The 144,179-nt window shown below is 43.2% G+C and overlaps 1 protein-coding gene across 2 annotated transcripts; it reads right to left on the reverse strand.

The window, feature by feature from the left end:
- Positions 1-35,317: 35,317 nt before the first annotated feature.
- On the reverse strand, positions 35,318-66,612 carry SFXN1 (sideroflexin 1). 2 transcript variants are annotated; one of them, XM_069972146.1, is made up of 11 exons: positions 66,562-66,612; positions 52,133-52,305; positions 45,306-45,476; positions 43,916-44,014; positions 41,771-41,846; positions 40,231-40,316; positions 38,621-38,748; positions 38,249-38,298; positions 38,111-38,160; positions 37,883-37,930; positions 35,318-36,932 (listed from the first exon to the last, which is right to left on the reverse strand). In XM_069972146.1, exons 2-11 carry the CDS (start codon positions 52,294-52,296, stop codon positions 36,836-36,838), a joined length of 969 nt encoding a protein of 322 aa, XP_069828247.1. In that variant the 5' UTR covers positions 52,297-52,305; positions 66,562-66,612; the 3' UTR covers positions 35,318-36,835. The 2 variants fall into 2 exon arrangements, with proteins under 2 accessions (XP_069828247.1, XP_069828239.1); XM_069972138.1 differs by lacking the exon at positions 66,562-66,612 and adding an exon at positions 59,833-59,965.
- Positions 66,613-144,179: the final 77,567 nt, after the last annotated feature.

Raw genomic sequence — 144,179 nt, forward strand, 5'->3', positions numbered from 1 at the left:
AAATCTGTAGTAAATGTGCCATGTGTGAACATACCCTAAAGGAAGCTTCACATGTACCGTATCGCAGCGGATTGCACGCTGGGAATTTCGCAGCAAAATAAGCTGCAATACTCTGTAGTATCATTCCTTATGGCTCTACATTCTCACAGAGGGTTTTCACTCTGCTGCGAGAATGTAGCCCCTGCTCCCTTTACCCACCAGCTGCTGGGCTAATACATCACCTGCCCACGCTTCCGCCTGCCTCTCTGGGTCCCTGACAGCGCACTGATTGGCTGAGCAGGACACCAGAGATTCGGCAGCCGGAGAAAGGTAATGTACTAGCCGGGCAGTGGTGGATAAAGTGAGCAGGATTTTGCTGTGGAACTCGCAGCATGAAATCCGCTACAATATGGTATGTGTAAAACTATCCTAATGGTGCGTTCACACCTACAGGATCTGCAGCTGATTTTCTGCAGCAGATTTCATTTAAATAACTGAACACAGCATCAAATCTGCTGCAGATCTGCTGCAGATCCTGTAGGTGTGAACGCACCCTAACAGAGTATGTGAAAGTGGGTTTATACATTGAGCATGAACTAAAATTCACATGCAAAGTAATCTTGCATTCAAGGAGGTATTGCAGCAAAACAGTACTGCTACGTTGACCCCTTACAATAAAGGGGGACACCTGCATTTCGTAACTCTCCATAGGCACTTTTGATGTAGTCCGCAAATGTCATCACGTAAAGAACGGTTGAAGAAATTAGGCTGAAAAAAAAATATCCACACTCATACAATCTTAGCAAGAAGGAAATTGCAGGTGACCTTGGCAATATCAAAAGGCCTGAAAGGGCATAAAAACAACTAAACAATCATTTCAGAATCCTTTTAATTCAAGAAGGCATGCATGTCACTGCCAAAGTCTGTAGAGATATGTATAGTGTAAGTAAATGCAGAAGGTTTATCTAAAGATCAGAAGAAAAATAGTGAGGGTATATACGTGTAACACACGAGGGTACCTGAGTATCATAAGGTGATAGTCCTCTTGTCGAGCGGGATACCCGTGTAGAAAGGAATCCAGACACTGGTGCTGCAATCAAATTTGCTTCTTTATTTTTTAGCAATATACTCGGTACACTTCGGCTCACTGGCTGATCCACACACCCAAGCGTCCACCTGGTGTCCTGCGGACGTTTCGGAGGGTAAGGCTCCTCCTTCCTCATGCGCATGAGGAAGGAGGAGCCTTATCCTCCGAAACGTCCGCAGGACACCAGGTGGACGCTTGGGTGTGTGGATCAGCCAGTGAGCCGAAGTGTACCGAGTATATTGCTAAAAAATAAAGTAGCAAATTTGATTGCAGCACCAGTGTCTGGATTCCTTTCTACACGGGTATCCCGCTCGACAAGAGGACTATCACCTTATGATACTCAGGTACCCTCGTGTGTTACACGTATATACCCTCACTATTTTTCTTCTGATATTGATATTGAAGGGTCAGTGGAGACCCAATAGTGAGTTATTTGGCCTGAAGGCTTTCAGTGCGATTGATTTTTTTTCATATTCAAGGTTTATCTAAAGATACACACCACTGGTGTTATTCAAGAACTGAAAGGCCAGATATAACATTGCTAGAAAAGCTCTAAAAGCCAGGTGAATTGTGTGAATAAAGCGGATGCTATGCGGAAACTAATAAACTAGTAACATATTGAGTGCAGTGGTATATTTATCTTCACCAAACACCTACATTTAAAACTAGGATGCCGACCATTTTGGATATTTCTATATCAATGTTTATTGATACGACTGCAGATATATCAGAATTTATTCTGTAATGTATAGTCTTATACTTCCTGTTCAGATTCTGTCAAATGCTACAAAAAATAATAGGATATTACTTTGTGTTTATAGATGTATAATAACGCAAAACATACCACAAAAGTGAGCGTCTTAAAGGGAAATTAACAGCTGGTTAGGAAACTAACCTGCTGTTATGATCCGATAGCGCTGGGGAAGCTGAGAATGGAGGTAATTTTCTTACCGTCATCCTCAGTGCCGTTTTTGTTAAATCTTCAGTTTAATTAACATGTAAATTAGGCAGTGAAGATTTAGCAGAAATGACAAAGAGCTGTTAGTTTCCCTTTAAGGCAAAGAAATGAATTTAAATACTCTACAATGTCCAAGACTTCATCTGACCTCAACTTGACTGAGCAACTTTCATTTATTAAAGACTACAGCAGAAAGACCCACAAACAAGCATAAACTGAACATGGCAGCAGGACAGACCTGGTAAAGGGCCTCATAGGAGGAAACTCTGCATTGGGTGATAGTCATAGGTCCCAGGCTTCAGGCAGACATTGACTGTATATTAAATATACCCCTTATATTAAGAATTATGTTTTGCAATTATTTTTTAACCTATGAAAATGGAGGAATTATTTAATAATGGCTAACAGGTTCATACTTATTGTTAAACCTCTTGAATTAAAGCTGAAAGTCTTCCCTTAATTCACTTATTGATGTATTTGTTTTTCTATTCATTTTGATAGCCTACTAAGGCTGAAATATAAAAATTGTGTTATGGTCCAAATAGATGTGAACCCAGCTGTATGTGATCTGTGGATAAGGCGTCATGGCTTTGCTGGCTTGTACATTATTAAATCACATCTGCTCTTTCCAACTTACTGTCAAATGGCCGAGGATTTCCAAAGCTTAGACTCCACTAGGGAAGTACTGAGAAGATGTGATAAGTTCCCAATGTGTCTAGGTTATTAAACTGCAATGAAATTCAGAAGCATAATTTGCATTTTACTGCCTAGGGATATAGGGCAAGAAGTGTACAGCTCCTGCTCTGCTATTGTTAGCAATTGATACAGTAAATTCATTGTTATCATTTCTTGCATTAGAAGGGACAGCAGTAAGAGAATGTGTGGTAGAAATGTCATCATATGTCACATATTCCATGAATATGTATGAATATGAAATAGACTAGATTTACCATATTTCTATGTCACCTTTAGGGACATGTATACATATACACGTATATAAAACAAAGCATAGCAAAGTAAGTAAGAGTAAGAAGTCAGCTGATCTGTGTGTAAGAATGAAGATGACTGGAGCAGGTGTTGAGGTAACACTAGGTAGATTTCACAATGAAGAATATGGAAGTCCAGCACCTTCAAACATCCCTGTCATTTGCAAAAAACCTTTGACATGTCATATAACCATTTCAAAAGTATTAATTGGTCCAGGTCTAAGTGTTCTAACCCATACCGATTGGGAGAATGATAGGGGAGAGGACCACACTGCAGAGCTGTCCATTCCCGCTCTGTGTTAGAAAAAAAGAGTCTGGCTCATAATGTAAGTCTATGGAGCCCGACTCTTTTTTTCTTACACAGAGCGGGCAGAGGACGTGCTGCAACATGGTCCTCTCCTTGCTTGTTCTCCCGATTGGTACAGGTCTGAACACTCAGACCTGGACCGATCAAAACTTTTGACATGTCTCTATGACCTGTCAAAAGTTTTTACAAATGACAGGTACACTTTAAGTATTCACAGATTTTTCCTATAATGCACATAAGATCCAAGACGCTCAGCATAGCTACAATGAGATGTTGTAAGCTGCTAACGCTGAACATTATGGCTAAGAACTGAACAAAGCAGCTTGAAATGTGTCATTGTAGTTAGGTTGAGTGTCGGATCTTATGTGGATTACAATAAAAGCCAGTAAATACCCTTAAACCCATATTCTTTATTGTGGATTGTACAGGGCAGGTAATTTTTCTAAAGCTTTTATGTATAGTTGGCAAAAAGTATAAGAGATCTTATTCCAATGTAGACATTAATCATATATTCATAGGACATGCCATTAATGTCTAATAGATGGAAAAATTCACTGTATATAGACACTTAATAGCCACTGCTCTTACAGTAAGTGTGATATACTATTCTAGACTTGCCCTGAGACAAGACAACCTACTTAACTGCAGTCCTGATGGAAAACCAACCAATAAGAAAGGAAAATGCCTGCTCGGTGCTTTGCCATATCGCTGACCTGAAAATTCTTATTAGCATTAATTACAATACTAGACAGATAAGCCCAAAGAACATGACTGGGAGCATCTACTGGAATGCAACACAGATCCCATTCCCCACAAATTAATTTTCAGCAATGCTATTACATAGGCTGCCTTGGGCAATGAATTTTAATGAAAAAAGCTTTATTTTAAAGAAATAATTTGGTTAAAGGAGAAGTCTGGACAAGTACTTTCCTTTTTAAAGGCAGGGGCGGGGGGACAACATAAAAACCTATCTCAACTCACCTCTCACCGTGCCGCTTCAGGGCTGTATCACAGCTCCGGGACCCCTGCCGGGCTGGGGGATCTCAACAGTTTGTGACTGGGGTGGGACGGCACTGCAGTCAATGATTGGCTCAGCGGCCAATCCATCAGCCAGGACAGGCATTTCCCCCCGAGTCATGACATCATCAAAACTCAAAGGAAAGTGCCTTCCAGCAGGTACATAGTCAAGTATAGGGATTACTAGTTGCAGGAAAAGAAGAAATATAGAAAGTGAATATATCCGGATTACCTAATTGCTGTGATAGGTTATGCATTTGAATAGTATTCCATTCAAATATTATCACAAAAGTAATCAGAAAACAAATTATAGAGTAATATACAAGATAGTAGTTATAATGTAGTTAGAAATCAGATTCTGGGGCAACACAGTACTGTAAGTGCTTTAATGCACATGTCCCTTTGTCCTGGGTAAACCCCCTTAAAAAATAATGTCCAGTGTCAGGGAAAAAAAATAAATTAGCTTAGGTGACTAAAAGAAAAAAGTCATGTAGCAAGGGCTGCATGGACATTGTTAGTGATGTTCGTGAAGCCCTTGCCCTAAGTGAAAAATAATAAACTTGATATATACCTGTCCACGCGTATAGTGTCCTCCTCGCTTCTGCCCACTCCCCATAGCCACCGCTACATTTTCTGAGCTGGTCTCTGAAGTGACAGGCCACTCAGTCAATCACTGGCTGAGATGGGACAATGCCACAGCCACAAATTGGCTGAGCGGCCTATTACTTCTGAGACCAGCTCAGAAGTTCCAGTGACAGCTGCGGAGAGCAGGCAGAGGGCAGAAGCAGGAGGAACACCGGGGAGCATGAATTCTGGTATGTATAAAGTTTTCTTTTTGTTTTTTTTCTTTACACATTCATCTGCCATCGGTCATCAGCCATCAATGATTTTGAAAGACAACGATCAGCCAATGATTGTCTCTTAGGCTGGTCATTGTCTTTATTACACAGAGCGATAATCTGCCGAATCAGTCTGGCTGAGCAGATAATTGCTCCGTGTAATAGGGCCTTAACGGCTGCTTTCTGCTTCCTGTAACTAAAACAGTTCCTGTGGGGTTGACACATAATAGAAACCAGGAATTCTGGGATGGAGTTAAGGTTGGTCAGAGTTACTATTAGGGTGGGTTCACACATAACGTATTTACAGTGGATTTAACGCTGCAGGTTTCAAGCTATTTTAACATTTTAAGCTACTGCATTAGTCTTGTACAGACAAAAAGGAGGTCACCCTGTTAACATTTGGTGAACATTTCCAAAAGTAGAGAAAAGACAATAAATCCCCTAGCTCTATGCCCCTCCTTGCAATCCACCAGTGTCCAAATTGTACAATCTGGCCTCCAATTGAATATAATCTTACCCCATCAGTCAACCTATATTCTCCTGCTTATCTCCTGGGGTATGGTGACAGATCAGAAGCTAAAATTATTGAGCTCCAGTTGCTATAATACAGTACCATAAAATCCAGGCCTACTACTTATGCCTCTGTCTTCCCTATCCGTGTTGTAATGTCTACTGCTGTACTGCTATTTTTTACTATTACAAATCATTCCAGATGTCATATTGATCTGCTCTGAACAATATTGTTTTTTTATTTTCTTAGGTTAGATTGCTTATAGGGCATCTCCTTATAACATGTAGACTGCCAGAAGGTCCATTCCTGAAATGGGTCTACAGGAAAGAATGGATTGCTGTGTTGATAACTGGTAAAGTCTATGGAACTTTGCCCCTGGATATCTGGATATTCCAGCGATTAATTACAACACAAGGTTATATTGGCTTTCATGAAAAATTATTATTTATGTGTATTATTGCTTTTATTCATAATTGCCCCAGGGGTATGATTTGAAAAGCTGCTGTGTGTTTGCCAGGAACACAACTCTCTCATTACAGCCCGAGGCTGTATTACGTGTCCCGACCTGCAGTGTAAGTGAGTGCCAATCTGCTAGATCGGTGCTTACTTACAGAGCCTATTACAAGGCTCAGTAATCATGTGGCCAACACTGCATGAACATGGCAAGTGATGTTAGTGTAGACTGTTCCTTTAAAGGAGAAGTCTGGGCTCTGACTTTTTTTTTTTTCAAAAGAACTGAGGAGGAGGTGGCTAAACATAACAACGAGGCTGGACCTCGCTATGCCCACCAACTGGCTGAGCGGGCCTGACACATCACAATCCAGGTCCCAGTCAGACCAGGAAGCAGCCAGGGGACTGGGATCAGGAGTGGAGGACCCCAGCGCTGGTAAGTGCATGTTGTTATATTCATCCACCTCCTCCCTGGCTCTTTTGGGAAAAAAAAAAAAAATCAGAGTCTGGATTTCCCTTTAATTAGCCATCCTCCACACATCTCATATTATATGGTGTGTGGCTGGCAGCAGATTATTTATTGACATATTTAAAGTGAACGATCAGCTGATGAGCGAGTGCCTGTTTGTTGGCTGATCACTGGCTTTATTGCACAGGGAGATATTTGTCTGATTTGACATATAATCTATCTGTGTAATAGGCCTTTTACTTCTAAGGCTCCAGATAAATCCTCAGCCTACATGTGAGAGTCTACGTTCACCAGGAATCTTAATGATTCACTGTCAGCACTAAATAAACAAGGAAGGGGAATGCCATGATAATGCAGTCCTCAAGATTTCCTGTAAGACACTGTCATCTGTATATAGACACCGCTACCCCTGCTCATGAAACTCTCTAGAGATATCAGCTTCAATTACCATAGCAACAATTAGACATCTTCCTGGAGCCGAGTGCTTGTATTCAGCTTCCACGATAAGCCGAGCCTCGAGGTTCAAAAAGATCATCTAACAGTGACCTTATTCCACTAACATGCTTTACTAAGCCAGCAGGTGGGAGAGAAGAAGGGAGAAAAAGAAGCAGAGGAAATAATTCATAAATACCATCAGAATGCATTTTTTTGATGTGCAGTAAAGAGAGTAGTGGTTCTTTTTATATAATACCATTTACTATGATGATTACTGCAGCCGACTTAAGGGTAATGGTTAACATTTTATATAAACCCTGGGTTGGTTCTGGATACACCTAGGGCCGAATTTACCACTAGACACCTCTCAGGGGAGCAGCACCAGGGAGCAAGGGGAAGGAAAATACTTTTTTTGTCTTTATTATTTTCAGACCAGTAAATCTGGTGTCTTTTCAGAAGGGGGTGGGGGGTTATGGTGGTATTGATCAGGTCTGGTATGGTGGTGTTATCCAGTCATCGTATTGGGGGGGTGGGGTTATGGTGGTATTGATCAGGTCTGGTATGGCGGTGTTATCCAGTCACAGTATGGTGGTAGTGGTTAGGTCTGGTGTGGCAGTGTTATCCAGTCACAGGATGGCGGTATTGGTCAGTTCTGGTATGGCAGTGTTACCCAGTCACAGTATGGTGGTAGTGGTCAGGTCTGGTATGGCGGTGTTATCCAGTCACAGTATTGGCAGTATTGGTCAGGTCTGGTATGGCAGTGTTAAATGTGACACCTGGAGCTATTACCTACCAATCTACCAAGCCTGTGGTGAGAGTTATTTCAGACAATATGCAGACTGCTCTAATCCTCGATTCAATTAGGAAATTTGTTTATGTTTTAAGCAGTAAAAAACATGAAAAACGTGATTCAGACAATGTAGAGAAATGCATGTGGCCAAAACCACGCTCCCATTTATTCCTTTGTAGTCATGTGCTGTTACCAGGATTATTGGCCATACAGCTATTGGTTACCGCATGAGTTTCTGGTTTCGGCTGCGTATGGTATTGTACAGTAAATGTGGGAACGCAGCCTAAGATTGATCACATATCAATATGATGTTCAGAAACTAGAAAATCACAATGCTAATTGGTGAGTGAAGATGGGGTGTCTTCAGGTTTAGTGCCTAGGGCAGCTGTTAATTTACACCATCTAGCCAAGGGCAGAGTGCAAAATACCTAGGTCTGATCCAACATCACTGAGGTCACTATACTGAGGTCACTATATGTCATTTAATTTTTACGTGGCTACTGGAACTTTGCATCATCTTTAGACAAGCTCATGATGACCCATGCTGTTATAGGACTAAGGACACTGCTTTTTTAATTAAAGGGGTATTTCCCATATGGACATTTATGGCATATTGACAGAATATGCTATAAATGTGTGATAGAGGTATGTCCTGTAGATCTCAAGATTGAGGTCTCCTGGCCCTGTCGGATCTGCCTCCGACTTAAGTCAATGGGTGGGGGAGCATTGTTTTCAACCTCTAGTGGCTGTAAACACACTGGACGGAATCATTCCGCCTTCAATCTTGAAATAGGTTGCAGAGGTAGGATTTGTATCAGACATTTATAGTGTATCCACCAGATATACCATTAATATCCAGAACTGAATACCCCTTTAATTTCAAGCATTAGATTTAGATATGGGGTTTCATAAAAATATATAATAGTAACCTCTTCCTTTACCAAATTTTTACCACCTCAGACCTTGCCTGCAAATATTTCCATGCTCATCCTTCAATAGCCCATTAAAAGCTGTATGTGGTATGAGAAATAGTCATATTGCCCATACACAGAGAATAGGTTAGTGCAAACACTGGTAGTTATATTCAATTAGTCAAAGAAATTCCTACAGAAATACATACATATAGTAGTCTAGTATAGTTGTATAGTATAGTAGTCTATAGTAGTCATTTGGAAGCATTTAAGATCCATCCCTAGACATAAGTCCTTTTAGTATTATACTATATATTATAAATGGGGGTACTTGGAGGGTATGTGTATCCCTCTAATATTCACAATTTTTTAATTATTATTTTGCATTCTACAGTTCGGTATTAGAAGTGGAGTAGCCTTCCTCTTGCCGGGGGCAACGTATACCACAGGCTGCGAAACAGCAGTATTTCTCATGTAATGGTTTATTAGCTCCGACCAGACAATCAGAAAAGCTTAGGGTACCTGCAGGGTGCCTGGGCTTATCTGTAAGAAGTGATATATGGAATAGATGAAAGGCATATCCGCTTTAATGCTTGCCAGGAGAAGTGGGGGAATTAATTTTACATATTATAACTATTTAGACAGCTAAGTTTTGTCTGTAAAGTGGGACCTTGGTGAGAGATCAATGCACCATGAAGGTCATAAGAATTCAGCTAGGGAAATTCATAGGAAGCATGAAGACTATTTTAGGCTTGTACTCAGAAGCAAATACAATTTTATAAAAGTGAAAATATAATAAGACATTCATTTTGATGGCTAACAAAGTGTATGCAACAATGTCTGTCTGATGTGTGATGTCTGTGTGATTGTGCATTGTGCCTTTGCATAACAGATCAAGATGGCAGGTTATGCAGTTATTGTCCTAAAAAACAACTTTTAAACTTGCAGCCCTGTGTCAAATTGGTGTGGCCTAGGGTATCTGAGGATTAGACTTACACCGCCCCTCCATCCCTCCTCCCCGCCCCCTTTTCACCATTAGAGATGCCCCAGGCAGGATTTTTCCTATTCATCACCTGTCTGAACACTGCACAGGTACTTGATTGTGAACAACAAGATTTTAAAGATTTTTGTATTCTCTTTTACTACTTCTCCCCCCCCCCCTCGCCACCTGCTTTCGCTTTCCCCCATTCCTGAGAATTTTTGAGAATGGAATTTTATATCTGAATAGTCAGGGGGATGTGAAATTTATTTCCGAAAAAGGGGTGTAAATGCTAGGCTCATGGGGTGTGCATATGAAACCAAGGGGGGGGGGGGGGGGGGGGGTTGGCTCAGTTAGCTTGACATCTGTAATGGTAAAAATGATAAAAAAGAAGATAATGGATCCCCTAAAATAAACAATTTGATGGATCCAAACCAGAACGGCTTTACAGAGGGCAGATCATGTCCGACTAATCTTATTGATTTCTTTGATTATGTCACAAAAGTGTTGAATGAAGGTGGTGCCGTGGATATTGCCTATCTGGACTTCAGCAAAGCCTTTGAGACAGGTCCCCATAAACTTGATCCCTGGATAGTTCAATGGAGTTGTAGTTGTCTGACAGATAGATATCAGAGGGTTGTTGTTAATGGTGTATATTCTGAGCAGAGACTGGTTTCAAGTGGTGTACCACATTGGTCTGTTCTAGGTTCTACACTTTTTAATTAAAGGGGTTATCCAGCACTACAAAAACATGGCCACTTTTCCCCCTCTCTTGTCTCCAGTTCAGGTGTGGTTGCAATTAAGCTCCATTTACTTCAATGGAACTGAGATTGAAACCCCACCTAATGTAGTGTGGTGTACCACATTGGTCTGTTCTAGGTTCTATGCTTTTTAATTAAAGGGGTTATCCAGCACTACAAAAACATGGCCACTTTTCCCCCTCTCTTGTCTCCAGTTCAGGTGTGGTTGCAATTAAGCTCCATTTACAAGAGAGGGGGAAAAGTGGCCATGTTTTTGTAGCGCTGGATAACCCCTTTAATATGTTTGTAAGTGACAAAGAAGGTTTAGTAGGTAAGGTTAAGCTATGTTCACACTACGTATATTTTCGTAAAACTACGGCCGTTGTTGCTGATTGCAACAATGGCTGTGATTAATATGAAAATATACGTGACGTTTCCGCTATGGGATCCTGGCCGGAATATATACACATAGTTTACACTCCAGCCGGGATCCCTAGCGGCGCAGTGAGAAACGGACATGTCAGTTTTCTGCAGCCGCTATTCATTGAATAGCAGCCACAGAAAACCCTGTCAGTACACACAGTGGAGCGAGCGGCTCTGGCCGCACGCTCCATAGTGTGCAGTGGGGAGTATCCGTGTGCGCCAGTATCAGAACTAAAGACCCTATTCCACGAAACGATTATCGTACGTATTCGGCCGATATCGGCCGCTACGAAGGATAATCGTCCCGTGGAATAGAGTGCAACGATCAGCCGTCATCGTTCATGTCGGCTGATCGTTGCAGTCGCTTGTTTTTCAACATGTTGAAAAACAAGCTACTGATATAGCAGCGATCTTCTGCCGTCGTTCCGTTGAATAGGAGCGTCGGCAGCAGACGCTGCTATATCCTATGGGCTGCCCGGACGATCAGCAATCACCCGGGCAGCCCCCCGGCACCTCCTCGCCGTCCCTCCCGCACTCACGGCAGCGGCAGCAGCAAGCAGGGAACGAGGAGCAAACGAGCGCTGAGAGCGCTCGTTTGCTCCTCTGACGACCCGTGGAATAGGGGCTTAAGCGGCGCTAAAGATCATTCGGCTGGTATTGCAGTACCGGAAGGGATGATCTTTTCTGAGACCGGCTGTTCTGTGACCCGGCTGGGTCACGGAACGGCCGGTCTCTTACAAGGTCTGAACATGGTCTTAGTTTGCTGATGACACAAAAGTGCGCAGTACGGTTGATATATTCTTGGAGGAGTAAGCTAACACAGTATACTGTTGCAAATTGGAGTCGTCTTGTCAGTAAAAGAAAACAAAAAACAAACAAACTGCACAGCCAGATTTGTTAATGCTGGGGTTCCAAACTAGTTTGGAAGACTAGAGGTCTGGGACTAAACAATCCCGAACTAATTAACTGAACAATCCCTAACCATCAAGCTGGCACTGCTTAAGGTGGGGAGTCACTGTATGGCTGACATTGTTATGAGGTGGGACCATATGGGGTCTATTTAAAGTAAGTTAATGGTACAACCTGAGCAAAACTCCTACAGTATTATATATAGTGCACAGAATATGACTACTATTCTCCTTGCAATGCTTTCTAAATCCCTCTGCCATACATATCTGCCTTTCTCAGGTCCTGCATCAGGCATAACACACCAATTTTACCCAGATTCCTCCTTTAAAGGGATGTTCCGATAACAGACTTATAATATTGATATGCAATAAGTTTCTCAGATGGGAATATTAGTTAAAATTTTACTGCAGTCCTTGGTAATGGTAAAATCTGGGCCTTTAGCAAGTCCTTATATATAACATCTAAAAGAGATACAAGAAGTTGTAAATTGTAGACAGGATCCCCTTCAAAGTACTGTTCAGTGTGGAATAAAATGTTGTTGCCCTCACCTGGTACCATAGGAGCACTTCATCCTGGCACAGACAGGGAGAAATTCAGTATATGTAGTACACATAGTGAGTACTATAATTCATGTTGCACTGTACTGAACTACTCCTTTTCTTGAAGAATTGGAAGTCCCAGACCTCTAGTCTTCCAAACTCACAGTGTCTCAAACAGGAACTAAAGCAGGAGTGGCCCAGGTTTTCTACTTTTTGAAGAGCATAAGTTAGTGATATACCATGCACAGGTACATGTGGCACCAAGGGGACACTGCTAGATGCTTGTAAAGTCTTACAACTACTTATATGACTACAAAGATTGAAGCTGGGAAAACAATCTGGTCGGCTAACATCAAGCTCTTCTGATGTCTGTTGTGAGGTCTACCAAGAGATCACATTCTACTATTTGGCTGCCTCCGGGCTACAGTCTACCTAGCCATCAGCATTGGTGAGTTATCTGTTGCTCTCTTGTAGGCTAAAGTCATTTGGGTATTTTTTAATATTATATAATGCATGAGGGCAATTGCTATCTGCCTCATGAGGGCTATTTGCCTCCCTTAGGGTCAACACAACTTATATTAATCTTGATGGCCTCATTGGTCTTATTTCAACCACATCAACTATGTAAGTATGTTACTTTGCTGCATCATCTAAAAAAAGATTCTTCATTCCTTGTAAATCTATCAATTTGAATAATAAATAAAATAACACTAGTATATAAGATGTCTAATATGCATTTAGAAAAAAAGATGCTGATTCTCCTTTAGTAAAATGGTATAACTGGGTCAGCATCTGAAAAGTGAAATATTAATGAACACTATTTACAATCAACTTTTCCATCCGCTCCATCGGTTTTCTTTTTATAAATGAAGGTACGGTTAGGCAGTCTCAATACTACTAAATATTTATCGGTAAACTATGCCAATTAGGTCTGCCAAGAAATGGAGCACATGCATGACAGGCCTGTCATAAGGCTTCCACGCCAGTACACATCGCTAGACATGTATGTAATGCCATATTATATTTCCAGATGTAAGCATTTTCACTGGTACTGAAATGGAAAAGACAATTTTACAAATGACACTTTTGATCTGTATTGAATGGAGACTACTGCACAATGTCCACTGCATGGATTATGATCGTCCTTACCCTGAGGCCCTGGCTCTTTATTCTATTTCAAAGGGGATTTTCCATTATAGAAAGAAATGGTGAATCGCTAGAATTCATTACTTTTCAGGTTTGCAAGTGCTGCGGAATCTGTTGGCGCTATACAAATAAATATTATTATTGTTGTTATTATTATTATCTGCCAAGAAATGACAGGGCTCATTCACAGATCTTCTCTGCTTACCCCCTGTGTAATGAACTACAACACAACCCCCAATTCATAGGAAGGGGCTAAGTTGCAGTTTAGAGATTACCAAAGGGTCCCTATCGATCAGAATGCTATGACACTTTATATCCAACTATCCATAATATTTGTAGATTACAAATCGTCCTTTAAAATCTAGTGTTGCTTTTAATACACAACCCAACGGCTATGTTTACAAACAAGCCAGCTCAGCCAATCACTAATTGTCTCTGTCCCATCTCAGTCAGTTATTGGCTGAGGCTAGAAGCAGCACAGAAGAGGACACCGGAGACACAGAAGACATGAAAGACACAGAAAAGGACACCAGGGGAGCGCAGACAGGTAAATATTGCACCAAAACTGTTTAGTTGTTTTAGTGCAAAACGTAAATTGACAGATTTTACGCCAAAAATTTGTTAACCTGGTAGACTGAATTTTTGAAAACTTTGCTCATCTCTACAGCTAGTCAGTCAGTAGTTTGAAACTTGAATAGCAGCTGGCAGATTCCCTTTAAGAGACATATGTCAGTCAGTTAGTAAATTCCTCTCATGGTGTTTTCTAGAGTTTAGAAATCACACATTCGTTCACACGTTCACAAATCATTCATTCTGCCTTTATCTGTTTTAGGGGCATGATAGGGGTAAGCAGGGCCGGCGTCAGCACCCGGCGTACTCGGGCAAGTGCCGGGGCCCACAGCTGCTCAAGGGGCCCCCCGGCACTTGCCCAAGCAATAGCCACAGGTCACCACCAGCAATGTCGCCCGCTGTATCCCCCGGACTCACTGTCAACACCGCTGACATCCGGGAGGCAGTGAGGGGGGCGGGACGCGAGTGCTGGGCGGATGCGACGGGATGGGATGTCACTCTCCGCCTCCATGACGTCCTGGCCTCGGCCTCTCTCTGCAGCGCTGGATTGATGGGATCTCCCCAGCAGGCGCATAGCGATTGCATCATCCCGCCTGCTAGAGGATCCGTCCCCGCGGCGCACAGAAGGGAGAAGCCAGGGAGAAGAGGACACATCCCCTGGATTAGGTGATTATGATTTTTTTGTTTTGCTTTGTGTTGGGGCTGAGCAGGGGGCATCTACTATGGGGCAGAGGAAGGGGCATGTACTATGGGGGCAGAGCAGGGGGCATGTACTATGGGGCAGCAGGGGCATCTACTATGGGGGCAGAGCAGGGGGCATCTACTATGGGGGCAGAGCAGGGGGCATCTACTATGGGGGCATTACTATGGGGACAGTAAGAGCAGAGGGCAGTACTATGGGACAGAGCAGGGGGCATCTACTATGGGGCATAGGAAGGGGCATCTGCTATGGGGGCAGAGCAGGGGGCATCTACTATGCGGGCAGAGCAGGGGGCATCTACAGTACTATGGGGCAGAGGAGGGGGCATCTACTTTGGGGGCATTACTGTGGGGAAGAGCAGGGGACATTACTATGGGGGCAGAGCAGGGGGCATTACTATAGGGGCAGGGGACATTACTATGGGGGCAGAGGGTATTACTATAGGGGCAGGGCAGGGGACATTAATATGGGCCATTACTATGGAGGTAGAGGGCATTTTTACTATATGGGGGGCACAGCATGAGGACATTATTACTATATGGGGGGCACAGCACGGGATCTTACATACGGGGCCCACATACCTCCTTACTTTACTGCACATGACACCAAGTAGCAAAATTATCACTGTATGGAAGCCTATGGGTGGGAAAAGGGAAGGAAATTGCTGGAAATGTGCCGAGCCTAAGATGTTTGTCTGACAGGTTCTGAAGAGAAGAGTTGTAGCTTGAAGGAATCATCATGGTGGTCCAGGCAAGATGAAGAGGAAACAAAGAGCGATCGCCTCAGATTAAAGAAGACGTCACCTGTGAGTTACCGAATTACGTTTTTTTTTTTCTCGTTATTTTGTCAAACTTTATTTGGTAGGTGTGCCCCAAGGTAAAAAAAAAGTGATCAGCAGTGTATTATATACTTATTATCCTCCCCTTGTATGAGTGTGTATATATGTATGTGCCCGAGAGATAGATATATACACACTCATACAGGAGGGGGGATAATACGTATATAACACAGCTGATCCCCTACACAGAATCAAGAGCTAGAGACCCTCTAACAATGATGCCATATAAATTGCTATTCAAAGGGGCCCACAAAGGCTCTCTCGACCAAGGGCCCACAAAAACCTGGAACCGGCCCTGGGGGTAAGAATGGTTGTTGGTAAGAACCTGGTAGAGGTGTCTATGACCTGGGTAGCTGAGTTAATATTAGTTTTGACTTTTTACCTATTGTAAGTTACTTTTGCCTGGTACTAAGATTTGATCAAGGAATCAAAGACTGTGATATACCCATAAACTCCTTACCACTTCTCTTTGGAACTCTATCAGGTCTGACCTATCACTCCCCAAGAACAAATATACCTGAAGAACAGCATATGCAATAAAGTTTATCAACAGTGATATACTGTAAGCTATGTGACTGAGAAATAAAGGGGGTGATGTCAGGAAGACTTAAACCTGACTGTGTAAAAATAATGGGGGTTCTAGTCATCTTTTCCAACACCTGTAGATTTTGGGTGTAGAACCTGTCTGCAAACTAACTCTATGGGTGCAGGTAGACCCTCATTTGTGAACAGTGGGGGAAACATGAATCAACTAGGATGTTTGCCCTTGAGATAAAAATAAAAATAGCAGAGGTATTTGACAGCTACTCACCTCTTCTCAATAACATCACATGTACTTTTTTCAGGGAACAATATGCTTGTAACTGGGGGAAGGGGTCACAGAATTGACAGCTATGCAATGCCTGTGGCAATGTCTGTGTCTAGTTCCAGATTCAATAACTTGTGCTTATTTCCAGAAAAGAGAAAAAATCTGGCCTTCAAAAAAGCATAGCTTATACATTATATTTCCCTCAAGGTGATTCCAGTTAAGGTCAATCACAATGCACAATGTGATTGGGTGACCATGTGACCTGGTACCAAACTGGATGTACTGGAAAGCCATGTGAGTCGGCAGGTATGTGGTAAGCATGGGAAATACTCTTACAACAGGATTACAATAAAAGCTGATGAACAAGTATTATATAGAGAAATGGAATTTAGAAATCTAGCTTTGTTTTGTATCGTAGCTGAAACTATAAATACAGAAAGAAATGTAAAAACTAAAACGAGCAGCATGACCAATGATAGTATGTTGTAAAGCACACCGAATGCAAGATGTATTTCTTCTCGAGTCAATAAGTAAGAACCTGGAAAGTGGTTTTAGCCCAATATATAGGACAGTATGCACTGCTGCAATGATATAGAGGCTTTGTGTGCTCTCCTCGACATTCACTGCTCAGAGCCGAGCCAATATCATCAGCAAAAATCAATAGGCTACAGTAAAAGACAAGCACGTGATACAAGAACCTACAACCACAAACCATACATTGAATATTTTTTTACCAGTGCAGTAAAATGCCATAAACATTAACGTAGATATGGAGATATAACGTACATTATTACTTGAATCCCACAATACAAGGATCACTCTGCCACATCCACATTATAATGGCATCTCATGCGTAAAAAAATCACGTGACATTTCAGTATATGTATGAACATGGCCCACTGTGTTCTTGTCTATTACGCTAAATGGCTGACATTTTAGCAAGACATGACATTAAACTGCCTGAATATCTCACATACCCTTTGATTCCTTCATTCCACAAGAAATACCAGTCATTCTTTTAAGACATACTTGTGACATTTGCCCAATTCTCTATAAGGTCCTAAATGCAGCAGAATTAGATTGAGTTTATGCTATTAGTAGGATGGCATATAGTATAATAGATGAAAATTGTTGCATATGATGGAATAATACAATCATATCAGGTCCCCGGGGATGCTGTGTCTTCCAGATGGAAATGAAGGTGAGGCCCAGCCCGATTACTACGATCGCTGCCATCGTTACCCTTCAGATGACTATACCAATGTTAATGTGGATAGTAAATAATACATGGCTGCAAGGTATTCCTGTATGCAAATGCTGTGATTGCAGCAAGCTGTCATTATAGCCCAGCATCCTCCATCAGTCATCCATATACACAGCCACTACGCCGATTGCCAATGATGACAATGACAACGCAGCCTAACACCCATAAGACATCATGTAGGGATGAGCTCTGTTGGGACTCACCATGTTGAGGTCTGGCAGAGAGGAAAGCTGAGCTGTCTCAGTCCTGAATCCATTTTGCTCCTGCAGCTGACTGTATAAGCCACACATCAGCAGCTGGGGCTGTGATGATGCTGAGGATGGCTGGACGGGTAGGCAGCCGCCCCTCCCTCCTTCTTCTAGGGAGGCAGACAGAGAATGAGCTCATGGAGCCTGGAACTGCAATCTCCCTCCCTCAGTTCCTATGGAAACAAGGCTGCTATCACAATGGAGGATTGCTGCTGTGTAGGTGCTCAGAGTCTCATTCACAGCACAAAATGCACGTTGAGATCCTGGCTCCGAGCTCTCCAATAACTGCACAGCCATGGGACTGCTGTATTATAATTGGTCACATTGTTTCAGTCCCAAATTGAGTGTCTGCAAAATAAAGTGACCTTCAGAACGGTGACCATTGTAAGTGCTTAGTGAATGGTAACATCTACAGTAAGACATAGTAAATGTAACAATTTCTAAGAAGGCTCACATAACAAAGGATACGATTGACACTTTCAGATAAACAGCCATGCCATCAAATGAAAGGGAAAAAGGGATTCATGTGGCAATAAACCAGTGACTCAGCTTTCCACAGACCCTGCAAGGCATCTACTGCATTGTTAAAGGAGAACTCCGGGCAAAATCTATTTTTTAATATGTTATTACATAAGAAAAGTTAGACAAATTCCTAATGTACACTTATGGGAATATAAGTATAGCGTATATAAGCATATATAGTGCTATTTCCCTCAATTTAGTAGATCAGGCTGGCTTAAATGTCTCTACAAAAACATGATGTCACAACACGGTTGATACCTGAAGGGTCCAGCAGGGGTATAGAAGTAGAAGTCTATGTAGAAAAGTATATGTAGTGGAATCATGCGCCCCCCCCCCCCCCCCCCCCCCCCCCCCCCGTCTCCACATAACATTTTTATCTGTCAGTTTTTTTGTCCCCTCTCAAAATAATGTCAGCCATTTCACATTTTTTGGCGCCCTTTTGGGTGCGGTTTGGTTCTTTTTTGAAGGTACATTGAATTTAGTAGCAAAGATGGTGAAAGCACAATGAAAAAATGTGTGTGAACAACTGCAAAACAAAGTCTGCAAATAATTGTCATGACCATTAATTTGATATCCGGGCAAACAATGTCTGTTGTTCAATACACTGTGTGCATTGGGCGGCCGTCATTCCATTGAATTTAATCATAATTTTGTAATAACTGATGTTATTTTGAAAGAAAAAAAAGGCAGACACCTTTTCTCGCTCTCTCTTTTTTTTTTTTTTTTAACACAGTGTGAACATAGCCACTGGCTGCTCTATCTGACTTTATAAGGCAGCCTTAAAATCCTGGAAAAACACTGATAATGTTTGCAAAAATGCCAGCAGACAGATGTTAGCTGGAGGTCAATGGAAGTTTATTATGTGCCCTACACATATGGCATTTTTTTGGTGTGGCGTTTTTCTCTCTTCTTTGGCATTTTTGAGGGTCTTTGGCAATTTTTCCAAAACACAGCGTGCTGAGGGTGTGGATTTTTTTGCAAACTGTGGCATTTCCTCTCCCATAATGGAATTGTTCTGGTTGTCAAAAAAATGCCATTGCTATGTCATTTTTTTTTCCTGGCGTTTTTGTAACCTTTTGTGGCCCACAAGCTAGGTCATGTTATGGCAGAGGAAATAAAGTTTAGCACACAAAAACATGCATGATGCAAATGCATGAAAAAAACACCATGTGCCACATTGGCGGTTTTTTAGGGGCCTTAAAAAATGCCAGACAAAAAGTGTGTGAGGGCACCTTAAGGCAGGACTTGCTTTACCTGTATTAGTTATATTATTTTTATATATAGTTTGGGATGATTTAAGAATCAATTACCAGTTTTCCATAGAGTTTTGGTCTCAGGATATAATATTTTCTACCAACAATTCTTGTCCTGGTACCAATTATGATAACATTGTTACTTGAAAGATTACTGCATTTTGCATAATTTAGAGGCTCTGGCCTGCGGGAGATACCTAAGAATTGCTAAATTGTGTTACATTCTAAGGCTATGTTCACACATAGAATTTCTGTCAGTCTTTTTTCAACCAAAACCAAGAGTGGAACTGACAGGGAAAAATTATAATGGAAAGATTTGCACGGCTTCTGTGTTTTCAACCCACTTTATTTTTCCACAGACAAAGCCATACAAAGGCTTCTTTTTTGGTGAGATCAATGGTACCATAAAATGTTAAATACTGCAAATACGGTACAACAGAAAAAAATACAGACTGAGGCCATGTTCACACGGCATATGACACAGGCCGTTCTGTGACCCGGCCACGTCACAGAACAGCTGGTGTCAGTGAAGATGATCTTCATTTGTGCTGCATTGGGATGCGGGCACATCTGTGTGTGCCAGAATCCCAATTAACCATTAAACGCAATGGATAGTACGTCCGAAGCCGCAGTCTCTAGTGTGTGACCTGTCAGGCTTGTGCAGGCGCTATTCAATGAATAGCGAGCGCACAAAACTGACATGTCAGTTTTTTTTACGGCCGCTAGCAATTCCGGCCGAAACGTGTATACTATGGGCGACATGTATCATCCGGCGTATGGATAAGTTTCTGCGGAAAGTGGATCTTTGAATTGGAAAGTGAATTTTTTTATATCCAAATGCCCGATTTGCGAATAAAATATTCGCATATCGGCACTTCACGCAAAGTACCCCGGGGGGGCGGGGAGGGGGTGTGGAGGGGGCGTTATGGGGGGGCGCAGACTCAGAGTCCGCGCGATTTATCATTTTTTCAGCGTAAAGATACAGTCCGCCTCTACATAAATCTCTGTAGCGCCAGAGATGCGGGGACATTTATAAGTCCGGCGTAAAAAACGCCGGACTTCATAAATGTCCCCCTATGTGTATACACTCCAGCCAGGATTCCCTCTAACTGCAGTATACATAAGTTGTGTATTAATCACAGCTGTTGTTTCATGTTCTGTGAACATGACCTGAAACTTTAAAAAAAAACAAAAAAAAACTAAAAGCAGTTCTGCAGTTTTTTATTTTTAAGTTATTAAGTTGCAGTAAAACTGATACGTTATTTTTTTTCAGATGCCCAATTTATAAAATTTTTGTTAGGTTTTACTACTTTACCAACAGATATGGTTCCTGCATACAGGCAGCGCCATTCTATTCCCGGGCTAAAGCACTGAAGGTGAACTGTCTCGCCACCCAGTGGGAGGAAACCCCCACCCCTCTATTACGCGGCCCTATTAGAATCGGCCCGCCTCCAGTGCTTCACCCCTGGTCGGTACCCGGGAATTGAACGGGGCTGTACACAGGAATCGGGGCGCGGGTCAAAAAGAGGACCACAGCACTGGCGCTGTTCTATTCATCTGAAAAAACTTAAAGTCAATGTACCTGATGGTGACCTCAATAAAATTAAAAGTCTACATAGCGGTATGATGACTAATTTTTTGTACCGTGACTGTAAATTATAGTTTTATTGCACCAGTTTGGTGTAGTAGGGACATTTTGTTAGCTCCTTATTCTTTTTTATCTTACATATGATATGACCAAAATCAGCAATTCTGGCATTTGGTTACTATTTTGTTTACAAAAGAGATGAGGGGGACTCGGGCATGCTGGAGTTCGATCATTCGCGTTGGGATACAACTTCTTCAGCCACCAGCATTCAAGCTTCGAATGATTGGACTCCAACATACACCAGTCTCACTCATCTACTCTTTACACTGTTCAGTTAGTGGGATTGATAATCTTTTATTTTAATAGCTCTGACAATTCTTTAATTTGGCAATAACATATATGTTTATGCATTTTAGCTTGAAAATGGGAAGGTCGTGGGGGTAATTTGAACTTGCTTTGAAGTCTTCTAGTAGTTGCAGGCAGGTGTCAGCTATAACATATTCTCTGCTTGAGAAAAATATTTCCTAGGGTCCTGTAAGTTCAAAGGTGTTCTACTGTCCTATCTATATCCTGGCCTGCACTGTTTCCTGATATTATCTGACTGACTGCCACATGTCCTGATTTCCTGACCATTGAGAGAACCTTACCTATTTGACGGATATCATAGAATTGTCCATTGTGTCTAATAGAGGATAAGGTAGCCACTTGAGGAATCTCTGTTAACCCATTCCAGTCCAGTCCCTGTGTAAAGGCTGTATTAGATGGCCAAAGCCCTGCTGTAAATGAGTGCCAATTCCCTAATAGCTCCATAACTGTGCGTCCAGGGCTCCTACATGGGTTATATTGGAAAATTCTAAAAAACCTAATCTAGGATAATACACACAAAAATATATAGAAAAATACCAAAATGCAAAAATATCGTCAGCTAGTTGACTGACAATGAAAAAACCAAATTGCCGGTTACAAAGGGTCACACACCAAATCGCTTATAAAGTCTACACTCGGGGGACCCTGATATATGTGTATCCCGGTTCGTGTGTGGCCAAAAGGAGGGAGTGGATGAACAGCAGGGTATTAGGTTGAGGTTAGTGGGACCTGTAACTGCCCTGCAAATCCGTGCCCTCACTCTCCCTGCCCTAGGCAGAGTGATCGCACTGATAAGTGCGGCCCCGCGCAGGATCCTATCCTTAGCTCCTATTCATACCCTGCGATAAAGAGGGGGAGCTGACTGTCTCACTCAATGATAGCCCTACCTGACTGTTTGTACTAGTGAGATATAGATCCTACACTAAGTGGATATACAGTTAGGAAGGTGGTATATACAAGCAGTCATATAGAGAGCCACACAATGGGAAACACAGACAGAGAAAAAAATCCAAATTGGAAGCACATATCCCCCAAAGATGTAAAGAATTGGCCCAGGGTTGTAGATATCAAACCCTGCGCCTATATGTCAGGTGGTGTATGTAGTGATGTATTGGACTGTGTGTCAATTGCCACAGTGACACAGGCTTATATACAATTATCCCTTACACTGGTTACTATAGCAGTAGTTATATATGGAACTGTTTTAAAGGATGAAAAAAAAAAAAAGAAAAAAAACAATGGCAAAATGCTGATAAATAGATAATACTTATAGTAGCTATGTGTAGTGTGGTGGGCAGGTATTAACAGGTGTCACCGATATCCAAACAACCACCACACCACCCAGAGCGTTACACCACACTTGTTTAAACCAAGCAATTCGGGGTTAATGCACTCAGTTCAACCTAGTATCAATGCGGCCCATAAGATGTCATTCTGGCCATTCACTACATGGGGGTACGTAATGCAACCATTCCTGCATACTCGGCACTCGTCCGATATGGACACTTTGATATGTGTCAATATGCAAGAGAAAACAAACACCCCAGCAATTTGGATTACAGAAAAAACAAATAATTTAAAAGAGGGGCAGATATATCAAAGATGTATACTCATCTGTCCCCCCACTTAACTGGTCTCAACGCGTTTCATTTCCCCAATTCGTCAGGAGACCTGATGTGGGAAAGATAACTGCCGTCTACAAATCTTCATAGACGCTGCTCCGCTCTGATAAATGCGGCTGGTATCGCCATGATGTCCATACCTACTGCGATGTCCGCGCTAGTTATTTAAACCGGACATTCAACCCTCAGGGGCTAGTCTCATTGGAAGAGAGTGGCCACGTGATAGTATCAGAGGGGCGGCTCCTGACTGTTCTGACATATTCGGTGATCACCTAAGTATCCCACCAGAAAAATGGCGTCCTGCTTCACAGCGACCAACTCAGCGGTCGCTTGTAAGTACGCAGAAACCTCCATCCACCAAAAACATGGCGTCGCCCAGGTGGACGACTCAGTCAGGACCCATCCGATGATAGAGTCTCAAGTATATTAAGGGAGCCAACTCACATTTGGACAGCGGGACGTACCGTATGCCGAATAGGGTAAATATAACGGCAATGTTAAAGTATTTGCTGCAATTATGACTGTTATGATAGACTGATATCCTCTAGGGGTAATCTCAACATAGTCATAGTCAGGGTGGATACCACTCTTGTATCCAGATAAGTACGTGCCCACTCTGGATATTGTGAAAGCAATGTAGGTATGCGTCTCTAATCGTGTGTACATCACAGATAATAATGAAGTGGGAGGGTTACGTAAAAAAAATCCCTCATATACATATGCACAGATAAAACACCGGGTATGCATGCAAAAAGCATGTATGATCCCTCGATGAATTTTGAGTTGCGCACATTCTCGTGCTGATAGCTCTTGCAGGATGGAGGGATAATAAATGACAGTCAACAATAATAAATAATAAATCCATGTAGCACTAAAGAAACCTCCTCAAATAAAACAGGTAAACGAGAGGGCTTCATTTAGGCCATCCGGTGCAGTAGATTTACATCTGAAGATCCACTGGGTCTCCTTTTGTAGTTACACCCGAATTATAGGCACTTATGATGATAGGTCTTCTGAGGTTTATGAAATTCTCAATGAATTTTGGCCCATTCTACGAGCAGACCCTAGCCTACGGAAGGTGGTCCCGGAACGACCCCTGGTCACATATCGAAAGGGACGCAGTGTGGGGGATAGATTGGTACATAGCCACTATACCCGCCCGACACCGGATGACGGCTGGCTAAGGAGACAGCCACCAGGGAATTTTAGGTGCGGGGGTTGTAAAGCCTGTGCCCATATGAGATGTAGCAAAATTAATACAGCCTCATCAACCGGACAAGTTTTCCAGATTAGGGACTTTGCTAATTGCAGATCTAAAGGAGTCATCTATTTAGCCCAGTGCCCTTGCCCCAAGGACTACATTGGCAAAACTTTCCGAGAATTAAGGAGACGTGTGTGTGAACACATAAATGACATTCAGCATTCCCGGAATACACCCATAGCAAGACATATGCATGAGTTCCACAATGGGAACCCAGCCCTCCTGACGTTCGCGGTTCTGGAATTGATTAGACCCTCGATCAGAAAAGGGGATTTCAATAAAAAGCTACTACAAAAGGAGACCCAGTGGATCTTCAGATGTAAATCTACTGCACCGGATGGCCTAAATGAAGCCCTCTCGTTTACCTGTTTTATTTGAGGAGGTTTCTTTAGTGCTACATGGATTTATTATTTATTATTGTTGACTGTCATTTATTATCCCTCCATCCTGCAAGAGCTATCAGCACGAGAATGTGCGCAACTCAAAATTCATCGAGGGATCATACATGCTTTTTGCATGCATACCCGGTGTTTTATCTGTGCATATGTATATGAGGGATTTTTTTTACGTAACCCTCCCACTTCATTATTATCTGTGATGTACACACGATTAGAGACGCATACCTACATTGCTTTCACAATATCCAGAGTGGGCACGTACTTATCTGGATACAAGAGTGGTATCCACCCTGACTATGACTATGTTGAGATTACCCCTAGAGGATATCAGTCTATCATAACAGTCATAATTGCAGCAAATACTTTAACATTGCCGTTATATTTACCCTATTCGGCATACGGTACGTCCCGCTGTCCAAATGTGAGTTGGCTCCCTTAATATACTTGAGACTCTATCATCGGATGGGTCCTGACTGAGTCGTCCACCTGGGCGACGCCATGTTTTTGGTGGATGGAGGTTTCTGCGTACTTACAAGCGACCGCTGAGTTGGTCGCTGTGAAGCAGGACGCCATTTTTCTGGTGGGATACTTAGGTGATCACCGAATATGTCAGAACAGTCAGGAGCCGCCCCTCTGATACTATCACGTGGCCACTCTCTTCCAATGAGACTAGCCCCTGAGGGTTGAATGTCCGGTTTAAATAACTAGCGCGGACATCGCAGTAGGTATGGACATCATGGCGATACCAGCCGCATTTATCAGAGCGGAGCAGCGTCTATGAAGATTTGTAGACGGCAGTTATCTTTCCCACATCAGGTCTCCTGACGAATTGGGGAAATGAAACGCGTTGAGACCAGTTAAGTGGGGGGACAGATGAGTATACATCTTTGATATATCTGCCCCTCTTTTAAATTATTTGTTTTTTCTGTAATCCAAATTGCTGGGGTGTTTGTTTTCTCTTGCATATTGACACATATCAAAGTGTCCATATCGGACGAGTGCCGAGTATGCAGGAATGGTTGCATTACGTACCCCCATGTAGTGAATGGCCAGAATGACATCTTATGGGCCGCATTGATACTAGGTTGAACTGAGTGCATTAACCCCGAATTGCTTGGTTTAAACAAGTGTGGTGTAACGCTCTGGGTGGTGTGGTGGTTGTTTGGATATCGGTGACACCTGTTAATACCTGCCCACCACACTACACATAGCTACTATAAGTATTATCTATTTATCAGCATTTTGCCATTGTTTTTTTTCTTTTTTTTTTTTTCATCCTTTAAAACAGTTCCATATATAACTACTGCTATAGTAACCAGTGTAAGGGATAATTGTATATAAGCCTGTGTCACTGTGGCAATTGACACACAGTCCAATACATCACTACATACACCACCTGACATATAGGCGCAGGGTTTGATATCTACAACCCTGGGCCAATTCTTTACATCTTTGGGGGATATGTGCTTCCAATTTGGATTTTTTTCTCTGTCTGTGTTTCCCATTGTGTGGCTCTCTATATGACTGCTTGTATATACCACCTTCCTAACTGTATATCCACTTAGTGTAGGATCTATATCTCACTAGTACAAACAGTCAGGTAGGGCTATCATTGAGTGAGACAGTCAGCTCCCCCTCTTTATCGCAGGGTATGAATAGGAGCTAAGGATAGGATCCTGCGCGGGGCCGCACTTATCAGTGCGATCACTCTGCCTAGGGCAGGGAGAGTGAGGGCACGGATTTGCAGGGCAGTTACAGGTCCCACTAACCTCAACCTAATACCCTGCTGTTCATCCACTCCCTCCTTTTGGCCACACACGAACCGGGATACACATATATCAGGGTCCCCCGAGTGTAGACTTTATAAGCGATTTGGTGTGTGACCCTTTGTAACCGGCAATTTGGTTTTTTCATTGTCAGTCAACTAGCTGACGATATTTTTGCATTTTGGTATTTTTCTATATATTTTTGTGTGTATTATCCTAGATTAGGTTTTTTAGAATTTTCCAATAAAAGTTAGATTTTAGTTTTATTCTGTGATTCCGTTTTGGTATGAACTAAACTAGTATCATATTCAGTGATTTCTCCTACATGGGTTAATCTGCAGCAGATGGCAGATTATTTTTTGAAATGTCAGAAGTAAGCAATGAGCTGATGAACGAGTTTGCTCTTTCCTTGGCTGATCGCTGACCCCCTTACACAGGGCGATATCTGGCTGACTGGGCAGATAATCGGCCCATGTAATAGGGCCTTAACTGTGAAAACATCAGGGATCAGTTAGGGTCAGTTTAAAGAGAGATTATTTGACAGATTATCTGACATTTTTTAAGCCAAAACCAGGAACAGATTTTAAACAGAGAACAGGTCATAAAGGAACGACTGAAATTTCTCCTCCTCTCAAATCCATTCCTGTCTTTGGCTTCAATAATCTGTCAAATAATCTCTCTGTGTCCTCAGTTTAGCCCTAAATCCAATCCATTGCAACCTAGGGGATTTGTTTCCGCTGGGATCATCTCAACACACTTCAATTACTTTAGACCCTTCTTCATAATATCTATGGACAATATACACTATGCATCACATGGTTGTGTTCTGCAGTAATGATTACCACACACGTCTGTTCCATTCATGCTCACCATGACAGCTATAGCTGTATTGGTTGTGACATGTTAGATCTCTGCATTGCTTGCAATGTATTCATGAAACTAGTGTAGTATGGATAGCTCTGCTGTCCTTACCAATCCATCAGTATGATGTTACAAGGATTATACAAGGATAAAAAAGCACTAGCAGCACCCACCCAAGCTAAAACAAACTCATTACATTTGTGGGTCATGAAGTGATAATTTACAAGATGCCCAAAAGAGCCAATTCAAGTTAGATTACTTTGGCTACCTAGTGAAGTGGTTGTGTTAAGCTAACTATTCTTAGCTATGAATTGGTTGAAATAGTCGACAAATTAACGTGCATGGTGGCCTACCAAATCTTTACCAAAAACGTTTAATCTTTTTGTTGCTTGGAAGGTAAGCCACCACCAAAGGAGCCTGGCAGCAACTTTCCCTCTGCTTATTCAGTATGCACAGAGGAGCCTTAATGTTGACATGTGAAACTATATTGGGAGCAGTGACTGCAGATAGATCCCATAGAGCTCCTCTTGCACAGTATTCATTCTGCCTCTTTGGTACTTACGATTCACTTCACGGCTGACGTGATTAAGAGGGTACTTTTTTAGGTATGGAATCTCTAAGTCATAGTTGATCTAAATCTTTTCCTGTAAGTAGACAGCATGGACATAGAGCTTCACAAGGAATCTCATACTCTTTTTGATAAATGGCGCACCCATAATTGCCCACCTGAACATTTCATTGATATTTTATTATTTATTTATTTTTATTATTTATTCATGTTTAAAATCGCATAGGATCGAGAAGAAAACTTTTAATTATTCCAAACAGAGGGATAGATCTAAGAATTACATTATACCAAATTTCAAGAGGGAGTATCCCTGAGAATGCTTCCAAGGTCATCTAATACTGCTTACATTGGACCCGCTAAAATTTAGCCCCTTGCGAAAGACACTGCTTCTACCTTGTCCATAAATATTTTCTAGTCCCTATACATCTAAAACCTACCACTACAAGCCGCATTCGGTCTCAACAATCTATGGCATTACCTACTAAACACTGCTCAAAAGAAATGACACAGATGAGTAATCTATTGCACTAGCTGGAGCAGTGCACCAACCGGCCCCCAACACCTTTCAATCCACATTCATCCAACAAAGTAAGCGGTCATGCCCACACTCTTATTTTTGTGGGTGCCCCTCACACGCATGCCACTTAGGGACCTTATCCGCTCCACCTGCTGGGTCTTCCAACTACCGAGCTTTCCAACTCCCATACCCACATGTGCCACAAGGGCTGAGAGTCAGATCTCCCGAGACTTACATACTTATGCTGCAACTACGGACCCCTGCCAAGAGTCCCCACCACCAACCAGATTATTTCACTCATTTTGTGGGGCGCCCACCCCTATTTTCATTTTGTTTCAATTGACCCGCTTAGCCACAATTGCTTAACCCACCCACTTTGAGGCCACTGACCACAATGCCCAACCAGCACCCTGCTATCCATTAGCTATTCCTATATCACTCTGAAAGCTATTGCTTGTTTCTATATCCCATTATTTTATTGTGCGCCGAACTGTTTAAGTTACTCCTCATGGACACAGAGGCACCACCCTCATACGTTCCCCCCCCCCCCCCCTCACCTGCATTCTTTACCCTTCTTTCTCCTTTCTCTGTGGCATTAATTGCACTTTGAAAAAAAATTGTGTGCGCTATGGAAATGAAAACAAAAAGCAATATTTTTTATTGGGGGGTGTGTGTGTTTATACGGTGTCTACCTTTGGTAGTACAATTGACGTTATCTATATTCCTCAAGTCGGTACGATTACAATGATAGTTGTTAATTACAATGTTAGTTGTTAATTTTTCTTTGTTTGCTTGTTGCCGTGTTTACACTACAAGATTAATTGCTTGAATTTGAATGATTTAACACATGTAAGAGGCCCCTTAATGTCAGCAGTTTGGAATCTGAATTATAGCTGTCAGATTCCCTTTCGGACACATACAGTTGTCTATCAGAGAGCACCAGTGGGTTGGTAAACAAGTGAGAATGCAGTTGCTTTCCATAGCTGACAGACTCGGTTAGAGGTAAGGCTTCCAGTTTGGTTTGAGGTAATGTTTTGACTCTTCCCTGCGATTAGCCATATCTGTGTTACAAGGATCAAAAGTACCAGTAGTATGTGCGTTTTTACGTTAGGAATACCTGTAAGACCTTTAATATCTCCATCTAGTGGTCAAGATTGATATTTCAATACATTTTTATTTTGACTGGTACCCATTTTATAAAACAAATAGGCAACAAGATTTATTCATTTAAAACCATTTAAAAATCTGTAGATTTTGGTGTAAATAGATCTTACAGTGAAATTCATCTTTATAAAGATCATTTTTTGTAAAAGGTATACATAGGCATTATGTCAAATTTCACACCTGACACTTTGGCCATTTTGGATGTTGTAGCTTTTTGTTTCAGACTGCATTCACATTTATGGATAGGCCCTCAATCTCCGATACCCAGCACCTCTGCCAACTGGCTTTTTCGCACAGCATGATGCCCACATACACAGTTAACTGAGCTGGAGCCAGACAGCTCCATGCATTGGCCCCCATCTCTTAGCGATAGAATTAGCTGTTGAGAAACCCTTTAAATAACAGACAAAACACACAGGTAGTTTTTCTCCAGTCTTTGTTTATTTTATTTCAACTAGTTAAACTAAGATTTAAGAACATTTATGAGATTGCTAAGAGTTTCTTACTACCAATACGCAACATAAAATGCAGTTGTTCACTGTCTTAACATTGTATAGATAACACTGCAGTGCAGACAAAGTCATTATATCCTAGTTCTGGATTTTATTGCACATTACTTGGAGTTTTCTCCCTCTAGAATATTTTACAATTACATGAGTTATGTTTCCAGTTTGTTCTTTTATTATAATACAAAAATGAATACAATTCATAAAAACATTAAACGACTGAAGCTTTGGGTATGATGGTTTCAAAGTTAATGTTCTTTGGTTCAAAGAAAAAACATGGTGTGCACTATAAAGATGTTGGCAAAGATTAATGGAGTCTCATGGTTTTACAGAAATTAAAAAAGAAATAACAAATGCACACACAGTTATTTAAAACATTACTTTTATTTGCAGTAACTTCTGACACATCCTCAGACATGTCAAAAGTTACTGATCACACCGGGTCTCCCTCCTGAGACCCACTGCCATCCTCCTGGACAGCCAGGAAACATGCGCAGCACTGTGCTCCCTTCCCTGGTTGGCAGGGACATCCCATTTGTTTGATTTGATTAATAGCAATGAAGAGAATCACACTGCTGCACAATGCTTTACCTTAAATTCATAGCAGGTCACAGGAGCGAGACCTATGTTATCAGTAGCTTTTGCCATGTGAAAAGTTACTGCAAATAGCACACCAAATTCCTAATATATCACAATGCAATACCCAAAATAGTCATGTATGGCATCACAGTAGTGAATGAGGGAGCTTTTCAATACAGAGATAATACATAAATTACTTATCAATATATCCCACAGCTAAGAACAAGCAATAACTATTTCCAAAAATCAGCTCTCGTGGACTAAAATCCTTAAAGGAGATGTATATTTATTTTCAAAAACACAATCATTGAATGAAATAGGACCAACCTGCATCACAAGCTACAGTCTATGGAGAAGAATGGTACTATACCTGGGGACAAAACCGTGTATTTTCTAATCAGAAACAAATCCTTTAGGGTATATTCACACGAACGGGCTCGCAGCGAGATTCTCGCTGCGAGCCCGGCAGGTCCTGGCAGTTCCCATACACTACATACTTGCTGCGGTCTAAACGACCGCAGCGAGTATGTAATTATACCGCCCTTAACCCCTTCTGCTCCCGCCAGGCTCCCCCGCTGTAAGCATACTTTACCTGTCCTTGCTGCACGGGTCCAGCATCCTGCTCTCCCGCCCGGCCAATCAGTGGCTGCGGCTGGGCAACACACTAATTGGCCGGACAGGAGAGCAGGACGCCGGACCCGTGCAGCAAGGACAGGTAAAGTATGCTTACAGCGGGGGAGCCGGGCGGGAGCAGAAGGGGTTAAGGGCGGTATAATTACATACTCGCTGCGGTCGTTTAGACCGCAGCAAGTATTTAGTGTATGGGAACTGCCAGGACCTGCCGGGCTCGCAGCGAGAATCTCGCTGCGAGCCCGTTCGTGTGAATATACCCTTAGGGTATAATTTATATAAATCCATTCAACATCTCCATCCAAAAACTATATACGGTATTTTGGAAAGCACTGGATTCTCTCTTTTTTCTAGTATGAGCAGGTCTTCAACCTTCAGTTTCATGTAGAGTTTGCCAAAAGCAACAATACCTGCACAGAATAATTGACTTAGGCTTTATGACCCCATACTATGTGTGCTGTTCTATGGAGTTGTAATATGCTCATATGCATGATCCTTGACTCTGCAGGTACATTAACACTACTTGGTCTGAACCACCATGCATAATGTAAAATATAGCCGTTAGTAAGGGGTCATTTACACGTCTGCAAAATACTGACCGGACTCCGGAGCTAACAGCATTATCATTCATAATGATGCTGGGAGCTCCGAAACTGTTTAAATATTTTCGCTACTGTACTAACAAAGCAAGAATGCGGATGCTCCAAGGTCTGGTCCACAGAATACTGTCCGCACACGGACAGTATTGTGCGGACCAGTGAGTGACCCCTACCAAGCAAGTATGTCAGGACTTCATGCTGACTGTGGTTTATTGACAGATTTCTTTTTAAGTGGCTGTCAGGCTTTAAAAAAAAAAAAAAAAAAAAAAACTCTTGTACTCAGTTTGGGTGTGGTTCTGCAGCTTAGTTCCATAAAGGTTAATGGAGCTGAACTGAACAAGGTTGGTGTTGGTTTGGCAAGAAAGTAGCTGTGCTTTATCTAATCCTGGATAACTCCTTTATGTACGTCAACCATTATGCTTTTCATTGACCATGTTTATTTGGAGCTAGCCTTTGAAGTAAAGACTTCTATAAACCACACTTATCATGTCTACTGAAAAAACAGGCAAACAGCAAGGATCTAGCATAGAGCGGGTGTTCCTAAATGATGCCCTGGTAACTGTTATATTTGGAAACATTGGTTAACACATGGGGGCAGTCCAAGCAGCAAATTTACTGGTGGTACTAATTCAACCTTGGATATATTGCATTGCATTAATGGCTTAAACCCTGAGTTATACGTTAAACAGCACAGGACACTGGGTTCCCAAGTGCAGTATAGTAGATGGTGTTGACTCCTTATATACAGTGGAAATGTTATGTATTGGCAGTCATCCATCAATAATTTTATGGTAAAGCCTTTCAACTGTAACACCTATCATACACTGGGTTACCAACCTTTTTGAGACTTAAAACAGAATAATTGGAAACAGAGAGAGGTTGGATTTTAGCACATTAGGACTATTCAGAGATGACAAAAGCTTCAGATCTGTAAATGTTTTCTTTAAACAAATGGCACCTGAAATGGTTATATGTTCTTCACACAACGCTTCAAGAAAAGACTCAAGATACATTCATTCAAGGTTTCTAGTTTTTCTTCATCCTCACCTATAAGTATTTATTTACTATGTTTATAGCACAACTCACAAGATGCAATATCACAAAACAAGGTTCTAGAATTTATAATGCAGCCTTCAGTTAATGAACGTAATAAGTAAAAATACAAGATCTATAACTAATCCCCCCATCTTTTCCCAGACGTCTTGTTTGTCCATACAAAGCACCAACACATTACTGGGTGGATACTGCCAGGGAGGTTAACAAATCCCAACCGCAATATCTTGGACATCATACTGTCACTTATTTACTAAGATGAACCATTTCAGCAAGGTCCAATTTTCAAAGAGGAAACAAATTCTGGGAGGGAATGTAAAGATAGTGCGGCTCTAAAGAATGATACTGGGAATATTGGCAGCTGAAGAAACGACAGCGTTCTTATTAGGGAGGCCTATGCACTTAAGGTAGAATATATATTTTACAAAAAAAAAAAATATGGCACTTCAATACATATTAAATATACCCTGTATCGTACTTGGAAGTCCTAAAAACGCATAGATTGTTAGATGTTGCTGAAATCTGTTGAGGCACATTTTATTTATCCTTAAGACACAGAGCATGTAATAATCCTTCTCTATACTTTGAAAAAATATCTACTGCATATCCCTGTAATGTTAAGAAGCACTCAATCTTTTTTAAGAGAATAATGCAGATGCTCATGTGTGTGCCTTCTATATAATTGTTTAAGTTTATGTGCTATTTAGGGGTTTTTGAGACCCTAATTCAGCCTTGATTTCCCATTATTTTTCTGGCTTTGCAGAGACCTGACCTGGTGGGGTGGGGGTGGCTGAGTCTCTTTACATTGCATTAGCTCTGCCCTGAGTCCTATCTAGGAGCAGCAAGTGATAGATCAGTAACATAGAACCTCTGTCCCCTAACTCACAATAGAGTCTCACTGCACTGAAGTAACAGCATTTGCAAGTGCAACTTGCCTACTGATATCATTAGCAAGCAGCAGGACCTGACATCATCCATAACACCCAGTAGTGGATTCCTGTGCGAAAGGAAAATCACTCGGGACCAGGCACCGCCAATTTTATAAAGTTTCTGGTTTGTAAAGGCAGGGCACCCTTAAAATATATCTAGCAAGAGAGTAGCAGCCAACAAATTATTAGGTATATTTGTATAAGCAAGGTGTGTTAAGCCACAAACCAGAAACTGTTTATTCCCCCTTTCTACTATTCATCTATCTTTACATGGAGTGGTGCAGATGAATGGTATGCTGAATAACAACCCAAACCATTTTCTATGGCAAAGAAAGAAATATTACAATATTTTTATTTCATTCTACAAAAGTCTCCACTTACCATATATCATCATAATGGGGAACATTTATCAGGATTGGTGTAAGAGTATGCCAGTCTTAAATAAAGCTCTGTCCCCAGTTTCCAAGACTGATCTACCGGCGCACCTCATCAGGTGAGTGGGGGACACGGCTGGCGAATGAGAGGAAAAAGGGGCAAATCTGCCCCTTTTCTGTGGCATATGCCAGGGGCCCATTTTGATAAATGTCCTCTAATGTGAATATTCATGTTTTGGGTTCATGCTGTCCACAACCTGTATCCACCAGGTATTACAAGCATTGTAACCGGTCATCCAGGTTTGGTTAGATTTCCAAACCTGCTGGCTGTGCAACCCTTGGCAAGAGAAGCACATTTGGATCCAACAGAACACAAAAGAACATTCTCTAGATATCTCTTTGTAACCTATATCAGACATATACAATTTGTACCGTAGTATCTTATGTAAGTAGCAGCTTTTCTTCTCTTGGTCCCAGCTACATTGTAAATAATATGTATGGAAAACTCTAAACATCAATGGTTACTTAACAAAAGGAGCACCTAGAACCTAGAAAACAGATAATGGCTGCTGGAAAAGGGGCACTTGCATCAGAAACAAAACTATTTATGTGCTATCCATTTAGATATTTTAGTAAAAGAAAAAAAAAACACAAAGCTTCCGCACACAAATGACAAACTTGGCAGTAAGATGGCCCTGGAGCACATATATGTAACAGTACACACAGGAGAAAAAAAAAAAGGCAGCACATTGGGTACTAGATCTTAGGCACTGAAGGTTCACACAATAATTATTCAGCAGTGATGCTCTGCTCCTTTTGCTCATGGGGTATTAAATAAATGTCACATTAAGTCAAGGATTATCCAAATCACATTTATTATGAGTAAGCACAATGGAATGGAATCTAATAAAGAGCTGTTGGGAATCACCCCAATGACTCTGAGAACTGCTGTTTGGGCAGCATGAAACTAGTGACAGGTTACCTTTAAGCAAGCAATGAATATTTAGTATCGATGTGAAGCCATAACTATTATAATATTTAACATTATAATATTGTCACTAGCTCACGACCAATGGTAATCGGCAAATATGGGCAAGAGAGACAATGGGGTTTGAGGAAGATAAACAAAAACTCCTCTTGGTCAATGTGTGCAGCCATCTTTCATATCAGAGAACGTTTCTTGCTCCACTTGTATTTGGCCACGATGCAAGACCATGCTTGTCATCACTATGATGTAAACTGAAGTACCTTATGTAAAAAATAAGCATTTGTAGCCTTCAAGAACACTTTTTCTAAATTCTGTCAATTTCGTATTTTAGCTGCACAGAATTATCACCTAAATTGCTTCAATGAGAAAATTCACAAGCTCCAAGTGCCATAGCACATTACCATGAGTAATTTGTGCAGAAAGTGAAAACTTATTGTGTCTTCTTGCCAAAAAGCTTAATGATCTATGCACTTAGCAGTCTAGGCTCATGTATGGGTCACAGGTAAGGGACCTTTGGCAGTCAGAATAAAGATTCACAGTTGGCAATTATGTAACAGAGGTACATAGACTCATATTAGAAGGCAAATCTACTAATGTTCCTTTACACTGTTGGCAGGTCAGTCAGTGGCTTACAAGAAGTAAAATCTATACCGATGTAAACAACAATGGATATGTGCAATAATGAGTAGGTAAATGCTGAATCTGTCCTTTTATATGTTAACTGAACTCCCCCTACCCATCCCTACATTTTTCAAAATTCTGTGAAGAGATGCATTTCAGGCCAAGCCAGCCGGCATGACTTCTGGTAAGTTACATCCCTAAGGCCATGTCTAATAAATAGGACTTGTGCAGTTAGGTCTCTGGTTGATGTCGCCCAGCATGCATTGTGCCTCTCCACATTCTATCTGAAGAATGGGTGCGAGTATAAATACTAAAGGGTTAGTCAAGCACCATGAGGGGATATCTGGTATTGTGGCCCATTTCCCAATTAAGTAAAACAGGACTGAGTTGCAATATCAGATATAGCTCACTGACATATATGATGCTGTTTTTGCCAAAGAAAAAAAAAATCTTTAAAACTTTGTGATTTATGATAAAAAAAAAATATTTTAAAGTAACTGCTTTGCTTAAATTCCTAGGTTCTTCTGATAATATGTATTCATCTTCATACATGTTTAATATATGTAAGATGTACACCCCTTTTAAAATGTAAAAATAATGTACTGTATGGTCAAATAATTCTTATTTAAAATAAAAAGTAAAAACCTATAAAAAGTACTTTGTGTTCATCCTTGAAAAGGGTTAGGACTTGCTTCCTTTCTCCTAGGAGTTCAACAACATACATTTTGTGAACACGCATGGCCTTGAGGGTAGGAGGGTGGTGAGGATTATAACCCTTTATTGAAGTAGACTCTCTCCAGGCCCGGACTGTTCTCTTTAATTTGTGCTTGCAGTTCAGGCTCTAGTCGGGATACAGACATTGAGCTGTGTGAAGAAGACAAATCATTGATTAACAAGGTAAGTGTAACCTTTGAGACTCACTGAGACAATGAAGTTGGATCAACAGCTGAATCTTGCAACAAAATGATCATGTGCAGAAATGAAGAAATAAAAATAGTAAGTTAAAGAACACGTAGGGGATTGCTTATAGGGAAGAATCCCATGCCTGGATTAAAGGGGCCATGCACACAGGTTTGCATTGTGCAAGAGGCCTTTATATGCTTATGATGACAGCTTGCAAATAGTTTCATTAACAACTTCCATTTTATATCCCAGCGTATCTATTGTTCTGTTTAGGTGAATAAATCCAATAAAGTTTACATACCAAAGAACTTTAATAACTTTGATGAATTGAAAATTTTGTGTAATTAGTGGACACCTAGCTGTGGTTATGTGTATTGAATTGGTGTTTTATGGTGCATTTACACAGAGAGATTTTTCTGACAGCTCTTTGAAGCCAAAGCCAGGAACAGACTAGAAACAGAGAACAGGTCATAAAGGAAAGAGTGGGATCTATCCACTTTTCAAATCCATTCCTGGCATTGGCTTCAAAAATCTGTCAGCTAAATCTCTCTGTGTAAAGGCACCCTTAGCTTTGATCCAATGAAGACAGGTGTGAGCTGTTTTTGTCAGAAAGCAGACACGTTTTTTCTAGCATTTGAAAGCCATTGAAAGGTTCTATTCACATATGTGCCTTGGTTCCTGTTTATAAAGAAACCATGTGAAACCCATGTTTCCTTTCAGTGGGGTCAATGTTGTTTTCCATCTTTTGGTCAGGAAGAAAAACCACTGTATTCAGGGTTATTCTTCCCATCAAATATGACAGCTTAGATACTATGTGTAAGCATAGTATTAGTGAAATGAAAAATGTAAAGTAATAAAGCTTATTTAGGCAATTCCAAAAAGAAGCTGAACAAGTTTATAATGACTCTTACCTCTTCTGGGGAAATAATGCACAGCAAAGTGGTGTTGCAAAAACCAAGCTAAAAAAAAAAAAATTGAGGAAAAAAACATAACCTTAAGATCATGATATTTACATAATGGCAAAACTCAAGGCACAATTTTATAGTCTGAATTCTCTAGCTGTCACCCTGTCCCTCCCATTCCCTATTAAGTTTATACAATAGAGGCCTTTATAAGATGAAAACACAACAAACACTTACCAGAATCCAACTAATCCTACTTGTATGGGGGCATTCATCCAGGGAAAGCGCTAAACATAAAAAAAAAAATTGCAAACATGTGTGAGACATGAAAGCTGACAAATTTGAAATCTGTATGTTCAGATAACCTGCTATTACCTTAAGGAAAGCCTTCTTTTCCAAGCTGTTCATTATAAATGGAGGAATTGCTGTAAATGAATAAAAATATATCAAGTAACAATCCTTGGATATTTGCTTTCTACACTAAAGATCTATAATTCCACAGACAGCAACAACTATTGCTGCTGCATGTTACATAGCTGTACAGAAGTTGCCGAAGCAATAGCCCCCTCTGTGACATCTCTTCCTGCTCTACTGTCTAATGCTGGACCACCAGACCACCAATGCTGCCTACCATCTGCATGCACTGTGCACATAATACAGGTTCCCTGACACTTTTCAGCAACTTCCCTGTGTATGGAGCAGAAAACAGGTTATTTACATTATTAGGAGTGTTTGTGACATACGCACCCATGCCTGGAGCAGCCATTAGGATCCTAGAGATGACCACCTGAGTGATAGCTTGTTTAGCAGCATTGGCAGATTCTCCAATTCGGTTTCCATTCTCATCTGTGACTGGAATGCCATGTTTTAATTCCCTGTGACACGCAAACAAGAAATAAATTAAAAGATATAAATAAAAAGGAGAAGTCCGGCAAAATTTTTTATTAAAGTATTGTATTGCCCCTCAAAAGTTATGCAAATAACCAATATACTCTTATTACGAGAAACACTTATTAAGTGCTTTTACCCCTGCACTTACTATTGCATCAAGGCTTCACTTCCTGGATAAAATGGTGATGTCACGACCCAACTCCCAGAGCTGTGCAGGCTGTGGCTGCTGGAGAGGATGATGGTAGGGGGACACTGAGGGACACAGGGCACTGGAGGGACATTGAGCATCCCTCTGCCATCATCCTCTCCAGCAGCCACAGCCTGCACAGCCTGCACAGCCCTGGGAGTTGGGACGTGACATCTACATTTTATCCAGGAAGTGAAGCCTTGATGCAGTAGTAAGTGCAGGGGAAAAACACTTTATAGGCATTTCCCTTAATAAGTGTATATTGGGGATTTGTATAACTCCTGAAGGGCAATGGTACAATACTTTAATAAATTTTTTTGCCAGACTTCATACTGGAACCATGTGCTAGGCTAATATTCACAACTGCATTGTGCTTCAGTTTATAAAGGAAACCATAAAGCAGTGCTGGATAAGTCATACAATGGATACTACTAGCATCAGACACACCATGCTAAGGACCTTAGGGCTTATTCCCATGTTCCACATAACACGGAACCTACAAAGAGGGAAGCCCCATAGTGGAGTCTTTTCCCGCCTGGAATAATGTATTAATATGATTCCCTTCTGCCGGCATTATATTAATTCATGATCCCAGGCGGGAGAAGACTCCACTACAGGGCTTCCTCATCTGTAGGTTCTCTAATACAAAAAATGGAAATAAGCCCTAAGGCCCTTTTAAATGACATGTACTTGCAGTGGAACCCATTTAAATAACAAATCATACAAGTTATGATTAAAGTTGCAAGCAAAAAAATAGTTTTTAGGTAAAAAGCAGCAAAACCTGCAGCACCCATCATGTGTTCTTCTTTATTTCTAAATTCAGAAAGTGAGTATGCCCCCCCCCATACAAGTGAGTATGCCCCCCCATAGAACTGTATTCTAGTTGAAATATGAAAATTGGTGTTCCAGAAGAGACAACCCTTTGTGCTAGGTTCACACTATGTAAATAGCCCTTGTTAGGAAATACGCCCTTTGTTTTTACATAGTGTGAGCCCAGCCTTAGGCCTAGTTCACACAACGTAAAAATGAGGTTAAAAAACGGCGGTATTTGGATTAATACGGCCTGAAATAATGATGTTCTTTATTTCAGGCTGTATTTATCCAAATGCAGCCATATTTTACATTGTGTGAACCTGGCCTTAATCTGTTTTCCTCTGGGCTGACCGTAGGTAGAAGCCGCTTATACCTAAAGGAACATATGGACCATTGAAGCATCTTTGAATGCCTTACAACAACCTAACTGAATATTTACATATGATTGAAACATGCTATATCTTACCTTTGTCTCATTAATGGGATGTTGATACAGTTAGCAGCAGCAACAGCAGCGAAGGGGACAAATCTTCCTATTAGTGGTGAAACATGCTGAAGAAATGCCAGAAATAGCTCATTAGCTACTGTCTTCTGTCACATGTAAAATTAAAGTCCTTTAAACTTCTTTTTCATGATCCTCTATTAATATACCGTTAGGTAGTCTTATTGTCTAGCCGTGTAAAGAGTCCCCCTCTCCGCCCCTTGAGCTATGATGGACAGGCAGTGGCAGAAATTTAATGCAGGCACTGTTCCTATAGATTTTGACTTACTGCCCTGCTGCAATTCTAATAAAGAGTGCCTGCACTGGAATCTCCACCTGTCAATAATTACTGGAGGGGTGGAGAGCTGGTGCAATGGAGAGGAGAGAAACAATGAAACCCAGGGTTTGTCAATGCCTTTGTGATTGTTTGCAAGTACTGCAGCCACGGACCTAAAGGTACCATTACTTTCTATGCCATCATCGATATGAAACTGTTTCACAGCAATGTGCCAGGGGACAGTTCCTCTTTAAGACACATAAGTCACATTGTGAACCAACACAGCATAAAGCAAAGCTTGAGGATACAAGAAGAAGTGAACAGTCATTTCTTCAAAAATAATTTTATAAAGACAGGAAGGTACTGCCTCAATGAATGAAAAAAAAGTGGCCCATACTTCATGCAACAAAGAATCAAGACCCTACGCTTGTCTCTCCTGAATGCCTGGTCATCTTTCCATATGAAGTAGAAACAATTACTATGGTTAAGTGTACCTAAACTTGTCAGAAACCTGCTTGGCTCTTGCATAAAGAATGGATGCCATGAGAGTCTCAGAACAGATACAGAGAGACTGCCATGGTGATCTTACTCTGCACACTTGGCTGTCCAAGGAAAGCTTAGTTAAAATATAGGGGAACATCATTCACAATGACATATTAAAAGTTATCAAAAAATGTAGGTACACTTTAAATATTCTAATCGAAAATTCTTCTCCCAAGGTAAATATTACTAGGATATTCCATAACTGACTGGTGTGGACCCAACTGTTGACTGATCAACCAAGCGCTGTACCGAGTGCCACTGGGCTGGACCTGCATTAACAAATCGATGATGGCAAATCCTACCATTATGCCATTTCATAGTGTGATAAGAAAACCCTTTTATGAAATAAGGCAAATCCTCTTCTACTTCATACTACAGAATGGAGAACACATGAATCACATAATAACTATAAATCAGATCTATGTAAAATTGACTGCATTCTTTAAAATAAACAATATAAGATGAACTGGGTACTCTACAATCAAACTTCATACATGTAGCCGGCTATGAATCCTTGGATCGCTCCATTGGATTTCTCAATACACAATACAGCACGGCAAAAGTTAAATAGAGGTCATTACCCATTTTTACGTTTGTAAGGCATCACCTGCTGGATGTGAAATGTTAAAAGTGAGCGGTGATAAAAATGATTATTAGTATGGAGAGTCATTTAAGGCACAATACAAGCAGAAACACATGAAGTACCTTGGTTAGTGCATTAAGTCCTAGAGCTGTGGCAACAGCACCTGTGGTGGCAGAAACATAAGCTGTTCCCAGTTGGCTAAAACAACAAGAGGTAAAAGTGTTTGCAAATGCACAGGAAAGACATGAAACCATGTCAACAAATGTCACTGATGAAAAGTGAAGGTGATATTTAGATTATAAAGGCACTATGTTAAAAATAGATGGATACAGTGCAACTGTGAATCAAACTTAATCCTGGAATACTTTTAAAATCACACTTAAAAGTTTAAAGGAGTTTTCCAACCCTTAAAAAAAAAACACACAACAGACAGCAGGTCGGGCAGGAGATAAAAAAGAAATTTACCCTCCACACAGTCCCAAGATGCCTTTACACCAGACTGCCTGGCAGAAGCAAAGGACCTGGTCATACATTGCATTTGCTGTGACTCACATGACCAGTGAGGCCACTGATTGAGTGCTGCGTTGCAGTGTAGATGTCACCAGGACATTTCCGCTGGGCAGTATTGAAAAGTGGCGCAGGTATGAGGTTTTTCTTCTTGTTACCATCCCCGTTGTCCAATCATATTTTGAAAAGGGTTGGAAAATCCCTTTAATTTTCTCTACAAACTCTGCAATGAAACTGCTTATATGCATCTCTTAGTATAGGGACAGGTTTGCCCTCCTATTAGCTCAAATGCCACAGAACAATATTGTGCCGTTTGCCTAATAACAGCCATAGGCAGTCCTAGTGCTGTATCCATCTTCTCCAGCCCCTGGGAGTCAAATGCAAAGCATGAAACTGAACTTACTGTAAATTTGCTCAACTCTATTTGGAGCTACACAGTACATACAAAGTCTAGAACAGTGATCTCCAACCTGTGACATAACTATAATTTCTAGTAAGCATCTACAGTCTAGCAGCACATGCTGAGCAATATAATTCTGCAATAGCTGGGCCAACATTGAGAGAAGGCTGCAGAAGGTTTTTTTTGTGGTGCTGGCAGTAGGTTAAGCACACTAGCTCTGCGAGTGTGACATGGGGGGGGGGGTTCACACTTGTCATATGAATGAAGATGCACTTGAACCCAACAAGAACCAATCTGAGTTTACCATGCCAATGCTTTTTTCCTTAATATTATAAAGGGGTAAATAAATAGAATTTCATTCTATCCATATTTCCATTGCAGTCTCCTTTCTGTTTAGTCTCATGTGAAATTGTACTGTTCTTAAATAAACATGTAAATGTCCATGTTAAAGTAATATAGGGGCTCTAGGTAGCAATGACGCAGGTAGGGAACAACTGACTACACAATATTAATTGCTGGGGACTATATATTAGGAATGCAATGAAATGTGTTAGGAAATGGTTAGAAGAAGTAGTACTATGAATGTACACCTCTCCACAGGCAGGGGACACAGTGCACTTATTCCATTCCTTAAGGTGTGCAAGGCTATGAGCACTGTTTCAGGAACATGCTTCTGGTGGACAAAGGAAAACAAAATATGGAGTTTATGGTGAATGCAAAACCCTTGAAACATCGGTGTGCATATAGGCAGAAAAATACACCTGGATACCTGGGATAGATTACCAGTATAATAGAAAATGGTTTTACCACAGGCAAATTCTAAGGGAATCCCACACCTGTAACAATTGTTCACTTTTCTGCTACCCAGAAAGGTAAGACATCAATAGGCAGGTTCATGCTATCTGTCTACTTCTGGCAGTAGTCAAAAATAATTCCCAGATCAAAGATCCTGACTGAAAGTTTTAATGGAGTATTTCTATGGCTTAACATAGATAAAAACAACCGCACCAATAGTAAATAGCTGATATCTCTATTCTAACACAAGACATTTACAACTAAAGGAGACTAGTAAAATATCACACCCACTGCAGGCCTTCTGTCCTTTGCACCATATATATAATTCTTCAGGACGTTGACCATGTTTTTACAGAACCTTATTAGAAACTACACAGCGCTACACTTATCAGACACTATAAAATGCCTGCTTTGTCAACAATCTTTTCAGCGTGGTGTGTTCCTGACACAAGGTCATTCATTTCATTCCTGCACATGGCTGGGCTCCAACCCTCTACTGACACAGTAATGAAGCAGTGTGGGCTGAGGCTGTTGGCGTGCAGCCATGTTTTATACATCCTCCTACCTTCCAGTGATGGGAGCATCTCCACTTCGATTTGTGTAGTTCACAATGGCATTAAAAGACTGGTTAATCCACTGCCAAAAGATCACGGCTGGCGTTGTCCTAAAGATAAAAAAAATAAATAAGGTATTAAGGCCTTTATTAGACATGGCTTAAAGGCAGCCGTTCTAGATGCTAAACACTGACATCTGGGAGTCAGCTACATTCATATATGTATTTTTCCCCAACTTATTTCTCCGACAGATGCACACATATATTGGCAGCCCTGCTTGTTTCACTTCATCGAGCTGAAAATTTTGATGCCCCTTAGCTGTAATAAAAAGGTAGAAATCCTTGTGCTAAGATCTATTTAAATCACAGGCACAAAGACCTTCAATTCAACGCAAATAAATAATGAAATGTCAAATGCTGAAAAGATCACTAGGATTGTAGGTGACTGAACACAAAAATAAGGTAATATGAGAAATAATCCTATGTCTGTGATCCCATGATGTTGAACAGGCAGCGCAATTTTAGTCCATGGGGAATATCTGCAAGGAATTAACATGCTGTGGATTTAAAAACTACATTGCAGGTGTATAGACATGTCAAAAATCTACAGTGTTGATGAGATTTGTAAATTCTCATCTATTCCACTGTGGATTTTAACTGTGTACATTCCCACGTAAGAGTTCTGCAGTATTTAGGCTTAAAGTGTCACTGTTGTTTCACAAAACTTTTGACATGTCATAGAGACATGTCAAAAGTTTTGATCGGTCCGGGTCTGAGTGTTTAGACCCATACCAATTGGGACATAGAGCCGGGAGAAGCGTGGTCCTCTCCCAGCTCTGTGTCATGTGATCAGTCGGGCTCCATTATAAGTCCGACTGATCATGTGACAGAGCCGGGAGAGCGCCATGTTTAGTGCAGTCTTCTCCTGGCTCTATGTCCCAATGGATCTAAACACACAGACCCGGACCAATCAAAACTTCTGACGTCCCAATGACATGTCAAAAGTTTTGTAAAAAGGAACCTGTCAATCCTGGTGGCTTCTGCCTGCTTCACCACCAGGTATGAAGAGACAAGCCGGTGTATCAAACTCCCCTCCCCTCTGTGACTCGCCTAAATTGATTCTAATGGAGCTGCGTCACAGAGGGGAGGCGGTTTCGTCGTGCTGAAGGCCAGGGCTTGGGAATGGACCAGCGGTGCAGGAATCGGGCTGCGATTTAAAAAAAAAAAAAAAAAAAAAAAGAAGAAGAACTGCGCCACCAGCACTGGTATGTTCATGTAAAAAAAACAAAGCAATGTACCTAGTGGTACATTCACTTTAATACTGTATATTTAAAAGGTTTTTCTTTTCAAACATTCGTCATGGTAAATACATTATGTTAAGTTGACCCATATATTTCCTTACCTGTAGAAGGTCATCATGCATCCTGTGATAGTCATATTCATTGGTACCTGAGCTGACATCCTTCCAATAAGAATCATCTTTTCACCAGTGTCTGGGTGAAAGGCAGAGTCATACACATACTTGGCTCTCCATAATTCATCCTCTGTAAGTCCCGGCTGCACAACTCCATTTCTACAATGACAACAAATAAACATAGTTTTCACAAGAGCTATTGTTGTATTAATGACTGTTTGTTGGTTTTATAATCAAATGTGAGAGTAAGGATATACCATTGTTATGTCTCTTTAACGGGCTATGTAACACTACCTGCATAAATGTGTACAGACCACTTGGAATAATGGTCAGGTAGTAAAGACCATCTCTCTATTCCCCCAGAAAGTGCAGGAATAGTTAGTGTGGATCTATAATCACTAGCTGAGACAGCACTTTTTTGAAAAAAAGGTGGCTGTTATCACCAACATTTCGGCCAATTCAAGCCTCTGTATACAATCCTCTCAAAGTGTATATAAGTGATAAATATCTAAACAATACCCAATATATCAAAAAATGTACATAAATCATTTAATAGACAATTAATTAGTGTAGGTGCAGCACATATTACAGTGTTGTACAAATATATGACAACAACAAGCTCCTATCTCATGCGTGAAACAGTGTAAAGGCTGACCAAAATCTTTTGGGCATGCATTGTTTGCTCCGGAATAAACTCATCGGGGTACTCAGTGGCGCATGCTCTGTGTCTCTCAGTGATGTCTGGGTGCCATATCAAGTGAGGGTACCGTATTAAAGGGAATCTGTCACTAGGTTTATGTTGCCTTAAAAGGGTTATCCAGCGAAAATCTTTTTCTTTCAAATCAACTGCCCTCAGAAAGTTATATAGATTTGTAATTTACTTCTATTTAAAAATCTTAAGTCTTTCCATACTTAGCTGCCGTATGTCCTGCAGGAAATGAGAGTTTTCTTTTCAGTCGGACAGCTCTGTCCTAGACAGAAATTGTCCAGAGAAGGAGATTGTTTTTATGGGGATTTGCTACTGCTCTGGAAGTTCCTGAGCAGTAGCAAAAGCAGCTGCTGATAAGCATCGAAAGACTTATGATTTTTAAATAGAAGTAAATTACAAATCTATATAACTTTCTGACACCAGTTGACTTGAAAAAAAAATGATTTCAGCTGGATAACCCCATTAAGGGTATATTCACACGGGCGGGCTCGCAGCGAGATTCTCGCTGCGAGCCCGGCAGGTCCTGGCAGTTCCCATACACTACATACTTGCTGCGGTCTAAACGACTGCAGCGAGTATGTAATTATACCGCCCTTAACCCCTTCTGCTCCCGCCCGGCTCCCCCGCTGTAAGCATACTTTACCTGTCCTTGCTGCACGGCATCCTGCTCTCCCGCCCAGCCAATCAGTGGCTGCGGCTGGCCAACACACTAATTGGCCGGACAGGAGAGCAGGACGCCGGACCCGTGCAGCAAGGACAGGTAAAGTATGCTTACAGCGGGGGAGCCGGGCGGGAGCAGAAGGGGTTAAGGGCAGGTCTTCAGCCATCCCCGGCTCCACTCTTCCGTGCACTGATTGGCTGAAGAGGGGAGCCGGGAATTTCAAACGGCTCCTCTTCAGCCAATCAGTGCTCCTCTTCAGCACTGATTGGCTGAAGAGGAGCCGTTTGAAATTCCCAGCTCCCCTCTTCAGCCAATCAGTGCTGCCTTGCATTGATTGGCTGAAGAGGGGAGCCGGGAATTTCAAACGGCTCCTCTTCAGCCAATCAGTGCTCCTCTTCAGCACTGATTGGCTGAAGAGGAGCCGTTTGGAATTCCCGGCTCACCTCTTCAGCCAATCAGTGCACTGAAGAGCGGAGCCGGGGATGGCTGAAGACCTGCTGCGCGGAGCAGGTAACGTAAGACCGTGGGCCGGCGGGGGTGATCGGGGCGGCGACGGCGGGGGGGTGGCGACCGGAGCGGCGGCGGCGGGTGGCAATCAGAGCGGCGGGGGCAGCGATCGGAGCGGCGGGTGGCGATGAGAGTGGCGTGGGTAGCGATCGGAGCGGCGGGAGGGTGGGGGGCGACCGGAGCGGCAGGTGGTGATCAGAGCGGCGGCGGCGATGAGAGCGGCGGGGGTGGCGATCGAGCCGGCGCAGGGGGCTGTGGATGAGCGGGGGGCCGGGCTGTGAACGGGGGGCCCGGCAAATTTTTCACGAACGACGATTTGATGACATGTTGAAAGATCAAAACGGACGATTGCTCGTTCGTCGTTTGATTGTTCGCTGCGTTTACACGTACGATTATTGTTCGCTTTCAATCGTTATCGCGCAAATTCACCCGATAATCGTTACGTGTAAACACACCATTACATTTGTATATGCATTAGGCTGGCACACCCTCTCTGTCCCTCCTCCCCACCCTCCTCAGCATTAGGAATGCTCCAGGCACAATACTACCTATTCCCCACCTGTTTGTATAATGAACATGGGCTGGATCGTTAATACACCTGTGCAAAGCTCAAACAGCAGTAAATGTTGAGGAGGGTGGAAAGGAAGAACAGAGAGGGTGTGCCAGCCTAATGCATATACAAATGTAAGCCCCAGCCGTTAGACACAGCGCTGCTGGATTAAAAGTTATTTTTATGACAATAACTGCATCACCTGCCGAACGGACCCCAGGACAGATCTTGGATTAAAAGCAGCTATCCAAAGGTACAAGTGGTTTGGGGGGGACAGATTGTGGGTACAGAGTCGCTTTAAATTATGGCAGTATAAACTGGTGACAGAAATATTGAACAGAACGGTGTATTACTTTGCAGGAATGTGTGATTCTTGCCACACCATAGTCCCCACCCACAAGCTCCTGATTGACAGTTGACTGCCTAAAACACAGCATGGATAGATAACTGCAAATCAGCAGTTGGTGGGCAGAGTTTGCTGTTGCTCATGAATATCTAGGACTACTAAGCTCACGCACATAATGGAAAGGACTACTTATTATCCATGTAATTCAGGAGAATATCTCTGAATCAGCTGTACAGAACAATGTAAGTGATACATCATTCTGTTCAGCTTCACACAGTGTATGTGCACATGAGCTCTTGTATTTTAAGTATAATATTGATACTAGTGTTTTAGGCTTGAGAAAGGCTTGACTAAGCCACACTGTTGCATGCTAGTGCCAATAAACAGTCACATGTTTCGTGAAAGTGCTGTCTTAACCAGGGCTGTGGAGTCGGTAAGCCGCAGCTCCAACTCCGACTCCTGAATTTTATCAGTACTGACTCCGACTCCCGACTCCGACTCCTGCTCCTTCATAAATGGGGGAGTTATTTATCACACTGGCTCAGCAGCTTCTCCCTAATGTCCTACATGATCCTGGGGCGACTTCCGAGTGAATAAAGGAATACTGTATATAAAGCAGATTCTGCTCTGTGTGTGCAGTGGATGCAGCCAGTCTCCAGCCTCCATGTCCTGAACTACTCACAACTAAACTAGATGTGGCGGTCTTTTCCTGCTGACAGTCTATGTTTCTAACTAAATATTCACCATACTTAAAGAAACACTGCTAACAATGCCAGATACCTGTAATATAGAGGTCAGGCATAGTGATATACAGGGGGTCACACATAGAGAGGGGTCTCACATAGTGATATAGAGGTCACACAGTGATATAGAAGGTCACTGTGGGGGCACGCAATAGCGCACGCACGCGCACACACACACACACACACACAGCCTGCTGCAGCCATAGAATACACACACACACCCACACAGCCTGCTGCAGCCATAGAACACACACACAGCTTGCTGCAGCCATAGAGCACACCACACACACACACACACACACACACAGCGTGCTGCAGCCATAGCACACATACACACAGCCTGCTGCAGCCATAGCACACACACACACACAGCCTGCTGTAGTCATAGCACACACACACAGCTGCAGCCATAGAACACTGAAGAAAAACAAACAAACAATGTTCTCCCAGAGAGAAAACACCACATTGAGGACAGAGGCTACTGCTACACTACTTACGTCTTCTCCTCCTCCTCTATATTACACAGGATATCTTCATATTACACTGCTGCTCATATACAGTCATCCAGCATCCAGGAAGAGAACAGCACAGATCTCCCCCCACACAATGGACTCTTCCAGCTCAGAAACAAACTGCCAAATAGTGACCAACAACTTTTTCATGACCCCCTTATGTAATAGGGCCAGTGTTCTATTAGAATGTTGCTCATAATATATATTCATGAGCAAAACTTGTAAAATTCATATCAAAATAAAAAATTTTAAAGCTGAAGTCGGAACATTTTTTTCCAAACTCCAGCCAAAACTAGCTCCGACTCCACAGCCCTGGTCTTAACTACTCATTTTGGATATCTTGGATGTCTGGATCCCCTCAGGTAAAGCATGCATTCTATACATTTTAAAGTGTACCTGTTATGACATATAAAAAAAAAAAAAAAAAAAAAAAGCCCAGCAACTAATTAATTAATTCTTGCCTTATGTATGTGGTCAGTTTTTAATTTCACAGCTCAAGTGGTCCATTTAGTGCCCCATTGTACTGCTCATGCTTCTGCATTTCATTCTAAGCAGGTGGGCAACCTTTTACATAAATGACACGTTCTATTACGTTGCCTAACTACAGGCACATACTGCTGCCCGTCCCAAGCCTCTCCTGTACACTGCAGCTGTTTGCGGTCACCGTCTTCTTTGCATAAGCTCACTGAGAGATCAGTGAACAGAGAATGATAACAAACTACAACCAATCAGTAATGGAGGAGCCTGGAGATCCACCTGAAGTGAACCTCTATCTTGCAAAGGAATAATAAACGTAAAACCCAGAGTCAATGAATATCATCTCAGCCAGATTCATATAAACTATATGGTTGGCAGCCTGTTCATTCTAGGTAACAAAACAAACAAATGAAGATGTGACAAACATGTTTTCTTTATATGTTTACTCTGATAGCAAGGTTATCACTCGAAACCTAGTGCTGGTAAAAGATTAACCATCTCCGACACAGCTTCATAGGTAGCTTTGCCACAATAGGGTAAGTTCACATTTGGTTGTATTTCCTGCAGCAAATTTGCAAATAATGTGCAGGAAAATCTGCAACAAGTCATGCAGTATAAAAAAAATGGTTTTCCAAAGCACAGATGCAGATTTTGCTATGGATACTCAGGTATCTGGTTGGACATTGCAGATTTTGGGGTAATATCCTGTTTTCCTGGGACGGCCCCCAATTTGTCCCCCTCCCCCCTCCACACCCATGCTAGGTGCAGCAAGCTGCCATTTACTCTTGTGGCCAGACGCAGCATTCTTCCGCTCGTGCACTCGGAGCAGGGAGATAAGACATGGAACATTTGCTGCGCTGAAGATAGGTCAATATGCTTTTTTCTGTTTGACACAGGGGGATGCCTACTAGTGCAGATGCCAAACTAGATGGGAGGATGAGACTAGAGGGATGAGAGTCTAACTACTAGGGGAAATGCCAACACAAGGGGTTAACTCACAATAGGGTTACCTATATGGGGGAAGTGGGGCTATCTACCAGTGGGTTGGCTTACTGGCTTTGGTCAGTAACAGTATGGTATGAATCCACTTCTGGCTTCTGCAGTGTGTGGCGCTACCCTATGATTATGTTAATAGTGAGTGGAAATAGTGTTTGGGGTTGGCTTTGGTGCGTGATTATAGGGCATGGCTATAGGTGTGGTTATGGGGGTGCCAAACGTTGCCTTGAATGTCCCTCTTTGCTTGGAAGGTATGAATAAAGTGCTTGCAGATTTTAACTTCCACAACTGACTATGCTACTTCTGCGGTATTGCAGACAATAACTGACTAATGTGGGGACCAACCTGTCCATACAGGTCCATACCTCCTTACAGGCAGTTTAGTCAGGAACAAAGAGATTTCAGCATAGAGTAATCACATCTCCAGAATTGGAAGTCTCTGTTACCCTATTCCATGCAAGTACATTAAAGGGGTTGTCCGGCGCTAAAAAAATTATTCACAGAATAACACACATTACAAAGTTATACAACTTTGTAATGTATGTTATGTCTGTGAATGGCCCCCTTCCCCGTGTCCCACCACCCCCACCCGTGTACCCGGAAGTGTGGTGCGCTATACATACCTGTCACGTGCCGACCACGGTCTCCGATCCTCAGCAGTGACGTCTTCTTCGGGCGGCCGGCGGATCTTCCCGAGTGCCGGCCGCCCTCTGCAGCGTCATCCGAAGCTCAGCCGCGATTGGCTGAGCATAACTGTGCTCAGCCAATTGCGGCTGAGCGGCTGATGACGCGGCCACGTCATCAGCTGCTCAGCTGCGATTGGCTGAGCACAGTTATGCTCAGCCAATCGCGGCTGAGCTTCGGATGATGCTGCAGAGGGCGGCCGGCACTCGGGAAGATCCGCCGTCCGCCCGAAGAAGACGTCACTGCTGAGGATCGGAGACCGTGGTCGGCACGTGACATGTGAGTATAGCGCACCACACTTCCGGGTACACGGGTGGGGGTGGTGGGACACGGGGAAGGGGGCCATTCACAGACATAACACACATTACAAAGTTGTATAACTTTGTAATGTGTGTTATTCTGTGAATAATTTATTAGTGCCGGACAACCCCTTTAAGCACTTTCATGGATATTCCCAGTGACAGGCAGTGACAATGAGGAAAAACCCAGGTTTCACACATGTACAAGAAACATTGTATTTCATTTATTCAAAAACTAATGTGTCCATCATTCTGGGATAAATGACAGCTGGGATAGAAGCATGGTTGGATGTAGAACAGTATAACTTCCCTTCACATTTGCAGCGCATACCTGTAGTCATGAACAATCTGTCTTGCATGCTCCAGCGTGTCATTTGACAGAAGGATATTTCTTGGGTCGGTTACTGTAAAGAAATGTTTTGCTCTTCCAACAAACGTGCTCTGGTCCCAGCGAGGTTCCTTGATGTTAATATTTAAGGATAATTCGCTTGACATTTTTTGAGACTGCATAAAAAAAAAAAAGTAAGATTAAACATTTGCAATATGATCAAGCACGCTATGTGCATTATACTATCTGGTAAGTAAGTGATAAGTTCTTCTACCATCTTAGCATCTTTGCAGTGTGGGCATGATTGACCGACAGAGATACCAGTTATCCTTATAATTATCCTTGCGGAGTGTGCTGGCAGACAGAGAGCCGTGACTAGTTGCCACCCCTCTCCCGGCCTCACTCGCCCAATTAAAACTACTTTTTCCCCTTTGAAAAGCTAAAGCTGCAGACGGGGCTGGTACGCTCCCTGAGCTGCACAGTGGACCTATACTGTGCTGCTAGGAACCATATCAGCACAATCGTGCTGATTGGTTCCCTTTAAATTCCAGATAAAATGTATTACTAGATATAATAAACTGGTGTATAAATGGCCTCTCCCTGTTGTCAAGAGCGAGTGGTGCTCAACCGAATGCCAGCATTGCTCACCTCTACCTGATGAATATGATGATCACAACACTTGTGATAGGTGTCTGAGCTTGGTGCTAATGAGTCAATGTCAAGCCTGGTGCAAGTGAATTTAGGAGAATAACTAGGAAAAGATTCAGCTTCTCTAAAGGGAAACTATCAGCAGGTTGGAAGTATCTAACATGCTTATAACTCCCTATAGAGCATGAAGCCGAATGGTTCAATGGGGCCGGGGCTACTGCCCCCGATGTACCAAAATGCCTCATTAGCATAGGAGACAGACTGCTAATATCATAAAACCGGCGCAGAGGGTGAGGGTAACAAACTTACCCTCATCCTCAGTGAGATTCTTCTTACATAGTTTTTCTTTATTGGAAGGTAAATTAATTTTACACATTGTCTCACATTTCAGCCATTAAGTGAGAATTTAAGCGTTTATCCTGCTTACATGTGTGTCCGCACAGTCAAGTAGAGGGAAAAAACATTCAGATGCAGGGATACAAGAAGCTTTCCTCAAGAACACTTGTGATAAAGCAGAGGATTATCGCAGCAAGGTCAGCCCAAGGACAATGTACAATATCTCCGAAGCAGTGCTCCTGTTTTCAGTAAATTGTTATAGTAAGGCTTCTTTATAGACATTTTTCCTCCCACTGTTTTTATTCTTTAGTTTGGAGGGGAATTAAAGAGCAGATGTGCTAGGATCAACCTGTTCAGAGATCACAATAGGAATGTGATACCGGCACAGAGCACTGGGAGATCTTATTACAATACTTTCTGGCAGTCAATGTATGGTATCCTGTGACCATGACACAAGTCATATGGAGCATAAAGATAACAGGGCCGGTTACTGCAAGACAAATCACAGCACAGCTCGAGAGCACAATAAGAATTGAGAGCAACGCTGTGATTGGTTGCGATTGGCAAAAAAGACTATGTCAGACACTTTCAGATATTTGCCCCTTTCACCAGTTTAAAGCCCCCCACTGGGCTACCCCTACAGGCAGAACTCCCTCAGTATTGTTCAAGGGAACTGTACACATTGTACACAGAGTGTTATCTGCTGCCGCCATTATGATATACAGCAATAAGATGATGGCCTGAACTTATCAAAGCGGGTAAACTACCCATATCAACCAGTGGCAGCTCAGCTTTCATTTTACTGGAACTAAAAGCTGAGCTGTGATTGGTTGCTATAATAAATTATATACTCTTCCTTTAAAGTTATGTTCCTTATGGGTTTATGAGTCTAGTGGGAAATCCTACTCGGTGACAAACAGCTACTTCTGTCATTGTCCACTGGACTCATAGGCCCAGAATATAGAGGGATTGAAAAAAAACAAAAAAACTTAACATGTCAGGGACATGCCACAAGTAATGAGGTCCAATAGCACCAAAACAAAGGAGTCCAATTTGGCTGGGTAATTTCAGACGGATGCAAGATGCAGGCTCAAGATATCAGAAGTAGAACTCCAACAGCATCCTACTTCTGATGTCAAAGGGACGTGTCAGAAATGTTCACTGGTTGAGATACCCACCAATCAGAAGAGGGGAGGAAAGCGCAGTAGCGAAGTTAACTTCCCCGTCGTCAATCATCTCTGTCTAGTAGCCCTACAGACACACCAAAAGTTTTTTTCATATTGTCCATTTAAAGGGGTTTTCCAGTGAAAACCTATTGATGCGTCTTACTATTATTTACTGTATAGTGCCGAACAGCAAATTTGAAAAAGAGGGGGTTCAGCCTGTGCAATTGTACTACACTAATTCATTTTTGTGCAAAAATGAAGGTACACAGAAAAAAAAATTGCAGTTATTAGGGTAATATATATCCCCCCAGTGTGTAGGCTGATCTAAGCTTATATACCTCCATGTTTTTTCATTGATAGCTTGATACTACTGCTTCAGTGTTTTGTATACCTGATGTGCATTCACTGCTTTATACCTGCCCCAGCACAAGCAGACACAATACAATACACTAGAAATCTGTTAGTCACCTGTCACACTCTGATGTTCCCCCAAGGTTTAGTTAGTAGGTAATATATTTCAAACATATGAAGTTCACAAAAGAAGAGCAAAAATACCACCTATGTGTAACCTAAAGCAACCAGCGTGCAGAATAAACACTGGGAGACGACTGGCACAGTGACTGGTACAGATAAGCAGCTGATGGGGACAGAAAGCAAGTGTATGAGTCATACTGCAACATTTGGGATGCTGATATCTAAATAACTCAATGTCATGGCCCAAATTTACCATAAAAAGCTGTGTCGGCTCTACTCAGCTAATAACTACAACAAAATGGGAAGTAACATTAGTAAATGTAGAATCATTTTATTATACTTAACATAAAACATATAAATGGTTAAAGAATCCCTGATTGGCCCCGATAGAAGTAATGTAGGACCTGAAAATATAATGATCTCTTTGGGGTATTCCACTCAAACATAATATTTTATATGTTGCTGCCCATGGTGAGACTAACAATTCATTCCAAACTTGTCTATTCAGTCTCCTTCCCCTTGTTTTCTGAGCTGCTGTGTGAGCTTTTCTCTTTGTCTCACTCCTACCTTCTGAGACAGTTGATGTAAAAAAGTCCCTGACTGGCTTTATCTGTAACACTGTAGCTTCTTTGTAATGCTGGGAGGGTTAATCACATTAAGTTTATTAGCAACCTGACTGCAGAATAACCGTCTCAGTATTACAAAGAAGCTATAATGTAGCAGATAAAGCCAGTCAGGGACTTGTTTACATCAGTTGTCTCAGAAGGGAGGGGGGAGACAGAGAGAAAGGCTCACACACAGATTTTTCTGTCTTCATCAGAAAGTAGCAGCTCAGAACTGGGAAAAGGAGACTGAATAGATAATAGACATGGAATGAATTGTTAGTCTAACCATGGGCAGCTACATATCACAAGTTATGTTTGAGTGGAATACCCATAAAAATTCCTTGCTCCCTGTAAGTGTATATAAAAGTTTAGAGTAAATCGTGCAATGTAGAGTACAGTACATCAACGGACTGTAGTGAGGGTGCCCATGCCTAAATCCAAACTTGGTGACCACATATGCACAATGGCACCCTCAGGTATGTCCATACTAAAGACATGTTGCATATACTAAACTCTACGTTGAATGGATTGTCACAAACAAAAAGAATATGCAGATTCCTTTTACTGAAAAAAAAGGGGAATCCAAAAACATAACCGTGGAGTTAACACCTTCCTGCCAAGTCCACAATAAAAAGTTTCCTCTGCACAAAGACTTGCTACCCGCTATGATATCAGCTGATCCCCATAGAGCCCTCAGAGGGCATTGCCTTGCCAGTCCAGCTATTTACAAATCTTTGTGTTTAGCTAATATATTATTATTACCAATTCAGAGGTAATTGTTACTGTGACTATTACTCTTCCAATAATAAGCGTTCTGGATTTATGATCAGAGTAAAGTCTGGGAAACACTGGAATAATGAAATGCTGTGAAGGAGAATAATAGGTTACACATTTTACTGTACTACACGGACAGTAAGGTCAAAGGTTTGTTTGTCAGTGTACTACACAGCCAACTTGCTGACAAGTGCAAGTCTTCACAAATGAGCGGATCAATCAACCACACACTATTCCTTTCCGGAGCAATTACTCTGGTGATACTTGCTCTCAATAGTTCACTCTAGGGAACGTTTATACTTTACACAATATGGACAAAACGTAACTGTAGTCAAGTGTTTCTCTCTTCATGAGCCTTATATATATTTCACAGTACATACAATGATGAAACCAAGAGGCTCACCAACCTGATGCTGCCCCCCCCCCTGGTCTCCAGCAAAGCTGTTATTTTTGCCCTCATAAAAAGTCTATTTAAGGGTAGCTTCACACGTACCGGATCCGCAGCGGATTTGACGCTGCGAGTTTGCAGCGTAATCCGCTGCGGATCCTGTAGTGTGAAGCTGAATGGGTCCCATACACGCAGCGGATCCGATGCCTGTATGGAACCCGGCCCCTTATACCCTTATATATAGCACTGATGGGCTGATACGGAGAGAGGAAAGCCAGGAGCTTCACACAGCCGCGGCACCGAGCAGGTAATGTATGCCTTGGGTGGCGGGTAAAAGGGTCCGGGTCCCATACAGGCAGCTGCGTGTATGGGACCCATTTAGCTTCACACTACAGGTTCCACAGCGGATTTTGCTGCAAACTCGCAGCATGAAATCCACTGCGGATCCAGTAAATGAAATCCAGTGCGGATCCCTTTGGGTAGCTTCACACAGGACGGATCGCTGCGAGTTTTGCAGCAAGATCCGCTACAATCTACAGTCCTGGAAGTTCCTTGTGCATACAGACCGCTCTAACTTGCTGCACAGGGTCCTGGCTTCCTGCTCTCCTGTCCAGCCAATCAGTGGCTGCGGCTGGGCAAAACACTGATTGGCTGGGTGGGAGAGCAGGAAGCCAGGACCCTGTGTACCAAGTCGGATTGAAGACAGGTAATATATACAGCGGCAGCCGGTTAAGGGGGGCTGTTGATTTACATACTTGCAGCAGTCTGAGGGAACCGTTGCGAGCATGTATTCACAAGGAACTGCCAAGTCCTTACATCTTAGCGGATCTTGCTGCAAAACTCGCTCATCACAAAGAGTGCCATGTGGGTATGACATTATGGTGTTTCATATTCTCTACTGACTCACAACATTTTTAAAGTGACTCTGTATCCACAATCTGACTCCCCCAAACCGCTTGTACCTTCAGATAGCTGCTTTTAATCCAAGATCTGTCCTGGGGTCCGTTCGGCAGGTGACGCAGTTATTGTACAAAAAAAAAAAAAAACTTTTAAACTGGCAGCCCCGTGCCCAAAGGTCGGGCTTACATTGCGTATGCATTAGGCTGGCACAACCTCTCCATCCCTCCTCCCCACCCTCCTCATCATTAGGAATGCTCCAGGCAGATTGTCTCCTATTCCCCACCTGTGTGAGCCCGGCACATGGGCTGGATCGTTAAGCACATGTTCAGCATGGAGAAAGTGTTCCAGTGGCATTCCTAATGATGAAGAGGGTGGGGAGGAGGGACGGAGGGGTGGTGCAAAGTTAGGGCACAGATACTCCCGTTTGGCATGGGGCTGCAAGTTTAAAAGTTGTTTTTTAGGACAATAACTGCATCACCTGCCAAACGGACCCCAGGACAAATCTTGGATTAAAAGCAGCTATCCGAAGGTACAAGTGGTTTGGGGGAGGTCAGATTGTGGGTACAGAGTCGCTTTAAGGCAAATACGCAAATTTTGGTGTTTTAATTGCCTTTTTTACCCCTAAATATGCCTAGTGTTACAGTACCTGAACGACATGCTGTCACTGACCTAAAGTGCAACAAACAACAACAAAAATTAAAGCACTGTAGACATGGCATTTTATATGTCACTACTGGCAGTACATAGCTCCTTTTTTTTTCTTCTGAAAACTGCATTTGTGAACTCTCCTGTAAATTTCTCTCTTCAGCTGAGACCTTGCAGATGTTGTCTCCTCCTTTTCATAGTCATCCATACATTAAAACTGAATTCACACCTTTCATGAAGTGGTCCTTCAGCACTGACAAATTTATAGCCCATTGCTTTGTATTGGGCTATTCAATGCTTTCACGGATCCCTAATCCATCCCGTGTAAAATAAGTCATGTCATAACTTGGAGCGGAAGCACGGCATTTATTTCCCCATAGAAATCAATGAGATTCACAGACGCAAATGAATGTGACATCCGTGAAAAACACAGATTTAAAGTGAATGTACCATCAGTCCTGGGCTGAAGCACTGGAGGCGGGCTGACCAACCCCCAGTGGGAGGAAACCCCCCACCCCTCTAAGATACAGCTCCGTTGATTCTAATGGAGTCACGTCATAGAGGGTCGGGGGTTTTCTCCCACTGGGGGTGGGTCAGCCCGCCTCCAGTGCTTCAGCCAAGGACTGATGGTACATTCACTTTAAACTAGTACACTACAATTTTAACCAGCCAGTGAAAAACAAGGATTTAAACAGACAGTTTTGCACAGATCACCAATGTAGCTAGTGAGGTACAACAACAGACCACGAAAAACACTGAACGTGTGAATGCAGCCAAGGCCTGGTTTACAATGGTAAAAACCACCTATATTTTGACATGGAAACCACACTCAGTTCCATATTTAAAAAAAATCTCATCTCCCATTAATTTCAATGACGTGTTGATTAGAAAAAATAAAAAACTGTGCGGCTTTCAAAAAACGCCTTGAATTTTGTTCTGTGCCCCCCCAAAAAATGACAAGGAATTTTACAAATCCACAAAAAAAAACCCACACAGGTTCAGGTAGAACTTTTAGTGTGGATTTTGCCAGTGTAAAGGCGCCCTATTGTGCAAGTGTAGACACATTACATACATGATGCAATAGATAGGCTTGGGGACAGTGCTTCAGCATGTGGTGCAGCCTGTATAGTGTGCATAGGGCTGACAGCTTACACTACACACCACAGGAAGCTCTAGGGATGATGCAACACCATGTGAGCCCTAGGCTAGCACTTTCTGGGCTCCTCTAATATGTCATCAAGCAAACCTGGCTGCCAAATCTCTTCCATTACTGTACAGCAGAAGATATGTCAGCAGCCCCTATGCATGACACATGCCTGAGCTTCCTCTGCTCCTCCTCACTGGTTGCTCCATATGCTTCGGAATCCTGCACCATTCTGAATAATACCATGCACTGACCAACAAGCAGCATTATAACATGTATCCACCATATCTATAAAGAACAGGGCTGCATTAGGCTACATGATGATGATACAAATCCATGCAGCCGGCAGCCAGGAGGCTGTGAGGACGATGCATGAGCAGGAGGCAGCTCCAGTATACAGGAGGGGGCTACAACACCCCCTGAGGCTTGGGGGTCACTAGTATGATGAGGTGCATGCTCTGCAGCACTAACCACAAGCGGCTCCTGCGCCATGTATAATGTATGCTGTATATCACTGCACCTCCGATCTATGAATGAAGCAGGTGCAGGTATATAAAGAGGCTATGAGAGAAATGGCCGCCTGCACTGCAGATGAATGGGCTCCCAGGGATGAATGCACTCACACTAGCAGATGTGCAATGAGTCCTGCCGCAGATGCTCTCCGCTTCTCCTCTCTCCCCAGCACTGCCAGCCCCTCTGCCGCGGTGGCTCAGCTCCTAGTCACATGGAGCGGTGATGTCATCCGGCTACGGCGGCCCTTACGGGACAATCCTAGTCAAAGCTGTTGGTTACTCTGTAAATGTGATAAGGCGCAGTGTATTTATATATTGGGGATAGAGGCCATGTGTGGAAGGTCCTTCCTACAGGCACTGCATTCTGGACAGAGCTCAGTGTGACAGTGGAGTGGCTGCTGATAGGACCTGCCTGGAGCGTCTCCATTGTATGAAGGTTGATGCTATTGAGGTGCAGTGACTATATGGAGGACCTGCCAGGAGCACTTCCATTCTAGAGAGCTCAGAGGTGGAGTGATGACAGTGGAGTAGCTGCTAAAAGAACCTGCCAGAAGCACTTCCATTCTAGAGAGCTCAGAGGTGGAGTGACTATAGGGAGGACCTGCCAGGAGCACTTCCATTCTAGAGAGCCTAGAGGTGGAGTGACTATAGGGAGGACCTGCCAGAAGCACTTTCATTCTAGAGAGCTCAGAGGTGGAGTGACTATAGGGAGGACCTGCCAGGAGCACTTCCATTCTAGAGAGCTCAGAGGTGGAGTGACTATAGGGAGGACCTGCCAGGAGCACCTCCATTCTAGAGAGGTCAGAGGTGGATTAACTATAGGGAGGATCTGCCAGGAACGCCTCCATTCTAGAGAGGTCAGAGGTGCAGTGACTATAGGGAGGACCTGCCAGGAGCGCCTTCATTCTAGAGAGCTCAGAGCTGGATTGACTATAGGGAGGACCTGCCAGGAGCGCCTCCATTCTATTACGCCCAGAGGTGGAGTGACTATAGGGAGGACCTGCCAGGAGCACCTCCATTCTAGAGAGCCTAGAGGTGGAGTGACTATGGGGAGGACCTGCCAGGAGCGCCTCCATTCTAGACAGCTCAAAGGTGGAGTGACTATAGGGAGAACCTTACAGGAGCGCCTCCATTCTATTACGCCCAGAGGTGGAGTGACTATAGGGAGAACCTGCCAGGAGCACCTCCATTCTAGAGAGCTTAGAGGTGGAGTGACTATAGGGAGAACCTGCCAGGAGCACCTCCATTCTAGAGAGCCTAGAGGTGGAGTGACTATGGGGAGGACCTGCCAGGAGCGCCTCCATTCTAGACAGCTCAAAGGTGGAGTGACTATAGGGAGAACCTTACAGGAGCGCCTCCATTCTATAAAGCCCAGAGGTGGAGTTACTATAGGGAGGAACTGCCAGGAGCGCTTCCATTCTAGAAAGCCCAGAGGTGGAGTGACTATAGGGAGGACCTGCCAGGAGCGCCTTCATTCTAGAGAGCTCAGAGGTGGATTGACTATAGGGAGGACCTGCCAGGAGCACCTCCATTCTAGAGAGCTTAGAGGTGCAGTGACTATAGGGAGGACCTGCCAGGAGCGCCTTCATTCTAGACAGCTCAAAGGTGGAGTGACTATAGCGAGAACCTGGCAGGAGTGCCTACATTCTATAAAGCCCAGAGGTGGAGTGACTATAGGGAGGACCTGCCAGGAGTGCCTCCATTCTAGAAAGCCCAGAGGTGGAGTGACTAAAGGGAGGACCTGCCAAGAGCACCTCTATTCTAGAAAACCCAGAGGTGCAGTGACTATAGGGAGGACCTGCCAGGAGCGCCTCCATTCTAGAAAGCTTAGAGGTGGAGTGATGACAGTGGAGTAGCTGCTGAAAGAACCTGCCAGGAGCACCTCCATTCTAGAGAGCTTAGAGGGGGAGTGACTATAGGGAGGACCTGCCAGGAGCGCCTCCATTCTAGAGGTCAGAGGTGGATTGCCTATAGGGAGGACCTGCCAGGAGCGCCTCCATTCTAGAGAGGTCAGAGGTGGATTGACTATAGGGAGGACCTGCCAGGAACGCCTCCATTCTAGAGAGGTCAGAGGTGAATTGACTATAGGGAGGACCTGCCAGGACCGCCTTCATTCTAGAGAGCTCAGAGGTGGAGTGACTATAGGGAGAACCTGCCAGGAGCGCCTCCATTCTATAAAACCCCGAGGTGGAGTGACTATAGGGAGGACCTGCCAGGAGCAGCTCCATTCTAGAAAGCCCAAAGGTGGAGTGACTAAAGGGAGAACCTGCCAGGAGCACCTCTATTCTAAAAAACCCAGAGGTGCAGTCACTATAGGGAGGACCTGCCAGGAGCGCCTCCATTCTAGAGAGGTCAGAGGTGGATTGACTATAGGGTGAACCTGCCAGAAGCACCTCTATTCTAGAGAGCTTAGATGTGGAGTGACTATAGGGAGGACCTGCCAGGAGCACCTCCATTCTAGAGAGCTTAGAGGTGGAGTGATGACAGTGCAGTAGCTGCTGAAAGAACCTGCCAGGAGCGCCTCCATTCTATAAGGTTCATTATTGAAATCAGTGGAAAGAAGAGATTGGAGTGAAGGGTCAGCCTGGAAGACCATGGTACTAGCCACCACTGGCAGTGTGGAACATTTATAGATATCACTGCCAGACAAGTCATAAACTGTTCTTGAACTTAATTCATTGGTTCCGGAAGGCAGTTGAGAATGGAGCAGTGTTTTCCCATAGGAAATAATGTAAGTGGGTTTAATTGGTTCCAGCACCCACCCATAATAACCTACAGTACCCAAATATTACATTGAAAAGTGACCAGTTTAATCACTACACAACAGTACAGAACAGCAATATACTGTACAGGACATTACAGAGCAGCACTATATACTGTACAGGACATTACAGAACAACACTATACTATACAGGACATTACAGAACAGCACTATATACTGTACAGGACATTACAGAACAGCATGTTACAATATATTAAAGAACAGCACTATACTGTACAGTACATTAAAGAACAGCACTATATACTGTACAGTACATTACAGAGCAGCACTATACTGTACAGGACATTACAGAACAGCACTATATACTGTACAGGACATTACAGAACAACACTATACTATACAGGACATTACAGAACAGCACTATATACTGTACAGGACATTACAGAGCAGCACTATATACTGTACAGGACATTACAGAGCAGCCCTATATACTGTACAGGACATTACAGAACAGCACTTTACAATATATTACAGAACAGCACTATACTGTACAGTACATTAAAGAACAGCACTATATACTGTACAGGACATTACAGACCAGCACTATACTGTACAGGACGTTACAGAGCAGCACTATACTGTACAGTACATTACAGAACAGCACTATATACTGTACAGTACATTACCGAGCAACACTATATACTGTACAGTACATTACAGAGCAGTACTATACTATACAGGATATTACAGAACAGCACTGTATACTGTACAGGACATTACAGAGCAGCACTATACTGTACAGTACATTACAGAACAGCACTATATACTGTACAGTACATTACAGAACAGCACTATACTGTACAGGACATTACAGAGCAGCACTATATACTGTACAGTACATTACAGAACAGCACTATATACTGTACAGGACATTAAGAACAGCAATATACTGTACAGGACATTACAGAACAGCACTATATACTGTACAGGACATTACAGAACAGCACTATATACTGTACTGGACATTACAGAGCAGCACTATACTGTACAGGACATTACAGAGCAGCACTATATACTGTACTGGACATTACAGAGCACCACTATATACTGTACAGCAGGGCCGGCTCCAGGATTTTGTGGGCCCTTGGTCGAGAGAGCCTCAGTGAGCCCCTTTGTATAGCAAATTATGTGGCATCATTGTTAGAGGGTCTCGGGTCTCTATCTCTCGATTCTCTCTATGAGTGTGAATACAGCAGTGTAATTATATACTTATTATCCCCCCCTCCTGTATGAGTGTTGATATATCTATCTCTTGGGCATATATATACATACTCATACAGGAGGATAATAAGTATATAATACACTGCTGTATACCTACATAGAATGGAGAGATATATACATACTCATACAGGAGGATAATAAGTATATAATACACTGCTGTATACCTACACAGAATGGGGAGATATATACACACTCATACAGAAGGAGGATAATAAGTATATAATACACTGTGATCACCTACACAGAATGGAGAGATGCTGTGAAGGGTCCCAGCATACAGGTCAAATAAAGTTTGACAAAATACCGGGAAATAAAAAACGTAATTCAGTAACTCACAGGTGACATCTTCTTTGATCTGAGGGGATCACTCTCCGTTTTCTCTCCATTTGGCCCAGACCACCATGATGATTTCTTGCAGCTACAATTCTTCCCTTCAGAACCTGTCAGACAAACCATCTTAGGCTCCGCACATTTCCAGCAACTTCCTTCCCACCCATAGGCTCCTATACAGTAGTTATTCTGCTGCTTGGTGTTATGTGCAGTAAAGTAAGGAGGTATGTGGGTCCCGTATGTAGAATCCCGTGCTATGTCCCCAATATAGTAATAATGTCCTCATGCTGTGCCCCCCATATAGTAAAAATGTCCTTTGTCCCCAAAGTAATGTCCCCTGCTCATCCCCCATAGTAATGTCCCCTGCTGATCCCCCATAGTAATTTCCCCTGCTGTTCCCCCCATAGTAATGTCCCCTGCTGATCCCCCCCATAGTAATGTCCCCTGCTGATCCCCCCATAGTAATGTCCCCTGCTGATCCCCCCCCATAGTAATGTCCCTGCTGAACCCCCCCATAGTAATGTCCCTGCTGACCCCCCCCATAGTAATGTCCCTGCTGATCCCCCATAGTAATGTCCCCTGCTGATCCCCCATAGTAATGTCCCCTGCTGATCCCCCATAGTATTTTCCCCTGCTGATCCCCCCATAGTAATGTCCCCTGCTGATCCCCCCATAGAAATGCCCCTGCTGATCCCCCCATAGTAATGTCCCCTGCTGATCCCCCCATAGTAATGTTCCCTGCTGATCCCCCATAGTAATGCCCCTGCTGATCCCCCATAGTAATGTCCCCTGCTGAACCCCCCCCCATAGTAATGTCCCTGCTGAACCCCCCCATAGTAAAGTCCCTGGTGACCCCCCCATAGTAATGTCCCTGCTGATCCCCCATAGTAATGTCCCCTGCTGATCCCCCATAGTAATGTCCCCTGCTGATCCCCCATAGTATTTTCCCCTGCTGATCCCCCCATAGTAATGTCCCCTGCTGATCCCCCCATAGAAATGCCCCTGCTGATCCCCCCCATAGTAATGTCCCCTGCTGATCCCCCCATAGTAATGTTCCCTGCTGATCCCCCCATAGTAATACCCCTGCTGATCCCCCATAGTAATGCCCCCTGCTGATCCCCCCATAGTAATGCCCCTGCTGACCCCCCCATAGTAATGTCCCTGCTGAACCCCCCCATAGTAATGTCCCTGCTTAACCCCCCCATAGTAATGTCCCTGCTGACCACCCCATAGTAATGTCCCTGCTGATCCCCCATAGTAATGTCCCCTGCTGATCCCCCCATAGTAATGTCCCCTGCTGATCCCCCCATAGTAATGTCCCCTGCTGATCCCCCCATAGTAATGCCCCTGCTGATCCCCCATAGTAATGTCCCCTGCTGATCCCCCCATAGTAATGCCCCTGCTGATCCCCCCATAGTAATGTCCCCTGCTGATCCCCCCATAGTAATGTCCCCGGCTGATCCCCCCATAGTAATGCCCCTGCTGATCCCCCATAGTAACTCAAACAAACAAACAAAAAGGCATACTCACCTCATCCGGCCAGGGGACGGGTCTTCCCTCTTCTAGCTCACCTCTCCCTTCTGTGCGCCAGGGGGATGGATCATCCGGCAGGTGCGATGACATCATCGCTCTGCCCTGCTGGGGAGATCCCATGATCCATCCAGCGCTGCGGAGTGAGGCCCAGCTCAGGATGTCATGAAGGGGAGAGTGGCGTCCCGCCGCATCCCCTCCCCGGGAATCAAGGTCAGCATCGCTGTCACCTGGGTGGGGTGCTGCCGACCCTGAGTCTCGGGGAGGGGATGCGGCGCGACGCCACTCTCCCCCTCCATGACGTCCTGAGCTGGGCCTCCCTCCGCAGCGCTGGATGGATCATGGGATCTCCCCAGCAGGGCAGAGCGATGATCCATCCCCGCGGCGCAGCGGAGGGAGGCCCTGGACGTCATGAAGGGCATGCGGTTAATCATTACTCGGGCAAGTGCCGGGGGGGCCCCTTGAGCGGCTGTGGGCCCCGGCACATGCCCAAGTAAGCCGGGTGCTGACGCCAGCCCTGCTGTACAGTACATTACAGAGCAGCACTATACTGTACAGGACATTACAGAGCAGCACTATATACTGTACAGTACATTACAGAACAGCACTATATACTGTACAGTACATTAAGAACAGCACTATACTGTACAGGACATTACAGAACAGCACTATATACTGTACTGGACATTACAGAGCAGCATTATATACTGTACAGTACATTACAGAGCAGTACTATATACTGTACAGAACATTACAGAGCAGCATTATATACTGTACAGGACATTACAGAACAGCACTATATACTGCGCCCGCTGCATGGCCTCTGCTTGAAATTTCCGTTCGTATTCTGTATTTCCGTGTATGCAAATGGACTTGAGAACACTACTGAAATAAATACACAATAATCTTTATTTTTTTTTTTAACAAAAAATGCCACCACACAAAAGAAATAACCAATAAGATTAAAAACACCTTACCAGCTGCCCACCATAGGACCATGGACCATAGCCACTGTCCCAGGAACTGCACTGAAGCAAGAAATCATGTAAATCATGTAGCAATGTACAATGCAGTAATATATTGCACACCAATCTAAACAAAGGACCATATCTAACAAAAGTGCAAGTGCAGTTGTGAACCTAAAATGTCAAGTGTGCCAGGATATACAAATAAACAGTATTACAGCAAATAGACTAAAATTATAGAACCATGATGGGGGAGAGTACCAGTAATGCCCAGTACCTGTGGTTGCCTGGATGCCAGTGATGCCAGGTACCTGTGGTTGCCTGGATACCAGTGAGGCCTAGTACCTGTGGTTGCCCGGATACAAGTGAGGTCTAGTACCTGTGGTTGCCTGGATACCAGTGATGCCTAGTACCTGTGGTTGCCTGGAGACAAGTGAGATCTAGTACATGTGGTTGCCTGGATACAAGTAAAGATTAATTCCTGTGGTTGCCTGGATACCAGTGAAGCCTAGTACCTGTGGTTGCCTGGATACACGTGAGATCTAGTACATGTGGTTGCCTGGATACAAGTGAGGTCTAGTACATGTGGTTGCCTGCATACAAGTAAAGCCTAGTACCTGTGTTTGTTTGTATTCCAGTGAAGTCTAGTACCTGTGATTGCCTGGATACAAGGCTTTTTTGATGGAATTTTTTTGTGGTCATGTATTATGACTATGGGTTAAGCTTTATATATTTTTTGCTGGCATCAGACACCCATTTAGGGTAGATGGTTGGGTTTTATTTCAGTTAGAAGATTGTGTGTCTACATGCAGGCCTCAGACCTGGGCAGGTTCATTCATGCATATTAGTAATGCACGGTGCACTAACATACAGTATACTGCAGAAAACATGGTGGGCGGCAAGCCAAGTATTGTACTGTGATTTTGACATCTAAAATATATATTGGTATTGCCTTGATAAACGCACCTTAAACCATGAGAGCGATATACTACTGGTGTCTATCTTGTATATAGGTGGATTTTATTGTAACACATGGTGTTGACACAGCACTTTAATCTTTGTTGTTTCTGCCTTTGTGTTGCCTGGGTCATCCTACCCCCCTGCCTCAGTTATTAGGAAGGGACCATCACCATGGTTTGGGCCTGACTATATTAAGACTGGGAACTCCAAAAGGCAGGAAGAGAGGAGGGATTATTGCCACTTTGGGCACAAAAAGGGCAATTATTGCTACATGGGGCACAGAAGGGGAGATTATTGCTACTTGGGCAAAAGGAGATTATTGTATTAGTACGACACACAATATGGAGATCTCAGTGTAATGGGCAGTACAAGCTTTTAAACATTTTATCAAATGTGACGTTTGAAATGAGACAAATGAGACGTCAAATCTGGTGGTAGGTGGTGTTGGTCAAATCCAGTGGCTAATGTCAAGTCTGATAAGTAAGGTAAAGTCCAGTTAATAAGGTCAAGTACAGTAGAAATGAAATCAGAGAATAGATCAGTGGAGGTGATGGTCCACATGGAGTAATCATCATCATCATCTTTGTCAATAGTCACAGGATGATACTGTGAACTGGTCACAGCACAGAAGCCCTTTTAGGATGTTAACTGTCTTGGGGGTTAGGGACTTTGGGTAGTGTAGAGTCTGATGGAGGACAGAGAATTTTATTTCAATGTTGTTTTTTCCATAAAATGGCTTCTGGCTTCAGGTCCTGATAGATGATATTTTTTTCTATGCAGGAATTCTGTGCCACAGACCACTTTGGCTGTGATAAACTTTACTGTGGCAGTATCAAGAGGCCAGTATTTCTCGACAAAATGATACAGGCCCCCTCTGTTGGCCAGTTCTGTCACATAATAGACAAAGTCTGATGCGTGAAAGGCGGCCAAGCCATGCATCAAGTATGGGCTTTCATGAGTATGGGCTTTCATGTGTTGCAGGACATGGTGTTCTTCAAAGCTGTATCTGAGTTCTGTAAAACACCTCTTATCTGTCTCTTTAATGGCAACCCATTCACTGCGGATTATGTATTTTGCCCAGAGGACAGTACCAAAGGTTCCTTCACCCAGTGAACTGTAGAATGTGAAGCAGTCCAATGATTGGGGGACTGTAGCAGATGAGGTCACTTCAGAGTTGCCAGGCTCTTCCAAATAGATGTCACCTTTGGTGGGTTTCACACCATGACAACTGCTGCCATTGTTATATTCACCCATATCATCTTCTTTTCTCTCTTCTTTGGATGGCGGATTTCTGATGTTACTTGTTCCTGGAATTTCACAGGAAAGTTCTTGATTGATTTTATATGTTCTTCTCCATTTTGACTTATTCATCCATGGCCAAGATTTTTGCAGTAGAGCTAAGGGCCCTAATACATGGAGTGATGATCAGCCAGCTCAGTCGATTATCGCTCCATCAACGATCAACCAATGAAACAATAACAACGATCAACCAATGAAACAATAATCAGCTGATCGTTTTTTTAAGTCCAGACCTAAAATCACTGGGCGCTCTGCCCTCATTAATAACAGGCCCCTCCTTCATTACTGACTGCTTCTCAGTCACCAATGACAGGCCCCTCCTCTATCATAGCCTGTTTCTCCCTCACAGTGACAGCCCCCCTTCACTAATAGCTTCTTTAATATCTATGAAAGGCCCCTCCTCCTTCACTGACTACTCCCTCTTCAATGACAGGATCCTGCTTCATCACTTACTGCTCCTCCCTCATCAATGGCAAGCCCCTCCTTCATCACTGACTGGTCCTCCCTCATCAATGATAGGCCCCTCCCTTATGCCTGACTGGTCCTCCCTCATCAATGACAAGCCCTTCCCTCATCACTGACTGGTCCTCCCTCATCAATGACAGGCCCCTCCTTCATCACTGACAGCTCCTCCCTAACCAATAACAAGCCCCCTCCTCCATCATTGACTGCTCCTTCCTCATAATAAGGGGCACTTAATATGGTGGTTTTGCTGTCCGCCTCACAGCAGCCATCCTTTTGGCTGGGCCCTTCCCTGAAGGGATATCTGGCTAGTTTCATGTTTCAAGACTCTTAGGCAAGGCTTCACAGACTCTTTTTGCATACTTATACCTTCGCCATAATTGATAGGTCTCTTCTCCTTTAATAACTGCTCCTCCCTCAACACTGACAGTCCCCTTTTTCATTACTGACTGCTCCTTCTTCATTACTGACAGCCCCCTCCTTCATCACTGACTGCTCCTTCCTCATCAGTGACAGGCCCCTCACCGTTCCTTAAACCACTCCTCCATCAATGACAGGCCCCATCTCCATCACTGACGCCTCTTCCCTCATCAATGACAGGCCCCTCCTCCATCATTGACTGTTCCTCCCTCATCAATGACAGGCACCTTCTCCATCACCGACCCCCACCCCGTGTACAGTGAGTATGTGAAGTCTGGGAGTTTCCCGTCTCACTGCTCTCACTAAGCCTGGAGTGTGAGGAGAGGAACGGTGAAGCTGAGCAGAGCCCTAGAGGAGTCGGGCAGCCAGTGACACCCACATGTCCCACTAAGTCTTCCTGAGGGGAGACATGGCAGGACATGTAGTTCACCAGTGAGTAGAGATGGAGCATTGTGGGGTTTTTCATGTTGCTGTACCTTCCTAGTTGTCCTTATGGGGCTGAGAGGCCTGGCAGGTCAGAGTCTGACATGTATATAGTGTTACTTCTTTTCTCCCCCATAGTATAAATCAGTGTTCCCTAACTCTGGAGCTTCAGCTTTTACACTCTGACACAATGTCAGACTGGGGTACCTTGGGCCCACCAGGGAAATTGTTTCTAGGGGCCCACCCAGCGCCTAACCTTTCACATTAGTACAGTGACTTTGCATATACAGTAGCTGTCTATGTGACCAGTGATGCTAGCACACAGCTAGTCACTTATACAACAGTTTTTTTGGCAAACAGCTTAGCCACATAAGTTTCTTAAGGGTACATTTACACCTACCGGATCCACAGCGGATTTGACGCTGCGAGTTAGCAGCGAAATCGGCTGCGGATCCAGTACTGTGAATTTGAATGGTGCTGCGTGTATGGGACCCAGCCCCTTTAACCCCCGTGCCGCCGTATGTTCGGGGCAGCCGGCGGTGCGGGCGGACAGGGGGCCAGGGCTGCGGGAGGGCAGACTTTCGGCCAGCAGCGCGGGGGTTAAAGGGGCCCGTCCCATACATGCAGTGGATCTGCTGTGTGTATGGGACCCATTCAAATTCACAGTACTGGATCCGCAGCGGATTTGACACTGCAAGTTAGCGGTGTGAACGTACCCTAAAGTGTTACTATCATTGAAACAAACTTCACACATATCCCAGCGATACATCAGACGTTTTTATCGGTGGTGGTACGGGTGCTGAGACCCCCGCCAATCACTGGTGTGCTCTGCCCCTTCATCTCTGCTGTAAACGGCTATAACCAGCAGTCTACAGAATTATAATGAAAATTAGTAAACCTACGAATTCCAAAAAATACCGTATTTACTCTGATAATAAAGGAGTGAAATCCTAAACTGAATACTGAACACCAGCAAATTTCACTACCCAAAGAAGTTAATACACATAGTATATTTCAAAATTTATTCTTTATTAATTCATTATCCAATTACATTAAAAACACCCATTAAAAAACAACCCAGGGGGCTTATGCTGGGTTTACACGGAGCGATTATCGGGCGAATTCGAACGATAATCGTACGTGTAAATGCGGCGAACGATCGAAAAATCGTTCATTTTGATCTTTTTTTTTTTTATTGTATTTTTATTGAAAGCTTTTGTATTTTGTACATTAGCCGATATGGCAAACAACCCGTTCATCACCAATACACAGTTTGCAAACTCGAACAACACAGTACAAAAGTGAGGCCGAAACCTATAATCACGTGTATAAAGAGATGATAATGTTGCCTACGTCACTTCTGACAGAAAACCAAAAGAAAAACACACAGTTGAAACCAGATAGATCGGGGGGGGGGGGGGGGGGGGGGGAATGGGGGAGAGACAGGACAGAGGTCACAGGAGGAAAGGCTACAGAGGGGGTCCACTATCGTCTGGGGGATCAGTATTTCGATGAGGCCTGACGTTATTGGACTCCTTTTCAGCCCAGAATACGTCCACAGTTTCCAAACCTGTTTGAGGAGATCCAATCTATTGTTAAGCATGTCCATTAACTGTTCCATGTTTCTCACATCCAGAATGCGGGCATATAGGTCATTTTGTGAGGGGGAGACCGTCCTTCTCCAGAACCTGGCTACTAGACACCGTGCCGCTGTGAGTATGTGAAGCAACAATTTTGTGGTCTTGCGCCCCAATTTCACAGGTGATACATTAAAGAGGTAGAAAACAGGGTCCAGCGCGATCTCGATGCCCGCTACATTCCTGATCAGGTCCTTCACCATCGCCCAATAAGGGGTAATTAGAGGGCAAGACCAGTAAATGTGTTGAAGAGAGCCCCCCCCCCCCCCCCGACATCTTCAGCATACATTAGTTAGGGTGGGATTCATGGCATGAAGGAATTCAGGCGTGTGATACCACAACAACATCAGCTTGTATTGATTTTCTTTATAAGTAGTGCATATGGAGGTCTTAGCAGCCCTGTCCCATATCACACGCCATACAGATTGAGGGAGCTGTCTACCAAATAGTGCCTCCCAGCGTGACAAGTAGGGGTATCTCACGTCCTCATCAGGGGGAGGGCTCTTTAAAATACAGTATATATCAGAGATAAGGCCCTTGGTGGAAACTCCCGCTTTACACAGCTTCTCAAAGTCTGTGGGGAGAGAGACCTTAGTAGAAGAGAAGAGCGTAAGCATAAAATGCTTTATCTGAAGATACTAATACTGCGCTGTGGGAGGTAGGTCATACTTAGCAGCCAAGGAGGAGTAAGGTAAGAGGGTCCGGTCTCTCGGGTCGACAATGTCTGCAAACCGAAACAGCTTGTTAGCGTGCCAAACTCTAGACATACCACTCGTCAGGCTATCCGGGAGGCCCGTGTGAAAGAGGAACGAGGTCATCGGGGAGCATTTGGAGACTAAAGGAAATTTTCTGATACAAGTACGCCAAATTTGTCTTATGTGAGTCATAGGTCCCAAGGCTGGTCCCTGGGGGGGAGTGTCGGAAGTGGACCACAAGAAGGAGTTGGGGTGAGCAGGTGCTATCCATAATTTCTCCAATAACATCCATTTTGTGTAGGCTAAATGCGCTGACTAAGCAGGTATGTGGCGGAGATGTGCCGCCCAGTAGTAACAAACCAAGTCAGGGAGAGCCAGACCTCCTGAAGACTTGGGAGCTTGCAAAATATTTTTAGCTATTCTGTGACGCTTATGAGCCCACACGAAACGCAAGATGGAGGCTTGGATTGCCTTCAAAGCACTCATAGGGACCTGGACTGGAAGAGTCTCAAAGTAGTATAAGATTTTCGGTAAGATTGTCATCTTGACCGCCGCTACTCTCCCGAGCAGGGAAATGGGGAGTGAATTCCATTTATCTAGTAAGCTCCGGATCTCCGCAAATAGCTTTGGAAAATTATGAGTGTAGAGAGAAGAGTAAGAATTTGTAATTTGGACCCCCAGGTACTTGAGTGAGGTGCTTCTCCAGTTATAGGTAAAATTTCCTTTCAGGGTATTTAACAACTGGTAGGGGATATTAATCGGTAGGGCTTCCGTTTTGGACGCGTTCACCTTATACCCGGATAGGCGGCCGAAACGAGTCAGAAGGGTATGAAGGTTGGGGAGGGAAATATGTGGCTGAGTTAAGGTAAGTAATACATCATCCGCAAAGAGGGATAGCTTGTAGTCCCTCCCACGGATTTGTATTCCGTGGATGTCCGGATGATTCCTAATGGCCGCCGCCAGCGGCTCAATGCACATCACAAAAATTAGCGGTGAAAGCGGGCACCCCTGGCGGGTGCCATTATGGATAGTGATAGTTCCGGACATAGCATGGGGGAATTTTATAGAGGCCGTGGGGGAAGAGTATAGGCTGTTGACCGCTCTGAGGAAGGCTCCACGTATACCAAACGATTCCAAGACCCGTGTCATGAACGGCCAACTCAGGCGGTCGAAGGCCTTTTCTGCGTCAAGGCCTAACAGCAAGGCCGATCCATCTTCCTTATTGACCGCATCTATCAAGTCAACAACTCTTCTAGTGTTGTCACCCCCCTGTCGACACGGGACAAATCCAACCTGGTCCTTGTCAATGAGCTGTGGCAGCCATGCCGACAGGCGGGTGGCAAGAACCTTAGTGAACAGTTTAAGATCAGCATTTAAGAGGGCAATAGGGCGGTAGCTACCACAGTCCACCGGGTCTTTACCTAGTTTGGGGATTAGGGATATGTGGGCATGTGTCAGTGTCGCAGGAAGGGGGGTTCCTGCCAGAAACGCATTAAAAAGATTTAGTAAGTGGGGAGTTAGGATTGACGCAAAGGTACGGTAGTATAGATACGTAAGACCATCAGGTCCGGGGGATTTACCGGTGGGTAGGTCTTTCATTATGTCCCCCAGTTCCTCTGCGGACACATCTGCATTTAGAGCCTCCTGCGCTTCCGGCGGCAGTCTGGGGAGGCGACACTCCGCAAGGAACTCATCAAAGAGCCGAGAGCGTTCTGCGGTGTCCCCAGGTAGTGTGGAGGGCAAGTGGTAGAGGCGGGCAAAGTAATCCCGGAACTTTTCAGCTATGGCTGAGGGATCATGGAGCATAGTACCGTCCCCATCTCTCAGTGCATGAGGAGTTTGCTGCTCAGTACGATCGCAAAGCTGTTTGGCTAACAATGTATGGGCTTTATTCCCTCTTTCATAATACTTTTGTCTGGTATAGAGAAGTAACTTCTTAACCTTGTGCATAGCCAGGTTCTTCACTTTTGCGCGAAGGCCAATGACCTTCCTAAGCAAAGGCAGTGAAGGAGCGGCTAGTAAATCAGCTTCAAATTTTCGCAACTGGGCAGAGAACTTCTCTATCATATGGTTCCTGTCTTTCTTCAGCTTGGAGCTAAGAGAAATACAGTGCCCCCTCATAACCGCCTTATGGGCCTCCCACAAGACCACCGGGGACCCCACAGAGCCCAAGTTCTCTGTAAAGTAGGCTGTCAGGGAGGACGAAAGGGAGTCTCTTAAGTGGGGAGTTTTAAGTAGCGACTCATTGAGACGCCAATGACAGGCCCTCGCCCCAGGGACATTATCTTTAAGATCTAATAAGATGGGGGCATGGTCAGACCAGGAGATAAGGCCCATAGATGCATCTGACATATGCCGAAGTCCCATAATATTACTGAAAAAGTAGTCTATTCTAGTGAAGGTTTTGTGTGGGGGCGAGTAAAAAGAGTAGGACTTATCCCTGGGGTGGTTAATCCGCCATAAATCATATAAGGAGTATTATCTCATTAGTTTGCGGAAGTCCCTAGCCAGGCTAGCGGAAGAGGGAGGGGTTCGTGGGTGCGTCAGGGAGAAGCGATCCATTTGTTCAGAGAATATCATATTAAAGTCTCCCCCCAGTATGAGTGTGGAGGGGGGTAGCCACGAGAGTTTCAGGAGGAGCTTACGAAGAAATCTTATTTGGTGGGTGTTAGGCACGTAGACATTACATAAGACAATTGGGGAACCCCTGTAAGAACCCTGGAGTACTACGTAGCGGCCAGCAGGGTCTATATCTGCAGTAGAAATTTGGATGGGGCAATGTCTGGATAACAGGACCGCTACTCCCGCTTTTTTCCTATTGCAGCATGCAGAATATGAGATGGGGAACTTATGTTTAGCAAAATTGAAGTTGCCAGCGGAATCATAATGGGTTTCCTGCAAGAAAATCACCTCAGCCTTAGAGGAAGTAAACTCAGTTAGAGCTAGTCTACGTTTTGCGTTAGTATTTAGGCCACGTACATTTAAGGAGAGCAGTCGAACCATTTCCCAAAAGCGCAGTATCACCTATCCCCAGACCAAGAAAAAGAAATGTGTACTCACCAGAGACTAAGAAGACATCGTCCGTAGGGGGGGGGAGGGGGGGGAGGGGGTTAAGGATGAACACACGAGGGAGGTGATGGACGAAAGACAGGGGTATACACAAACTAAGGTAAAGAGAAAAACAACATGAAAAAAATAATCAAGAGGAAAAACAGTATTAATGAAAAAATTAAATTCCCAATCGACTAAACCAGGGAACCTCACAAATAATTCGTAAGGATACTCTGGAACTCCTACAATGGGGTCAAGTAATGACAGGCAGACAAAAGTAGGGGATCAACCAGACCCCCCTAACCCCAGCGGGGAAAAGGGGGGATCCAGTGAGCCCAAAAATGAAAAAACACCCCTAGGAGAAGGGGGGGGGGCGGGGGGAAATGTCTGGACTAGCCCAGCAAAAACTATCAGAGAATAGTGTAAAAACTATGATTTATATACTCTCAACAGGAGGACGCTCAACCACCAAATGAGCGTAAATGTCTTAACTATCTTGGCACTAATCTAGTGCCAGGTACATCACTTGAACCCATTATACCCGAACCCCATCAAGCACACAAAACAGCAAACTATAGTGAAAGAGCCAAAAACAAAAGTGCAACTCCAGCATCCCAGTGTCCATCACGAGATAAGCAGAAAGTAGACAGATAGAGTATCATTCCCTGAGGCATATTAACTCCTAGAGTCCTGGAGGTAACATTATTACAGTGAGGTAAAGTCTGAGTCATCAATGAGGGGAAGGTGCCGGAGGCTATTTGGATGAGGTAGACTTCCTCTTCTGTGATTCCACCCTCTGCCACTCGGGTGGCGGGGGTCTAGGTGGGAGCAGGATCTCCCAGTCCAGGATATCCGGGCAAGGAAGTTCCAGTGTCCCACAAAAGTCATCCAGATCTGCGTAGGAAACTAACGTTACCGTTTGGCCATTTCTCCGGGCAATAAGCGCAAATGGGAACCCCCACCTATAGGGGATGTTATGGTCTCGCAGTAAATTCAGTAGAGGTTTTAGGTGGCGTCTCTTCTGCAGTGTTAGCCACGACAGATCCAGAAAGAGTTGTACAGTGTGTCCCTGGTATGTGATGACATCCAATTGCCGTGCCTTATTCATAATCAGTTCTTTGGTGACGTAGTCAGTGACACAACATATGACATCTCTAGGTTGTGTGGTAGCATTCCTAGGTCGGAGGGCTCTGCGCGCTCGATCTAGCTGAATGGTAGCCTCTTCGGGGTATCCCAAGATCCCATTAAATATAGTCTGCAGCACTGTGGGAAGGTCCTCAGGGAATGCTTCAGGAAGGCCTCTGACCCTTATATTGTGTCTCCTGCCCCTATTGTCCAAATCCTTGCAGATGGGTAGTGGTAAGCGCCACATGTTTTTGGAGGTTGGTGACATATTTCCTAGTATCATCATGGGCATGCTCCAAGCCGTCATTCCGCTCTGCGACATGTTTTAGATCTTTACGAATATGCGCAATTTCAGCCCTACATGCCTCCCTCACCTCAGTAATCAGGGCCTGGAAATCTGCTTTAGTAGGTAGGGCTTGCAGTAAAGTGGGGACCCGTGTTGCTCAACTACTTCTTCTTGCAGGGATTCAGAGGAGGAACGCCATCCTTTTCCAGGGGCTAGTGCAGAGGGAGTCAGGCTATAGTCATCTTCATGCGAATGTCTACCCATATGCTGTCTGGTATGGGCTGCAGGGCCCTTCTTAATAGAGTTAATGTCATATGTTTAGGGGCAAAATATTGCAGCAGAGACTGTTGATGCAGGGGTTGTGGAGTTGCAGGGAGAGGATCTGCGTCCCTCGAGAGGGAAGGAGTCTGTGGGCCTGTGCACTCCAGCACGCTAGTATGTAATATGGCGGTGGGTCCCTGCCAATATGCAATAGGTTGGGGAGGTCAGGAGGGAGTAGTCCCAGAGGAGTATATGCCTGGCAGGAGTAGTAGTGCGGCTGGGTGCAGAGGGGCACCTGTCTCTACTCTTTCAGTCACTGTGGAGGGCTCCCCTCTGTAATCTCCTGACCTCGGCAGGACCGTCAGAGGGTGGTTTTAAGATGGCGCTGGGCGCCGTTACTCACTGGGCTCCCGTCCGGGAAATGGGTCTAGGCAAGATGCGGGGCTGAATCGTGTGCCGGGCTGGATCCTGCACCCTCCATGTACCGGCGTCCTGTGGAGAACAGCACCGGCTCTTTCTTTGCGGCACGTGACCCCGGCGCTATAGTACTGCACCTAACAAGATGGCGGGCGCAGCCGTCTGCTCAGCTCCCAGGTCCTTTCTCTGCAGTCTCTGGGGCCTTCCACGCAGCGGGAGACAAGCGCAGCAGCCTCCCGGCAGTCTTATGTGGGTCACCGGCAGATAGGGACGGGCGAACGGGTGCTTCAGCGGGCGGAAAGCTGATTAAGCAGGCGGTGATGAGCGGAGCTCCTCTGTTAAGCGGCCATCACGCTGAGCGGCCAGACACGCCCCCCCCCCCCCCCATTTTGATCTTTTAACATGTTCATAAATCGTCGATCGCCCACCCCCCCGCTGGCAGCCCGCCCCCCCGCTGATCAGCAGCCCCCTGGGCCGGCTCGATCGACACCCCTGCCGCCACTCTGATCGCCACCCCCACCGCCGCTCTGATCGCCACCCCCGCCGCTCTGATCGCCACCCCCACCCGCCGCCGCTCCAATTGCCCCCCCGTCGCCGCTCCAATCGCCGCCTATCCGATTGCCCCCACCGCCACGGCCAAGAGCATACGTTACCTGCTCCGTGCAGCAGGTCTTCGAGATCCCCGGCTCCCCTCTTCAGCGCATTGATTGGCTGAAGAGATGAGCTGGAAATTTCAAACGGCTCCTCTTCAGCCAATCAGTGCTCCTCTTCAGCTCTGATTGGCTGAAGGGGAGCCGTTTGAAATTCCCTGCTCCCCCCTTCAGCCAATCAATGCACGGCGATCGGAGCGGCGGCAGTGGAGGCGATCGGAGCGGCGGCAAGGGGGGGCGGTCGGAGCGGCGCCAGGGGAGCGATCGGAGTGGCGGGGGTGGCGATCAGAGCGGCAGGGGTGGCAATCGGGGCGGCGCAGGGGGCTGCAGTCGAGCGGGGGGGCATGCTGCGGGCGGGCGAGCTGGGGGCGCGCGATCGCAAAACGATAGCAAAACGATTTTTCCGTTTGATATATGGTACCGTCTAAACGCTGTTCGTTATAAAAAGAAATTGTTACTTCGAAATCGTTAATCGTACGATCGGGCCAATAATCGCCTTGTGTAAACTTAGCATTATGGTGCGTTTACACAGGCAGATTTATCTGACAGATTTTTGAAGCCAAAGGCAGGAACAGATCATATACAGGGAACGGGTCATAAAGGAAAGACTGAGATTTCTTCACTTTTCAAATCCATTCCTGGCTTTGGCTTCCAAAATCTGTCAGATAAATCTGCCTGTGTAAATGCACCATTAGGGTCCATTTACACAGAAAGATTATCTGACAAAGATTTGAAGCCAAAGCCAGGGCTGGATTTGAAAAGAGGATAAATCTTAGGCTTTTCTTTTTGATCTGATCTCTGTTTATGGTCTGTTCCTGGCTTTGGCTTCAAATCTTTGGCAGATAATCTGTCAGATAATCTTTCTGTGTAAATGGACCCTTAGGTACCAGCATGTGGGACAAATGGGGATATATATATATATATATATATATATATATATATATACTCACCGGCCATTTTATTAGGTACACCTGTCCGACTGCACGTTACCACTTAATTTCTAATCAGCCAATCACATGGCGGCAACTTAGGCATGTAGGCATGTAGACATGGTCAAGACAATCTCCTGCAGTTCAAACGGAGCATCAGTATGGGGAAGAAAGGTGATTTGAGTGCCTTTGAACGTGACATGGTTGTTGGTGCCAGAAGGGCTGGTCTGAGTATTTCAGAAACTGCTGATCTACTGGGATTTTCACGCACAACCATCTCTAGGGTTTACAGAGAATGGTCCGAAAAAGAAAAAACATCCAGTGAGCGGCAGTTCTATGGGCGGAAATGCCTTTTTGATGCCAGAGGTCAGAGGAGAATGGGCAGACTGGTTCGAGCTGATAGAAAGGCAACAGTACATGTACATGGCGATGATACACAATCACATAACTATATAACCGTGATTAAATAAAGTGCAAGTGCGCATAGTAATAACATGAACATAATTATCGCTATAAATACATGATTAAAGCCGCACAAAAGTAATTGGTGTGTTGAATGTGGATTAATCCAAAAAATGTGAATTTACCAGCACTATAGATAGATTGTAACCTATGGTCCTTGTGGGAGTTCACATTTGATTGCAGAGCTGCAGTAGTATATGGAGTCATTTTAAAGTGCATGTGCTGATAAATAAGAAATAAATTATAACATATACCAAGCACCTTGCTAAGCGCACAAGCATAGTCACTGTAACTATGTGCAATGTGACTATGCTTGTGCGCTTAGCAAGGTGCTTGGTATATGTTATAATTTATTTTTTATTTGTTAGCACATGCACTTTGAATGACTCCATATACTACTGCAGCTCTGCAATCAAATGTAAACTCCCAAAAGGACCATAGGTTACATTCCTTCTATAGTGCTGGTAAATTCACATTTTTTGGATTAATCCACATTCAACACACAATTACCCTCATGCAGCTTTAATCTTGTATTTATAACGATAATCATGCTCATGTTATTACTATGCGCACTTGCACTTTATTTAATCATGGTTATATAGTTATGTGATTGTATATCATCGCCATGTACATGTGAAGTCCATTTAATCACCTTAAGCACTATATTTCCTCTCTCTCTCTCTCTCTCTCTCTCTCTCTCTCTCTCTCTCTCTATATATATATATATATATATATATATATATATATATATACAGTGGTGCCTTGGATTATGAGCATAATTAGTTCAGGGACAGCGCTCCTCTGCGACAACGTCGTTGGGTGGCGAGCCCCAGTAGCGTATTATAATAGGTCCGTTTTGGGTGGTAGCCCGGGGCCCTGAGCTCCTGGGGGGCCCATGGCCACCCAAACAGACTTGTACTTTAGGGATGTATTGTCTCCTGGCTACAATTCTGCCTTGACTTGCAAAGAAAATTGCAACTTTTTTCGTGATTTTGCACAAATTATTATGACATTATTTATCCTGTACTATGAACACCAAGCTTGTGTGGCCATAGTTACAGTGGGGTTGGGGGGCCCAGGCTTACATATTAACATAGTAACATAGTAAATAAGGTTGAAAGAAGACAAGAGTCCATCAGGTTCAACCTAGGAAAATCCTACTGTGTTGATCCAGGAAGGCGAAAAACCCCTATGGGGCAGAAGACAAACGCCCCACCACAGGGAGAAACTCCCCCCCCCCCCTCCCCCGACTGCAATGGCAACCAGAACAATCCCCGGATCAACGTATCACCAGAAATCTAATGCCCATAACTTGTAATATTATATTTTTCAAGAAAATCATCCAGGCCTCCCTTGAACTTATTTAATGAATCAGCCATGACAACATCATGTGGCAGAGAGTTCCACAGTCTTACCGCTCGTACAGTAAAGAACCCGCGTCGATGCTGATGATGAAATCTTCTTTCCTCTAGACGTAGAGGATGCCCCCTTGTCATTGTTACAGACCTAGGAGTAAAAAGACCACTACAAAAATCTCTGTACTGTCCATTCATATATTTGTACATTGTGATCAGATCGCCCCTAAGACGTCTTTTTTCTAGCGTAAATAACCCCAAGCGTGATAACCTGTCCTGGTACTGTAACCCACCCATTCCCTTAATGACCTTTGTTGCCCTCCTCTGCACCCGCTCTAGTTCAGCTGTGTCCTTCTTATATACCGGTGCCCAAAACTGTACACAGTATTCCATGTGTGGTCTGACCAGTGATTTATAAAGAGGCAAAACTATGTTCTCATCTTTAGCATCTATACCTCTTTTGATGCACCCCATTATTTTATTAGCCTTGGCAGCTGCTGCCTGGCACTGATCACTAAAGTTGAGTTTACTGTCCACCAATACCCCCAGGTCCTTTTCGGAAGTAGTTTTACCCAGTGTTTTATTATTTAGCACATAACTGTACTTATTATTTCTATGGCCCAAATGCATAACCTTACATTTATCCACATTAAACTTCATTTGCCATTTCTCCGCCCAAGCCTCTAGCTTCTCCAAATCCCTCTGTAATATGATATTATCCTCCTCTGTACTGATTACTTTACCCAGTTTAGTATCATCTGCAAAAATGGAGATTCTACTCTGTAGCCCCTCTACAAGATCATTAATAAAAATATTAAAAAGAAGTGGACCCAACACTGACCCCTGTGGTACCCCACTAGTAACTAAAACCCAATCTGAATATGTTCCATCAATGACCACCCTCTGTTTTCTATCACACAACCAGTTACTTACCCATTTGCATACGTTTTCCCCGAGTCCCAGTATCCTCATTTTGTAGACCAACCTTTCATGCGGCACAGTATCAAATGCCTTTGAAAAGTCCAGATACACAACATCCACAGCCTCCCCCAGGTCCAGTCTATAACTTACCTCTTCATAGAAGCCGATCAGATTAGTCTGACAGGACCGATCCCTCATAAATCCATGCTGGTGCTGCGTCATAAGATTATTTTCATTAAGATACTCCAGTATAGCATCTCTTACAATCCCCTCAAATACTTTACCTACTATAGATGTTAGACTTACAGGCCTGTAGTTTCCAGGATCACTCCTTGACCCCTTCTTGAATATTGGTACCACATTAGCTATGCGCCAGTCCTGTGGAAGAATCCCTGTCGTAATAGAATCTTTAAATAATAGGAATAACGGTCTGTCCAACACAGTATTTAATTCTTGCAAAACTCTAGGATGGATACCTTCTGGGCCCGGTGACTTATGGATTTTAATGTTTTTAAGGCGTTTCCCCACTTCTTGTTGTGTTAGGCAGGTGAGATTTATGGGAGGATTAACATTATCCCTAGTCATGTCGTCTGTTATGGGATTCTCCTCTGTGAATACAGTAGAGAAGAATGTATTTAGTAGATTGGCCTTTTCCTCTTCCCCCTCCACCATTACACCCAGATTATTTTTGAGGGGACCAACATTTTCGGTTTTAAGTCTTTTGTTATTTATATAGGTGAAGAACATTTTGGGATTTGTTTTACTTTCTGTGGCTATCCTTCTTTCTGTTGCTATTTTTGCTTCTTTTATTTGCGTTTTACACATTCTATTCTTCTGTCTATAGTTGCTCAATGCTTCCCCACTACCTTCTTGTTTTAGTAGTCTGAATGCTTGTTTCTTATCATTTATTGCACCCCTTACAGCTGTAGTTAACCACATTGGATTTCTCTTATTTCTACTACGTTTATTCCCATATGGTATGTGTCGTTCACACGATTTACCCAGGATGCTCTTAAATATGTCCCATTTCTCTTGTGTACTTTTATTTCTGAAGGCATTGTCCCAGTCTATGTTCCCAAGGTCCTCTCTTAGTTTTTGGAAATTAGCCTTCCTGAAATTTAATGTTTTTGTAGCCCCTCTGCTAATCATTTTATTGAAGGATAATTGAAAACTTACTATGTTATGGTCACTATTACCTAGGTGACCCCCCACCTCTATTTTTGATATTCTGTCGGGCCTATTGGTTAAGATCAGGTCCAGAAGGGCCCCCCCTCTTGTTGGTTCCTCTACTAGTTGGGAAAGGTAATTATCTTTTACTATTTCCAAAAACACGCTTCCCTTCCTGGAGCTGCAGGTTTCTGCTTTCCAGTTGATATTTGGGTAGTTAAAGTCCCCCATAATAATGACTTCCCCCTGCTTTGCTGCCGCATCTATTTGTCTTATAAGAAGATTTTCTGATTCTTCCACTATACTTGGAGGTTTATAACTCACTCCTATAAGAATTTTATTATTCTTTGTCCCTCCCCTTATTTCTACCCAAAGAGACTCCACATTATCATCACATATATCCTCCCGCAGAATAGGCTTAAGGCATGATTTAACATATAGACAGACCCCTCCCCCTTTCTTATTTTTACGGTCATTTCTGAATAGACTATAACCCTGGATATTAACGGCCCAGTCATAGGTCTCGTCCAGCCATGTCTCGCTTATCCCCACTATATCATATTTCTTGGTGAAGAGCCCGGAGCCTATGGTAAAGTTAATCCGCCCGTGGTGAGCCCCCCACTATGCCACTAACGAACGGCTGCAAGAAGTATTCAGATGCAGCTGTCAACTTTGACAGCTGCATCTTAATGCTTAGTTAGCTGGCACGGCGATCGGACCGTGCCCCATAATATCCCAGGCTACAAGTGGCACCCAGGACCGCGGCGGCCCCGGCTCTGAAGTCTCCTAGGCGACCCAGGACATACGGGTATGCCCAGGTTCATCTAGGGGTTAATGCTCAGGGCCTATTTTTCAAACCTGACCTGTCTCTCTACGTAGTGATAACTCTGCAATGCTTTTAACTATCTCGCTTATTCTGAGATTGTTTTTTCGTGACCTATTCCTCTTTATGTTTATAGTATACTTTGGTTTCTAAGACAGATAGTCATGCCACATGAACTAATTATTACTGCAACATCTACAACATGTCTACTTTATGGTGACATCATTTAGTGAATGTCCTTTTAGTTTTTAGGATGTTAGAGGGCTTCGAAAGTTTGCAGCAAGTTTTCAAATTTTCATGAAAATTTCAAATTCTGATTTTATTAGGGACCAGTTCAGTTCTGAAGTGGATTTGTGGGGCCGTAATGTTAGTTACCCCCATAAATCCCTCCATTGTAAAAACTGCACCCCTCAAAGTATTCAAAGTAGCAGTTCATAAGTTTATTAACCCTTTAGATGTTTCGCAGAAATTTAAGCAAGTTGCAGGGGAAATTTAAAAATTTCTTTTTTTTTTTTGGGCAGATATTCCATTTTATACATTTTTTCCTCTAACACAGCAAATATACTAACTGAGAACTGGAACTCCTTATTTATTCCCCTGGGCTGCAGGGCTGGGGGCGATCGTGCGGCCGGGGGCTGCGGGTGATGGTGCGGTCGGGGGCTGCGGGGCTGGGGGCGATTGTGCGGCCGGGGGCTGGGGGCGATATACATTACCTGATCCCGGCTCCTGCTTGCTTCAGCGGCTCCCGGCACGTTCCGCCCGGCCAATCAGTGCGCTGCCCCGCCGCAGCGCACTGATTGGCCGGGCGGGCCGTGAAGACACCGGGACCCCCAAAGCAAGCAGGAACGGGGACCCGATAATGTATAATGTCCGGCGGCCGGGGGTTAATGGGGCGGGCTGCAGACAAAATCGCAGCAGGGATGTACATCCCTGCTGCGAGTTTCTCTGCTATTGAAAGTATAGGGCCAGGATCTGCAGCGAGTCTCGCTGCAAAAACGCAGCAAGGAGACTCGCAGCAGATCCAGCAAGTGGGTTTGTAACCTAAAGGAGAAGTCCCGCAAACTGTTAAAATGGCAGGCAGGCAGGCGAGGGTGGTTGAGAAAATGACAAACAAGTGAACTCACCCACCCCCTCCCAGGTCCTGTTCACATCAGCAGGGCTCTTGCAGCTCCACTAGTTGCAACGTCACATCCCCGACTGAGTGACTGCCTGCTCAGCCAGAGTCAGAGCCTGGGACGGGACACCAGGCTGCCAAGTTGCTGCTGTGTCGTACCTGGTTAACTGCAGAAGATGACAGCCGGGATCGGTGAACGGGACCCTGGATCGAAGCAACAAAGGCAGGGGACCTGTTTGTTTTTCTTTTAACCACCCATGCTTGCCTGACGTTTTTTATCGTTCTTGGGACTTCCTTTTTTAATGGCTAATTATGCTATTGCCGCAGTGAAGTCTAAAACTTGTCTGCACTCCCTAATGTCCTGCTAGCTTCGGCTCACTCCCTGCAGTGTTTGAAGTGACAAACACCGGGACAGTGCCACCATCAGTGGTTGGCTGAGCGGCCTGTCACTTCCATTTGTTACGTTTGATTAGCACATGACAGCAGAGGCAACCGTGAGTTGCAGAAATGTGAGGATGATTATGTCACCTCAAGATATAAACCTCAACTATACTTTTAGTTACCATATATGCACTGTTAGGCGGGGTTCACACAGCACATAACATCAGCCGTTCTGTGACCTAGCCGTGTCACAGAAAGGCCGGTGTCAGTGAAGTTTATCTTGGCTGGTACTACAGTACCGGCCGGATAAACTTCAATTTTATTGAATTGGGATGTGGGTGCATCTGTGCATGCCCGTATCCCAATTCACCATTAAACACAATAGAGAGTGCGGCTGGAGCCGCACTCTCCATTGTGTTCTGTCAGGCTTGTGCACCCGCTATTTAATGAAAGGTGGCCATACAAAATTGATGTGTCAGTTTTTTACTGCGGCTGGAGTGTATACTATGGGGGACATGTATCATCCGGCGTAAGGATGATTTTCGGCGGAAAGTGCAGATTTGCGCATTATTTTATTTGCAAATGGACGATTTGCGAATAAAATATTCGCAAATCGGCACTTTCCGCCGAGTACGCCGGGGGGCGGGGAGGGGGTGTGAAGGGGGCGGAACAGAGGGCGCGGACTCAGAGTCCGCGCGATTCACCATCCGTTCCGCCAAAAGATACGCCGAAAACCTACTCCAGTCCTCAGCTGGCGTAGGTTTTCGGCTGAGCGCACGGGATTTATGTAGAGGCAGTCCGCCTCTACATAAATCCCTGTAGCGCTGGAGATGCGGGGGCATTTTTAAGTCCGGCGTAAAAAAAAGCCGGACTTAATAAATGTCCCCCTATGTGTATACACTCCCGCTGGGATTCCTCTAACTGCAGTACAACGTAAGCTTTGTATTAATCATGGCTGTTGTTGCAAATCGGCAACAACAGCCATGATTAAAAAAAAACTTGTGTGAACATAGCCCTATTCTGTATGTTACTTGTTTAAAAAAAAAACAAAAAAAAACCCTATATCTGCAGTTTTTTTTTATACATGTATACATCTCCATTAATATGTCCAGCAAACTGTTTGCTCATTTCCTGTTCCTGTTCACACGCCTCAAAACACAATGGATTGAATTTATCACCAAGGTATTTTTTTTTTTGAGTGTGTGTGGTCTATTGCTTCACTATGAGTGATAGACTGGTGTCTATTTTTGGAGCCTGAGGCTTGTTGCTGCATGCAGAACTGTTGCACAATTGTTGCTAAATTTTTCAGTAGGAAAGCCTGATGGAAACTGGCCCAATTTACCATCAGTTGTTGTCAGTTTTTTGCTAAAATAACCAGATGCCACTGATGCAGTGAGCGTTCTGAGAATATTTGTAAAACATACATTTTCCACTAGAGGGCGCTAAATACCCACAGTAAAGAAACTAAAGCCATCATCCTAACAATAAAACCTTTGGAGCTTCCATCTAGAGAGCAATATGTAGATAACAATGACAGCTTGGATTATTTATTCAGAATCCCTTAAGTTTAAGGAAAGTAATATGGAAAAGTATTATAATTTTGTATCACAGTTCTGTTTGCACACATTCTACTTTATACAAAGTTCACTATATTCAATAGATAGTATTATTTCTGTATGTCAGTTTATTTGAAAGGTTTCCCAATGCACTTTTGTCAGAGTATTTCCCTTTTCTTGGCTTCACATTTGTTCTTTTTTATGCTTAATCTTTTAGTGACCAACGGTATGCCTTTGTATCTCTTCAAGCGAATGTACCATCAGGTACATCACTTTGGGTATTATACCTTAAAGGATCGGCACAGACACCGGGATGCTGGTGGCACAGTCTTTTAAGGAGTCCCGGTCTTTTCGGTAGCATAGGCCTTCCGGCTCCTGGTGTGATGATACCCCCTCCCCTTTATTGATTCTAATAGAGCCACGTCACAGGGGGGAGAGGAGATCGTTTCTTCTCTGGAAGAAAGTGGCCATGTTTTTGTAACGCTGGATAACCCCTTTAAAACTACTTTTATGGGGAGGGAATATAATGGAGAAATTTGAGAACTGCCACCTTGTGGTAAAGGTGTTTGGCCGCCGTTCAGTGCAGTGACGGCTGTTGGTACATTATTCTAGTTTAAGTGGACTAATTGGCCTTTGGATCTGTCTTTAATTCAAAAGCCATTGAATTTAATAGTAAAAATGGTGAATGGTCGGTGATAAAAGAAAAACTGTGTGTGAACAACTAAAAAATAACATCCGCTGTTTAAAATAGACCTTTGACAATAATTGTCATGATCATTATTTTGATTTCCGCACAGACAATGTCCATTATTTTATAAACTGTGTGCATTCGACATCCGTTGAACGTAGTGTGAACATAGCCATATTGTGCGTCAGTCCTTTCCCCATATACCTCACACCTTTATAAGAAGGGACTGTCGCCCCGTTGGCGGCTGCCTGCTGTTTAGGATGTTTATTAAGTAGGCAAATATTGGAAGGGTTACTTTCTTTATATGCAGAGTAGTTCCAGGGGGTTCACATATTTTGTGAGGTCACCAGCTTCAGCACCTTGCTTGTAGGAATTTTCCTCCTGCTCCTAGCGCAGTACTGAGCAGCAACCTGACCTGTGAGTGTTACTGTAATGTCCCAGAACCCATGTGCCACAGCTCGTTCTGTGTATGTGTAGGTTGGTACTGAAGGAATTCATGTTGTTGGGTGTAAACTGGGCTGAAGGTAGTACTGCATTTTCGCCTATTGATGTCTCTATTTTATGTAAAAGCACAGCTGAAGTACTATGCAAAAGGGCTAATGGTATATGTGCCACCAGCTGAGAGTTGGCTTGCTGTTCAGTCCGTTTAACCCCTTAGTGACCGCCATTGTACTCAGGAGAACCTCCGTTACAAATTTTGGGGTGCTTTTTCTCCCCTGTTCCTAGTGAAATTGAGAAATTTAAAACTAAACAAACATGTTATTGGAAAAATTCATTTTTTTTTTCATTTTTACGGTCTAGTTTTGAATACTTTCCTCCAATACCTGTGGGGTCAAAATGCTCACCACACCCCAAGATGAATTCCTTGAGGGGTGTAATTCCCAAAATGGGGTGACTTTTGAAGGGGTTCTATTCTGTAGACATTACAGGGGCTCTGCAAACGCACCTGGCGCTCAGAAACTGAAAATGCTAATTGGCGCTCCCTTCCTTCTGAGCCCGGCTGTGTGCCCATACAGTGGTTTATACCCACATATGGGGTACAGTTCTACTCAGGAGAACCTGCGTTATATATATTGGGGTGAGTTTTCTCCCCTGTTCCTCGTGAAATTTAGAAATTTCAAACTAAACAAACATATTATTGGAAAAATTCTATTTTTTTTTTATTTTTACTGTCTTCTTTTGAATACTTTCCTCTAATACCTGTGGGGTCAAAATGGTCACCACACCCCAAGATGTATTCTTTGAGGGGTGTATTTTCCAAAATTGGGTGACTTTTGGGGGGGTTCTTTTCTGCTGACACTACAGGGGCTCTGCAAATGCACCTGGCGCTCAGAAACTTCTTCAGCAAAATCTGAACTGGAAATGCTAATAGGCGCTCCTTCCCTTCTGAGCCCCGCTGTGTGCCCATACAGGGGTTTATGCCCACATATGGGGTACCATTGTACTCAGGAGAACCTGCATTACAAAATTTGGGTTGCATTTTCTCTCATGTTTATTATGAAAATGAGATACTTTAATCTTAACAAATATATTATTGGAAAATTTCTATTTTCCATTTTTTTCCGGCCTAATTGTGAATACTTTCCTCCAGACCCTGTAGGGTTAAAATGCTCATTATACCCCTAGATTAATTCCTTAAGCTGTCTAGTTTCCAAAATGGGGTCACTTATGGGGGTTTCCAGTATACAAGCCTCCTAAATCAAGTTAAAAAAAGAACTGGTCCCTAAAAAAATCAGTTTTGGAAATTTCATGAAAATTTGATAATTTGCTGATTTCTAAGCCCCGTAACACCCTAAAACAGTGAAATATGTTTATGAAATGAAGCCAGAATAAAGAGGACATATTGGTAATGTGACTTACTAACTAATTTTTGTCATGTGCCTTTTTTTTTTTTTTTTTTTAGAAGCAAAGAATTTCAAAGTTCGTAAAGTGCAAAATTTTCAAATTTTTCATTATATTTTGATGTTTTTCACAAAAAACACACAAGACAGTGACCAAATTTTGCCACTAACATAAAGTACCATATGTTACGAAAAAACAATCTCAGAATCGCTAGCGTACGTTAAAGCATCACTGAGCTATAAGCGCATAAAATGAGACAGGTCAGATTTTGAAAAATGAGCCTGGTCATTAAGGCCCAAACAGGCTTGGTCCCTAAGGGGTTAAAGGTCACCTAAAACTTTTCTTGTCACCTCATGTCCTCCCCACCAAGCACCAAGCTCCCAAAAGTCTACAAGTGTAGGTGGAGTAGGCCAGAATTTAAAGTCAGTGTATACACCAGTGGTTCCTGCTGAGAGACTTTCCGAGTAAGAGAGTGTATGCAGATTCTGTTCCTGTCAGTGTTATCCTTTTTTTGCAGGCTAGCCATGCTGGGCTAGTAAACCTCTGGTAAGGCTACCAAGGGAACTACTCAAACTTTGTTATGTACCTGTAGGTGATTTAAACTATAGATGAAAAAAAAACTGTTTGTAAATTAAAGGGGTATTCCAGGGAAAATCTATAAATTAGCAATGGAAAGGGTTAACCAAGGTTAACCCTTTCCTAATATACTTACCTGTCCGTTTTTGGCCCCCCAAGGAGATCTCCGGTCCGGTCACGTGATGGTCCGGGCTGCGACTCGCGGATCCTCTTCTTCCGGTTCGGTGACGTCACCATACCGGGCCGGCGTCGGCTCTCCTATTAGCAGCAGAGCACTAAACCCTGACTGGCTTTGTGGCGTGTAGCCAATCAGGGTTCAGTGCTCTGTGTCCCCCCACCTGCTGTACCAAGTTAGCCGGGTGCTGATGTTAAGGAGTCCAGTGAATACTGCCTCTCAATGGACTGGACTCCTTAAAATGACTGTACCACCAGGCCCAGGCAGAAGCACTGGAGGCGGGCTGACACACCCTTAGTGGGAATAAACCCCAGCCCCTCCATGATGTGACTCCATTAGAATCAATGGAACCCTATCATAGAGGGGCGGGGGTTCCTCCCAGGGCCGGCCCACCTCCAGTGCTTCAGCCTGGGCCTGGTGGTACAGTCACTTTAACATGGACAGAGCAGAGATTTAATTCAATAAAGTACAAGTTATATTGAATAGTTTCTCATAAAGATAGATATAGTAGAGATCTTTAGTAGGGGTAGCGAAAATAAAGCAGTCCTAATGCCAATTTAACATAAAAACTCCAACTTGGCTTTATTGTGGCATATAAAATTCCAGACAAAAACAAACTTAGCAGCACTGTGCAAAAACAGGATATAAAGTCCTGCCCGGCTGGGCTCTAACTAAACAGAGGTCTCACCTTACTCAACCAAACAGAAATAAACAACAGTGTCTGAACAGTTCAGTGGCTTCCAGGCTCTCAGCAATATTTAGCCCTCTGAGCTGCCTTTTATGAGCTGGAGTGATTAGCTCCTGCTTACACCTGTGCGCAAGGTGTGTACTGGAGTGGGGAGGGAATGTCAGGTCCCACTACTAAACCTACCTGTAGCCTGAGTGAGATGTACACCCCCTCCAGTATTTTTCCATTCACCTGACTGGAGGGCTTGGCATTTTCAGATTACAGGCAATGAACTCTTGACAGTGCGTCCGCATTTCCCTGTAATTTCCCTGGCCTGTGTTCCGAGAAATTAAAATTTTGCAGGGACAGGAACCACCTAGTCATCCTCGCATTTCTCTCCTTGTTTTGCTTCATCCAGGTGAGAGGGACATGGTCTGTGACTAGCCTAAATTTTCTGCCAAGCAGGTAATAGTGCCCACTTGACTGCTAGACACTCACGTTCTACAATGGCATCGTTTTTCTCAGCCGGAGTTAGCTTTCTACTCAAATACATGACAGGATGTTCCTCCCCATTTATTATTTGTGACAACACAGCCCCCAACCCTGAATCAGAAGCGTCTGTCTACCAGAAATTCTCGTTTAAAGTTAGGGGTAACCAATACAGGTTGTTGGCACAGAGCTGACTTAAGGCTTTGGAATGCCTTTTCTGCTTCTGGGGTCCATGTTACCATTACCGATTTCTCCCCTTTTGTTAAGTAGGACAAAGGAGCAGCTACTGAGGCAAAGTTAGGCACAAATCAAGCAGGGGGAGTTCAGAGAGGGGTCCCGCCGGGACCCCGCTCTGAACAGCACCACTCCCGGCTGCAATATGCAGCCGGACAGTGCCTCTATTAGCCAGCACGGGTCCCGTTAATTAATTAACTGCTTTACACTTCACATCCCTGGTGTCTAGTGGGTCGGATCCGTTCTTCTGCCCATGCTGGGCCTCAGCGTCGCAATGACGCTGATCCCGCCTCGGCAATAGATTGCTGTGGCCTGCAACAGGCCACAGCAATCTATCACCAATCTAATGGATCTTTGCTGTGTATATACACAGCATTGATCTCTATGAGAGATCAATGCTGTGTATATACAAGTCCCCCAGTGGGACTATCAGTTGCAGTAAAAAAAAATGTAAAAATGTTTTTTTATTAATAAAAAATCCCCTCCCCTATTAAAAGTTCAAATCACCCCCTTTTCCTATTTTATAAATATAAATACATAAATAAACAAATAAATTAACATGTTTGCTATCGCCGCGCGCGTAATCGCCCATGCTTATTAATCACATTCCTGATCTCGCACGGTAAACGGCGTCAGCGCAAAAAAATTCCAAAGGGCAAAATTGTGCATTTTTGGTCACATCAAATCAAGAAAAAATGTAATAAAAAGTGATCAAAAAGTCGTAAATGCACAAACAAGGTACCGATAGAAAGTAAACATCATGGCGCAAAAAATGACACCTGACACAGCCCCATAGACCAAAGGATAAAAGCGTTATAAGCCTGGGAATAGGGCGATTTTAAGGAACATACAGTATATTTGTTAACAATGGTTTGAATTTTTTAAAAGCCATCAGATAATATAAAAGTTATACATGTTACATATCGTTGTAATCGTAATGACTTGCATGACAAGTCAGTTTTAGCATAGGGCGAACGGCGTCAATGCAAAACTCCGCGAAATCCAAACAAATTCCTTCTTTTTTCAATTTGACAGCGCAAATGATTTTTTTCCGGTTTCACTGCATATTTTATGGAAAAATTAAGCCTGTCATTGCAAAGTACAATTGGTTTCGCAAAAAATAAGGGCTCATATGGGTCTCTCGGTGAAAAATTTTTCTGTTTGGCTTTCTCAGTTAGTGGTATCTGCCAGCAACCCTTTGTAAGATCAAGGGTAGTTATGTACCGGGCATTACCCAACTTCTCAATTAGTTTGTCTACTCTGGGCATAGGATACGCATCAAACTTGGAGACCTCATTCAGTTTTCTGAAGTCATTACAAAATCTCCAAGTACCATTGGGCTTTGGGATTAGAACTATTGGGCTAGACCAGTGCTTCTCAATTCCAGTCCTCAGGCCTCACCAACAGGTCATGTTTTGAGGCTATCCCATACAAAGGAAACCTATTCTAATACCTGATGCACTGAGTATAATTATATCACCTGTGAAATACTAAGGAAATCCTCAAAACATGACTTGTTAGTGAGGCCTGAGGACTGGAATTGAGAAGTACTGGGCTAGACCACTCACTTTGGACACTTCAATTACCCCTAGATCAAGCATCCTTTTTACCTCACCTGACACCGCCTCCCTCCTGGCCTCTAGTATCTTGTATGGCTTTAGATTTACTTTGCTTTTGGGCTCAGTCTCTATGTGGTGTTTGATAAGGTGTGGGCATTCTGGTAAGTCAGAAAACTTACTTCTGTTCAGCTGCAAGAACTTTTTGGCCTCCTGTTTTTGTGACCCTGACAGAGTTTCCCCTATTTTTACTGGAGCAACTGGTTGAGGATAATCTTTATCTCTTTTTTGCGATGCTACCAGGGCGTTATCAAATTTATATGATAAATCTGAAAAGATTTCCTCCTACCGGGTTAATGTACCTTATAGTTTACGCCCCACACTTTTTCCACAATCTCATAAGGGCCCTGCCATTTTGCCAAGAATTTACTCTCTACTGTGGGGACTAAAATAAGGATCACCTGGGTTGAAACTTCTAACCCAAGCAGAATTGTTATAAATTCTACAGGCATTACAGTGGCTATACGGTCCTGCATTTGCACCACATGCTCAATCACACTCTTGTATGGGGTTGACTCAGTTTCCCAGGTTTCCTTGGCAATATCTAATAAACCCTGAGGGTGGCGGCCATACACCAACTCAAAGGGTGAAAACCCGGTGGAAGCTTGGGGTACCTCCCGAATGGAAAACATAAGGTATGGTAACAAGTGATCCCAATCCCGGCCATCCTTTTCCACTAACTTTTTTAGCATGTGTTTAAGGGTTTTATTAAGCCTTTCCACTAATCCGTCAGTTTGGGGATGGTACACAGACGAACGTATACGGGTGATCTGGAACGGTTTACAGAGCTCTTTCATTACCTTGGACATAAAAGGGGTGCCCTGGTCAGTGAGGATTTCCTTGGGAATTCCAGTCCTGGAGAACATATGAAATAATTTTCTTGCTATGGTTTTGGACGCTGTATTCCTTAAAGAGGACCTGTCACCCCCCGTGCTGGGGTGACAGGCTCCCGACCCCCCGTTACAGCCCGAAGTCCTGCGTGAGCGCTCACAGGAGAGTCTGATTCCCATAGAGAATGACGGAGCATCAGACTCCCCATTAATTTTCTATGAGCGTCGGACTCTCCTGTGAGCGCGCACGGGTGCTCATATCTCCGTGACCCGACCGGATCAGGAAGCGGGACCCGGCGGAATCAGGTGAGTATAGGGGGCTGTAACGGGGGGTCGGGAGCCTGTCACCCTGGCACGGGGGGTGACAGGTCTCCTTTAAAGGCACAACCTGAGGGTATCGTGTTGCATAAACCAAAACCACTAGAATGTACTGATGTCCCCTGGCAGACTTTACAATGGGTCCTACTAAGTTCATGGCAATCCTCTCAAAGGGCACCTCTAAGATGGGGAGTGAGACTAAAGGGCTGCAGAAGTGAGACACTGGGGCACTAAGCTGGCATGTGGGGCAGAAACAGAGGTTTTTGACCTCCCGATATACCCCTGGCCAGTAAAACCTCTGAAGTATTCTCTCGTGTCTTAGTCCCCGAGTACATGATTATGTGCCATGTCAAGAACCATACGTCTGTACGGCTTAGGAACCAGAAGTTGCTCTACCACTTCGCCATTAATTTTACTGACTCTATAGAAGAGATCACTATGCATTGCAAAATGTAAAAACTGTTTGTCAGCCTCTGGTTCCTGCGGTACACTGTTTAACACTGTAACACTTTCCCTAGCACCTATGAGAGTCTGGTCCTGCAACTGTGCAGTCCCAAAGTTGTCTCGGGACTCTGCACATTCTGCTTGGCAGGAGACTCCTCCTCCTCTCCAGCCAGGACCTGCAAAGGAAACTTATCAACACAATGCACATATGTTAACTCATTTTTATTATTCCCAGGGGTGACGGGTTGTCACCAAGGGGTTCCTCATGAGTTTTTGAGAACTTTTGTTTCCCCCACAAGTTCCAAAACAGAGGAAAGTCACGCCCCACAATAACACTGTGCATTAGGTTTTTCACTACACCAACCTCATAGTTCACAGTTCCTAACACAGTCTCAAATTTAACAAGTGCCACTGGGTAGACTTTGGTATCCCACCCACAAGGTTGGCATGCACCAAGGTTACCAGACTACCCGAGTCCAGCAAGGCCTTGATAAGATAGTGATTTTGTTTATGGCTCCAGACCTGAGGTTCAGTCTCTAGTCCAGGTGCTGCAACACGCAGGTTCTGCAAACAGCGACTGGCGCCGGCTAGCGTCACACTCCATGGGCTCAGAGGTAAGAGGGCAATAGGCGGCCATGTGTCCCACTTTGTGGCATTTCCAGCACTGGATTGGCCCTGGTCTCCTTGGCAAGGAGTCCTTTTTGGGGCTAGTTAACCACTTGGGACCATCACTAGAGATGAGCAAATTTGCCAAAGTTCGGGTTTGTATGAACCTGAACTATCGTCCTCTGATTCCCGCTGTCTGCAGCCTCCGTGAACAGGGTGAATACAGCCTAAGGACCGCCTGGAAAACTGGGATACAGCCTATGCCAATGTATGTATCAAAGTTTTCCAAGCGGTCCGTAAGGCTGTATCCACCCTGTTTACAGAGCCTGCAGACAGCGGGAATCAGAGGCCGAGAGTTCAGGATCATACAAACCCAAACTTCGGCAAATTCACTCATCTCTAACCATCACCAGTAGGTTGCCCACCAGAGACCTCAAGAGCCCTTTTCCCTTTTTCTGCACTTCTCCACACTCCCCCAACAGATGGAAGTCTCTTACCAGCTGATGGCACAGGTCTGGCACTCCGAGGAGGTGAAGACACAGCAGGGACATTACGGAGGTAGTCCTCAGTCACTTGGAACCTTTCCACAAGGCTGATGAGGTGGTTGGCATCTCTGGAGTCGCCCTGCCTGACCCAGCGCTGCAAGTGTGGAGGAAGAGCTCTGATGTAGTGATCCACAACAACCTTCTCCAGGATCTGAGCAGGAGTAGAGGTGTCTGGCTCCAGCCATTTTCTTGCCAGGTGAATGAGGTCATACATCTGGGACCTGGCTGGCTTGTCCAGACTGTAGCTCCAGTTGTGGACCCTCCAGGCTGGACAGCAGCTGTGACTCCCAACCGAGCAAGGATCTCTGCTTTCAGCTGTGTATAATCCTTGACCTCTTTTGCACTAAGGTCATAGTAGGCCTTTTGAGGTTCACCAGTCAGATACGGAGCAATGACCTCTGCCCACTCAGCAGCGGTAGCCTCTCTCGCTCAGCCACCTGCTCAAAGACAGTTAGGAACGCCTCCACATCATCATCAGGAGTCATCTTTTGTAAGGTCTCTCACTGTTTTCCACACACTGACACTGGCATTTTGGCTTGGCAACATTACAGTCTCTTTAGCTCTGACAGTCTCTGTCAATGCCGCAATCTGCTTCATAAGGAGTTGATTTGTCTCCTGCTGACCTGTATAGCCTCCTGGTGCACTTTCTGCTGCTGCACAGTAGCTTGCTGTTGCTGCCGGTTGGTTTGAACCGATTGCTTGATCAGCTCCTCCGTGCTTGGAGACTCTGCTTGCAACTCTGAGGCTGCCTTCACCCAGAATATCAGCAAACCAGCCAACTTTTTCTTCCACCGTTGCCCCTAGCAACCACTGTTGCCCGCATCTGAAACAACAATTGTGGAAATCTTTACTAGGGATAGCAAGAATAAAGCAGTCCTTATGCCAATTTAACATAAAAACTCCAACTTGGCTTTTTTGTGGCATATAAAATTTCAGACAAAAACAAACGTAGCAGCACTGTGCAAAAACAGGATACAAAATAAAGTCCTGCCCGGCTGGGCTCTAACTAAACAGAGGTCTATCCTTACTCAAACAAACAGAAATAAACAACAGCAGTGTCAGAACAGGTCAATGGCTTCCAGGCTCTCGGCAATCTCCAGCCTTCTAAGCTGGCTTTTATGAGCTGGAGCGATTAGCTCCTGCCTACACCTGTGCGCAAGGTGTCTACTGGAGTGGGGAGGCAATGCCAAACCTACCTGCCATTCCAATAAAATCCAGCCCCGAAAATACTAAACAACAGTTCAGCAGAATATCTCTGCTGAATTACACATCTTTCACGGAGTTTACCATCTCATCCCAGCTAGCAGCCTGGGTGAGATGTACACCCCCTCCACTCTTTTACCATTCACCTGTCTACAATATATATATATATATATATATATATATATATATATATATATATATGTAAATATAATCAAACTGCTCAGCTCCCTCTGCTCTATAACGTGATTCTGAGCATGATCGGTGCTACTGAGCTGTGGGAGGCCTCGGAAGAGCAGGAAGACTGGGATGGTGCTACCGCAGGTGAAAGGGGAGGAACGTGCTGCCACGGGTGAGACCGGGGTGGTGATGGCCGCAGGGGAGACGGGGTGGGGGGTCGTGTACTGTTGCGGGTGAGACCGGGGGGCGGGTGGAGTAACATGCTGCCACGGGTGAGGCTGGGGTGGTGATGGCCGCAGGTGAGACGGGGTGGGGGGCGTCGGGTGCTGCCGCAGGCTACATCTTCAACACCAACTCAGCTCTGCTACATCTTCAACACCAACTCAGCTCTGCTACATCTTCAACACCAACTCAGCTTTGCTACATCTTCAACACCAACTCAGCTCTGCTACATCTTCAACACCAACTCAGCTCTGCTACATCCCCAACACCAACTCAGCTCTGCTACATCTTCAACACCAACTCAGCTCTGCTACATCTTCAACACCAACTCAGCTCTGCTACATCCTCAACACCATCTCAGCTCTGCTATATCCGTATCACCATCCCAGCTCTGCTATATCTGTATCACCATCTCAGCTCTGCTACATCCTCAACAGCATCTCAGCTCTGCTATATCCCCATCACCATCTCAGCTCTGCTACACAATCATCAGACATAAGCATTGCATGATGGGAAATGTAGTTTCCTATCTTGATTATAGACCATCTTTTAGAAAAACTTGTAACTCTGGAACGGCAGCAGCTAAAAAGACAGGGGATGGCTCAAAATACTCAGGGGGGCTTGGTGAGTAAGACCAGCTAGGTTTGGGAGCATTTTATTTTTTTTTTTTCGCTCTTGGGGGGAATACCCCTTTAAGCCAGTGCTTCTCAATTCCAGTCCTCAGGCCTCACCAACAGGTCATGTTTTGAGGATTTTAGTATTTCACAGGTGATATAATTATACTCTGTGCATTAGGTGTTATCGCAGGAGTTATTTGAATGGGATATCCTCAAAACATGACCTGTTGGTGAGGCCCGAGGACTGGATTTGAGAAGCACTGGTTTAACCCTTAGAGCAGTGATTTTCAACCTTTTTTGAGCCGCGGCACACTTTTTATACTTAAAAAATCCCGGGGCACACCACCAACCAAAATGGCACAAAATGACACTAAAACAGTACATGTTATACATATAGTTAATAATATAGATTCTAAATGTATTTATACTCACTCAGTGTGAAACCTGGGCCTCTTTTCTTCTCCCCCCTGTGCTTCTCTCCACATACTTCTTCCCCCTGCTTCTCTCCTCTCCTGTGCTTCTCTCCCCCATGCTTCTCCCCCTGCTTCTCTCCTGTGCTTCTCTCCACCATACTTCTCCCCCCTGCTTCTCTCCTCTCCTGTGCTTCTCTCCCCCATGCTTCTCCCCTGTGCTTCTCTCCCCCATGCTTCTCTCCTGTGCTTCTCTCCACCATACTTCTCTCCCCCTGCTTCTCTCCTGTGCTTCTCTCCCCCATGCTTTTCTCCTGTGCTTCTCTCCACCATACTTCTCCCCCCTGCTTCTCTCCTGTGCTTCTCTCCTGTGCTTCTCTCCACCATACTTCTCCCCCCTGCTTCTCTCCTGTGCTTCTCTCCACCATACTTCTCCCCTCTGCTTCTCTCCTGTGCTTCTCTCCCCATGCTTCTCCTCTGTGCTTCTCTCCACCATACTTCTCCCCCCTGCTTCTCTCCACCATACTTCTCCCCCCTGTTTCTCTCCTGTGCTTTTCTCCCCCCTATGCTTCTCCTCTGTGCTTCTCTCCCCCATGCTTCTCTCCACCATACTTCTCTTCCCACTGCTTCTCTCCACCAAACTTCTCTCCCCTCTGCTTCTCTCCCCTGTTTCTCCCCCATCCCCATGTTTCTCTCCCCCATCCCCAGGTTTCTCTCCCCCATGCTTCTCTCCCTGTGTTTATCTCCCCCATGCTTCTCTCCTGTGCTTCTCTACACCATACTTCTCTCCACCCTGCTTCTCTCCACCAAACTTCTCTCCCCCCTGCTTCTCTCCCCTGTTTCTCCCCCATCCCCATGTTTCTCTCCCCCATCCCCAGGTTTCTCTCCCCCCTGCTTCTCTCCTGTGCTTCTCTCCCCCATGCTTCTCTCCTGTGCTTCTCTCCACCATACTTCTCCCCCCTGCTTCTTTGCTGTGCTTCTCTCCACCATATTTCTCCCCCCTGCTTCTCTCCTGTGCTTCTCTCCCCATGCTTCACTCCTGTGCTTCTCTCCACCATACTTCTCCCCCTGCTTCTCTCCACAATACTTCTCCCCCCTGTTTCTCTCCTGTGCTTCTCTCCCCCATGCTTCTCCCCTGTGCTTCTCTCCCCCATGCTTCTCTCCTGTGCTTCTCTCCACCATACTTCTCTTCCCCCTGCTTCTCTCCACCAAACTTCTCTCCCCTCTGCTTCTCTCCCCTGTTTCTCCCCCATCCCCATGTTTCTCTCCCCCATCCACAGGTTTCTCTCCCCCATGCTTCTCTCCCTGTGCTTCTCCCCTCTGCTTCTCTCCTGTGCTTCTCTCCCCATGCTTCCCTGTGCTTCTCTCCACCATACTTCTCCCCCCTGCTTCTCTCCACCATACTTCTCCCCCCTGTTTCTCTCCTGTGCTTCTCTCCCCCATGCTTCTCCCCTGTGCTTCTCTCCCCCATGCTTCTCTCCTGTGCTTCTCTCCACCATACTTCTCTTCCCCCTGCTTCTCTCCACCAAACTTCTCTCCCCTGTTTCTCCCCCATCCCCAGGTTTCTCTCCCCCATCCCCAGGTTTCTCTCCCCCATGCTTCTCTCCCCCATGCTTCTCTCCTGTGCTTCTCTACACCATACTTCTCTCCACCCTGCTTCTCTCCACCAAACTTCTCTCCCCCCTGCTTCTCTCCCCTGTTTCTCCCCCATCCCCATGTTTCTCTCCCCCATCCCCAGGTTTCTCTCCCTCCTGCTTCTCTCCTGTGCTTCTCTCCCCCATGCTTCTCTCCTGTGCTTCTCTCCACCATACTTCTCCCCCCTGCTTCTCTCCTGTGCTTCTCTCCCCCATGCTTCTCTCCTGTGCTTCTCTCCACCATACTTCTCCCCCCTGCTTCTTTGCTGTGCTTCTCTCCACCATATTTCTCCCCCCTGCTTCTCTCCTGTGCTTCTCTCCCCATGCTTCACTCCTGTGCTTCTCTCCACCATACTTCTCCCCCCTTCTTCTCTCCTGTGCTTCTCTCCACCATACTTCTCCCCTCTGCTTCTCTCCTGTGCTTATCTCCCCCATGCTTCTCCCCTGTGCTTCTCTCCCCCATACTTCTCTCCACCATACTTCTCTCCCCCCTGCTTCTCTTCACCAACTTCTCTCCCCCCTGCTTCTCTCCCCTGTCTCTCCCCCATCCCCAGGTTTCTCTCCCCCATGCTTCTCTCCCTGTCTCTCCCCCCTGTTTCTCCCCCATGCTTCTCTCCCCCATCCCCATGTTTCTCTCCCCCATCCCCAGGTTTCTCTCCCCCATCCCCAGGTTTCCCTCCCCCCCTTCCTTCTCACCTCCTCCGAGATGGTCGCCGCTGCTGTCCGCCTCACCTACTGGCCGCCCGTAGGGCCCGGACGTGCTCCTCCAATCAGCGGAGATCGGGAGCGTGGTGCGCTGCGGCGGGCAGTAGCGTACACGTTGATTGGATGCGTGCATCACGGCCTGCCGCAGCGCACCATGCTCCCAGTCTCCGCTGATTGGATAGGAGGAGCATGTCCGGCCGCTACAGGCGGCCAATAGGTGAGGCGGACAGCAGCAGTGGGGCGATCTGCAGGGGCACCATAGTTTGGGAAATTTTCCCCGTGGCACACCCGACCATGTGTCGCGGCACACTAGTTGAAAATCACTGCCTTAGAGGACCGGGCCAATTTAAATTTTTGCGTTTTCCTTTTTTCCTCCTTGTGCTTAAGGCTATGTTCACACAATGTCAAAAATATTAAAAAGGCCGTTTTTCATATTTAAAATAACGTCCGTTATTTAACGTCCTCCGAGATTTAACTGACTGCAATGCAATGCATTGAAGTCAATGGGAAGACAGACATCCAATGCACACAAAGTATTGAATAACGGACGTTTTTGCCGCCGGCGTCAAAATAATGAACATGATCATTATTTTCGGACGTCTTTTGCAAACAGCGGACATTTTTTATTTGTAGTTCACACACAGTTTTCCTTTTGTCACCGTTCTGTCTCCTTTTTTACTATTAAATTCAATGGACTTTTCAATTAAGCCACAGCCAAAGGCCAATTAGTAATTCCAAACTAGCATAATGTACAAACACCCGTCAGTGCACAAAGGGGAGGTCAGGCTGCTAAATAACGTCCGTGAAACGGAGATGAAAAGACGTTGTGTGAACATAGCCTAAAAGGCCATAGCACTTGCAATTTTTCACCTAGAAACCCACATGAGCCCTTATTTTTTGCACCACTAATTGTACTTTGCAATGACACGCTGAATTTTTTCATAAAGTACACAGCGAAACCAGAAAAAAATTCAATGTGTGGTGAAATAAAAAACAAAACAAAACGCATTTCTTTTATTCGGAGGGTATTTTCCTTACGCCATTCACCCTGGGGTAAAACTGATATGTTATATATGTTCCTCAAGTCGTTACGATTACAACGATATATAACATGTATAACTTTTCTTTTATGTGATGGCTTGTAAAAAATTCAAACCATTGTTAACAAATATATGTTCCTTAACCCTTTGAGGACCAGGCCCAAAATGACCCAGTGGACCGAGCAAATTTTGATCTTAGTGTTTCCGTTTTTCCCTCCTCCCCTTCTAAGAGCTCTAGCACTCTCAGTTTTCTATCTACAAGCCATGTAAGGGCTTATTTGTTACAGGAATAGTTGTACTTTGTAATGGCGTCATTCATTTTACCATAACATGTATGATGGAATCCCAAATATATTATTTATGAAGATATAAATTGGGGAAATCGCAAAAAAGAATGCAATATGGTAACGTTTGGGGGGTTCCTGTGTCTACGTAATGCACTATATGGTAACAGCGACATGACACTATTATTCTATAGGTCAGTCCGAACACAACCATATGCAGGTTACACAGATTCTCTAATGTTATATATTTTTTTTAAATGAAATCCTTTTTTTTGGCAATTAATTATAAATAAAATGGGGCTATTGTGACGCTTATAACGGTTTTATTTTTTCACCTACGGGGCTGTATGGGGTGTCATTTTTTCCGCCATGATCTCTAGTTTTTATTAATACCATATTTGTGAAGATCGGACGTTTTGATCACTTTTTATTAACTTTTTTATATATATAATGTAACATAAAATCGATAATCCGCGCACTTTTTTCCCTCTTTTCGTGTACGCCGTTTACCGTTCGCAATGACGCTTGTTATATTTTAATAGATAGGACAATTACGCACGCTACGGTATATTATATGTTTATTTGTTTATTTATTTTTATATGTTTTATTTATATAATGGGAAAGGGGGGTGATTTAGACTTTTATTGGGGGAGGGGCTTTGGGGTAGTGTATTGGTGTTTTTAACTTTTTTTTTTTACACATTTGAAGTCCCTTTGGGGGACTTTCACATTCACTACTTGGATTTTTACACTGATGAATGCTATGCCATAGACATAGCATTGATCAGTGTTATCGGCGCTCTGCTCATTGAGCCTGCCTGTGCAGGCTTAGTGTAGCAGATCGCCGATCGGACCGCACGGAGGCAGGTGAGAGACCTCCGGCAGTCCGTTTTACCGATCGGGACCCCCGCAGTCACACTGCGGGGGTCCCGATCGGTAAGTGACAGGGGACTCCCCCTGTCACTTACACTTAAACGCCGCGGTCGCGGCGTTTAAGGAGTTAATGACACGCGGCAGCGCGATCGCTGCAGCGTGTCATTACCGGTGAGGTCCCGGCTGCTGATTGCAGCCGGCCCACACCTGCTATGAAGCGCGCTCTGCTCCGGAGCACGCTTCATAGCGGGAGAAACACCCAGGGCGTACAGTTACGCCCTAGGTCGTCTGGGGACAGACTTCCATGGCGTAACTATACGCCCTGGGTCGTCTAAGGGTTAAAATCGCTCTATTCCCAGGCTTATAACGCTTTTATCCTTTGGTCTATGGGGCTGTGTAAGGTGTCATTTTTTGCGCCATGATGTGTTCTTTCTATCGCTACCTTGATTGCGCATATACGACTTTTTGATCTCTTTTTACATTACAATTTTTACAAATTACAATTTTTCTGGATTTGATGCGATCAAAAATGCGCAATTTTGCACCTTGGCATTTTTTTGCGCTGACGCCGTGTACCGTACAAGATCAGGAATGTGATTAATTAATAGTTTGGGCGATTGCGCACGCGGCGATACCAAACATGTTTATTTATTTATTTATTTTTATTTATAACATGGGAAAAGGGTGGTGATTCTGACTTTTATTAGGGGAGGGGGCTTTTTACTAATAATAACACTTTTTTTTTCGCTTTTACACTTATACTAGAAGCCCCCATGGGGGACTTCTAGTATAAGTACACTGATCTCTCATTGCGATCTATGGTGCAAAGATATACAGGATAGATCGATGAGATCGGACCGTGCCCGCTAATAGTCGCGATCCCGGGCTACATGCGGCACCGGGACCGCGGCGGTTCAGAGCGCGGCCCCGCTCTGAACACCTATGGGCGGCCCTGGACGTCCAGGGTCGCCTAAGGGTTAAACAGGCTCTCTCAGATTATGTGAAGGATGCCTGGACAGGTCATGCAGAGCCTCCTACTCTGAAGGAGGCCATGGCCTTGGCCGATTATATAAATTGTAGACCAGGGCCGTCTTAACAGCATTATGGGCCCATGGGCAGAGCTGTGAACCTTGCGACTCCTTCCGCCTTACCAGCCACATCCGAAGTCACCCTGACAGGACTTTACCACTCTAGTAAGTGCGGCAAAGGGGGGGTCCAGATAGCTTCCTGAGGTGCGGTCCGTGGCCTTGTACTTACAAGAGAGAATGGAAGAGAAGAAAAAAGCGGGGCATTGGTGCCTCATGTATTACCACAGTGAGAGGGGAGAGAAAGATGGTGAAAAGGTGCTCACCTATAAGCCTCTTGAGCTTTATGGATATCACCCCTCAGTATAGGGGTAGTGTCAGGTCCAAGTGGCGACTCAGAGTTGGTGTTGAGCTGTTATAGCTATATAATATGTACCTCTGTACCTCTGCTGTAACGCGTTTCAAGGACATGCGTACTCTTCCTTAAATAAAATAGTGCATACAGCCAAGACTTAGTCGTGTTTTATATTTGTTTATTGTGGCATGGTGGGGCTGTAAGAGGCAGTTCTATGCCTCTGGAGTGGGAATTGGAGTTCAGGTGGAGCTCCTGGTCCAGATACTCCACTCCAGTCCAAGAGCTGATGAGGCTCTGAAACCACCTGGTGGAGCTCTATTAGAGACTCCAGAGCTTCCCAGGTGATGGCTCCCAGGTGAAGACTCCCAGGGTGGGAGAACAGGCAGCGCTAGGCCTGTGGGAGCTGCAGACAAGAAGTCTGGGTGAGACCAGTGTACCTGGTCAAGTGGAGCAGTAGGCTCAGAAAGTCAGCTAGGGAAGCTTTAATGTGTTAGTCAGTGGCTAGACAGACCAGGTTTTATTTTATTGGCAGTGTTGCCTATGTCTTGTGTTATTTGAACGGATAAATAAAGCTGACTGAAGTCAGTATAAAGCATACAGCACTGACTGGACTGCAATTTGTGATGTGCCAACCGTCTCAGGCCCAGGAGATGGCGATCCCAGCAAGTGAGTAACCCCCAGATTGTCACATTATATATGTTTTATTTGCCCTGGTCTCAACACTGTCTGAACACAACTCTTCAACTTCTGCTCTGGTGATTGATTTCTTACTCTCTGGCCTCTTTACAGTTAACCTATGTTTTGCCTAGATGACTGACATCTTGTCTTTCCACGTACTCTTTGCTGTGTCAGTCTGTGTCTGTGTTCAGTATGTGTTTGGTCCAAATACATACAGGACCAAGTCTCTGGACCGAACCGCATACCTCCTATATAAGGTTCCCCAGTTCCCATAATGCTCACTGGCTATTAGTCTTACTTTACAAGTGTGCTCAGCTCCTTTATGCTCTGTATTGTTATACCTGGCTGTTTCTGACATCAGTTCTTGTTTCCTTTACTACTCTATTTGGAACCTAATTTTGTGCTGCATTGTCCATTTTTCTTGTCTCTGTTGTGTGTTTTCACCATAGCCTCAGGTAAGGGACCGTCACCTAGGGCTGTTTGAGGCAAGTTGGCAAGATCACCTGGGGGGACTAGGCTAGGACTTACTGGCTGTGTCCTTCCCTGTCCCTTCTCTAGTCATACTCCATGTCCGGTTGTGAAACCCTTACATGTTGATTGAAAAATTAAAAGATTATACCACTTGGGAGGTGACAATGGTACAAAAACAAAAAAAAAATGACTTTGACATTAAGGCCCAGAATGTGTGCTGGGGAAAGAGGTTAAGTGAAAACAAAATGAATAGTTAACCCCTTAATGACCGCTAGTGTAAATGTACGCCCTCAAAGCCAGTGCCTTAACGCAAACGGGTGTACATTTACACCCGCGGTATACCCGATCGCTGTGTGTGTACACTCACACGTAAAGATGACTGCCATAATAGATAGCAGGCCATCTTTGCTCGTCACCATGGGGGTGATTAACACCCCCTGTGCCGACTATTGCTGTCATAGTCTGGTCAATTCAGACCAGCCAATAACAGCTAAATTCAGCTTTCCAGGTCATTGGTTACCCGGTAACCCAGAAAACAATGGTAAGACAGCACCAATGGCCATTAGTCTTTAGTGTAAAAGTGGCCATGGTGCCACCCTTCCGATCGCTGCGTGGTGTCACCCCGCTGGGAGGCGCGATCGGTCACTTGCCAGATGGTGAGGCATGACGCAATCTCTGTGGTGGTTGGTCGGAATTTAGCTCAGTCAGATGTTATGTTGTTGTGACACCAATGTCGCTTGGGTACACAGGTATGGTTGCAAACCTGCTTTTATTTTAGATAGGCTTGTTGTTGTGATCCCAGACTTGTCCTCTCTGAGGCTGCGTTCAGCACTGCATAGCGTACAGAATTGCTGCTTTCAAGAAAAGAGTGCTAGGATATCTCATGTGCGACCGTTCACTACAGAGACCGACCCAGAACTCTTCAGAGGGGACCTGGCATAAGGGCCCTACTTGGCTACTGCAGGGACCGTTCTGGCTTGCGTCCTTCCTCTACCAAAGCCAGAGTAAGACTCACTAAGGTGTGGCTGCACTTCCTCTCCCCATGTGACTTCCTCCTACAGCATTTGTAATGTGTGCTGTGAGTGGGTGAGAAGAGAGTGCAAGAGAAAGAGAAGGATAGAGATAGGCAGAAAAGAGAAAGAGCTCCCATTGGTGCACAGGTCCAAGAAACAATAACCCTTTAGTTACCTACAACTGTGCAATACTTAGGTACACAATATACATACTAGCGACATCTATTGGCAAAACTTAGGTACTACTTCATTACCACTTTTACTTTGAAGTACAGACTTTTGCGAGGGCTGTAGAGACTAGAAACACCCGTGGTGGAACACCACAGTGCAAAAAAAAATGTGTTACCTGGGTCTGCACACCTCAGCTAGTTAGCTGAGGTGTGCAGAACAGGTGTGTATGGTGTGCACCCTATTCACCTGATCCAGCACTTATACTGCAATACACATACTACAATACACTACAATACACATTTACATACCCCATATACTAATCCCCATATAGATATGGCCCACTAGGTGTTTTTGGCGGAGGAGGCATACGCTCTTATTGCCTCCAACAGCAAAACAGCCAGTGAGGACAAATGGGGGATCCTTCTTTCCTCCATTCAAGCCTCTAATGGGAACTAAACCCCACAAGGAATGTAACAAGGAGTGTAGTTAGCATTTAGACCCCACTGATCACTTGCATATATGTGGAACAATGTGGTTCATACCAGGAATGTAAAGTACAATATGTTACGAGAAAACAATCTCAGAATCAGCAGGATAGGTAAAAGCATTCCCAAGTTATTAATAAATAAAATGACACAGGTCATATTCATAAAATTTGCCTTGGCCCTTAAGGCCATTTCAGGCCCGGTCCTTAACCCTTAGACGACCCAGGGCATATAGTTACGCCATGGAAGTCTGTCCCCAGACGACCTAGGGCGTAACTGTACGCCCTGGGTGTTTCTCCCGCTATGAAGCGTGCTCCGGAGCGGAGCGCGCTTCATAGCAGGTGGGGGCCGGCTGCAATCAGCAGCCGGGACCTCACCGGTAATGACACGCTGCAGCGATCGCGCTGTCGCGTGTCATCAACTCCTTAAACGCCGCGATCGCGGGGTTTAAGTGTAAGTGACAGGGGGAGTCCCCTGTCACTTACCGATCGGGACCCCCGCAGTGTAATCGGTAAAACGGACTGCTGGAGGTCTCTCACCTTCCTCTGTGCGGTCCGATCGGCGATCTGCTACACTAAGCCTGCACAGGCAGGCTCAATGAGCAGATCGCCGATAGCACTGATCAATGCTATGCCTATGGCATAGCAATGATCAGTGTAAAAATCCAAGTACTGGATGTAAAAGTCCCCCAAAGGGACTTCAAATGTGTAAAAAAAAAAAAGTTAAAAACACTAACACACAACCCCAAAACCCCTCCCCCAATAAAAGTTGAAATCCCCCCCCTTTCCCATTATATAAATAAAACATATAAAAATAAATAAACAAATAAACATATAATATACCGTAGCGTGCGTAATTGTCCGATCTATTAAAATAAAACAAGCGTCATTGCGAACGGTAAACGGCGTACACGAAAAGAGGGGAAAAAGTGCGCGGATTACTGATTTTGTTACATTATATATAAAAAAAAAATAATAAAAAGTGATCAAAACGTCCGATCTTCACAAATATGGTATTAATAAAAACTAGAGATCATGGCGGAAAAAATGACACCCCATACAGCCCCGTAGGTGAAAAAATAAAACCGTTATAAGCGTCACAATAGTCCCATTTTATTTATAATTAATTGCCAAAAAAAGGATTTCATTTAAAAAAAAAATATAACATTAGAGAATCTGTGTAACCTGCATATGGTTGTGTTCGGACTGACCTATAGAATAATTGTATCATGTCGCTTTTACCATATAGCGCATTACGTAGACACAGGAACCCCCCAAACGTTACCATATTGCATTCTTTTTTGCGATTTCACCAATTTATATCTTCATAAATAATATATTTGGAATTCCATCATACATGTTATGGTAAAATGAATGACGCCATTACAAAGTACAACTATTCCTGTAACAAATAAGCCATTACATTATAGATAAAAAACTGAAAGTGCTAGAGCTCTTAGAAGGGGAGGAGGGAAAAACGGAAACACTAAGATCAAAATTTGCGCAGTCCACTGGGTCATTTTGGGCCTGGTCCTCAAAGGGTTAAGGGGTTAAATAAATAAAAAAATAGTAACAAAACTAAATAAAACAAAAAGTAACAAAATTGTATATGGAAACATTACTGATATGGAAATGACCGCCATTGAAAAGGAATAAAATTTTAGGCTATGTTCACACTATGTAAGGTTCGTAGTAATCACGGCCATTGTTGCCGATTAGCAACAACGGCTGTGATTACTACGGAACTCACGTAGTACTGCAGCTGAGGGAATCCCATCCGGAGTGTATTCACACAGTATACACTCCGGCCAGGATCCCTAGCGGCGCAGCAAAAAACTGACATGTCAGTTTTCTGCGGCCGCTATTCATTGAATAACAACTGCAGAAAGCCTGTCAGTGCACACAATGGGTCTGGCCACACACTCCATTGTGTGCAGCGGGGAATCCAAATTCAGCGGCAGTGAAGACCATCCTGCATCCGAATTCAGCAGCAGTGAAGACCATCCCGCATCCGAATTCAGCGGCAGTGAAGACCATCCCGCATCCGAATTCAGCGGCAGTGAAGACCATCCCGCATCCGAATTCAGCGGCAGTGAAGACCATCCCGCATCCGAATTCAGTGGCAGTGAAGATCCTACAGCCGGTCATGCAGTACCGGTCGGGATGATCTTCTCTGACACCGGCCGTTCCGTGACACGGCCGGGTCACAGAACGGCCAGTGTCTTACTACATGGGAATATGGCCTTTTAAAGTATTTTAGCAGCACTTTATGCTTTTAATAAATATTTTTTTTTTAACTGAATTCTATTGAGCCTAATAGTAAAATAGCCATAAGTACACACACAAACACATTGGGGGAGATTTATCAAACATGGTGTAAAGTGAAACTAGCTCTGTTGCCCCTAGCAACCAATCAGATTCCACCTTTCATTTTCCAAAGAGTCTGTCAGGAACGAAAGGTGGAATCTGATTGGTTGCTTGGGGCAACTGAGCCAGATAAATCCCTCCTATTAATTTTATGGCTGCAATTCTTATGGCTCTTAAATTATTGACATTTTTTAGGCTGACTACAGATGAAAAAAATAAGTTGATGTTTCCAGCCATTTTATACTCCAATTTACTAATCCCTTTATAATCCACTTGCAAAAAGTACAGATTGATTTTTCATTTTTATTCACCTTTTCTTGTGGGATTCTGGGCAGTGGAACTGTAAGTGATGCTGTTAGGCAGCTGGCCAGACGCATTCAGATGCTGTGTAACTAATTTAGGGAATATTAACATGATCAGGGAGCCTGAAGTTCTCCCTAATGGATTATTGGCTACTCCACAATTAAAATGGACGATTCCATGTAATGTGTTCATAAGTACTCATTCCACAGGGAGACGCCCTGGCGATCAATTATCTCAAAGTAAGTATCCATCTGACCCCTGATACCATCAAAAGTAAAAAAAAAAAAAAGAGAGAGAAAGATGATGAGGAGACAATGAAATTGTAGTGCATGATAATTCACGATGCATGCCATTTACTTGGGTCATTTCAGGTCAAACTTGTGAACAGCTAATGTGTGACACTTTGCGATCAATGACTCTAACGTCTGCTGTGTTTTCAATGCTTTCAGCCAGTGCAGTGTAATGCCTTCAGAACATCGAGCTGGTAATATTGTGCAGTATGCCACTGACCCACATATACTGAAAAAAAGATAATGCAAATGAGGATATATTAATGGCAACGTATATTTTTATTATTTAGTTTGCAGTCTTGATGATATTGAATAGGAACAATAGGGCTATACAGACAAATGACTAATGTCTCAGAAGGCAGCTAATATTAATAGACAGCTACTGTAAGACTATCGATGGAATCAATTGTGGTTATTGATGTCCACAATTAGAGATAAGAGATTATACTCCTCCTATTGATGCTCTACAGTACAAATCAGCACTGCGAATCAATTATTCCATCTTCATTATTTTCTTACATTGCATTATTGATTATGTTTCTATAGATGGCCATTAATATTAGGCCATGAACAGATATTGGCTGGCAACAGTCTAATATGTGTTCCGCTTATTACTTGGGCTTCCTGCTATAGACCTAGTGAGATTATCATAAAATTTTGATATTTGAGAGTCCCAGCTATGAGACCTCTAAATTCCAAACCAAGAAGTAGCCAAGACATTAGGCTGTGACTTAAAGGGGTATTCCATCAACCTCATTAAAAGATTAAATGCATGAAAAGCATTTAGATGCACTCACTGATCCCCCCCCCCCCCCCATCGATCGTTTGACACCTTTCCTGCTTATCAATGCTGCTTCTAGCTCAGATTCAAACTTTTACACATGAACCGAATTATACATTATGGCACCAGGACAAGAAACTACATCTCCCAGCATGCATTGCACCTTCAAACCAACTGCCTTGTACCCACCACTGGCTCATTTTGCTTCTGTTACTGTTACAGCTTGCCTGACCCGCAGAAGTGATGGATATCATATATTCTCTTACTCAGAAGAGAGCGGGGGGACAGAGTAGTGGAGGCAGAGTGGACTAGGCAGTGAGGATTTTCAGCAGCTTCAGGGGGTGAGTCAGCAGGCATCATGATGCAATAATAACTGATCATCATTCTGTACGTGCCAGTCAGATGACAGATCTGTGAGGCATTTAATTGGTTAAATAAGTACATTTATTATTATCTATTTTTAATGTGCCCTTGATTCCAGAGTGCTATGCTATTATTTATTTCTAATGCACCCTTGATTCTGGCTTCAATGACAATCCATGGGTCTTCTGAAGACCTCCAGGCTTGCCATGGATATGCCTCAACACAGCCATGCCAAGCCAGGTAGATTGCATAAAGCTGACATATACAATACACCACACTACAGTAGTAATGCTGTGTATTATAACAGTGATCAGAACTGGTTAATGTACATTCATGTACAATAATGTAAACTAATGTAAAAGTAAAAAAAACAACTCTGAAATAACAAAAAAAAAAAAAAATCCTACCCCCGAATAACAAAATTACATTTTATTCCCCATTCAAAATAAACTGTAATGTGATGGTCTGGGGTTGCTTTGGTGCTGGTAAGGTGGGAGATTCTTACAGGGTAAAAGGGATTCTGAATAAGGAAGGCTATCGCTCAATTTTGCAACGCCATGCCATACCCAGTGGACAGTGCTTGATTGGAGCCAATTTCATCCTACAACAGGACAATGACCCTAAACACACTTCCAAATTGTGCAAGAACTATTTACAGCAGAAGCAGGCAGTTGGTAATGGAGTGGCCAGCGCAGTCACCAGATCTGAACCCCATTGAGCTGTTGTGGGAGCAGCTTGACCGTATGGTACGCCAGAAGTGCCCATCCAACCAATCCAACTTGTGGGAGCTGCTTCTAGAAGCGTGGGGTGCAATTTCTCCAGCTTACCTCAACAGATTAATAGCTAGAATGCCAAAGATGTGCAATGCTGTAATTGCTGCAAAAGGTGGATTCTTTGACGAAAGCAAAGTGTGATGTAAAAACAATGGTATTTCAAATACAAATCATTATTTCTAACCTTGTCAATGTCTTGGCTCTATTTTCTATTCATTTCACAACGTATGGTGGTGAATAAGTGTGACTTTTCCTGGAAAACACAAAATTGTTTGGGTGACCCCAAACTTTTGAATGGTAGTGTATATATATATATATATATATATATATATATATATATATATATATATATACTAGAAAATGTACCCGACGCTGCCCGGGTATAAAGTGTGTATAGAGGGTCCTGTATACCTGTAGTATAGAGTTGATGGAGGTCTTGTATACCTGAAGTATATAGTTTGGGGGTCCTGTATACCTGTAGTGTATAGTTGAGGGTCCTGTATACCTGTAGTATATAGTTGGTGGAGTTCCTGTATACCTGTAGTGTATAGTTTTGAGGTCCTGAATACCTGTAGTGTATAGTTTGGGGTTCTGTATACCTGTAGTATAGAGTTGGTGGAGGTGCTGTGGCAGTGTTATCCAGTCACAGTATGGTGGTATTGGTCAGGTCTGATATGACAGTGTTATCCAGTCACAGTGTGGCAGTATTGGTCAGGTCTGGTATGGCAGTGTTATTCAGTTACAGTATGGGGGTATTGGTCAGGTCTGGTATAGCAGTGTTATCCAGTTACAGTATGGGGGTATTGTTCAGGTCTGATATGACAGTGGTATCCAGTCACAGTAAGGCGGTATTGGTCAGGTCTGCGGTGGCAGTGTTATCCAGTCACAGTATGGCGGTATTGGTCAGGTCTGGTATGGAGGTGTTATCCAGTCACAGTATGGCAGTATTGGTCAGGTCTGGTATGGCGGTGTTATCCAGTCACAGTATGGCGGTATTGGTCAGGTCTGGTGTGGCGGTGTTAAATGTGATGTCTGGAGCTATTACCTAACAGTCCTGATGCTAATTGGTGAGAATGGGGTTTCCTCAGGTTTAGCGCTTAGGGCAGCAGCAGCTAGTAATTCTGCCCTGTATACATGTACTGTATAGTAGGAGTAGGGGGTCCTGTATACCTGTAATGTCCTGTATACATGTACTGTATAGATGGAGTAGGGGGTCCTGTATACATGTACTGTATAGATGGAGTAGGGGGTCCTGTATACATGTACTGTATAGATGGAGTAGGGGGCCCTGTATACATGTACTGTATAGATGGAGTAGGGGGTCCTGTATACATGTACTGTATAGATGGAGTAGGGGGTTCTGTATACATGTACTGTCTAGATGGAGTAGGGGGCCCTGTATACATGTACTGTCTAGATGGAGTAGGGGGCCCTGTATACATGTACTGTATAGATGGAGTAGGAGGTCCTGTATACATGTACTGTATAGATGGAGTAGGGGGTCCTGTATACATGTACTGTATAGATGGAGTAGGGGGTGTTTTATACATGTACTGTATAGATGGAGTAGGGGGCCCTGTATACATATACTGTATAGATGGAGTAGGGGGTCCTGTATACATGTACTGTATAGATGGAGTAGGGGATCCTGTATACCTGTATAGATGGAGTAGGGGGTCCTGTATACATGTACTGTATAGATGGAGTAGGGGGTCCTGTATACATGTACTGTATAGATGGAGTAGGGGGTGTTTTATACATGTACTGTATAGATGGAGTAGGGGGCCCTGTATACATATACTGTATAGATGGAGTAGGGGGTCCTGTATACATGTACTGTATAGATGGAGTAGGGGATCCTGTATACCTGTATAGATGGAGTAGGGGGTCCTGTATACATGTACTGTATAGATGGAGTAGGGGGTCCTGTATACATGTACTGTATAGATTGAGTAGGGGGTCCTGTATACATGTACTGTATAGATGGAGTAGGGGGTCCTGTATACATGTACTGTATAGATGGAGTAGGGGGTCTACCACTTATTACTGTGGATGTTGTGAGGCAGCTTTCCTAGCAACCACAACTCCCTGTGAAAATGAAAGCAGTAATCCTATTGGTTGCTAAGGCTCCAACTGCTGTTTTCTCTGGGCAGCTGCAGCTAAGTATGTGTGTGCAATGTGGAGATTTTCCAATTCATTTCTATGGGGCGCCGCTCTTCCCCCTCCCCCTCCCCTCCTGTACATCTGGCGGGGACGGGACCTTCGCTAAAACCTTCCCGGGCACCCAATGTATCTGTGTGCCAAATTTGGGGACAAACGGTCCAGGCGTTTGGAAGTCTATAGGGGACAGACGGACAGACAGACAGAAGGACAGACAGACAGACAGACTTTCATTTTTATGATATATATATATATATATATATATATATATATATATATATTAGGCAAAACTTGGCATCAGTAAAAACTATACATCGTCCCACAAAAAAATTAGCCCCAAACCAGCTCTGTTAGGAAGATAGTTTCAACAAAAAACTAAACAATTTTGGTGTCACTGTAGAATCTTAGAATAGCTAGCATACATTAAAGGGGTGCTCCACTTTAAAGATTCAACCCTGTTCAATCCCCACTCATAATCTAAGCTTGTTTGAAATAGGTTTTTATTACATAAATTCAGGGGCGGATTAACTTTACCATAGCCCCCGGGCTGTTCACCAAGCCTGGGCCCCCCACCCCACTGTAACTATGGCAGCACTAGCCTGGCGTTTATAGTACAGGACAGATAATGTCATGATGTCCTGATTTGTGCAAAATTGCTATAAAAAACTGATTTTTTTGCAAATCATGGCGGAAGTGTAGCCAGGAGACAGTACAATACTGAAAGTATAAGTCTTTTTGGGTGGTCATGGGCCCCCCAGGAGCTCAGGGCCCCGGGCTGCCGCCCGAAACACCCCTATTATAATCCACTACTGCATAAATTGGATTGTTTGTCTGCAGCACATCCTTACTCACACCCTGAAGCTGCAGGGAATCCTTACTTCCTGGTCCACTCTGTCTTGGCTCCTCTGTTCTCCCCTCCCTTCTGAGACCAAAGTCACATGATCTGTCTCTTCTGTTGCCAGGCAAGCTGTAATAGCTCATCTGTAACCCCGCCCTCCACTGACATCACACCAATCCTCCCGCATCCGAATTCAACAACAGTGAAGATCTCCTCTAACACTGGCCATTTCGTGACGCGTCCGGGTCACGAAACGGCCGGTGTCTTACGCCATGTGAACATGGCCATAAGCAGTAACAGATTAAGCCAGTGATGGGCAGATACTACAAGATGAGGCGGATACTGGGCAGTTGGCTCTGAGGTGCAATGCATGCTGGGAAATGTAATTTCCTGGCCGGCGACATCTTGGATATAGATTGCCTTTTAGAGAAACTGGTATCTCAGGAACGGCAGCAGCTAGAAAGACGGTAGATGGCTCAATATACTAAGGGGCACTTGGTGAGTAAGACGTAATAGGTTTGGGAAAATAAATTTGTTTAGCTCTTGGGTGTAATATCCCTTTAAAGCATGACAGACCTTTAACCGCATAAAGTGAAGCAGGTCAGATTTTAAAAAATTATTTTGGTCATTAAAGGGGTTATCCAGCGCTTCAAAAACATGGCCACTTTCCCCCTACTGTTGTCTCCAGTTTGGGTGGGGTTTTGAAACTCAGTTCCATTGAAGTAAATGGAGCTTAATTGCAAACCGCACCTGAACTGGAGACAACAGTAGGGGGAAAGTGGCCATGTTTTTGTAGCGCTGGATAACCCCTTTAAGGCCCAAACTAGCTGCAGCACAAAGGGTTTAAAGAGAAATATTACCCTTTTTGTACCATGACAATAGGCCTCTCACTAGTCAGCCAGCACCCTGCTCTGTACTGAAGGTGGGCAATAACCCTCAAAATAGCTGTCTAAAAATAGGTATTCTTTCCCTCTGAAGAGATTTCTGACTTCCATTCCTAGTCATGTTCTAAGACACCGAATTGGAGTGAAACGCTGACTTTAGGTAAAATCTACCTTGAAAATGTGGTGTGAGAGAGCTGCTTTGAATAATAATTCATGGTATTAAAAATACATATTTGTTACACCATGATTCAAGAGCTTATAGAAACGGTATCTAAGTTGTATCATCTTACATTGCAATAAAAAGTGTGGGACTATTTTATTCCCAGCCTTGGCTTTTTAGATGCCTAAGAAGTGCTATTAATCTAAGTCTACCCAGACTGAAAACTGCAGGGATAAGAACACAGCGAGATTTGATTCTCTAACTCACTGAAACATCAATTTTTCTGAAGTTTTTCTTAGACCATCCATCATTTTTAACTTTAGTCAGCAGGATTGCTGTAGTATTTACTGCAGTGGCATAAGATGATATCTCATCCATACAGAGCTGCTTTGACCGTGAAAAATAGCCCGCCTGTAGCTCTACAAAACTAGTAGACAGTACATAAGGCTGGCTGGCCATAGACGTAATGATTTTATGCCTCATCACAACCGTAGTCTGGTTATTTTATTTTAAGAGCAGTCAATGTAAAAGGACATAGCTGCAAGCAACCAAGAAACATTTGGGAGAATGCCCAACATATTGTAAATACATTTCAATTAGTCAGAATAATTTTTTTACTGAAAAATTGTAGAAAGAAATTTTTTTAATTATGGGGTGGCCCGGTGTCCATTTTTCTATATAAACAAGACTTTGAAACCTGATAAAAGAAAAAAAAAAACTGTAAAAATATAAAACATTACAATATTAATAGCAAAATATTAATTCAAACACCAGCTTACTATACAATATATACAGTCCATATTAAGTCATAAATTATTAGCTGGTCCAACATCATTCTCACAAAACACACACAGCTTTAAAGAAAGTCTTAAAGGGGTTATCCAGCGCTACAAAAACATGGCCACTTTTCCCCCTACTGTTGTCTCCAGTTCAGGTGTGGTTTGCAATTAAGCTCAATTAAGCTCCAAACTGGAGACAACAGTAGGGGGAAAATGGCCATGTTTTTGTAGCGCTGGATAACCCCTTTAAGTGCCTTCTAGGTCTTCACCCTTTATCCTGCACCAAAATGTGGAAGCTGGCCTTCTGCACTTAGATGGCACCCAAGCACCCAAGGATGTAAAAAAGCCTAGGCCAGACTATATCTCTCCATGCCATAATATTATCACTTAATGGAATGACTATTAGGTGATTTGTTGTCCCGGATAGTTGTCCCTTGTATTGAGCATTAAGTGACTTATCGCTAATGAGAATTTTTTTTTTTACATACTAACCGCCCATTATGTCTTGTTTCTCTTCCTTTCTTCCTCCATGTCTCCGCCAGCCACCATTTCTTGCTTCTCTGGCTGCAGCTTTTGAATTTTGCTCCGTCTCCTATCTCTGTGGGGATTCTAGGTCACCTGATCAGTGTTTGACATTTCATGCTCTGATCAGGTGACCCATAAACATTTGCTGAAAGTCACCCTATGTAAAAGCCACCTTTATAAGGTTTCAGGACATTATGGGGGAGATTTATCAAAGGGTGTAAAATTTAGACTGGTGCAAACTACCCACAGCAACCAATCACAGCTCAGCTTAAGGCAGTGCTGAAAGGAAAGCTGAGCTGTGATTGGCTGCTGTGGGCAGTTTGCACCAGTCTAAATTTTACACCCTTTGTTAAATCTCCCCCTATGACTTTTATGATATTATGATCAGTCAAATTTCTTCAATAGAAGTAACAAAAGTCTATGGGACATATGTATCGACATGTTTGCTTGGGCTAATGCTGAGTTGTTGCGCATAGTGTATTTTTTGCCAAACATTTATCAAGGCAAATTAGCTAGATCTGTCTAGTTTACACCTTGTTCGTAATTTCTCAGCTTTTTTTGGTCAGGAGGAGGTGTGTGCTTTCAGAAAAGCTACCTTATTTGTCATGTGCGATTTAAAAAATTTTTTTACACACAAAATTGTGCAGCAGTACTTAAATGCTACCCTAGCATAGTGTTTTAGTCAAACTGTTTTAGCAAAAATTGTGCAAGAATTGTCAATGCATATGTGCCTAATGCACAGCGTTCAATATTTGACACCTAAACAAAAAAATTGTGCAAATAATACATATGTGTTTACAGTTTTAGGATTTACATCAATTAGCTTTTTCAGTCAAGGCTGAATCCCTAATAAAATGTTGAAAAATTATTGTGTATATCGCTCAATAGTACTGATTTTATAGGGGTATAATATGGCCTAGGGGGTATGAATTAGCCTAGGCTAGATTACACTCCGGGATACAACTTGGTCAAAATATACCTGGGAATAATCTAGCCTAGGCCACTTTAACCCCGGGTATAGCCTGACATGTGGGTATACTCTGGCCTGTTACACCGGGATGAGGCCACTGTGTAGTAGTTAGGTGAAGCATTAGGGCAGGGGGCTGCAGATGCAGGTCAGACAGTCTGGGTCGGCAACAGGAGAGGAGGGGGAAGGATCAAGCAGTAAGCAGTGGCATCAGAGCGAACAGGACTAGGACCACTCTACAAGCAGTGACTATAGGAACAGGTTAATGTCTATGGGTGGAAAATCAATTTGTATGCATTAAAAAGGTCACACCTGATCCAAAAACCCACCTGAGAGGAGGAAAATGTAAAGTAAAAGCATTGTAGGTGTAGTCTTTTATTTTCCTGCTGACTTCCAGCTAACAACAGTCTGCACTGTTTTTTTGTTTGTTTGTTTTTTTACCAAAATGCGCAAGTAAAAATGCCCTGGATTACCTCCAGACTGTGTTCACACATAGTATAGTATTCTATTTTTTTTTATATTTTGACAAAAAGTTCATCCAGCCTAAAAAATAAATTGGAATGGTAATATTAGAACCATTTTTTTATTAGTAAGGTACCACTCCTGGTTTACCTAAAAATAGCCAAATATAAGATAATATTTATTTTTTTTTAAATAAATCAAAATATTATTTGTGAAGCCAACATTTAGGTCAGTTATATCATCAGTTTGGTACAGTAATACCTCAGCGGATGAGGTGTACTACAGTAAATTTAAAGGAGGTGGTTGAACATATCAACATAAACCTACCACCCCGGCTCTAGCGCTGAAGTCCGCCGTCATCATCTCCAGTTCCCAGTCCCTGACTACTTCCTTGTCTTAGTGAGGTCCCGGCTTGTGACTTGTCAGGCCCGCTCAGCCAGTCATCAGCGGCAGCAGGGTCCTGCCTTGGCCAGTGACTGGCAGAGCGGGGCTGATACATCACAACCTAGGACCCTGTTCAGGCCACTGGAGCTGTGTTAGTAAGTTCATGTTGGTTTGTTCAGCCAACTTCTCCCTAGGTCTTTTGAGGAAAAAAAAAAAAAGTGACTCCAAACTTCTTTAAGGTGCAATGTGCCTGTCTATTAAAGAAGTCTCAAAAGAAAGTATTTTTAACTGTATCAGATTTGTTCATTTTGAATGGATGTAGTGTTAGGCTTTGTTCAGTTCTGTGGTTTTTTGCTTTCTAAAGGAGCTTCTGGTACATTTGACAACAAGCCTAATCCCTGCTTTGCAATGTTTATACCCTATTATAAGTTATTCCCTTTGAAAGCAGACGCTTTGTGATTCTCTAAAGTAATTGTCAGAATATAAATTCTCAGCATTTTCCCTCTTCTGGTTCATATACACTTGATGCTGACGGGATGATTCTTTAAAGGGAATCTGTCAGCTTTACATCATGCTTGGAGCCGACAGATTTTCTTTACCAGATATTACAGGATTGCAGTGTATAGTTTACCAGTTCATGTTAATGAGTACATCACATAGGATCTCTCCATCTCTCTCTTCATTGATGATATCACTTCATATTGTGTGCAGAATCCTTACTCTTATGGAATCAAAAATACATTTCAGCTATTTTTCTATCATTGCCTTAATAACCAATTCTGCGCTGAAATTTCAAACTTTGAATAATCAAGTATATAAGTAGTTACAAAGATTAACACTTAAGTGCTGCAAAATTAAATGAGCTTTGATCAACTAAAGGGAGAACCGTAAGCTATCATATAAATCAGATGATGTTGTGGAGTCTCACTGGTGGACCCCTAGAGGGCGCTCTGAATACATATTCTCTATACAGGACGTCAGATAATCTAACAATGGTATGAAAAGCAGGGAGATACAACAGCACTCTCAAAGTGAAGAAGACAAGACGGCATTGTTTTAACAGGAAGGCTACTTTCATCTACAACGTGATGAGGTCGTAATCATCTTGAGGACCAGCTGAAATCTTTAGAATCCATGTAAGTGATACATGCTGGATGAGTGGTGTGCTGAGGCTTAGACCTTCAGGTCTGCATATAGTGTCCCTTTATTTAATACAATTTAAGGTTGTGCAAATGTATAGGCATATTTGCTCTGTAGCACATTCACTGTTTTAGTTTTAATGGAGTTGTTTATTGGTTTTATATTCCGTAAGTTATTGTTTGTGGGGATGTTTAAAAGACAATGTGGATTTTTTTTATTCAGCATGATGTGTGTTACACATTTACAGTATTGTAGGAGAATATTATCTGGTATTTTACACTCAATTGTATCTTTATGTCTTGTTATTGTGTCATGTATATAATCTTAGGAGGACTTGACTTACCAAAGATACTGGACATTGAATGTGTGCAACTCAGGTAGACTGGAGGAACACGAGGCCATGACAAGGTGTCGTAGAAGTGGACCATGTGAAAATATCCCAACTCTTGTCGCGTAGTCGTATAGTTCATTCTGGATGAACCCGATGCTGCAGGCTAACATAAAGATGCTGAATGATGAAAATCGGTCAGAAGAGGCAACATCTGGCGGACTGAAACCAGGTATCTCATGCCTGGACCCCTCTTTTATATACACCAGAAAAATCTTCAGAGATCCAAACATTTAGACCCAAACCATGATCCCGAGATAAAAGTTCTGGCTACCATCCTAAGCTACTTGTGATGAAAACTTTGTAACAACTGACTCGGGGAATAGTCTATGGACAAATATTAAAGAATCCTGAGAATTTGGAATGAGGAAGATGAGGCTTCTTTCTAAGGTTTCCTGGTACAACCACCGTTGAGGCATAAGGTCCACTCATTTGCTGTGGCGGACGCTGAAATTAAAAATGAATTAGAATCCTTAATCTTAAAGGTTCACTTGGTAACTGGCAAAAAGGAATTGGGACAGTGGTGAATTATAAGCTTTGGGGACAAATATAGATTGTTTGGGGGGTTGCCTAAATATATTAGGATACAAACATGACGTTTACAGTAAAATAAGGAACAATCTGAACTCAAGCCTATACATGACAAGCGAGAAGAATGTAAAAGTACTGTCAAACTGTAAGAAGGATCTTGGGTGCAAATCTGTTATCAAAGAAATAGATGATCAGACAAGGCAAGATCCTCTGGTTTGGCTCTTATAAAGGATCCAGCTTCAGGTACTCCAGGTACAGTATGATCATGGCTTCACAATGCATACATGAAATCTTCTGTAAATCAAAGCAGCTAGGCAATGAAAAGTGTGCTTTAAAAGCATCTGCAGAATCCAAGGCAAAATAAATTAAATAAATAATGCAGTGACATTTATTCTGTGTGATACATTTAGGGCTGCCATGTCCTGCCTACAGTGTCCTAGATATGCAGACCGTAATAATGAAGCCTAGAATGTGCGCTTTTTATGGCTCTATGGAAGCTTTTAATAAGGATATTCAGGGGGGTAATTGTGAGTCATTTGATCTTACAGATATACAGACCTACTAAGCTGCCAATGGATGATAACTGATGTGTTGAGACTGGCCATGTGTAATAGCAGTAATTGTCATTTTAGTGAAAAGATTATTTTAGAATGGTTCTTTGCTTTTAATGAAATCTATATAACAATGTAACTACTGGAAAAGCTGATAAAATGTATCATTTACTTGATGTTATATAGTACCAAATTATTCTGGATCCCTGTGGGCTCACAGTCTAATTACACACAAACACACAGATGCGCATACACACATATACACACACACACACACACACACACACACAAACATACATACACACACAAACACACACATACACTCACCTGCATACACAAGATCATTCACACACTCACTCTAGAACTCAGGAAATTAATAGATACATCAGTATATAAAATTCATTGTTAATACTAATCATTGCCCATATCATGTAGTCTTAATTTATTATATTAAATTCCACCTTTTTATTTTTTTACTACAATTTAAGCCACTGTATGGAAAAAAGTTTGACCAGCCATTACTTTACATCATATGAAGCGCACAGCCATGGGATACCTTCATTTACCAACTTGTGAAACTCTGTTGTAAAATGAGCTAGTTACAGATGAGTATAATACGGATGCATTTTTATGTCTGTAACATGGCCACAAATTCTTGCCCAACTGCGGGTCTGATGACTTAAAGACCTAACATAGGTATCTATCTTGCTTTCAGTTTAGGTCATTAGGTTGGGTCAAGACTTCCAGAAGTGATACAGGCTGTGTTACACTTGTTTGAAATTGGCTCTAGGCTATAACAGACGTAGCAGGGCTGACTTTGAAACATAGGTCCATCTAGTGTTGCCCTTATATTATTTCCTTTCTTAGTATCTTAGGATAGATATATGTTTATCCCAGACATGTTTAAATTCAGTTACTGTAGATTTACCAATCACATCTGCTGGAAGTTTGTCCCAAGTATCTACTACTTTTTCAGTAAACTAATATTTTCTCAGTTTATGTGCAGTTCTGTTATATATGAATCCACTGACTTTTAAAATAAAAATAACAAACTTAGCACATCTACACCCATGGCACAGCATTTAATCCATTCACTACTGTTTATTTTGCCTGTGCTAAAATATTTCCATTGGTTTCCTTTAGAGAATATTAAAATGCTATTAGAATAGATTAAGGAGATGCTGACTTTATATTTCTATACTTATCTCGTTAGAGAATATGCAATTAGAAGGTGTCATCACTTGACTGTTGGACTTTCGCTGTGTCCTGGAAGTATGGGCATTATATAATGAATGCCTGTGCAGCTTCTGCATTGTCCTCTAGTATTGATGTGTTCTGCTTCATAGTGAATCCTTAGATGAGAAGATATTATATCTATTTGTAAGGTACACAACATAAGCCAATAAATGGAACAATAAACAGACTGAAAATGGCCATGTGCATACATATGCTGTGTAGACGAATGAAAGCATCAGGCTGTATTGAATGAGTCAAGTATTATGTAACTAAAAGCTAGCGACTCAGACCTAGCATTATAAAATGGTAACCAAGCATTAAGTGTGTTGCTACAGCTGCAAAATATACACCAGTTATATATGATTGCAGCACCCACCATAAGGGAAATGGAAGTAGCAAGAATTTGTAACAGCTCTTAAATGATTCAGTCTCTGTGCACCTTCCGCTATGTAGTGTACTTTATAGGTCACAGTCAGAGATCCTCCACAGATCAGACACTTTGGACATCAGTTATGGTGGCTGGATGATTATTGGTGACCGAAGATCCAGGTTGCTCAGTTTGCCCTCACTGTTCGATTACATTTCTCAGCTTGGAAGAATCGAAAATGTCTGGACAATTGTCATAAGATGTGCACATTTTTATAACAACTTATTAGGTAATTGCTTGTCTCTCATCCTATGAAATGACTAATGGCCTGTTACAGGTTTCTATATGATAAAAAGGGAAAAGTTTTCACATAGGTTGTAAAGTGCAGGTCAACATTTCTGAATGTAAGGCGAGTTTTCTACAGTACTTTGCAAGTGACCACATGACCAAGTCAACCATGTTATTCCTGTGATTCTACTACAACTTGTAGGCAACACTGCGCATCTCAATTTCACACGTTGGCAGCACCATAAATAAAGAAGTATAGTTAGTAAAGGGTTATATTGTGTAATGTCACCTTGCTACTTTAGATGTATTTGAAAGAACACCAGATGTTATGTTGATTTGTATTTTATATTCAGTTAAAGGACATATATTGTTCGCTGTTATCAACCATTGAGGAAAAATATGACAATGCAGTCATAGTCTGCCCTATGATCACTTATAAATGTTACATTTCCCCAATTTGAGGACCTGCAGAGACGTTTATACACATGTTACAATGATATTAGTACCTTTACCAATAAGCTGCATTTTTATATGCTTCATACTGAAGAATTAGCACTCTGTAAATAAAAACATAACCGAGTACACATGCGGGGCCCATGATACGTATGCACCTTGTTCTACGGGACCCATTAAGATTAGTAGTCTGTTTATACACTCCTGTCTTCTTTAACCCTTTCAAGGCCATGGGTCATTGATGCCTCAATGCCCAGGTTGTATAGGACATAGTGGTCCCATAAGCTGAAGTCCCTAGCTCTGCCCCTTCTCCTCTGTCCCCTGCCGATGTTACAATCTTGTAACAGCGGCAGGGGAGAGAGAGGAGGGGGCAGAGCTTGTGGCCGCACGCCAGCCTTAACTCCCTCCCTTCCCCGACGGCCTCCATAGCCAGGACACCAGAAGCCTGAGGCTTCCAATGTCCATGGCTACCAATGGGGCTCTGCAATCACATCTCTGTCTGAAGCCCTATAGATGCTGCGGTCATGCCGACAGCAGTACCTACATGGATAGGTACTGCTATCATTATCAGCCAAGACCCTCTGCGGATCACACATGCTCAGCTCCTGTGCCTGTGTCATCCTGTATCATAAATTAATGTCACTGCAGCCTCGGGCTTAGGCTGCAGCGACATTAAATTACAGTGCTGTAGCGGAAGAGGGTTAAAAGAGAAGTCCTGCATTTTCTAAAAGCCGGCAGCCAGCAGGGGAGGGGGGAAATTGATGACAAGTATGCACTTACCTCTCCCCGTGGCTGCAGTGAGTGGCTGAAGCCACCACGGGACCCCCGGCGGAAGTCATTTTCCCCTTAGTTGTGATGACGCCACAACTTGGGGGAAAATGCCTGTCCTGGCTGATGGACTGGCCGCTTAGCAAATCCTGGAGCCCGGCGGTGTCCTGCAGCGGCTCCAGCTGCTGATCGTGGACACTGGGGGAGGAAAGTTGTTACTTGAAATCAATTTCCCCCCTTTCCCTGCAGGCTGCCGGCTTTTAGAAAATACCGGACTTCTCCTTTAATGAGATTGTAAAGTGACAGTCTACCAAATGTATTAAAGCACTGTGGCAGCAAACATATTATGCCATCCCTAAAATTATTTCCAATAGATTCAATTGAGACTACAATCTGTTATAGTGCTCTGCGCATTGACCATTCTCAGTAACTTTGAAGGGAATGTACTGGTTTTTGTTTGTATTTTGCCATATATACATTTGCTAAATTCATATTAATCTACTAAAGGAGTCACATTTACAAAAGGTTAAGGAGGGAATTCACACCTTTATTGAGAGACAGACATATAAAGGGGAAAGAGAATTTGGACAATCAAAGATAAAATATTTTCTTAGTTGGCTGATGATCGGACTTTAGCCTTCTGGGACAGATGTATCCTCTCTTCTTAAGGTCAGGTACTTCCTCGATAGCCATCGTAATTAAAACAGTTCATTTATTGCCAACGTCTGTTCCTGACTAATAGGAATAACATGGTACCTTTCATATAGGATATTTTATCTGTACTTCATTACTACTGTACTACTTGATTGCTTTGCATAAAGCCACCCTTACAAACAGTTATGTAATCCCACCACTAGTAAAGGATAAAGATTATTTTAAAAAGAAGTGGACAAAGAAAAAAAAAAAAACAAAAATCTACCGGCCCAGACTTATGAACCCCACACAGTTTTTTTTTTCCAACAGCAACCAATGACAGCTTGGGTTTTATTTTACCAGATCTCATTCAGATATCAAAAGCGAGGTGTGAGTGGTTGATGTGGGAAAAAAAAGGTTGGATTTCAGACAGCTTGATAAATCTGGGTCATAGTATTATAAAAAAAAACAGATACAGTATGTTACAAGTGGTGTACCACAAGGGTCTGTTCTGGGTCCTGTTCTTTGTAATATGTGTGTAAGAGATATGGAAGAAGGTTTGGTAGGTAATATTTGTCTGTTTGCTGATGACACAAATGTGTGCAATAGGGTTAATATTACTGGAGGTGTCAGTAATATGGAAAATGATTTCGCTTCACTAAATAAGTGGTCAAAGTTTCCAAGTGTAAAATAATGCACTTGGGGAGAAGGAATCATCTGTCTGAGTATCATTTTGGCAGTTCTGTGTTGGCAAAGACTTCGGATGAGAAGGATTTTGGAGCTAGTGAATTCTGACTGGGCTGTGGGGGACACGACACTGGAAATGGTTACTCAGGATAGACTGCAGAGAATCTATTCTGAGTGGCCATTTTATGTGGGAGTGGCATGTTAGAAGAGGTTATGGAAACCCTGACAGAGGCAAAGAGCAGGTGGCCTGGGAACTGGTGGCTGCAGCCAAGTGGGACAGATAAGTATAGTATATATCACTGTCATGTCTCCCGCAACCTTGGCAGCATCCCTTATTATGCGCCTATCCTGGACAACCCCTTAAAGGATCTAAATCTGTATAATCTGAAGGAAAAAAGGGAAAGGGGGCACATGATCTAAACCTTTAAATATTTTAAATGCCTAAATAAGGTTCAGGAGAGAAAAGTTTTTAAAAGGAAACTGAACAAGGAGAGCTCAGAAGCAACATGAAAAAATATTACTTTACTAAGTATTAGATGCTTGGAATAAAATCCAGCAGATGTGGTTGGTAAATCTACAGTAACTGAATTTAAACGTGTCTGGGTAAATATATATCTAAACCCCTTCACATCCACAATCTGCATATATACGTTCCTACTGCACATGGCCCGTGCAGTAGGGTTGTATATATACATTCCTTGACTGTCAGGGCTTTAAATGTGTGCAGGACCGCTCTAATGCTAACAATTCCGCACACATCATTGTGGCCGGTGCCAGAGCTAATGACAGGCAGCTGCGGCCCCGCAGCTGCCTTTCATTAACCCCCTTACACACCGAAATGCATAGTGATCGTGACGTTTAAGGTAATCACTTGTACCGAAAGGTGGGGGTAAGCCACTTACCTCCGTCCTGTTGAATCTTCGATCTGTGCATAGAGTCTACTCTCAGATCACTGATCAGAGCATTGCATATAAAAGTCCCCTAAGGGACTTATATAAGCAATATTAAATGTGTAAAAAAAAAAAGGTTTAAAACATATTTTAAAAAAAACCCTTATAAAAATGCCACAATAAACATTTATATTACCCCGTTTCCCATTAAACAAATAAAATTATTACAAAAATATATAAAAAATAAATAAACATATTACATATCGTAGTGTGTGGAATTGTGCAATCTATTAAAATATTACAATATTGTTCCCACACAATGAACAGTGTAAATAAAAAGCAAAACAAAAAAACAAAAAAAACCACAAGGATTGCACCAATATGATATCAATAAAACTAGAGATCATGGCACATAAAATGACACCCCAACTAGCTTTGTAGGTGGAAAAATAAAAGCGCTATGCTTATTAGACAACGAGGAACGTTGCTTCAATTTAACCTGGGCATCAGTGCATCAATGACATTTAGTCATGAAGGAACTAAGATATTAAGAAAGTAAATAATGTAAGGGCAGACTAGATTGACAAGGTGGTCTTATTTTACTGATAATTTTCTATGATTTAATGTAAGAGTTTATAGCATAAACAGTAATTTAGCTTCATAAACCACACAACCCTTTTAGCTGAACACATGACAAATGTAACAATTCTACATTCAAAGAAACTATTAAACAGGTATTCTGCTCAAACATAACTTTTCATATGCGGAACAGGAGAACAATAGAGACTGGGGCACTCACCAATGCTTCCAAGCTGTAATGTCTTTATTCCGATAGACTACAATCCATGATGGAGGGAGGACAGATGGACTGGCGGGCGCCTACACCCCGGGGTGTAGGCGCCCGCCAGTCCATCTGTCCTCCCTCTATCATGGATTGTAGTCTATCGGAATAAAGACATTACAGCTTGGAAGCATTGGTGAGTGCCCCAGTCTCTATTGTTCTCCTGTTCCGCATTGCATACTCTATTTGCTTTTGTCTGGGAGCATCACAAGTACAAGCACTACAGGTCGGACCTTCCACTCCACGTCCTCTATTGCTAGCGCTGCTGGCAGTGCTGACTGTACTCTACCGCTTCATAACTTTTCATATGTTGCTGCCCATGGTGAGACTAAGGGCCCTATTATACGGGACGATTATCGTGCGAAAAATCTTTGAATTTGAACGATAATCGCTCTGTGTAATTTCAGACAACGGCTGAAAAATCGTTTGTATGTCGTTCGCTGTAATTCCACATTCGTTCGCTCAAGTTCCGCATTTGTTCACTAATCGTTTAGTGTAATTGTTCATTGTTTTCCTGAGATCAGAAGGAGTAAACGATCATAGTAACAATCGCAATAACGATCATAGTAACGGTCGTAACTAATGATTATCGTTCTGTGTAATATGGTGAATGATTTCAGGTTAACGATAACGTGTAATCGTTCAGTGTTCTGCACAGAACATCTGTGATAAGATGCTGGGAGAGGGGGAACTGTATTCATATGCACCGCGCTGTAATAAATCAGCCGAGTGGCGCTGTCATTACAGCACTGCACATATGAATACAGTTCCCCCACTCCCAGCATCTTATCACAGATGCTGCCCGGGCGGGGCGAGAAGTCTGTTAGATGCATTCCACATCTGTGTTCCGTGCAGAACACGGAACGTGTGAATGCGGCCTAACAATTCATTCCATACCTATTATCTGTTCAGTCTCCTTCTCTAAATTCTGAGCTGTTGCTTTCTGCTGAAGACACAAAAACTATCTTAGCTTTTCTCTCTATCTCTCCCTCCTCCTCCATTTTTTCTCACAGCTGATGTAAACAAATTCCTAACTACAACATTGTAGCAACTTTGTAATGCCAGGAGGGTTAATAACAGTGAGTTCATCAGCAACTTGACCTCAGATCAACCCTCCCAACATTACAAAGAAGATTTAAAAAAGTTGCAGATAAAGCCTGCCAGGGACTTGTTTAAATCAGCCATCTAAGAAGGAAAGAGAAGAAGAAGGAGAGAAAAGCTCAGACAGTTCTTGTCTTCAGCAGAAAGCAGCAGCTTGGAACTTTAATTATGTTATAAATGTCCTGAATATTGGACATGCGGTTTTAAACATATTATATCTACATTTTTGCATATAAAACTAGTTTATAGGGGAGATTTACTGGTCTAGGGGAACTCTGTGAATGGCATATCCCTGATATGTATCAGCTTGTATACAATGTTGATGAATGTCATGCAGGCTTAAAGGGAAAATTTATAATAAAAAAAATTCCCTATGGTTTAAAGCATTAGTATCATCAGTCAGTACTAAGACCCTTTGTAATCATGAGATATATCCCTGGAAAACATGCTTCATTTCCTGGCCGACTGCCCAATCCAGCTGATGGCAAAGGTTGGACTCTATTATAAGTCTCTGGGGCCTAAATCCTTTAGTCAGATGGATAAGGTGGCTGTCTGGGGAGTAAAGCACATTGCAACACACTTTCCTCAGCTGTAACTCATGATCACAGTAGGTCTTAGGACTGAAACCCAATGTCATGTTGCTATCATAACTTCTCTTAACTTATAAATGTAGAAGCTGTGGGGAGAATTTGGGAAAGTTGCACCTAGCATTTGCCTAATATTTTGCACCTTTTTGCTGGATGTGCACAGCATTCGCCAAGTGGGCAGGCAGAGCCGCAGCTTTGTATGAAGGAGCTATGCCCTCTAAATATACCACAACTGCATGCAGGCATAGAGCTTACTTAGAGCTAGTGAAGATTTCTGCAGCTTCTGCACTAGATCCTAAGATACACCAGTTTCATTGGGAGGCCTGCAAATCTTTAGTGAAACTTTAGTTAAGACTGGCCTATGGCCTATGGTCTTGATAAATCTCACCCTATGTTTTCACCCAGTTTTTAGTCCATCTTTTTAGCCATTCTTTGCATAATACTATGTTATCACACAGTTGAGATAATATGGCAGCAAATTTGAATATGAGATATGTTTAGATAGCAGTGAAACTGAATTGAACAATGCAGAATTCGCTTTAATAGTATTTAGTAAAACAGACTCAAGCTATGTTCATACATTATTGAAATGACAGCTTTTTTTATTGGACGGCGTTAATTTAATGGCAAATAATGCCCGTTGTTTTATGACTATGACTGTTGTGTGTGAATGTAGCCTAAATGTCCCCATACTCATAGTAGTGGAAGCAGTGTATGCTTGCTGCTCACTGTTAAAGGAGTCCCATCAGTTAAAAATCTCAGGTAGGTAGGAGTGTGCGGGAAAATAATAAAGAAAGCATACTTACCCATCTCCTCCGTTCCTCCCCAGCACTGATTTATTCCTGCCAGCCAATGGTGGACTGCCTGCCCAGCCAATCAGTGATTGGGGTGGGACACCACTGCAGTCACTGACTGGCTGAGTGGGAGATCCCTAAGCCAGGTCATGACGTTACAGCTGGAGGAGACAGATACCTGACATACCCAGCTGCTGGACCAGAATGACATCTAGTGGCTTACAGCAGCGGTTGAGAGCAGTGTAATGGGGGCACACGGACAGTTACCGTGTTTCCTCGAAAATAAGACAGTGTCTTATATTAATTTTTTCTCCCAAAGATGCACTATGTCTTATTTTCAGGGGGATGTCTTATTTTTCCATGAATAATTCACACAAAAAAGAGCATTTATTATATACTGTATAGTAGTTGTCATCACAAACCAGCATAACCAGGCATAGCCCTGGTGGCGGCCCTTCAGGGAATGCCTTATTTTCAGGGAATGCCTTATTTTCAGGGGGATGCCTTATTTTAAGCTATCCTGTAAATCCTCCACTATGCCTTATTTGCGGAGAATGTCTTATTTTTGGGGTAACAAGGTGAGTTTGCTTTCCTTTTTATGTTTTTGCACCCCCTTACCTGTGTGAGCTTATTAACTTTGGTGGAACTTAAAGTTATCTGTCATTATGGCTGAATAATATGTTAGGATTGAAATGAGGTGTATTGTACTGACAGAAAATGTACAATATGCATTCAAACTAAATTTGACAGGTGCAAAAGTATGGGTACCCTCATCATTTTCTTGATTTGAATACTCCTAACTACTTTTTACTGACTTATGGTGCGTTTACACGTAACGATTATCGTGCAAATTTGCGCGATAACGATCAAATTCGAACGATAATCGTACGTGTAAACGCAGCAAACGATCAAACGACGAACGAGAAATCGTTCATTTTGATCTTTCAACTTGTTATCAAATCGTCGTTCGTCGTTCGCAAAAAATTCGCAGATCGTTCCGTGTGAACAGTCGTTCGCCGATTTAACCAATGTGTGAGATAGGCTTAAAGGGGTAGTCCACCAAAAAATTTTTTCTTTCATATCAACTGCTACCATGAAGTGCCAGAGATTTGTAATTTACTTCTATTAAAAAATCTCAAGCCTTCCAGTACTTATCAGCTGCTGTATGCCCAACAGGAAGTTGTATTATTTCCAGTCTGGAGAGCAGGAGAGGTTTTCTATGGGGATTTGCTCCTGCTTTGGACAGTTCCTGACATGGACAGAGGAGGCAACAGAGAGCACTGGGTCAGACAGGAAAGAAAACACCACTTCCTGCTGGACACACAGCAGCTAATAAGTACTGGAAGACTTAAGATTTTTTAATAGAAGTGAATTACAAATCTCTGGCACTTAATGGCACCAGTTGATTTGAAAGAAAAAATTTTTTGGTGGACTACCCCTTTAAGGATCGCAAAACGAATTTTCCGTACGATATATCGTACCGTATAAACGCTGATCGTTATGAAAAAAAAACCCGTTACTCCGACATCGTTAATCGTACGATCTGGCCAATTATCGTTTCGTGTAAACGCACCATTACTGAAGCACTAAATTGGTTTGGTAACCTCATTGAGCTTTAAACTTCATAGCCAGGTGTATCCAATCATGAGAAAAGGTATTTAAGGTGGCCACTTGCACATTGTTCTCCTATTTGAATCTTCTCTGAAGAGTCACATCATGGGCTCCTCAAAACAACTCTCAAAGGATCTGGAAACAAAGATTGTTCAACATAGTTGTTCAGGGGAAGGATACAAAAAGAGATTTAACCTGTCAGTTTCCACTGTGAGGAACATAGTAAGGGAATGGAAGACCACAGGGACAGTTTTTGTTAAGCCCAGAAGTGGCAGGCCAAGAAAAATATCAGGAAGGCAGAGAAGAAGAATGGTGAGAACAGCCAAGGACAATCCACAGACCACCTCCAAAGACCTGCAGCATCATCCTGCTGCAGATGGTGTCACTGTGCATCGGTCAACAATACAGCGCTGTATGGGAGAGTGATACGAAAGAAGCCATTTCTGCAGCTTATTAACTTTGGTAGAACTTAAAGTTATCTGTCATTATGGCTGAATTCTCCATTTTTGGCCAGAGTATTACTGTGAATATCTAGCAATATGAACAAACCATGACACTTTAAGCCATTTACTGTACCTGCTTACTTAAAATATCACTATTGTGTAAAAATAATAATAATAATAATGTAATAGAAACAACACAAACAAATCAACATTACTATAATGAAGATATGTACACTCCAAGTGTAATGCAATATATGCTAAATAATGTATACAAAAGACAACACCAAAGATGGGTTAAAGCAATTAGAATTATGTTAAGCATAGCCTACACCTCTTAGGATCACTATATACACCAGACAACATATACAATATATGTACAGAGGCAGCTACTCTACAAAGACTTGTGCAAGCAGATGTAAACAATGTGTAACAAAGCACAAACTCAGCCTGGCATATGTGAGTACAACCCCACGCGTTCCACTATGTCCCCATAGCTTCCCCAGATGTAAGTGAAGATAGATTTAGGCATTGTCCTATATACAGTATATCTTAAATAAAAGCAATATATTTACCAAATCATCTTTGTGAAATTCATATTTTTTCCTTTTGTCTTAGAGACAGTTCAAACAATTTGATTGGTCAGGGTCTGGGTGCAGACCCATCAAGCACTCAGCTAAGTGCTTCTCTCCCCGTCATGCTACTGGCTGCAGGAAACAGGATCCATAGACCTACTGTACTATAGAGTCTCTATGACATTTCAGATTTTTTTTAGGATTATTAAACTGCCAAATAGCTGGCAGTAATCACATTACAACTAGATCGCCACTGTAATAAAAAAGGTTTATGATTTAATAGAAATTGGAATTACAAACTTCTACAAATTGAAACGAGTGGGTTTTAGCCATTTTGTACATCCACATAAAATATCAAATAAAAAGGTCTCAATTCTGAGATGACATTACCCCATAATTACCTCTATTCTGTCAGTATTGATCTGATAGATGCCAGACAATAAGGCCCCTCAAATGACAATCATTTGGAGCATAGTCATTCTCTCAGACTTTTCTGTATGGTAGAACATGTCTTACTATAACCATCCTGTCTTTATCGAGGAGAGGAGGCGACAGGTTTTAAGTTTTTAACATAGAATAATGAAATGTGAAAACTTTCATGTCATAACCAATGAAACATATTCTTTTTGAGCAGAAGTTTCATCGTAGTTCTGTGGCTCAAAGTCTTTTGTTGTATCTGTAGCTTCTTGTCATTGTCCCTCACGGGGATTATCTATCAAAGTTTCTAAGTTTAAAATAGAAAATTACAAACTCTTGAAGCGCCAATAGAAATATTTCTCTTCGTATGACATTCTCACAATCCTCTTCATCTATTTATACATTGCTTGTATTTTAAGGAAAACATTTTTGATGGAAAACGATCATAAGTGCTGTGTATGTCTGTGCTCAGATTGATGTCATGTTTCTCATCCGTGTAGTCTATTACTTGATACAGTAGATTAGAATTGTGTTTTAATACATATTGCTGTTTTTACCAAGCCATAAAATCTATTCAAAAGATGTAAAAACTGTCGTTTTGGTAGGTTTAAAGTCCTGAAAGTGTCTGTTAGATCAGTGTTCCCCAACTCCAGACCTCAAGGATCCCCAACAGGTCATGATTTGAGGATAACCCATATAAAAAACATCTGTCATGATACCTGATGCACTGACTATAAGTATATCAGCTGTGCAATGCTAAGAAATACCTTAAAGATGAACTGTTCATAGTTCTTGAAGACTGGAGTTAGGAAACCCTAACTAATCACAGTGACACTTAAGGCCGTATTATATAGCACAATAATCCTGAGGAAGCAAGTGCCAACTTGTCAGGATAGCGCTTACTTCCCCCTCGTTCCCTGCTTGCTGCCTATGCTATTACATGCATAGACATCAAGCGGGGAGCAGCGGGAGGGGCCACTCGAACGAACCCTAGATCGCTGGGGCTGCCCTTTGAAGTCAATGGTGGTCTGCTGCCGTTGCAGTTGCGTGGAGTGATGTGCCGCCGACCATCGCGGCACAAAATGTGCTTTTTTATCATGTTGACAGACCACAATCAGCTAACATTGTGCATGTTAGCTGATCGTTGTCTTTTAACATGGGCTATTACACTAAACGATTACCGGTCTGAACAGCCAGTAATTGGTCAAGAAGCACCTTTAGCCTATGTTCACACTACGTAAATGTTTGGCATGGTGGAACAATGCATTACTTTTAAAGGGATCCCGGCCGGAGCGTATACACATCGTATACGCTCTGGCCGGGATCCCATACGGGTCCGCAAATAACTGACATGTCAGTTTTCTGCGTCCGGAATTTAGTGAATTCCGGCCGCAGAAAGCCCTGTCAGTTCACACAGTGAAGCGAGCGGCTCCGTCTGCTGGCTTTACTGTGAGCTATAGGAAGCTCTGATGCGGGCACGCGCTGATGCGCCCGCATCAGAGCTCTGCGGCTGGAAAGATCATCCGGCCGGTACTTAAGTACCGGCCGAGAAGATCTGGCCAGAGACCGGCCGTTCCGTGACCCGGCTGGAGTCACGGAACGGCCGGTCTCTTACGTAGTGTGAACATAGCCTTACAGTCCTTTATGTGAGTAAGCTACTTCGTGTCGAGCAATTAGCATTTTTATGTATGAAAATTAGCAAGTGCCTGCAGGGTGGGGCCAGACACTCCAAATGCCCAGTATTTAATTCCCCTATAGAACACAGTATAGAGGCTGTCATTTAAAAAAGGAATGGAGGCAAGCATGAATAGGGGATGGAAATGCTGAACACTTAAGGCAACTGGTTCTGCCCTGTTGGCACTTGCTGCTTTTTTGTGTAAGTGACTATAAAAGTGACAGTGATCAGCGGAGGACCAGTCAAACACATGATCCTCGACTGTGTCTTTAGACCAGACTTTAAAATTTATTATTATCCATGATGCCAGTTTCCAGATCACAAGCAGTACATACTTACCATCAGCGCTGCTTGTGATCCAGCTCTCCAGTCCTCTGGCCACTGCTGTATCTTCAGACCACCGTCTCCTCTGGAATGATTGACAGCCGGAGAAGGCGGAACCAGAAGATTCAGCGGCAACTGGAGAACTGGACAGCCAGATGCTGGATCTCAAGCAATGGGGATAGTAAGTATAGACTACTTGTGATCTGGAAACTGACAGCAAGGATATACATATACGTGCCTTCAGTGTTCATGGCTGCACAAATGATACAAGGATCCTTTGCGCAGCCTGGACACTCGTTTTCTCGTGCTCGGTAAAGGCACTGTAAACGAGCACTGATCGATGCTGGTTTGTGGCTGTCCGCAGCTGATGAATATGTTAGTGTAAAAGAACCTTAATATGTAACAAATATCATCCAGGACAACCCATTTAATACCTCACCTGCAAAACCAAATAACCTGATTCATGCTGTATTCTTGCTTTAAACCAATATTGTCCCACTTTGTGCCTCAGATTTTATACAAAGGTACTGGATTTTTTTTTTACACAGATCCAAATGAATCAGGAAGAAAAAAAAATTCTTTGCTTCCTTCATTGAATTACAGTTTTCTACCCTAAACCCTTTATGTCTGTTGGAGAATATTGGCCTCAATTGTCATTAATTTTGAACAGGTCAGGTACCCTGAAATAGCGTCACAGGGGTAATTCAATGGTTTCCATCCTTTCAAACAACTTTCCTTCCTTAGATAGCTAATGTCATAAATTACATACTAGTATTCTGCTAACAAAAATGACTGCTTACCTCCCCTGCCCAAGGGAGGGGGTGCTGTACTGCATGGGAAGTGTGGGCACAGAAAGTAGAGCAATTATAGTGCTAGCCAACTAGCAAGGCGGCTTCAAACCGAGGGGAAGAATGACATTGATAAGATTTTAGAAATACTGTAATCAATCCACTTGGTGGTGGTAGGGACATGCCGGACAGAACAGTGTAGGAACTTCTCTGTAGGGCCCCCTTCACATATATTCGGCGGTAAATTGACGCTTGTCGGGTAAATAAATTTTTTGTGCCGCCACAAACATCATTGTTATTGACCGCCCATCTCTCTGTGTAAACAGGGGATGTGCGGCCGATAACAATGTATTTAAATGGACACATAAGTTATGAAGCAATCGTTTGTGCAGCCCAGCCACAGTATTGATTGAGGAAAGGGTTGGAAACAGACGTTAGAGGTGCTAAAGTGCTTCATTTCTACAAATTTCTAAAATGGTCCCACCATATTTTATGGATACTGCAAGTAAAAGTGAGTAAACCAGTTACCAACCAATGTAACAAATAAAACTTAAAGGAGTAGTGCAGCGTTTAATATTTATTCACTAAATAACACACATTACAAAGTTATACAACTTTGTAATGTGTGTTATTTAAGTGAATGGCCCCCTTCCCCGTGTTTCCCCCACCCAGGTAGTGGTGTGCGGTATACTTACGCCTTCGCTGTCGGCCCCGGCCGCCATCTTGGGTTGACAACGTCATCTTCGGGAGGCCGGCTGGACCGCTCCAGCTGTCCCTCATGCCGGCCCCCCTCTGCCGCATCATCAGCTGCTCAGCCGCGATTGTCTGAGCATAACTGTGCTCAGCCAATCGCGGCTGAGCAGCTGACAGCGAATACGTAAGTATACCGCACCACACTTCCGGGGTGGGGGGAACTCGGGGAAGGGGGCCATTCACTTAAATAACACACATTACAAAGTTGTATAACTTTGTAATGTGTGTTATTTATTTAATAAATATTAAACGCCGCACTACCCCTTTAATAGAATAAAAATATAGTGTATGTATCGGAAGGCTATGCCACACTCCTGCACCGACATTACGTGGGTTCAGTTGTCATTATGACAGCTGATCTCCTGGTGTTACTAACTGGAGCAGAGAATCCTCTGCTCCGGGTAATTTAACCAATTAAATGCCGCTGACAAATCATGACAGCAGCATGTAACGGGTTCCGGTGCCATATACTTACCGATCGGAAGTCCCATGGCAAGGTCCAGACTTGCGATCGTCTCCACGGTAATCCCGAGGGCCATGGATATGCCTCTACACTATTGATGTCACAATGCCAAAATTTTGATACTTAAAGGGGTTGTTCAGCAATGTTTTTTTTCTTTCAAATCAACTTGTGTCAGAAACTTACATAGATTTGTAATTTACTTCTATTTAAAAATCTCATGTCTTCCCATACTTATTAGCTGCTGTATATCCTGCAGAAGTGTTTATTTACATTCAGACACAGTGCTCTCTGCTGACATCTCTGGCCGAGACAGGAACTGTCCTGAGCAGGAGAGGTTTTCTATGGGGATTTTCCGCTGCTCTGTACAGTTCCTGACTCAGCCAGAGATGTCAGCAGAGAGCACTGTGTCTGAATGTAAATAAAACAACACTTCCTGCAGGACATACAACAGTTTGTAAGTATGGGAAGACTTGAGATTTTTAAATAGAAGTAAATTACAAATCTACATAATTTTCTAACACCAGTTGATTTGAAAGATTTTTTTTTCCGCTGGACAACCCCTTTAATAACCTATTAAGAAAAACATAAAAGCCATGATATTAATTTGTACCATGTTTGTATACAGTATGTGTTATACTTTGATGCGATGTGACCAAATATCTGCAAATGTGGAATGTTTTGGGCTGCTTAGCTGCTATATCTAAATCTGCCTGATGTGATACAGTCTACTGAGATTCTCTGTTTAATATTTCCTACCTTGGGTGTCATCTTTATTGTATCTAACCCTGTCTGATGAGGTGTGACTGCCTGTGCCATCTCTAATGTGTGGTGTGCTAAGCTGGTCCTCAATATAAGTGGGATGCTGTACTATATATGGTGCAGGCACCAATAAAAAAAAACATGGACACAGACCCAGGACCCTGCACTATCCACCCCTCTGTGGACACAGACCCGGCAGCCCGTGCACGTTCCCCCCTCCATGGAAACAGATCCGGGACCATGTGCATCCTTCATGGAAACAAACCCGTACCCCCTGTGCACTTCCTGGCCCTTCGGGCACACTTGCTTACTGGGGCCCAGCTGTTCCCCATGCCCGGTGCCAGTGGAGGTGGAAGCTTGTGCCCGATGCTTGCCGCTTCTCATCTCATCCCATATGCCACCAGTGCTGCAGCTGCCATGCCCCACAGTAATGTACAGGTGCCCCGGGCAGGCCAGCAGCAGTGTCCCCCACGGCTATGTGAGAGGCAGGAGTGGTGAAATTGCTACAGCAGCTGAATGGTATGTGGTTCGGCATCCCGAGTGACCCAATGTCCGCGAAACTCAATGCAGGGGGGAAGGGGCACAGAGAGAACATGGCAGGCGCTCAGGTAGCCACCTGTTACTTTCTCTGTACTATACTCTGTTAAGCTACGCTATTGTGTAGCCTAACAAAAAGTATCAAATACCAGGAAATCCTGGTACTGAACCAATTTTTCCCCCGGGAATAGATAGTAGTATCGATATTTCTGTGCATCGTGCATCCCTACTCTACACAGAGATGCCAAAGGCATAGCTCTGTAGATTGCCTGTCAGCATAATGCTGACATATACAATAAACTGCAGTCATCAGATCACTGGTGAATATAAACTGGTGTACACTATTGTACTCTAGTGTAAAAGTGAATACATATTCGCTAAAACATAATAAAATAAATCCCCCCAGCCTAACCAATAAAATGTCATTTATTCACCATACAAAATAAATAGTTACATAAAACAAAAAAACAAAAACTAAAAGTTTGACTCAATATAAAACTATAAAATTATTTTTACTCCATTCTGAATAACTTAAAGAAGTCCAGCAATTTTTTTTTATTAAACTATTGTATTGCCCTCCAAAAGTTATGCAAATCACTGATGTACATTTATTACGGGAAATGCTTATAAAGTGCTTTTTTCCCTGCACTTACTACTGCATCAAGGCTTCACTTCCTGGATAACATGGTGATGTCATGCCCCGACTCCCAGAGCTGTGTGGGCTGTGGCTGCTGGAGAGGATGATGGTAGGGGGACACTGAGGGACACAGGGTACTGTAGGGACACTGAGAATCCCTCTGCCATCATCCTCTCCAGCAGCCACAGCCCGCACAGCTCTGGGAGTCGGGTCGTGACATCACCATTTTATCCAGGAAGTGAAGTCTTGATGCAGTAGTAAGTGCAGGGAAAAAAGCACTTTATGTGCATTTTCCTTAATAAGGGAATATTGGTAATTTGTATAACTTTTAGGGAGCAATACAATACTTTAATTAAAATTTTTCTAGACTTCTCCTTTAATATGAAAAAAAAAAAAGAAAAATAATTGTTGTTTTTTTCTATTATCACCCCAAAAGAGGGTTAATAAAACTGAGCTGCGTTAAGGGGTTTCTTAGTATAAAGAATTGATGAGCTATCTTCAGAATAGACCATGAGTTGCTGATCAGTGCGCACCCCCGCTGTTTAGTATAGTACTACCTAGTGATGGAAACAGTTGGCTCCATTCACTGTGTAGTGGCTGGGCCAGGTTACAGCAGCTCAGCTCCCATTTACACTTTTCCACTATCTATTGCGGTCAATATAATATCCATCTGGTATGGGAAACCAAATAAAGATAAGACAAGGTGCTTTTTTTTATTTGACCCTTGTGTTCCACAGAGATCATAGCCTTCAGGGGCTGCCAGTTGCTCATCTTGTGCTGCTCTAACTGAAATAATATTTATGTCCAGCTGAGCGGAATGTAAATGAAAATGGTGAGATCTGGGCCAAGTGTTGGATGAATAATAATTCAGCCAACAGCTACATAACATCTAACTGTATGAATGATTTCAATACTAGTCTTTTTCTTTCTCATTAGTGATGCATCCCAGGTAGATGACATTGAAATAGGATTTTATTCGTGACCACGCAGCTATTTCTTTTAAGTATTCTTTATTTTTGTTGCAGTTGGTTTTAAATCAGGAAACTTTAATAAAGGAGGAAAAGCTGTTTAATATTTTCCTGTAACGGATGAACCTGCTGATAGTACTGTCTAGATTGGATTGCCCTAGATTTCTGCTAGATGCTTTAATTACACAACCCCTGACTCTCTTTAATGAGGAAAAAAGCAAACGTAACTTCAGCTTGCTAGATAATTGCAGGAAAAGCATTAATATGCTACCTTGTATATTGACATTCTGTCCGGGCAAATGAACCACTTAAAAACATGCTCAGAACTTGATGTACCAGATACTCTGTCTGACTTAAGCTTTTGTAACTATAAAAACCATGAAAATGGGGGAGAGTCATTAACAGAGAGCATGTGTACTAATCAGACGTAGGCTTAATGGGTCAAGCTGAGGTATACCCCCTTTTTCCAGTTTTTTTTACAACAAACAATTGAGACTAGTTACCATTAAAAATAACCTCTCTATTAATTAAAAACAATAGAACAAAGAAACCAGACTGCAGTAAGCAGGTGACCAGCACCATATACAATTAATCTCAATAGAAATCACACAGTAGGGGAGTAACGTCGTAAAAATCTGTAAACTCCACGTATATTTCCCAGCATCTATATACCCTTCAGCTGTGTCCAATCATAGAAAAATCATAGCCTATCTATAGTAGGGAACATATAACACAAATTACCTCCCCCATTCCCCCCCCGGATGTATGTTTTGCGATGTTACCGAATAGGCCACTTTTTTGCTGGCCCTTTTTTTAAACACTTTGATTAATCTGAATCCATTTATTAACAATGTTTGTGTTCATCATACACTTTATTCATACTATTAAAAGCTAAGATTTCGATCTGGTTGTAAAATTTTTTTCGATATCTACAAGTAAGTCAATGCTCACTAATGGTTAGACCTCAATCCTAAAAGTTCTGGTTTATTCTTCCAGCACAAATCCTTCATACAATACTATTTTTTCATTTGTGCTGTGAATCGTGGGAAAAGCTGCTCTGCCAATGTCTGTAACCTTTAGATTTGTTAATCTGTACTTACATCTCATAAACTAAAGGCTGTGATCCCTGCAAATCACTTGGTAAATTCTTGAACGATCAGAGTTGGGCCAAGGTCTATAAATATTTGTTTCTTAGTACAGGCACGTTTCTGCCCATGTATTCGAGCTGAGAATGCTGTCCCAGCTGCAGGACCGTGATCTTGTTGGGTCATTCTTTATGATTCTGGTAATTTGGACGTTGGATCCGTGACTGAGCCTAGACTTGTAGCTGTAATATGGGTGCAGAAATAACACTCATGCACAGTAGTTGGCCGTTGGCCTTAGTATAAAGGATGTCTGATACAGTCTTAAGAACTGGAGCTGTCACTTACAGCTCCCATTCTTAAGGTGCCATACACCTTTAATAACTGATGGCCGAATGATCATTCCTGTGTTAGGCTAATGTTTGCCAATTTTATTTAAAATAACAGCCGTTGTTTTCATTCTTCAATGACTCCTATGTGTTACCATAGCAACCCAGACACTGCCCGATGCGTCTGGGCTGCTATGGATGAGACCGATCAGACCCCTGCACTGAGGCAGGGGTCTGATCTATGGATGAGCTGTCAGATTCTGACAGCTCATTCATTCTCTATAATACATTATAACACTGATCATGTGCTGTAATGTATTATAGAGGTATCTGTAAAGTGAAAGTAAAACACAAACACACATACATACACAAATAAATAAATAATTACACAAATAAATAAATAAAATAAATTAATTAATAAATTAAATAAATAAATAAATAAATATACACATTCCCCTTTATAAATGATCCCTTATAAATGAGATACATATATTTGGTATCGCCGCGCCCGTAATGACCCCATCTATTCACCCGTTACATTAATTATCCCGCCCGATTAACGCAGCAAAAAAATTTATAAAAAACTAATCAAAATTACAATTTTCTGTTAATCCCACCCCCTAAAAAATAGATCAAAACATCACATGTACCCAAAAGGTGTACCACTAAAAGCGTCAGCTTATGCCGCAAATAAAAAGTCCTCACATAACTCCATTGATGAAAAAATTTAAATATTGCTGCTCTTACAATATACAAGACACAAACAGTTATTATAGTATAAATGCCATAAACTAAAACAAAAGCTATATAAAATGGATAGCACTGTAATCGTACCGACCTGACGAATAACGATAATGTCATATGTAACATATAGTAAACGGCGTACAAAAAAATAGTGAAAAACTGCTTCTAAATTGTGTTTTTTATTCATATCACCTTATAAAAATTTTTATAAAAAATTATTAGGGTGTCGCATGTCCCTCAGAATAGTACCAATGGAAACGTCAACCCGTCTTACACAAATATTTTGTCACCCCAAGGCCTCTGTCACATGGTGTAATGGCTAAAAAAAAACCTGAAATAAAAAAAGGCCCCAAAATTCCCCAGGTCTCTGTCATGTCTGCGGTCTGTGGTGACGCACTGCAGCCACATATGGGGGGTTTCTAGAAACATTGGAATAAGGGGAATAAATAGTGAGTGGTATTTCTCAGTTAGTATTTGCTGTGTAAGAGGAAAATAAAATTTAAAATAGAATATCTGTCAAAATAATGAAAATTTTGTAATTTCCCCTCCAACTTGCTTAAATTTCTGCGAAACACCTAAAGGGTTAATTAACCTTTGAAATGTTACTTTGACTACTTCGAGGGGTGCAGTTTTTACAGCGGAGGGATTTATGGGGGTAACTAACATACAGGCCCCACAAATCCACTTCAGAACTGAACTGGTCCCTAATAAAATCAGAGCTGAAATTTTCATGAAAATTTTGAAATTGCTGCAAAATTTCAAAGCCCTCTAACTTCCTAACAAGTCGAAGGACGCTCACCAAATGACGTCACCATAAAGCATAAACCATGTTGTAGATGTTGCATTAATAATTAGTTCATGTGGCATGACTATCTTTCTAAGGAAAAGAGAGTTTTGAATATAAAGAAATGTAAATTGTTCTAATTTTTGCGCAAATGTTGTGATTTTTACAAAAAACTACTGGGTGTGTCAACCAAAGTATACCACAAACATAAAGAGGAATATGTTAAAAGCACCGCAGAAATATCACTGCATAAAGAGAGACAGGTCAGATTTGAAAAATAGGCCCCGGGCATTAAGGCAAAAACAGGCTGAAGAGGCAAGGTGTTAAACAATATTCAATGGAACTTTAAATACAGCCATACCTGAAAAGGTGTTGAAAGCGGCATTCAACCTAAACTTTAAGGCTATGTTCACACTGCGTATGAGTCCGGCCGCATTTCGTATGCTGCCGTACATGTGCGGCTAAAACTACGGGCGTGGGAAAAATCGACATGCGGCCGGATGCGTACGAACCGCGAACATACGCCCGCAGTACAGTTATGCTTCCCTATCTTGTTTGGAAGCGATCTGAGGCAGGTCATTTACTTGGAAATCTTCGCCCAGCCCAATAAAACTCCCAGTACTTTTTGGATCGAAAAATCAAGTTAAATTTGGCTGAAATAAGTACT

This window comes from Dendropsophus ebraccatus, chromosome 1, assembly GCF_027789765.1.
Source record: "Dendropsophus ebraccatus isolate aDenEbr1 chromosome 1, aDenEbr1.pat, whole genome shotgun sequence".
NCBI lineage: Eukaryota > Metazoa > Chordata > Amphibia > Anura > Hylidae > Dendropsophus > Dendropsophus ebraccatus.

Bases quoted from the DNA above. Each gene is read 5' to 3' on its own strand.
- SFXN1 (XM_069972146.1), bottom strand. From the start codon at position 52,296: ATGTCAAGCGAATTATCCTTAAATATTAACATCAAGGAACCTCGCTGG. The intron at 45,477-52,132 runs GTATGCGCTGCA...TTGTCATTGTAG, and splicing joins CAGATTGTTCATGACTACAG to AAATGGAGTTGTGCAGCCGG. The intron at 44,015-45,305 runs GTAAGGAAATAT...TTTTATCTTTAG, and splicing joins TGCATGATGACCTTCTACAG to GACAACGCCAGCCGTGATCT.